The sequence below is a fragment of the Amphibalanus amphitrite genome, unplaced genomic scaffold (assembly GCF_019059575.1).
Source record: "Amphibalanus amphitrite isolate SeventyFive unplaced genomic scaffold, NRLGWU_Aamphi_draft 001201F_arrow, whole genome shotgun sequence".
In the NCBI taxonomy this organism is placed as follows: Eukaryota; Metazoa; Arthropoda; class Thecostraca; order Balanomorpha; family Balanidae; genus Amphibalanus; species Amphibalanus amphitrite.
Window position 1 is genome coordinate 1,809 of NW_024882695.1, and position 143,247 is coordinate 145,055.

Here is a 143,247-nt window from a genome sequence, read left to right on the forward strand (position 1 = left end):
TCCATGCTCTGGCGGAACATCACCCAAGTGTTGCCGGGACTCTGGACGGCAAAGGAGATCGATGTCTCCGCGATTGGCTCGGCAGACAGCTGTCGCAAGAGGACACTTTTCGACGGGACATCAAACTTGGCGTCACGGATGACTCCATCCTCGCGGAGCAGCCACGAATCTGCCACGTCCTTCTCAAACTTCATGTGAGCAACTTCGGCTTCCGGGGAGATGTCTAGCAGCAGCAAGTGGAATCCGTTAGGTGCTGAGTGTGAGGAGGTCACCAGGTCCGGCTGTGGCTCCGGTCCAAACCGGAGCTGGCCATCGCAGAATGAGAGCAGATAGCGACGCTCCTCGGTGGCACTCAGGATGTCCGGGGTGCTTGCGGTAAGCACGATGCTTTCCGCCGGTGTACGAAGCTTCAGGACCGTTTCTGAGTTGCCGTTGACGCCTATGTCAAACACGTAGGCGGTATCACCAAAGTCGCGACCGTTCGCTTTGTGCGCATTCAAGTTGGATACAGTAATGCTGATGCTACCCATCTTCTGCACTCTTAGGTCAAATTTCAGTGAACACGCGCCATTAACGATTCGCTTGATCTTCGTTAAGTACGTGTCAAGCAGCCACGGTTGCCACCTAGGCAGAATTGGCCCGTCTGCCCCCGCAACCCTCCACTTGGTCGGACTGAGCTGACACGAGTTCTCCAGACAAGCGAAGCACGTTGCGGGCTGTATCGCGCTGCAGAACGCGTCCGACGCCGGACAGAAGTCCCCCTCGGCCGCTGCGGCGCACGCGGGGTCACAGTAGCCTCGCTCCGTGCAGCCGGCGTCCTCCCAGAAGTTCTGCTGTCTTTCTGCGCTGGCCGCGCTCAGGTCAGACGACACGTCCATGTAGTGGACACCCTGGGCGGCCACCAGTCGGCTCTCGTTACCGGTGGGGCCCTCACAGGCGGAGACATCGAACAGCTGACACTGGAGTTGTCCGGGTGGGAGTGACTCATACTGAAGCGCCTTGCACGCAATCTGCCGTCCGCACAGCGCCAGACACTGCACCACGCTGGCAACATGGTGCTCAGAGAGTGGCACCGCGTCTCGAAGACGAAGGTTGTGCCGCCACCGGCCTCTGCCGAGCGTCTGTGTACCACAGAGGACCGGTACCAGCAGCGAGAGAACCTGCCAGACACGCAGCAGCCGCCACAGACGCATGGTGCGACGAAGGCGGGAGAAGCGCCAGGGAGTCTTCAGAAAAGGAAACTAAGGAGCGAGCAAGGGGGTTCCTGAGAAGTAAGCTAGAGAGGTTTCGTCAGGTAGAGAGGCTTCCGATTCAGCCAAGGGAAGTTCCAGATGACCGAAGAAGCCTGGTAGAATGAAGTTCAAAAGCAAAGATCCAAAGACGGATCTGATGGTACGATGCCGAGTGGCGGGCTGCAACCAGTCGTTTGACCCGGAGTGGGAGTGACGAGGGGTTTGGGGCAGCGACGAAGCCCAACCGACTCCGTCGGGGTCCGCGCGTGGATTGGTGACCCTCCACGGCCGCTGGCGTCGGCTTGTCAATCCTATTGTTTTGGAAACGCCGTAGCGACGATCACCTATCTGATGCCGTAAAGTTTTGACGCCGCACCTTATTTCGCCCGGTAATGTCTCTTGTTTTGCTATCAAAGGTGCATTTGTTTCTTTCAAACGAAACCTGCAGGCAGGACAATGAAAGGTATTGCTTGTGATTGGAATCGGTTTGCATTATGATACGAAATATGTTTCGACTTCGGCATAAAATTGTCATTACTGGGCGAATTTGATGAGTTTAGCATTTTCATTTGCAGTTTATGTGCAATGATCAACCCAAATGACAAATATCGCATAAATTAGCAGCGTTAACGGCGCTATGCCAAACTGTTTGACTTTACCACTAGCGTCACTGTCCGATTATAAAAGATTGATCAACTTTGCTTTCCCCATAAATAAAACTGGGACCGTTTTATTTTCAAATTAGAGACCTTATGCGACAGAGTCATAGACTGTAATCTGAAATATACAGATGGCAAAATGTCAATACAGATGAAAAGGTAAAACACTGTCGCTATGAAACTTTTTATTTTGTGCGAGCCACTTATAGGAGAGAACGCTCCTGTTTGAAAAAAAAAACGATGAGCCTAATCATTTTCATCTTTTGCACAAATAAGGCAACTAAAGGTACGTTCTCGTTGATTACACTAGCAGCAAGCCGCTTTGGTCGAGTTGACAGTACTTTCGGCTTATTCGCACAACGGCACGTTTCATCACATTATATAGCACACGCGCACCACACGTCTGGAACACCAATACACATCAACGGACCTATATACGCTTTTGAACAACCGAGACTCTGGCCTGAGTCCCTAGCAGTAAGAACTCGCTTCCGTCAAAAGAAAACTGAGATACAGAACAGCATCGACGAAGATCAAGATTCAAGTAATCAGATCGCTGCGCTCCGAGATGTCCCACAGTCCTACAGCGTTCACCATGCAGCTCCAAACCGCTTCCGCTGACGCAGTCATCTGAGCTGAGGATGGTGCCGACTGCCACTGAGACTATGCTTCAGTGTCATCGTCCTCTTCATCCATTTGGTCGGCTGTTTCGTCGTCTAGAGTCTCATCTGAAATAATTTGAAAGGATAGGATATTGGTTTTTGCTTTTAGTGCATAAAATGCAATTTTTTAAAGTTTTGTCTGAATGAATGAAGGGGTGAGGTATGAGGCCCAGAATTCCATGTTCCCTTTCCCGAACCGGGCCATTACCGGTTGTGCCGCTGTCGCCCTCACTGTCCAGAAGTGGCTCCTTTTCCTCGCTATCCACAGCGCCACCAGCGGCCGGCAGAGGAACTAAATATCCCAGGGCCGGCGACAGATGGCGCCCTGCGTCCAGCGCCGTTTGCAGCGACGTCTGGACGTATCTGGAGACCGGGCCTAGCGTTAGGGGTGACTGGAAGGTGGCGAGTAGAGAGCAATGGGCTTCACCCAGCATTTTAGAGCCGGAGCCGGGGAATTAACCGGATTAGCAGCAATTTGATTCCACTTATTGGTAAACCAAGTTCATATCCCATTGGCATCTGTACCTGTAGTCTACCAAGAAACCGAAACACTGCATACCTACGTATGTGTCTATGATTGCAATATAGCCCTACATGTTTTTGGCATAATAGATTAACCCTCGCACGACCAGGCCATTTCTCATAACACGAACGACCAGGGGGGGGGGGTTGTTACGACCCCCCCCCCTGGCGTTTCGAAACGGAAGGTCGTAGAGCTTAGCGGAAAAAACCAACGGATTGCTCTCAACGAGATCTCGCGATTGGTGGTATATTTTTTGGTCCTAGGTCAACATTTGACCTACTTTTGACCGGTCAAAGGTCAAATTTTCGGAAAAATAGACTTTTTTCAACTTTCGGCGGCGATTGTGGCAAAACGGTGGGAGATATCGACTTGAAACCTTCACTATCGTGTTCCTTGATCAATTCTCTATCGTTTGGTATGTATTTCGTTTCCCTAGCTCTAAAAATGGCGCGTTGGGAGCGCCGGAAGTCGGCAAGGTCACAGTCGGCGGCAGAAATTCGAAAAATCAAAATTTAAATTTTTGAAATCTGATTGTATTTTTGGATTTGGGAGGTCCATTTCCTCCCTATAGAAGCTAATATTGCTGCATATTCCCATTGAGGTGACAAGAATTAGCAAAATAGTGGTTCGGGCGCTTTTCAAAAATAGTACCGGACGCTGTTCCTCTTGTGACGTCATAGCTCCGTGACCTGACCTGACCCGGTCAAATTTCTTATACCATATGATAGCCAATACTTGCCCCAACATGCATGGGAAGTTTCATCACGATCCATCAACCGATGTCCGTACCACCGGCAGGAAACCTCGGGCGTTGGCACTCAGTTTGTGAAAATCCGGCCGGAGGCTGTACCTCTAATGACGTCATAACTCCGTGACCTGACATGACCCGATCAATTTTTTTCGGCAAAAGATGCGCAAAGGTTGCCCCAGAGGGTATTGAAAATTTCAGCCCGCTACGACAAGTCGTTTAGCGTGCACTTCGAAAAAACCTCAGGGGGGGGGGTGATACAACCCCCCCCTAGGCGTTCTAGGGTTAACATTAACCCTCGCATGTGTAGGGGGGGTCGGATGGACCCCCCCATGGTTTTTCGCGAATAACTCGCGTAAAAAGCGGCCGATCGCGACGAAACTTTCAGTACCCTCGCATTGATCAATTTTACACCTACCCTGACAATTTCATGACCCTGACCCCAATGACCTTTGACCTGTGACCTCTTTTCCGAGACCATGTTTGGCCGGAATCGCGATTCCGCGTATGTCGGCTCGCATTAGCCGCGCGTTTGCAAGCTTTTCGTGGTTTCAAACGTTCAAACATGTGATTTGATGTTGCTCCCATGCATTAGGGTGGGTGTCAAGGTCACCTGAAGGTCAGGTCAGGTCAGTGACCTTTGGTGACCTCGGTTCACTTTTTCGAGTTTTACATGTTTCTAGGCTAGTTTTTGGAGCTGAATTCGAATTTAGCAACCATTTGAACATTTACGAAGTAGTTTTGATGACTTCGTAACATGTTACGAAGCTGTCAGAGGCGGTTGACACGTAATACTAATACCCGTCACGACGCCTACTGGTTGACCTGACCTGACCTGACCCGACCTGGTCTAAATGCTTAAAGACATCATCTGTGATCAAAACTAACACGATATTCGTGATCAGCACCCCGAAAAACCCCTTAGCAGCCACACTTAACGACTTTCTAACAGGTCCCGATTTTCCCGACCTTGGGTCATTGACCTGACCTGGAAGGTCAACCAATGACCTAAGACCTTAAAATTGGGTATCATCGGCTTCCTCTCGTCACGGGCAACACGCTCGTTTTTTCCGCGAAGCTCTAGCTCGATCAGGGGCCAAACGGCAAGGGGGGGGGTCCAACCGACCCCCCCCCCCCCCTACACATTAGAAGCTGGAAAACGCCGCACACATGCGAGGGTTAACGAGCAGGCACCATCGATGTTATTTGTTAACAAATCAATGCGTTTTCCTTAAAAATGTTTTATGTTTGGCTGTCTTATTTAAACTTACCTATAGAGTATCATGATAATTGCTTTTAGTGCCATTGTGCAGAACAGGATTGCAACCAGCCATGTCACTGTCCCCGATAGAAACGCCTTCACCTGAAACGCAGTCGAATTTAAAAACCTAAGAAAACAAATCAGCAATGTATACCTATGGGAGCATTATTTCATGTAACCACCCCTTTTTTATATTCTGTTCATGCAAAACTTTGTCCTTTAACCGACCCCGGCTGAGGAGAGCTGCCACTGTTGTTCTAAATACTCTAGTGCCACCCGTTCTTTGTGACCGAACCCGCAGCTCTGTGGTCATTTTTGGCGGCTTTCTCATAAAAAACGAACCCCTACAAGGTGTAACCTTTTCATTTCGAATCAATGAGAAAACAACTGGCAAGTAGTCATACCAAACACTTTGAAACATCGGGTAACAGGTAAACATGAAATATTGAATCGGACAATTGCACCCGCGAGTCGTGACAGCTCATTATACCCCTTAGTTCATCGAACCTCACCTATCTGGTTGGTGATACACGCATTAGATGCTCCTATTTTCTCTGCACCTTGCCTTGTATACATAGCAGCCGACGGTGGGAAATGTATGCTGAGCCTCCTGGTGGGCTCGTAACTGTACCAGGGGTTGTAGGCCTTACCTTGTAGGTGCAGCCGACGGTGTGTATGCTGAGCCTCCTGGTGGGCTCGTAGTTGTACCAGGGGTACGTGGCGTACATCTGGTGGCACCAGGTGGGCGCCGACGGGTCACAGCAGCTGAACGGTACCTCTGCGAACGGCACCCCAGTCTTCATATGCAGCAGCGCCGAGGTGTACTCGCCGTGCACAAACTCGTAGTCCATCGCCTTCGCCACCTGCAGACGGTTATTGGTAACGGTGACGAAGCTTTTAATGTCATGATCCCCTAATAAACAAAGCGGAAAAAACAGTGCCGTCCTGCTTTAGCATTTGACTTCTTACCCACATTTCTGGTTCACACTTTCATTGAGAGTACCCATTCAACTTATATTACCTTTACTACCTACCACCTACCTATATTTTACTATGATCTTTTTCATGGTCAGCAATTGTTTTAAAAAAATGTGTTCATCCCTCTCTCCGCTTTCTCTCTCTCTCTCTCTCTCTCTCTCTCTCTCTCTCTCTCTCTCTCTCTCTCTCTCTCTCTCTCTCTCTCTCTCTCTCTCTCTCTCTCTCTCTCTCTCTTTCTTTCTTTGTCTTTATACTGCTCTTCCCACGGAACGGCTAAGCATTAATTTCGGTCGGAACTTTACCTTTTCCATGTGGGCATCCGTTCCATAAGAGTCCATGGAAAACGATTCAATCAGGGAAGATGAGTCAGGATATTTATCTTTTGCCAGGAACGCCTGAGAAAAAAATAAAAAGAGCGATAATTGCAAGAAAAAGATTTATAAGCAACACTCAACAGTATGGTAACAGTTATAACTCATACGCGTACTTTTCTCTATGACGCATGAGAGTGGAAATGTATCGACGATAGTTGATTTATATGCGTGTATAAAGTCAGGATGTGTCACGTTAGGGGTCATTTCTATGAAAGTAGTCTCACACCTGTGTGATTGTGAATTGCAGTTCCAGGGGAATTTATAATCATGCCCCAGCGAATTATGTGAATGGCGCCTTTTTTTGCCCCGCGAGCCTAAAGCCAGTCTGGAGCCGGGGATCATTACATCTGGCAATTTTGGCCAGGAACAAAGTTTTACGTTAAGCCGGTTTATGTGAACCCGGAAGCAATAGCAACGTGGGAGCCTATCCTTAGCGTGTATGAGCAAATCTTCCTAGGTAGTATGCCGATTGCCGACGTATGGTATACTGGTCATCAGCTCAAGGCAAAACGTCAGACCTCATCCATGCCTCCCAACAGCTTATGGTAAAAAGAGTTATTCCAAGGCCCTAAGTTATTCCACACCAGTTATTCCGCACCAGAACCCCAACAAACCACGTCTACCCGACAACATGTCAGTGCAGATTTCGGTCAGTCTCCCCTGTAACGTCCACAGTGCCCGCTCGGATCCCGCCTCTGACCTGGTTGGACCGGTGTCGCAGACGCAGCAGCCGGCGCCGACTCGGTGACGTTTGTGCCTGTGCGTCACGAGCGCTCTATAGTGGACTGTATCTTGTTTCTGTGTGACTGGGCGTGGCTACTGGTCCATGGCATTTAGGTGACTGAAACGCAGACCCTCATAACAGGTACAAGGATGAGTAGGGATAGAGGCCACGATGGCGTGACTCGAGGGGAGGTTAAAGAGTCGCGCTGGCGCAACGGGGCTTCGTAGGACAGAGTCCACGATGGCGTGAACAGAGGTGAGGAATAGAGACCGTGATGGCACGATCGGGCTAGGTTAGGGCTGTGCCGGCCTACCTTTAAAAGAGATAAGGATAGAGGCCACGATGGCGTGACACGGGGAAGGTTAAAGAGTCGCGCTGGCGCAACAAGGGCTAGTAAGGACAGAGTCCACGATGGCGTGGACGGAGGGGAGGAATAGAGACCGTGATGGCACGATCGGGCGAGGTTTGGGCTGTGCCGACCTACCTTTAAGAGAGATAAGGATAGAGGCCACGATGGCGTGACACGGGGAAGGTTAAAGAGTCGCGCTGGCGCAACAGGGGCTCGTAAGGACAGAGTCCACGATGGCGTGGACAGAGGGGAGGAATAGAGACCGTGATGGCACGATCGGGCTAGGTATAGGGGGGAGGGTAATTCTGCGTTTGAAGTGTAAGTGAAGTGAAGTGTAACTGGAATGTATACTGTGCCGCTATCTTGATTCTCTCACTCCTCGCTCTCGGTGATCACTTCCTTTGTCACACCACTGCACTGATTTCACAGTCTGTATTGCAAAGAGCAAGATCCGGCAAACCAATTACACTGCTTGAAGGCTGCGACGAGCGGAACGAAACAACCGCCCGGCTCGACGACTGAGGCAGAACAGAGAGAAACTTGAGTATACTGTGCCGCTAACTTGAAGTCTTTTGCTCAATCGCTCCAGGTGACCACTTCCTTGGACACAACACTGCACTTATTCACAGTCTATATTGCGGTGAGCAAGAGCCAGCAGAGAACCACCACACTGCGTGGAGGCTGAGCCGAGCGGAGCGAAACAACCGCACGGCGCGAAGACTGAGAGAGAACAGAGAATAACTTGAGTAAACTGTGCCGCTAACTTGAAGTCCTTTGCTCAATCGCTCCAGGTGACCACTTCCTTGGACACACCACTGCACTGATTCACAGTCTATGTTGCGATGAGCAAAGAGCCGGCAGAAAACCACCACACTGCGTGGAGGCTGAGCCGAGCGGAGCGAACAACCGCTCGGCGCGAAGACTGAGAGAGAACAGAGAGAGGGAGGTGTTTACAGCAGGTTTAAATACGACTGGCAATGGGGTCACACACAGGAGAGATAGCGAGGGAGCAAAGCAAACGGTATTAGGCAAACTAACTGGACGCGACGAACCGGAGATAAAGAAAGAGATAGGGCGCGACGCAGCGCGCCAGCGGCCGCCGGGACGGACGCAGCGCGCTAAACAAACGTAACCGGGCCCGCCGCGCTGACCACATTCCCCGTGAACAAAGCTATCGACGGGCGTCGCCGCGAGAGGGGTCAGGTCCGGCACACACAGGTGCGCGCAAAAACACCCCCACTGGGCGGGGGGGGGGACGGCGCGGCGGCCCGCTCGGCTGACCCACCGGCCGCCCGCCACCCTGTTCGCGAGATGGGCGACAGGACAGTTTTGGCGGTCACAACCGGTATGAAGTTGGTGGTGGAGTATTTCGGCGGCAGCAGGGCCCGCGGGACCACCACGCACAGCGTTTTTTACTGGTGTGGAATAACTCTTTTTACCATAAACAAATGTCCCAGTACAATAATTCCATTTCTAAAGCTCCCAACAGCTTGTGTTTTAGCAGGGTGGCTTCTCCTGAGCGACCGGCCAAGCCATCATGCCATAGTGTGCATGTAGCGCAGCGCCTGCATGAGTCACTGTGCGTGCGGCAGGGAGCTTGTCCCGAAGCGAGAATGTTTCATTGTAGCAGGTCAGGCTAGCTGTAAAAAGTGCCGCCTTGACTGGAAGCTCTGAGCTCTGGGAGCATGAACACTTTGATCATGTCGGCAGACATGTACAGGATATCTGGATCAAAGGCCTTGTTGGCATCTGTGCGGTACGCATCTCGGGCCTGCCTCAAGGTGCTTCATGTGCGACTCGCATTGTTCGCACCCTGGCTCATGGTGGCCCGGCTCCTCCTCCGTCTTGTCATGAACGTCAGCGGTATGCTGTACTTTGATGGAGCATCGCGAACATTCCTCACCAGCCAGCCTGGTGAATGAGATGTTGAGGCTTCGGACGGCCCTCCGGTAATACTTACATCGGTCAGGTCCTGTGGCAGATAATATCGGTTTGGCGCATGCTCGTATCGATAATGATGTTTTATCGGGTGGAACTTCCATATGTGCTCTTTGAGGGCCTCGATATCCAGTTAGTTGCTTGCGGACCTTCATCCCGTTTGTCTGCTCGAGGACAGATGTCACCGTCCTCGACAGCTGCCACCACGGCGTCAGCGCTTGTCAGGCCCAAACCGAGTGTCGTCAGGAAAAATGATTTGCAGACAGATCATTAAAGATGATTGCACTCATCTTTCCTGACAGCGACCAGGTGATGGTCTTATTCTTCTTGTTGCTTTCAGTTTCACAGGTCACGACTCAATTCTACGAGCCACTTCTTGGGTGCGAACGTAAGACGTGTACCACTGTCGTCTCGCGGAGAGATCCTTCGTGTTCACTGCTTCGTTTGCTGTACCTTCGTTGCTCGTTGAAGTTTGTGGTGCAGTTCTTTTTATACTCTTCTTGGGACTGGTTTTACTTCGTGCTTTTCGGCGAATTTCTGCACCTGCTCTGTTTCTGTTCTTGCTCTTTTCTTTTTCTTCACTGAAACGGTTTGTGCTTCCAAGACCAAATCCATGCTACTTGCTTCGTGGTTGGAGTGCTGAGGATGCGTGGAAGTCGGTTGTTCGTGCTTTTCTTCCTTCAATTTTTTTTTTTCAAATCCTGTCGAGGATTCGTCGAAGACGATTAGCTTACTTGAAGACGAGGTGAAGAGTGTCGCTAGTGGTGATCTTTCGTCCAAAAGCGATTCCTCGCCACTGTCGAGAAATGGAGAGTAGAAGTGAACATGGTCTTTCTGAATCATGGTCCACTTCGTTTGTGCTTACCAGATCCGAGCCACCACAAGGCTGGGCAGCGACTTGCTCAAGATAGTGTGCACGCCCGTGGTGAGCCAGCGGCTCCTCTGGCCGCTCCCCCGCCAGTCTACAGTACACCGGCGGCTCACCCATCGGCCCGCCGGACACGGTCGGATCCTCTGTACCTGTAGGTCCGACAGATACCGGCGGCTCCTCTGTCATTTTGCAGGATGCCAGGGATGGGTTTGTATTGGATGTGCAGGGAATCCGCGACAGTGGATCTATCGTGACGGTGCCCTCGCTTCTCGTACCACCACTATTGTCCTGGTAGCACTTCACATCTGGGCCAAATACTACCAATGCCATAAATAGTATATGGCAGCACTGGCCAGAGTTACCGGCAATAACATCAACGGCGTTATTGTTATTCAAGTCCAGCTAATCTTGATAAATGAGTTAAATGACGTGAATGATTATGAATGTTGCCTGAGCGAATGAATCAGTGAATGTGGAGTAGTAACAAATGTTACCAAATGCCGTGAATGCGCAATTACGGCATTTGGTAGGATTGGGCCCAGGAACGATGCGTACGAGCTGGGATGCAGTGAACTTGTCTGTCTTCTTGGCGGCATCTGTGTCAGTCCAAAGCTCGCCTTTCCATTTTAAGCCCACACGAGCTCTCCAAGCATCAGTGCACCTTCTGACAGTAAGCTTAGCCTCGCCTTCGGAGAGTAGTGCCACTCATCACATTGCTTATCGTCCCAACTCACACGTATTTCTTCTCTTCCTTTTCTTTTTATTTTCTCCATCCCGCACGAAGAAAAGCATCGCAAGGTAAGTACCTATTCGATGATCAAAGAAGCTTTAGAATGGTGGGAGACCCACAACTAGTGTCTAATAACGCACCTAGGATCGTAAGCCTAAGTCATTAATTAGCTATGATCACCAGCGATTTTCTGCAGAGGACCCTTTGCAATACAATGTGACGAAATTCTATGTGCTGAATGCCCATTGGCCAACGGACAATTCAAATGATGTGTTTTGATTGGTCCATTGATGTGCACTCGAATACATAAATATCGATACTTACAGCACGTGGCTCGGTTGCCTGCCCCTGGGCTTTTCCTGCGGCAGATAATTGTAGTGAAAGTGAATATTTTTGCCAGAATCATCTGCTCATCAGCCGGCAAAACCCATCATGTGTACATGAAAATGGGCATTGTGTTCAATATGGAACAGTCTTCAGCAGCGGCCTCACCTTTTTGGCCATACTGGAGCGGTCAATTGTGAAGTTGAAGTTCTCCTATCGTTTTTAGCAGGACTAAAGCGTTCCTTTGCGTAGTTCCCACCTTTTTGGCTAGACTGGAGCGCTGTTTGGCGGCTGTCCTGTATCGCGTGCTGTACAGGTCGCGCGGGTACCAGTCGACAACGAACCAGTCGGAGAAGCCGAGGGCACCGCAGCAGCCGAAGTCCTGCTGCACACCGTCCAGATACTCCTTCAGCGGCTGGCTCTGCATGTAGCGCCACATGGCGCGCGAAAAGCCGCGCTGGTAGGCCGCCTGAAACGAGTCCAACTGCGCGACGGAGATCGTCTAATGTCAACATATGCATGTCACACACAACTGTTCAGTTTCACTCAGGTAGGGGCTCTGGGCTAGGCCTGTGCAAAATTTGTCTTTTTCTACCGTCTCCGATCCGACTCAGGTTTGATGGAGGATTCACCCACTGACGGATCCAGCCGTTTTCAAAGGGATGGGCCAAAGCCGGCCAAAAGGTCAGGTATCCAAAGGTTATCAATGACAAAATTTCCCGCTTTTCATATGCTTGGTTTAAAACCCGCGCCCCGTAGGGGGGGCCGAAACGCCCCCCCCCCTGTCCTTTTCGGTCGATATCTCCTAAACGGTCTGAGATATCGCCACCAAACTTTCAGGACCCCTCCGGGCATCAATTTTACACATTGTGACCAAAAATTTTTCCAGAGGCTATGATAGGTTGGCCACAAATGACGTCAGAATGACGTCATGTTCTGTCATTTTCGACCGAAGAAAGACCTTGCGAGAAGACCTGTCAGGCCTACAGCTTTGACGATACAGAAAAATGATCAAGACTTAAAAGGTGTAAAATTGACAGGGCTACAAAACTGCTATCTCGGATTTTTTTAACTTTTTGAGTTTTGACCCCCAAAAATCAAAAAAGCATTTTTGGATATATTAGCCGTAAAATTAACAAAAAATGAGTTTCGAAAAAAAACCGGTATACATGTGATAGTACCTCCCGTCTTCTATCTATATACCAAACTTCAGATCGATACCTCGTTTTTTTGGCCAAGTTATAGCGAAAAAACTGTTCAAAAATGATGACGTCAAATTTTCAAGCTCAATTTTTGGCTCGCAGAGCAAAACAAAGACCACCATTAGACTCCCCGTGACGAGCTGCATCGAATCGATACCCATTTTATGCAAAAATATCAACTTTGAAATTCGACCTAATTTGACCTGACCTTGACCTGACCTTCACCAAAACGTGACCTAGGCTGGCCCCAAAGGCTGCCTAACCCACATAATCGCATTTGTCATGTAAAATGGACCATAAAACATGCATCACACGGCACTTTCATATTGTGACCCCCGGTGACCTGACCTCGCTGTGACCTGACCTGGTATTAGTGACCTCAGATAGCAAAATATGTGTTTGACGAACAATGTACCATCGATGGTTTTCAATAAATTACCAATTTACTCGATTTCACAACACATTTCTTGAAATGCCTGTGAACGGTGAAAATATGACCTTCGACCTGACCTGTGACGTCATCAGTTTGACCTAGGTCAATGAAATTTGGTCAGAAGGTAGTTCCCTGGTGGGGCTATCGAACGCCGATTGAATTTTGAAAATCGGCCGGTACCTTTCCGAGATCTTAGGGGGGGGCCGAAACGCCCCCCCCCCCCCTACGGGTGGTAGGGTCCGCCGGTAGCCCTACGGGGCGCGGGTTAGTTGGGATCGGAAGTGAGGATTTGTTGACTTATCTTGCAGGCATGTCGTCATTTTTTTGTAAATTGCAGTCCTGAGGAGATTTTAAAGGGAGAATTTGATTTGGAAGGGGGGGGGGCAAATCATATTTTGGCCGCCCCTAGCCCTGACTTTGGCCCGGTTGCCCCCCCCCCCCCTTGAATCCGCCAGTATGTAGATTCACCTGATTGTCTTCCAACTTCAACTGTCTTCTGTATAATAAACGTTTTAAATACAGCACGTTTGTTCCAAACATAAACACGATTCTGATATTCAACAATTGGATTGTTACCTGCAATATGAACACGATTCCGATGGCAAGTAGGTAGGCAGTGGTCGCAAATTCGATGAATAAGTAGAAGTAGCCGAACTGGACCGCAGCCCGGCGACCTGTCTTACGGCGCTGTCTGGCAGACACTCCGGACATTACAGCCAGACAACTGGGGAAGCATACAAGGCAGCACGGTCAGACAACTAAAGAAGGCACCCAGGGCAGCACGATCAGACAACTGGGGAGCAGTGTTCGCCATGGGCCGGGTCAGCCCAATGGGCCATGGGCTGGGCTGGGCTACGGGCTGGGCTGGGCCCTGAAATATGAAGGATCGATGGGCTGTGGATGGGCTGGGCCAGGAACTGTAAAGTGTAGTCAGGAGTTCGCGACTGAGACAAAAACCATGACTGCATTAAAACGATTAAATAAGTACGCATGCAATGTGCATTGTGCATGCTGCTCGCAAAATAGTTTCTTTGCTCCCTTTGGATACCTGTGTGGTGTCAATAATTTTTAATCCATTCATTTTTGACGGGCTGGGCTTTGACGCTTTTACCAGGAATGGGCTCGGGCTGGGCCGGGCTGTGAACCCATGGGCCTGGGCTGGGCTGGACTGGGATTTTGCGGCCCGTGGCGAACACTGCTGGGGAGGCATACAAGGCAGCACCGTCAGACTGACAACTGGTGAAGACACCGGACACCCCAAACATAACCTTCAGACAAGTGGGCAGGACACTGGACACCCGAAACATAACTGGGCCAGAGCTGGGAAAGACGCCCTTATAAGACGTTTCTTAAAAATATATAATAATAGTTACGCGTAATCCTTTTTTTCTATTACACAGAATTTACAGAAAACACTACTATAAAATCGTAGGCAGGTTGATATTTTTTCTTCATTACTCCATCTTTCTTTCACTATTTCTTCCTACCTTACTTTCGGCATTCCATTGCACATTTTCCAAATATTTCTCTCTTCCTGGCTCTGACCCTCCCTCTGACCTCCCACCCTTCTCCCCGTCCCACTGACCTGGATATGAGTGTGGCCGCGCTGGCGGCGATCAGCCCGTAGGGGAACAGGTCCGAGTTGACCTTCTGACCCGTCACCAAATGGTGACGCTGTAGGTACGGTCTCACGTAGAAACTCAGCGCCAGCAGCGCCAGTCCCACCTGGCCAGGGCGTGCACATTCATTAGAAAGAAAATTATATTTGAATTCTTATAAACACACCTACGTTCTAAGCGTTTCAATATGTCAAAGTTTCTATAGTAGAAAGTAGCTGCGAATATGTGACTATAATACAAAGGTATAGCCAAGGGTATAGCCATGTTAATAATTTAGTCATGCTCATGTATCTTATTACGGAGCGAGCGAAGCGAGCGGAGTCTCATACTGAATTAAGGGAAAATCCTGAGTATGAGCGGCCGACGCTCTTCAAAAGCTAATATCTTAGGAACGGGACATCCGATTGACAAGCGGTCTTCTTTACTGAATGTCACTTGGACGTAAAAGTTCTGTGGTGTGATGGCCACCATGCGTTCTTGCCAACCACCGCACGTGGCGCGTGGTAAAGTTGGACATTTTTTAAGAACCCCCAAAATTGCAACCTCAATAACGGCACAACGGTTGGGCCGATTGAATTGAAACTCGGTACACAGTTAGGTCTCCATCAGATAGTTCATCTGCATGTGATAAGGCTGGGGTGCTACAGCACGTGCGCACGTGCAGGGGGCGCTCCCAGATCTCGAGAACGGCTGGGCCGATTGCGCTCAAATTTGGTACACGGTTGGGGACCAGTTAGTAGGGTGCCGTGCAAAAGTCAGTTTGGACCCCGCTTGCACGTGCGCACGTGCAGTGTGCCGCTTCCAGATCTCGAGAACGGCTAGGCCGATTGCGCTGAAATTTGGCACATCGCTAAAGACCGGTTAGTAGGGTGCAGTGCACAAGTTAGTTGGAGGTACCCCCTCGCAATTTCGCACGTGCAAGGCCCATCCTCTCGCTCGCTCCGTTGGTCGCCCAAAAGGCGTTTTACTGGTGTCATGTCATGCCAAGAAAGGAAAGGATGAATCTACCCTACATGAAGACCGCAAGTGAATCGGTTCAGCCATTGTTGAGATAGGCATCAGCCTTTCAATGGCGTGATCACTGCGTGCAAATGTAAAAACAACTTTCTTACCTGGCATAGCAGAAGACTCAGAAGAATTATTGAAAAAGATATGCATTGCCGTGATTTTTCAGAAATCTCGATTGGAGGACATCCACGTGTCTGAGATGATGACATGTTTCCTTTTGAAACAAATGCTTGGAATCGATTATAACGGGTCTATAGGTGGACAGAGTTCTCTTTTCATTTCACAAACTCTATTGTTATCTAATTTTTGTAGCGTTTCATCTTGCAGTGACGTTTAAGCCATTAAAAATGAAAATGATATTAGCAGCTATACTTTTCGTCAATATCGAAAAAGGGCATCTTGCATGGTACAATGATTAAGCACAAACCCTGAATAATCGTCATTTTGTTGAGTGAATACAGTAATACAGCTTCGATTTATTGGTATTTTACCCCAGCATGTGATATATGTTTGCAACATACCACGTTATGAAGCATTATTCTCCGTAGGTATGCGTAGGTATAGGTATGTGCAACTGTTCCAGGAGGAGTAGATACCATGCGTCCCAATAAAAAGTTATGTCGCTAGTCTGTTTTATTTTCTGGATCTCAGGGATGCAGGTATCCGCCCCCCCCCCCCCCCCTGGTGCGTATTTGGCGCGGCCTCTCGTCCGTGCATGCAGGCTAAAATCGTCGCGCTCTTTTAGCTACAGACGTCTCAATAATAATAGTAAAATATATATTGGCAAAGGTCTTATTTGTACACAGCTTTCTATTCATGTGCATTTGGTCTGGACACTTTTTAGTTCATAGCTTCTCAGCCACCCTTAGCGAGTACCTATACCGTCGATGTAGTTAGGGCTCAGGGCTAGACACAACAGCCGGAACCTGACAGACAAATGCCAGCGAGGACGTGCAGGGCACGGCAAGCCACCTGTCAACAGATACGCTCGCCAAAACAAAAACACATCGTCTATCAGTCGTCGGACCAGGTTCCTGGCCATTCCACTCATTATATCCGTAGGGAGATCCATCTTCCCAAACCCACTGAGAAGAGCCACCCTCCCTACTCAGACCGATCCATCCATTGTTGAAGCTTTTCTCCAACAGCAGTGCGATGAGTCCAGTCCTCGGTTCTCTGCTGTCACTGTAGCCAGGTGACTGAAACCGGCAGTCATACAGCGCTGCTTGGCTCTGTCATACGTAGTGCGACTATCGCTGCCAAAGTAGCAGTTGTCGTCGGTGTGAAGGACGCTAAGTGCCGGACATGTGTAACAGCGTCCATCCGGTCTTTGCGTAGAGCCGGCAGGACACGATGGTCTTGGCTGGGGCGCGTTCGCGAGCATGTCCAAGCGAGAGCTGATGTCCCGCAGGGAGTCATCGGTTCTGCTTTGTAAGAGCTCCAGAGTGCGGGCCAGTTGAGTGTAGTCCGACCTCAGGTATCCAAGCTCTGTCAGGATATCTTCCTTCCCGTTCTCCACTGCCGTGATGATTGACTGAGCCAGCTGCTCGACGGCAGGTCTGAGGTCCCCCAGCTCGTCTCCAACACGGCCTATAGCACGCTGAAGCTCGGAGAGTCTCTGCAGGACGGCCGTCTTGGCGAGCTCGCCCTCGGTTTTCAGCGTCAGCAGGCGGTCAGTGCAGACGTCGTTTGCCGAGTGCCACCCGGAGCGAGGGCGGTGCGGCAGCGGGGCGGCCATGACCCCGGTCGGGTCACCCTCGGAGGGGGTCAGAGGCGCTGGTCCAGCCGACACCGAGAGGTCACGACCCTCTCCAGCCAGCTGAGGATCAGGAGGACGATGTGGGGTCAGAACACGCCGACACTGCAGTGAACATTCGCAATGATGGGAAGTGTACCTATGTACAGGTCTCGCGGGTTTTAGCGGTAGGTTTTGCACCTAGAAAATTTAGTGTACTTCAGGCTATATCTTCGTCGTCTTAAGCTTTTATGTGTTGAAGATGCGATCGACTTGTTGGGTAAAAAGCCGGCCATGATCGTGTAAAATGGCTTCATCGTAGATCGATTAGTTTCTGAGATATAACCGGAAATGTAAAAGTGCAAAACCTACCGCTTAATCTCGCGAGACCTGTACATACAAAGCTCTTAAACCTCTTAAACACACAGCGTGCATTTATATGGCAGGTCTAATAAAATAGGTAGGGGAGAGTGGGGTAAATTGGCCGCTTTTTTTAGACAACGATGTAACTAAAAATCGACAACACATTTCTGCATTTTCTCAACGCTGACAGGTGTGGCATTCATTTTACTTTCTTGGACAGTAAACTTGAAATGATAGAGTAACTACATATATTGAAATTGTGACGTATTACAAAGGTCTGCAAAGCGGCCAAATTGCCCCACTAGCAGGGTTATTTGGCCGGGGGTGTGGGGCAATTTGGCCGGTGTTAGTTTGAGGCCATGATTTTTGTTATAGGCGAGTCAGCTTCACATTCAGCAATGACGCTTGTCCTACGACGCATTTGAAGCATTTTGGAATTTGGAGGTTAACTCAGCCGTCACAGAGGTCGAAAATAGTCAAAATAACGGCTCTAGATGCGATGACAGTTTTTTACGAATAGCTTTTGAAGTAATCAAGCTAGGCCAAAACTAAAAGTACCATCGTAATTCTCTCGTCATTCCGCATCGAAACTTGTATGTGTTGACCTCAAGAGGTCAAGGTCAAAGGTTGGCTTCAGGTCACGTTACCTCAGGTCGCTTGACCTCAAGGTTACGTGAGTTCAAGGTCATCATGTATATCTTTCGATGCGCCTTGACGAGCTGAACACAATGATACCACTTGCGCGGCTGTATCTTTTTTCTGTACGTATTTATTAGCAAAAAAACGTTAGGTAACCTTTGATGACGTCACATGCCCTTACAGCTGTCCAATAGGAAATATGCATCAAGGTAGTCAAAGTTGGTCATGAATTATGTCCTTTATGGTATAATTGACCATGACAACTCGGCCGTCCCAGCATCGTGACTCTGAGCGCACCGGCCAAGTTGCCCCGCTAGCCCCGGCCAAATAATCCCATATTGCCATTCTGAATTTTTTTTTGTCTATAAAGTCGTCATGGCTGTACAGAACTAGATGAAATTGCTCTTGGAACCGCTGAACACCCTCAAAATGGCGTCATAATGTTGGAATTCGTTTACAGCCCAAATACTACATGTTATACAAATTTTTAAACGGAAGTAAAAGTTACCATTTTCTAACGAAATTCACCTTTTATTAATTTTGAATAAAACTAAGAGGGGGAAAGTTTTGACATTTGTTCTCGAGTTAGTTCTGCCGACGACAAGTGAATAGAGACTAGAGAGAATAGAGAGTTATTTCATTCACTTTTATGAGCTTTCGTACAGGTGGGGGCGGCCAATTTACACCACCGGCCAAATTACCCCACTCTCGCCTATTTTTGCATCGTATTATTTGAACGTATAAATGAAGCATGTTATTATCCCTACCTGCGAACAGTTTGCCTTTGCCATACGGTCCAGTCTGGAGAAGAATGAAGACAAGCGTGGAAAGGTCTTTAATTCATCCAGCGGATTCCTCGGTACAGCAATAGGCATGCTGCTCAAAGCTGGATTTACTGCTGTTCCACGTACACATATGACCTGAAATGAAGTGGGTGTCAATAACGAGCATATTTACAAATGTTACTAACGTTAAACGCGCCTCTACAGGGAAGGGGTAAACACGACGTCAAAAGTAAAAACCTCTGCATGGCTAAAAAATATTTCGGGGGGCGCTATTCCTGCGCGATTTTCTTTTATGATTGATCGGAATGCGTTTTTGATAGAGAGCTATAAGATTGCATACTTGGTTGTCATTATTGTAACGGGATTTTGTGGCTGACAAAAGCCGAATTTTCGAAGCCAGGTCAGTTATTACCGTTGATCTCAAAGACTATCTCAAGCACATGGAGCTGGACTTAATGTCCTCCCTGCACACTGCACAGCCCGCCCTCGGAGACTGCCTGCCGCTCACCATGACGGCACAGAGGATGACGCTCCTGCTGACAAACATGGCCGCCGGCTGATGTCGGAACGGGACGCCGCCGGTGCTGCTCCGTGGAAGGCCGCCGCGCCTCTGCGGCAGGGTCGGCGACCGTACCGCCAACAGAGCTCTTGTCCGCCGGTTTGACCAGTGTTCTGTGCCGGTCCTAGGGACCACTTAGCCAGCCACCGGCTTAACACCGAAGGAAAAAAAAGATAATAGGGATTTGCGAAAAAGATTTACTATAAATAGTTGCACAAATTTCATATGTCAGATAAATTACGCATTCCGTTTCGTGTTAAGGCGATGTTCATCTCGTGGAGTGACGGATATGAATTCCTACTTCCTTTAGCCGCTCTGCTTTCAGGTTATCTGATTATAAGGTTCCGTTTCTTAACACCGGATGGGAAAGGGCAACGAACTTCTTTTATCTTCTAAAAATAAATGCATTATGTAGGTACTTATGCTAATGCATCCATTAGCTACACGTAAGTACTTAAACGTTAATAGGTTGTTGATTTTTCAGAGACAAGATGTGCTTTTACCGATTTGCTCAACAGGTCACATCAAATTCAACAGGAAGTGTCTAGTTTAACCTAACTTTTATGTAGTATGCAAAAACGCAGAAATGTCCATTCCCAAGCGCAGAACGAGCCGCCACGCACCTCCCACTCCGGCCGACTGGCCCCCGGCTCGCCGGCGCCGTGCTCCCCGGCCAGCGGCCCTGAACCTGAGCCGTGTCAGCTCTAGTTGCCGGTGGCGGCCGACTCAGCCACTGCTGTGGCTGTCTATCATACAGTTCTATCATACAGATACATAACATATAGCAAACAATAATAGACTACATTTATCAAAGTACGTTTACTGAAAATTGCTTTGCTTTTTTATAAAGAATGGCTCATAATGTTTTTTATCTCAGATCAGCATGCTCTTTCCCTATGTAGGATGACACAAACAGAGAATTTCACAAATGCCAGCATTTAGCGGTCCCATTAACCCTCGCCCGCACATGGGGCGTTGGCGTTGGCTGGGGGGGGGGGTTGCCACCCCCCCCCCCAGGTAGTCTTTCGGCTCTGCACTCCACATTGTTAGAGCTAGAAGCCTGATTTTTCGTAAAACTGCTCCTCTATCCTTTTTCGATGTCCACTAAAAATTTCAAGTTTCTGTGGTTTTTGGTTTCGGAGATATGACCTTGTTTCTCAGGTCATGTCATGACCCAAATGACCAATTCTCAACATCTTGCGTTGGCTATGGGCCTTGTTAGCTTTTGACACCTTGATTTCGGCCTTTTTTGCCAGTCTTACCTCCCACCTATCGTGGAACATGTTGTTCGACGATGTACGGAGGTCAAGGTCAGGGTCAAGGTCAACCTAGGTCATCTAAAATAATTGCGTTTTAGGCAAGCTGAATTTACTTTTCTGGAAGTTTTTTGACTGCATTTTTGGTAAAAGCTTCTCAGATCATGATTTCATGTAATATGGACACATAAACAGTCGGTGCACACATCAGCATACACACAGACATACACAGACATACAAAAACATATCATTGATCTTGACCTAACTTGACCTGAAATGACCTCAACAGCAAAAACCTGGTCGGGTAGTGTGAGAAAGAGGTTCTAGCTGGCTTGGCACCAGAAAACGGCATCGTCATCGGTATATGATAAGCAGCACTTGATATCCAACGGCGACCCAAAACAGCAACATTTTTTAGTTTGACCGGACCTGGAAGGTCAATGACTGACCTGAGAAGGCAAAACTGGGTATCATTGGATTCGACTCTTCCCAAAGAATCTTTTTTGTCTTTACAGCGAAGCTCTATCTCCAACAGGAACGAAATGGCGCGGGGGTGGCAACCCCCCCCCCCCCATGTGCGTTCTAGGATGGGAACATGGCATGCGTGGGCGAGGGTTAACCCGCGAGTTGCTGGGGGGGGGGGCGTTAAACGCCCCCACTTTTTTCACCGGGCCATAGCATAAAAACGGCGCGCCGCAGGATTTTTGGTACCTGAAGGGAATTGATTGAAATTTATTGTGACAAAGTTTCAAAAAAATCGGTCGGAAATTTTTTGAGATATCGAGGTTTAAGTGACGTCATGATTTCTGAGTTTTCGCCCAAAAACGGCATATGTTTTTTAAAAAATCATATAAAATCACAGAATAGACATACCGACATGCCGTAAAGGCCATTAGACAGCCAATACCATGATCAATCAAATGGCTATCTTCGATTATTGATTATCGTTGACCTCAACCCGACCTGTGACCTCAAAATTCAATTTAAGTACTCATCTGAAGCATCTCGTCGCGTTCTTTCGTTTGCCGCCTCGTGCGTTTTGCTGCGCCTATTGGTTCTCGAGCTATCGGCTGGGGGCGTTTAACGCCCCCCCCCTCAGCAAAAACGGTGTGTGGCGAAATACCCCAGCAACTGCCGGGTTAAATCTTAACACCCAACTGAATTCAACTGGATTTTACTGCTGCCTCTCAATCGTAGTCCATCCCCGTCAGGAGTGTCATTTAAGGGAGAATGGGGCAAAGCGGCTTCCGACCACCCTAACGCTTGTTACGATGCCGACGCCTGAGTTTTAACCTCAGAATATGTGTCACCTGACCTTGGAATTTTAACCCGGCAGGCGTTGGGCTTCCCGGCCACCTTCCGCGAGTTGGGGGGCATTTTTTGCCCCCCCCCCCCCCGTATCTCTTCCCCCCCCCCGAAAATACTGGACAGATCTGTAAAATTCAAACGGCGTTCGATAGCCCTGTCCAATTTGTCGAGGGAAACCAAATTTCATTGACCTCGGGGTCACCGATGACGTCACAGGTCAGGTCAAAGATAAAATGTTTCACCGTTCACGGGTCTTCTAGGGAATGCGCTATAACACCGAGGAAAAGGCATTTTGTCGAAAATCAGCGATAGGGCGTCAGTTGCCTAGTACATATGCTGATATTAAAGGTCGCTGACAACACCAGGTCAGGTCACAGGTCAGATCACCGAGAGTCAGCACATGAATGTACTAAGGTTATGCGATGCATATTTGATGGCCAATTTTTCATTTCCAACTCAATGGTGTTGGTTATAAGACCATCAGGTACGGTTTAGGTCACTTTCTGGTGGAGGTCAGGTCAAGGTCAGGTCAAAAAAGGTAAAATTTCAAAGTTGATATTTTTGCATAAAATGCAGGTATTGATTCGATGCAGCTCGTTACGGGGAGTCTAATGGTGGTCTTTGCTTTGCGCTACGAGGTCTAGAATTGCTAACAAATGAGTTTGGACATTTGACGTCACCAATTTCGAACAGTTTTTTCGCTATGACTTGGCCAAAAAAAGGTATCGATCTCAAATTTGGTATGTGGATAGAAGGTGGGAGGGACAAGCAGTTAGCACATATATCCCGGTTCTTTCGAAATTCGAAAAACTTTTTTTTTTTGGCTTTTTATGCATAATAAAAAAAAAATCCGAGACAACAGTTTAACCCGCGCCCCGTAGGGGGGGCCGAAACGGCCCCCCTTGTCCTTTTCGGTCGATATCTCCTAAACGGCTGGAGATATCGCCACCAAACTTTCAGGACCCCTCCGGGCATCAATTTTACACATTGTGACCAAAAAAATTTCCAGAGGCTGTGATAGGTTGGCCACAAATGACGTCAGAGTGACGTCATGTTCTGTCATTTTCGACCGAAAAAAGACCTTCGCAAGAAGACCTGTCAGGCCTACAGCTTTGAAGATACAAAAAAATGATCAAGACATAAAAGGTGTAGAATTGACAGGGCTACAAAACTGCTATCTCGGATTTTTGAAATTTTTGAGTTTTGATCCCCAAAAATCAAAAAAGCATTTTTTTGGATATATTAGCCAAAAAATCCAAAAAGTTTTTGAGTTTCGAAAAAACCGGAATATATGTGATAGTACCTACCGTCTTCTATCTACATACCAAATTTCAGATCAATACCTCGTTTTTTGGCCAAGTTATAGCGAAAAAACTGTTCAAAAATGATGACGTCAAATTTTCAAACTTAATTTTTGGCAATTCTAGAACTCGTAGAGCAAAACAAAGACCACCATTAGACTCCCCGTGACGAGCTGCATCGAATGGATACCCATTTTATGCAAAAATATCAACTTTGAAATTTGACCTAATTTGACCTGACCTTGACCTGACCTTCACCAAAACGTGACCTAGGCTGGCCCCAAAGGCTGCCTAACCCACATAATCGCATTTGTCATGTAAAATAGACCATAAAACATGTATCACACGACACATTCATATTGTGACCCCCGGTGACCTGACCTCGCTGTGACCTGACCTGGTATCAGTGACCTCAGATAGCAAAGTATGTGTTTGACGAACAAAATACCATCGATGGTTTTCAATAAATTACCAATTTACTCGATTTCACAGCACATTTCTTGAATTGCCTGTGAACGGTGAAAATCTGACCTTTGACCTGACCTGTGACGTCATCGGATTGACCTAGGTCAATGAAATTTGGCCACAAGGTAGTTCCCGGGTAGGGCTATCAAACGCCGTTTGAATTTTGAAAATCGGCCGGTAACTTTCCGAGATCTTAGGGGGGGCCGAAACGGCCCCCCCCCCTACGGGTGGTAGGGTCCGCCGGTAGCCCTACGGGGCGCGGGTTAATAGTCCTGTTTAATCCTCACCTTTTATGTATCAAAACATTTTCTCTATCTTCAAAGCTCTAGGCCGGACAGCGCTTCCCGCAAAACCTTTTGTTGGTCGAAAATGGCAGAACATGGCGTCATTCTGACGTCATTTGCGGCCAACCTATAATAGCCTCTAAAAATGTTTGGTTACAATGAGTAAAACTGATGCCCAGAGGGGTCCTGAAAGTTTGGTGACGATAGATACAGTCGTTTAGAAGATATCGCCCCCCCCCCTACGGGACGCGGGTTAATGAAATTTGTCCGAATGGGTCTAAATGTACAAAGATGAGCGATTTGTGCTCCAGAACAACGTTTTTGTGAATTGTGTTGTACTACCTTGATTTACCTTGATCCTCTTAAGGCCTGGCTACACTATGCGTTTTCTGCGTGCGTTTTTGCAGGTTTGCGTGTTTTGCGTAATATCGTTCTAGGAAAAAAAGTTATAAACAATATACTTTTCACTTTGGTTATATACAAAAGCTAATATAACTCTTATGTAACTAAAATTTAAGGTGTAAAACATCACAAAAACGTAATATCGTTCTTTTTTTTAGAACGATATCACGCAAAACACGCAAACACGCAAAAAACGCACGAAGAAAACGCATAGTGTAGCCAGGCCTTTAGTGTTTGCAATGTGCAAGAAAGCTAGGGTCGAGTCAATTGTGGTCAACCAAGGTCGAACTACGTTTTTGTTAATAACTTGGCACACAATGAAACTAGAGCTTCAAAAATGATTTCATTGTGTTCCTTGTGATCATTCGAGTCAAAATATATGCAATATGATTTACCTTGATGAGCTTGAACTTAATTAATTACTTTAAGTTCACTTAGATTTTAAGAAACCTTCAATACTCGTATTAAAATTCAAAATTTATATTATCTTTCTTTCAAAAAGTTTTTGACGTTTCGTAAAAAAACCGGAATATATGTAATAGAACACATGCTTTTGATTTATTCCAGCAATTTGTTTCCAGATATCTTCAAAAATAGCTAAGCTATACGCATTATAGCAAAAATTTCACAATTATAAATTTCTCAAATTAATTTTCAGTACGTATTTGTCATCGTACACCAATATAAATAGCACCATCGTGTTCATTTTGTTTAAAAAACGTAACTTTAAAATTTGACTTTTTACCTGAAAGTGGCCTGACCTAAGCTAAATTCAAATCAAAATGACCACGAATGACATAAACGATATCGAGTACGAAATATATGGTCTAAATGGAACATAAAACATGTGTCACGTGACCGATGCATGCTATAAAATTTACGTGACCTGTGATGACCTCAGATCTGACCCTGACCTGAAAATCAAAGCACAATATGATACCTTCAAGGTATCTAAAGCATCTGTTCACGATTGTGTAAACCAAAAATGAGCCTGATCTGACTTGTAGGCAAGACGGCGGCCAGAGCCCGAAATGTGAACAAGCCAAACATCGATAATTTTTACTTTGACCTGACCTGTGACGTCATCGGTGACCTGAAGGTCAATGAAATTAGGTTTCTTTCGACATTTTTGGGGGCTATCAGACGTTGTTTGAATTTTGCCGATCGGCCGAGTAGTTTCGGAGTTAGGAGGGGGGCTATGAATAGCCCCCCTCCCCCCTCCCCCAGTAGGGCGCGTTATACGACTACGCAAACCCCAGTGCGTGGAGCGCGGTTTAACCCTCGCCCTGGCAGGGCATTTTTCATAACACGGCCTGGCAGGGGGGGGGGTCGATGCGACCCCCCCTCGCGATTGGCTCCTATGGCACCTAGAAACACCAAATTTGGTAGGTAGGTGGGCCCCCCGGAGTTCTCGCCCCTGTGCAAATTTGGTTGCTCTAGGTCAATATTTAGGGGGGTTTTGGGGGTATAAATGTAAAAATTTCGCTAAAAACAGGTCAAAAGTTTTTCGCCTATAACTTTTGATCTAATTAAGATAGAGCAAAAAAAAGCACCAGTGAACTCAGCACGTCAAGGCGCGTCGAATGGTATACTTTTTAGCTTGCTTAAGTGTACTTAAAGTTTTTCTTAAATTTTAAGTAAACTTAAATTAATAAATTAAGTTCAAATTAACCAAATTGCATCATATCGCATATCATTCGATTCGGCTGATCACCAGGAACACAATGATATCATTTTTTAAGCTCTAGCGTCATTATGTGCCAAGTTATTGGCAAAAACGTCATTTGACCTCAGTTGACCTCATTTGACCTGACCCATGGATAAGTACACCAAACATAGAAGCACCAAGTGTCCTGCTGTTAAGTACCGTGGTTTCAAAGCACAAAAGTGATAAAACGAAGCGGATATCTCCAGTATTTTCCGAATTTAGTATTTTCCCATAGGCTTAACATTACGACGTAATGACCTCTAACTGACCTCAGGTCAGTGACCTAAAAAAAACCGGACTATATGTTATACAACTCGGTGAACTTAGCACATCCTGAAAGTTTGAAGGAAATCAGTCAAAAACTGTGAGTTGGACAGGTGCATGAAGAAAATTGAAATTTGACCATGACCTTGTACCGGTTTTTCTGACCTGGTGACCTGACCCAAGGTCACCCGGACCTGAAATTTTCAGGTCATACGTAAAAAGGTTGCCCCATAGGCTGTGCCAAATTTGGCGGCGCTGCGCGCCGCCGTTTTTACGCTATCTTCGAAAAACCTTAGGGGGGGGTCGCATCGACCCCCCCCCCCTGCCAGGGCGAGGGTTAATGCATGGGACAATGCACCTGCATAATGTCTGACCTCAGCATCCGGCTATAAAGATCTTATGCCGTCGGCGTTAAGCCGGCGGCTGGCTAAGTGGTCCCTATGACCGCACAGACCACTGGTCAAACCGGCGGACAAGAGCTCTGTTGGCGGTACGGTCGCCGACCCTGCCACAGAAGCGCGGCGGCCTTCCACGGAGCAGCACCGGCGGCGTCCCGTTCCGCCATCAGCCGGCGGTCATGTTTGTCAGCAGGAGCGTCATCCTCTGTGCCGTCATGGTGAGCGGCAGGCAGTCTCCGAGGGCGGGCTGTGCAGGGATGATTTATCCCGCGCCCTGCTGAGGGGTGGGGGGTGTTTGAACACCCCCCTGTGGTTTTTCGCGAATATCTCAAAAACGGTGGCGCGTTTTTTGGTACATCTTATCATAAATCAATTTTACACATGGTGTGAAAATTTCAGATCAAGGTCATTCAAGGTCAGGTCACCAGGTCACTTGAAGTGACCTCACCTTATAAAAGTTTCGATGTCTGCCAACTACACCGAGTCACCGATCGCTTTGAAACTTTCGTCGATTGCTAAGAGAAATAGCATGTACCTGTATCAAGTTGTGATAAACAGCTATGAGATTCGGGACGAGACTGTATTTACTGAATGCATCATAAGTAAGATTATTTTAGTATCACGAGCTATTTCGTGTTTCACACTATTTCGTGAGGCTCCGCCCGGAGGGCGGATCCACGATACATCTCCCTCCTTTGGCGAGACGGACGTCACGGTCCGAAGCATCTTCCGCTGCGGGTCACTCTGGGAGAGGACGATTTCACCTCCCCATGACCATCTGAAGTCGTTGTCCTGTTGTCGGCTCTGCTCCGAGTGTAAGACCGCCTTTCGTTCGGAGGTCTGGACTCTTTGGTCTGGATGCTTCTCGGCGGAGTGAGCGCCCTTTGTGCTGGAACCTTCAGGTCACGACGCGACGGATGAGACTGCAGCAGAGCTGGTAGGTGTGCCGGGCTCATCGATCTTGTTGCAGCGCGGGCTGGTGCTGGAGGCGGAGAGCGCTGGTGCTTGGGCTCTTCATGCTCACAGAGCTTTAGATGACAACGATTGCGTCGGTAAGTAGCTCCTCCGGTCTGTACTATGTAGCTTCTTGGGCCTGCTTTCTTGAGAACCTTCGCTGACGCCGACCAGTCTGATTCTTTGTCGGTCTTCATGCGAACATTGTAACCAGGCTTGAGATCTGGAAGTAGTCTAACCCCATTCCGCTGGTTGAAGTACTTTTCCATCTTCCTCTTCCCCTCTTCATCCTTCTCACGAGCTGCTTGATACTCATGTTGCTCGGTTTGTGCCACCGGAAGTCTAGTTTGCAGGTTGCGTCCCATGAGCAGTTTTGCAGGCGAACAGCCAGTAGCCTCTATGGGGGTAGCTCTATAGTTTAGGAGAGCCAAGTGCCAGTCTTTTTGCTTTAGGATCCACTTAGCGGTGCGTACCGCACGTTCAGCAGCTCCGTTGGACGACGGGTGGTGTGGATCAGTCACACGATGTTGAAAACCGTAGGACTTCCTGAACTCCTCGAATGCCGCAGAAGTAAACTGTGTACCTCCGTCGGTTGTCAGAAGATCTGGAATCCCGTGCTGACTAAACAGTGTTTTTAGACACGCTATCACGCCTGTGCTGCATACATTGGTAAGGCGCTGGATCTCCAAATATCTGCTGAAGATGTCGATGGTTACCAGCCAGATGGAACCACCAGAATGGCATATGTCTGTTGCCACGTGGGACCACGGCTTCTCTGGAACTGGTGTGGAGATGAGCGGCTCTTTGCGCTGTTTGGGTGAGTTGATTTGGCAGAAGGAGCACTGCGTCACATAGATCTTCAGATCATTGCTGATTTCGGGCCACCAGACAGATTGTTCTGCTCTTTCTCTTCAGACTTATGCAGTCCAAAGTGTCCATCGTCATGCAGACGTCGCAGCATCTCTTTCTGAAGCGTTGGCGGAATCACGAGACGCCTGCCGTGCATCAGAAGCTTTCCGAATGTGGTGTAGATAACAGTGACCTGTCCTCTTGCAGCAAAGTATTCATTAAGACTATGGTGCTTCAGTCCTTCCTTCCAGCCGCTGAGTGTTTGTCTCACTACTTGTTGGAGTACGCTGTCTGCTGCTTGGGCTTCGCTGATTTCTTTCAGACGCTGCTGGGTGGCTGGAAGCGCTTCGTATATCATTGCACAGTACTGGTGGACCTCGCTGACCATGACGGAGCTTGTTTCGTCCTCCTTGGTGCGATCTGGGAATCTTGAAAGAAAATCCGGAAGAACATGCTGTTTTCCTGGGACGTAGCTGGCGCGGGCATTGTACGTCATCAGTCGCATCAGGAGGCGCTGGCATCGGAGAGGTGCCTCTACCAGATTCCTCGAGTTGATTAGAGGAATCAGAGGCTTGTGGTCAAGCTGAAGCTCAAACTCAGGCAAACCCGCCAGAAACATGTGCATTTTCTCGCAAGTCCAGGTGGCCGCCAGAAGCTCTTTTTCTATCTGCGCCCATTTTCTCTCTGTTTCTGTCATCGTTCTGCTGCAGTATGCTACTGGCTTGAGCTCCTTACCATGTCTTTGTAGTATACAGCCTCCCAAACCATAGCTGCTGGCATCGGCACTGACAACGGTTGCTTTTGTCGGGTCATAGAAGGCCAGCACGGGTGCTGATGTCAGCAGATGCTTCACTCTGTCCAGTGCATCCTGCTGTGCCGCTGTCCACATCCAAGCAGTATCTTTCTTTAGCAGATCATAGAGCGGTCGAAGGTTTTCTTGGATGTTAGGCACGAATCTGCCTAGATAGTTGATCATGCCGAGGAGCGACCGCAGCTCTTCAATGTTTCTGGGAGCCGGGAGGTTTGTGATCGCTTCTACCTTCTCTTCGTCGGGCTGGATGCCGTGCTTGCTGATCCGGAGACCCAGGAACTTGATTTCTTCTTGCTTCAGCTGGCACTTCTTCTTGTTTAATCTCAGTCCTGACTCTTCGATTCTCTTCAGGACATCTTGCAGACGGACGTCGTGTGTGCTGTCATCGCCGTAGCATACGATGTCGTCCATGTAGCACAGGACGCCAGGTAGGTCTTTCAGAATCTCATGCATTTTCCGCTGGAAGCATTCGGGCCCCAGGCTTATGCCCATTGGCAGTCTAGTGAAGGCCTTGCGTCCGAAAGGAGTGATAAAGGTGGTGAGCAGTGAGCTTTCAGGGTCAAGCGGCAGTTGAAAGAAGCCTGAGGAGGCATCCAGTTTTGAAAACATAGTCGCGCCGTTGAACTTTGAAGTGAGATCTTCCAGTGTTGGAATTGGGTACACTTCTCTTTTGATGGCTTGATTCAGTTTCTTGTAGTCAACGGTGATCCTCACTCTGTCATCGGCTTTTTGAACCGGTACCATAGGCGCGCACCAGTCAGTGGGCTCGGTCACTGTCTCCACGATGCCTTGCTGTTCCATGCGCTCCAATTCTCGCCTGACTCCCTCTAGCAGAGGAATTGGAATTTTCCGTGCTGTATTCACAGCGCTAGGCACTGCGCCTTCAGCGAGCTTTATGGTGATTGGAGTAGTCTTCATCAGCCCCGTTTCTCCAAACACGCCTTCACTGATCTTGCTGACTTCGCCAGTGAACTGCAGTACTGCCAGCCGGGAGCTAGCCGAGCGTGACAGTAGATTTTCTGAGCATGTTTTCACAACATAGAACACCTCAGAGTGGAGAACTTTGCCTCTGTAGTGTACGCGAGCTTTCACTTTGCCTTCAACGTCAAGGATTCTGCTGACACTTCTTAAAGTGTTCTTGGCAGGCTGCAGCTGTGGAAGGCCAAGTCTCACGTAGTCGTTCCAGCTAAGGATGCTTACATCTGCACCAGAGTCGACTTTAAACTTAACTTTCTGCTTGTTCATGTCCGCTAGGATGGTCCAATGTGGGATGACATCTTCGTCAACATCCCCGACGAAAGAATATTCATCAGTTTCTTCAGCCTGCACGGATGGAGATGGCCATTCGCAGTTCACCTCTCGAGCTGATATACGAGAGAGGCACACGGCAGCGAAGTGGTCCCGTTTTCCGCATTTGTTGCAAGTTTTGCCTTTCGCGGGACATTCTCGGGGGCGAGCGTGGCGGTCATAGCCACAGTACTTGCATGCACCTTGTCCTCTGGTCTGCTGACCTCCGCCAGAAAATCTTCTGCTGCCACTGTGCTCATAGCGCTCGACTTCCGCTTGGGGGCGCCTGCACTGCTGAGATGGTACCGATGGCGGCCTGTGCACATCGATACGATCAACATTCTGCTGTGCTTCTTGTCCATTGCTCACTATGTCCATGTTACGCATCATTGTCACGACCTTATCCAGGGTTATGTCTTCTTCCATGGCTCGGAGCTGAATTTTCATGGATAAGTCTTTGTTTTTCATGCCAGCGATGAGCCTGTCCCGGATTCGTTCTTGCTTGTTTTCAAAGTTGCAGTGCTCGGCCAGAGCAAACAAGCTGCGCATGAAACATTCACTGCTTTCATTAGCTGCTTGGCATCTTTTTTTCAAACGCCTGGCGCTCGGCTATGAAGTTGCGTTTAGGGATGAAATAATCATTGAACTTGTCTACTAGTATGTTGTAGTTATTTGCCTCCTCTGCCGGCAAGCTCAGTGTATGAACGACGTGTTCTGCTTGTGGTCCCATTGCGTAGATCAGGGCGGCGACTTGAATGTCATCTTCATCCTTGTGGAGGCCAGATGCCAGCCGATAGCGCTGAAATCTATCTCTCCACGCTGGCCATCGCTCTGGCGTCGTGAAGTCAAATTCATCTGGAGGACGGAATACTCCTGGCATGCCGCAAAGCTTAGTGTTAAACTATTCGACACTTGAAAGCAGCGTTCAGTGATAAGTCAAAGTTTACATTCGTTTGTCAACTAATCTTTAAATCAGAGTGCGCTTGTCTAAAATATGCACATGCAATTCAAAAATATGTTAGTACCTTAACTTCTCGCTTACTTTATATCACCAGCTAATCATTAAACAAAACTATGGCTAAATTATTATTTTTATATAAAACGAAATCCTGCCGGCTGCGCCATGTATCAAGTTGTGATAAACAGCTATGAGATTCGGGACGAGACTGTATTTACTGAATGCATCATAAGTAAGATTATTTTAGTATCACGAGCTATTTCGTGTTTCACACTATTTCGTGAGGCTCCGCCCGGAGGGCGGATCCACGATACAGTACCAAATGTACCTATATCTCAGAATTTTGATATCGATAACTTAAGGTCAGGTCAATTTTGCGACCTCCCCATTACCTACCTATAAGTCAATGGGAGAAAGCTGAAACGCGCCACTTTTAGACGAAAGCCATTACCTATAAACACTTCCAAGCCCTGAGTTACAAGTAACTTAAACACACTGAGCGCGGCGCATTTGCAGGACGTGGAAATCCAGGACCCCCAGTCGGGCGCGGGTTAAATCCCGGGTCCATGTGCTTGACGTTACTATAGGCATACCTACTTGAGATTATTTTCAGCGTTAAAATAAAAGTTAACCCTCGCCGGACCTATTGGTTTTCTACATACGCGCCGGCCGAGAGGGGGGCGGGTACGACCCCCCTCGCCGTTTCGCCCCTGGTGGAGCTAGCGCGTCGCGGAAAAAACGAGCGTGTGCGCCGTTACGAGACGCAGAGATTGGTACCCGATTTTAAGGTCCTAGGTCAACCGGTGACCTCTGAGGTCAGGTCAAGTGCCCCAAGGTACAGTTTAGTTTTTGATGAATAACTTCGCAAAAAACGGCCGCAGAGCCGCGATTTTGGCAGCATCGTGTTCGCCTCGATCAGGTGCGTCGAATGATATACTTTTTGTTCGGGTCAGGTCAACTTAGGGTGTTGACCTCAAGTCAAGGTCAGGTCAGCATCCCCAGGTCACGAAGTTGGTCGAACGAGGTCATGTCGCATATCATTCGATTCGGCAGGTCTTCCTGAGACCATTGGTGGCTTTCCCGACTCGCTAGCTCAATTTGATCGGGAGTTATTGACGAAAAACTAATATGACCTTGATGACGTCATAAATGACGTCACGCAAGGTCAACATTGCAAAAGTGACGCATCTAACCTTGCAAGGAGTGTATCAAATCACGATTATTTGTGCTTGAGATAGTTGGAGATCGTTCCCGGCGCCAGAATAGCAGTTTTCATTTTTCCCCGTTGACTTACAACCTAATGATGAGGTCACGAAAATGACCTTGACCTCATATGACCTTAAGGAAAAAAATCCGAGATATACAAGCTGTGAGACTCATAATGGATAGTAGATCCTGCAAGTTTCATTTCCCTGTGACATCTCCTCTGGCAGTGAGGACGTTGCGAAGTTGCGACATCTGAAGACCGTGCAGAGGTTCACTTATGACGTCATAGGTCAGTGACCTGACCTGACCCAAAAATGCGGTTGATGTCAAAAGATCCGGCTTGAATCAAAGGTCAGGTTTGCCAGGTTTCAGCTCTCTATCGCCAGCGTGTTCGGAGCTATCGCGAAAAAAACCCTATGGGGGGGGGGGGCGGCACCCGCCCCCCCCCCTCGGCCGGCGAGGGTTTTAACCCTTACTTATTGTACACTCATATGCCACCAGTGTTCATTTACCGCGGATTTGCTTTGTCTGCATCAAATTGTCCACAGAGAAAAATCGTGCTGAACTTCTGACGTTGAGTATGGGGTAAGACGGGCAACTATGAATCCAATGGGTCTGTAGGATAATTGTGAAAATAGTTTTGTTGCTGTAGGAAAAAAGAAGCATTGCTAATAAGAATATGTTCGATTCCGATACTCACAGACATGCTAGCAATATTCCTTCTTCGCAGTTTATTCTCGAATAATGAATGTTAAAAACGGATCTACATGTCTTCTGAACTAGGGCCTATATATGAGCATACGCCTTCTGCACGAATCTCGTATACCTACCTACTGCCATTTCCGAAGAACTTGAGACCAACGAGCGACTCTAGGTATCAATTCGGCTAATCTCGGGCATTTTTTGCGAGCTATGCTGGTCGGTGAAAGAAGCTGGCCGTCTTGCCCTACCCATGTGACCGTCTTACCCCATGGGGTGGGGTAAGACGGGTTTTTGCAAGGTTTTGCAAAAATAGCTGCAGTTTATTTGTTGAATCAGGTCTAAGTCTCATCTTCTGGCAAATGGAAGTAAAATGTCTAAAAAAATGTTTTCACTCAGTTTTCCGTCTCTATGATGTTTCTAACCGGCCGAAAATTGCTCCAAAGTTAAGGTGCCCGTCTTACCCCACTTTCCCCTAGCCCTCGCCGGCATGCAGGCCGCAGGGGGAGGGGGTTGATGCAACCCCCTCTAAGGTTGTTCGCAAATAACTCGCGTAAAAAGCGGCCGATCGCGACGAAACTTTCAGTACCCTCGCACTGATCAATTTTACACTTACCCTGCAAGTTTCATGACCCTAAACCAAATGACCTTTGACCTGTGACCTCTTTTCCGAGACCATGTTTGGCCGGAATCGCGATTCGGCGTATGTCGGCTCGCATTAGCCGCGCGTTTGCAAGCTTTTCGTGGTTTCAAACGTTCAAACATGTGATTTGATGTTGCTCCCATAGGTACATAAGGGTGGGTGTCAAGGTCACCTGAAGGTCGGGTCAGGTCATTGACCTTTGGTGACCTCGGGTGACCTCTGTTCACTTTTTCGAGTTTTACAGGTTTCTAGGCCAGTTTTTGGAGCTGCATTCGAATTTAGCAATCGTTTGAACATTTACGAAGTAGTTTTGGTGCCTTCGTAACATGTTACGAAGCTGTCAGAGGCGGTTGACACGTATTACGAATACCAGTCACAACCCCTACCGGTTGACCTGACCTGACCTGACCCGACCTGGTCTAAATGCTTGAAGACATCATCTCTGATCTGATCAAAACTAACACGATATTCGTGATCAGCACCCCGGAAAACCACATACCAGCCACACTTTACGACTTTCTAACAGGTCCCGATTTTCCCGGTTTTCGGGTCATTGACCTGACCTGGAAGGTCACCCGATGACCTAGGACCTTAAAATTGGGTATCATCGGCTTCCGCTCGTGATGGGCAACACGCTCGTTTTTTCCGCGAAGCTCTAGCTCGATCAGGGGCCAAACGCGAAGGGGGTCGTACCAACCAACCCCCCCCCCCCCCTTGTGCCGTCGAAGAACGCAAAATGGCCTGTGCCGGCGAGGGTCTGGGCTAGTGTCACTGTGTTCTGACCCCACATCGTCCTCCTGATCCTCAGCTGGCTGGAGAGGGTCGTGACCTCTCAGTGTCGGCTGGACCAGCGCCTCTGACTCCCTCCGAGGGTGACCCAACCGGGGTCATGGCTGCCCCGCTGCCGCACAACTCTCGCTCCGGGTGGCACTCGGCAAACGACGTCTGCACTGACCACCTGCTGACGCTCAAAACCGAGGGCGAGCTCGCCAAGACGGCCGTCCTGCAGAGACTCTCCGAGCTTCAGCGTGCTATAGGCCGTGTTGGAGACGAGCTGGGGGACCTCAGACATGCCGTCGAGCAACTGGCTCAGTCAATCATCACGGCAGTGGAGAACGGGAAGGAAGATATCCTGACAGAGCTTGGATACCTGAGGTCGGACTACACTCGACTGGCCCGCACACTGGAGCTCTTACAAAGCGGAACCGATGACTCCCTGCGGGACATCAGCTCTCGCTTGGACATGCTCGCGAACGCGCCCCAGCCAAGACCATCGTGTCCTGCCGGCTCTACGCAAAGACCGGATGGACAATGTTACACATGTCCGGCACTTGGCGTCCTCCACACCGACAACAACTGCTACTTCTTGTCTGCCGCCCCTGACCCGCATCGGAGGGCGGAAGAGCGCTGCAGCGAAGGAGGCCTTGGTCATCTGGCCACTATGACTCCAGCGAACAGGGAATTCCTGTATCTGCTCGTTGGCAACCAAGTCAATAGCGACACGGCCTGGATCGGCCTGTCTCGGCCGATGGGTTCAGCCGAGTGGGTCTGGAACGACGGTTCGCCGTACGGACCCTTCACTGACTGGCCCAATGGCCAGGAGCCGGCCCCGAGCCCATTTGATCAGTGCGTCAGTGCGCGTACATTTCAGACAGATAGATGGTTCACGTCGGCATGTACTGACCGATACCCTTATATTTGTCAGGTCGCAGCCACCTCTACGGCAGCTGAACCATGATGAGACGCCACCCGCCACCTAGGACATAAGAACAAAGGAACTATTTCAAGTGACAGACATTTAACATTATCTGTGTAATGTGTATGTTATTCATGCCTATGTAACCTTGGCAGGAATAAACGGTGGTTTCTGGATGGTCTTTTACTGGAGCATCATGCTTTGCCTGGGGTTAAATTAACTATGCTTCCTGTTCTGTTCAGCGGTTCAGTGGAAACTGTTCAGTGGGAGTTGATACGGTTGTTCATTGTGGAATTGATCTGAAATAGGTGAGCTATCTGAAAAAAACGAATAGACCTTCGAATTTCCGTTGACCAGTTTTCCGCATCGCTTCTGACCAACTGCTGCATCTCCCGCATTTCCGCACTTAGGTAGGTAGGTATACCCAACAGGCCCTGGCCTCGCTCACATATAGGAGGAATGAGTCGGACTGACACCCTGATCCAAGCGACTTTCTGACGCAGGTATATTGGTGTATCGCACATCTCGCTCGCAGTCGGTCACACGGCTCAGTGGGCGCTCACGGTACCGCACATACCGCACCGAACCAGCACTGTACACATTGTGAGCGACTCGGTACGGTGCACATCGTGCTCGATCAGTGCCAGTACGGTACATATCGTTCTCGAATCAGCACGGCACACGCACGATACCAGCCGACTTTGGGCGGAGTTGGCGTTCAACGATATTGCAGGCACAAACCCGGACAGACTCGGCCCACCAATGTGGTGACGTCATCTGAGACGTGCACCCCGGCAGAGTGTACCGTGGCGCGCGGGAGCACCGCGGCAGAGGCTATCAGCACAGTCCGGGGATAGGCACGGCGAGCACAGCGCCGGCAGCACGGCCGGGCCCAACGCCCGGCAAAACGCTGCCCAAATACTCAAAAATAAGACGCCCCAACTGCGATCGGCAACTGAAAAGGCACAGCGCCTCTCGAAGTCACTATACAACTTAAACCGCCTCTTTAGGCGTGTGGTATGATTAAACCTTCAACAAAGTCAAACGTGGCGGCCGCCGCACTCACACACTCCACAGTAATAAAACGGTAGCCACGACCAGCACTCACACACGGCGCCCCGTGGCGCCATCTCTGGACGGCAGCCGACACTCGAGCTTCGCCAGCCGGGCGCTAGGCTCCGTAACACACACCGTCGCCGCGGCGGGAGGCGCCCGTTCCACCGCTCCGCGCGCGCCTTTCACTGCTCTCACCGGGTCTTCTCTCACAGTTCTCACACACCGTGTCCTCACAGCGCGCGCCAGGCGTGCCGGGCAGCCGCGCACCCCTCCCGCACCGCCGGCCGCCGGTCGCGCGCGGCACCCTCTCAGTTTGTACTCGCCGCTCGGCCGCCCCCGGGACGCCGCTACACAGCGTCCGAAGCCGCCGGCAGCTCCAGGATACGCGCGATGAACGTGTCCATGCCCTCGGGCATGTCGGAGGCGCCGGCGATGAAGCCGTGTTGGAGCAGGGTCGGGTAGTTGGGTCGCTCCCGGTAGTCCTTCTGCAGGCTGAAACACAGGGACCGGACTCGTCAGAGGGGTGGAAACTGGAGAGGCAGACTGAAGTATAGACCAGTGCGAGTCACATAAGACCGAGGAACGTCAGACCACAGACGGAGAGAAAGAAATCATGAGACATGAGCTTGATACTGCGTCCAAAGTCGCAGTGGAATATTCTATCTCCATTTATTCGTTTAAATCATTACCTATAATGACAGCGTCATGCTCCAAGCACGACCACTCATTAATCAGTTACAAAACCCCAAATAGCTGGCTCACCAGAGCGAGACAAACTCCTCGAAGTGGACGGAGAAGTTGAATCCCTCCTTGGGGAGGCGCGGCGCCGGGTCGGCCACCACCTGCTTCAGCTGCTCGAACGGGGTGCCCCAGATTCGGTATGGGAACTTGCCTGTGGGCGGGGAGCGGGTCAGGTCAGGTCAGGTCAGGTCACGTCGGGTCAGCTAAGCAGAATGCCTGCAGATCGTCTTAGCAAGCTATGGCATGGTTCACCAAAACAAAAGGGGATAGAAAACACATCACAGAATACGTGACATCAATGCGAGTGGACCGGCGGCCAGAAGATGCGACCCGACCAGCCGCTGCCTCGCTTCAGTATATTTTACGATCAAAGTGGAGCGAAGCAATCATAGTGTGTTACCTTAACAACTATGACCAGCAGTTACCGTAACACAATGTGTCCTCGCATTAATAAAAACGACTCCTTAAAATCAGAACTCCAAGACACTATGTGAATAGGTAAACCGACAAGGTACCAGATATTCAATGACAATGTTGCCCTGATAGAGTTTTGTGTATTTAGTATAGTTTGCACTTAGCATAGAGTATACAGTTATTCCATTAGACTGACCAGTGGCGATTTCGATCATGGAGATGCCCAGGCTCCAGACGTCGGAGCGAATGTCGTAACTCTTGTCGCCCATCGGGTTAATTCGCTCCGGAGCCATGTACGGCTTACACCTGTCGGGAGGAAAAAAAACGGTATGGTATTGTGCGGTGAAAACACGTGAAGTCAAAATAAACATCACGTTAAAGGTAGTGTGCCACCTTTGAAAGATTTCCCATTTTATTTTTCCTAGGATAAGAAGCTTCTGTTTTTACCTAATATCGCAAAAAAAAATCAAAAATGGGCCTGAAATAGTGCCTTTTTCGCCTAAAAGTTTTTCGGTTTTTAGATATGTATAACAACTGTAGTGGGCTCACCTGCAAACAGGCGTCGGGCAACAATCGCGAATGCGGCGCACTTGTGACAATAAGCAAAGGTCATTATAGTGTTACGACCATACGACGTACGGGAATGAGTTATCAGCTGTCTAATCGTAGACAACACAATGTCGAGCCTTAAACTGTAAGCCCGTATTGGTATTGTTTCTTTTATTTGGCTGTCGAACATTATTTATGGTTTGAAATATGATTTTATGTAAAATAATTGATATGAAAAAGCCGTCTTATAAGTTATGACCCCATTTCACCACACGCAAGTGGCAGAAATGACAATGATCAGCTGACGCATTTTTCTTGGCCGAAGTCAGAGCGCGCGGCCCGACGCACCACGCGTATTTGGAAATTCCGACCTCGACGAGCATCAGAAGCCACCTAACAGGCGTGTTCGAAACCGCAGGAGATGATGATGAACGGGTTTATCGAAACTTGATTGGATGAGCATATCGGTAATAGCGATTTCAGTGTGTGCATTTATTGTTCATAGTGGTGTGAAATGTGGTTGGGGTACGACCGACAACCCGTCGGGGCGAATTTCGCACTGGGGTACTCAAAATTTGAAGAATTTAAGACGTTTCCATGAGTTTTGAAGGTATGGATAAGTTCTAAAAATCCGGTTCTCCCTATCTGGGCCATTAACTCCATACGGTCCAGGAAAGCTGGCACACTACCTTTAAGTTGTTCAACTTAACCAGGGGAGCATACATGTCTGGAGGTGAACGGCTCACATAGGTTAATGTTTACCAGGGCCGTGTGATTGATGCAAGGAAACTGATAAAGAAAAGCCATTGTGCAGCGCTACAACAAATACACACAAGTCGTTACGAAAAGAAAAATAAAAGCCACACATCTCATCCTTTAGCGACAAAGCAAAGGAACGAGCAATGATTTACCAAAACCCGTCGGGAGAGAACCAAAAGCTACTCTCTACTTCCCGTTTCATTCCAGTCATCCCAACCGCTAAACTCAACATTGCCAAACGATGCCCCCACCAAGCTTCTCTAGTCTCTACCCTTCCAAGACTACCATCCTCCCCTCCTCTCCATCCCACTCTCACCCGGCGTCGATCGTTTTGGCCACGGAGTCGACCAGGTAGCCCGAGATGCCGAAGTCGCACAATTTGACGCGTCCCTGACGGTCACAGAGTGTGTTGGACGGCTTGACGTCGCGGTGTATGACCTTCAGCTGGGTGTGTAGGTAGTGGAGAGCCGACACCACCTGAGGGGGGGGGGGGGGGCAAATTCAGGTCAGTAGGCAGGGTCGAAACTACCTCGCTAAGAGACTGGGACATGAGAACATAATACATTCTTATTATTCGGCAATCAATTATAGCCCAGTTAGCCCAGCGCTAGCTGGGCCCAAAGACAACATGAAGCGTTTAAACAACCCGATTTTAGCAGTCAACCACTGGAATCAATATCTGCATTACTCGTGGCGTGCGACACTTTAATCCAAGCGGTGTCCAAAGAGCACTTGCTGTGAAACTTTTAGCCTTTTTTATTATGTCCCATGGACAGCTTATTGCCGACTTTATGGAATCTCACCGAATAGGCGACGCGGGCCAGGATCGGCTCAGGGATTGTCTCGTTGTGCGCAAACACCTTCTGATAAAACTTGTCGAGGCTGATGTCCATCACTTCCATACAAATCCACACGTCACCCTCCTGGAAATACAGATCCACTCGTCACACACAGATCCAAACTGATGTCCATTACCTCCATACAAATCCACACGTCACCCTTCTGGAAATACAGATCCACAAGTTAATCCCCTGAAAGATATCCACGACACTTATCCCTTAAGGCCGCCCCACACTGGAACTCGCATGCGGGTTGCGAGTTTGCGGGTTTTGAGTTTGAGGGCATAATACTAATTCATAGAGTGATTAGGCCGCTCCCTTATGGTAACTTCATGTATGCAGTGAAACCGGTACACCTTCAGAAACTTACATGCATTCGCAATACCAGCGCAAGGAGCCGAAATTCGACTCCAACGAAAAACTCGCAAACCTCGCAGAACTCGCAGACCTCGCAGCGAGGAAAATCGAAAGTTGACTCAAAATCAACTTTTGGAATGCGATGCAAGGTCACTCGCAAGCTAAAAACATGCAGACTCGCTTGTTGATGGTAGTGTGGGTCACTCAGCCTAGATTGTATTATTTGATTTTAAAGAAACCCGAAAACCCAAAAACTCGCAACCCGCATGCGAGATCCAGTGTGGGGCGGCCATTATGGACGTGCAAGGCTGATACACTAAATCGACTAACCACGAAAGCCAGTCACCACGAAAGGAACGTAGAAATCCTCTAAACAACAACTGCAGACGCGTGTAAAGCGTTCCTCAAACCCACAGTTCGGACACGTTTCCGTCGCACTTACCTGGAAGAGTGCGCCGTAGAACTGAACAGTGTAGTCGCAGTCCAGGGTGCGCATAGAGATGTCCAGGTCCATCAGGGTGCGTTTGGTCTCATCCGAATTCAGCGTGGCGGGAATGCGCTGTGGAAACGGTCAGAAATGGTCAGTCAGCGGTCGATAAAAGTGGCTATTGTTGATTAAAGAACAGAATATAAAGACGGTTAGAGGTCGGTCAGAGACGGTCGAGGTTGTCGGAGTTGATTTCGGTTAGACGGTCATAGGTCGGCTGGAGGCGGTAAGAGGACAGAGGAAGGTTAAAGACGGTCAGAGTCGATTAAAGACGGTCAAGGATCGGAAAGACGGTGCGAGGCTGGTAAGAAACGGTCAGATGTCGGTCAAAGATTGGCAAGACAGTCACTGTCACAGTCTGAGCTATGGCAGCGCCTGTGAGATAGGTTCACACAAAGCCATAGTTCGGACTGGAGTGGACATCATCACAGCCGCTTGGAAGCCAGAAGCAAAAACCTACTGTTGGGGAGGCAGCAGTAGCGGGGAGGGGCAGTCTTATCCATTCCCTTCCTCAATAGAACACGACTAGCGTTGAGCGATGTGCGAGATATCCCATAGATGTGTGCAAATTATTCAGGAGGCGTGGTAGACAGAACTGTGGCTGCCATTGTGATTGTCTGTAGCTTCGTGATTACCCATCTCCTTTGAGGAGCTCGGGTCGCCAGCTATCCTGAGTGTGAAAACAATCAGGTGAGAAGAAAAAAGCCCTGTCGAATCCCGTAAAAACTTTCACTTTACGCAGATCATTGGCACTGTTTCGTTGAATACCAAGATAACGCGCGTGTCATCGGATGAACAGCTCCGTACCCCACGAGTGTCAGTGACAAACCCGCCAACTCTGCCAGGTCCCGCAACAAGCACTCGGAAACAGTCGCGAATTTCCTTGAACACAATCACCGAAATACTTATGCACATCGGTGAGCTCAGGAATGCCCGGGGAAAGCACGCTTCAGTGCGTCGCCGTAGCCGTTTCACAACGGTTTACTGATATTAACGCCTAGATGGCTAGCGATGATACACAAAAACGAGCGTGGACTTTCCCACTGTGTAACAGAATACCGCAAGCTAATGGTCGAAACTTTGAAACAAAAAGCCTCCTGCATGGTTCTTGAGTAACTCAACATACAAAGCTTTAGGTAACGTACTTGAGGCTCCTACACATTGTAATATAGGAGGAAGACAATGAAAAACAAGTAACTTACCTCTTTTCATTCACTTGGGAGTTGGGAGGCGTAGAAAGCTGACAGAAGGAAAGGACGGGAATGTCTCATCTGAATGCATCTCCTCTGTCTGGTAGGAATCGAAGCGCGGAGGTCCCTGTCGGTGATGATTCGGTACAGGACTCAGGTTCGTCAGAGGATCCCAGGGGTCTGGAAACAAACGGGACCAGTGTGTGACATATTTTCAGGATGGGAAGTTCGGACGAAAATTCTCTCTCTGGTTTGGGAGTTATAAAAAAACACTGAAAGCGCATATTAAAACACAACCCGTTGAGTCCATGGGATAACAAAAAACACGATCACACCTCTCAATGATCCAACAACACATCGCCCTTTCACCTCGACATTTCACAATCAGTATTACCTTCCCTACCAAAAGCTGGTGAAGATGGACCGAAAGTAACCACGTCACATTGAAAGTTAATACTGGCCGGTGGTGAGTTAGACTTTGGGGAGCCCGCTTATGGAGGCAATCGACGTCCAGTTGTTTATTGGTTATTTACCGAGATCATCGACGGGAGTTTCCAACGGCAGACGAAGTACATATATGACATCACCGCGCCCTTCTTCATCCCATTTCCTCGCCTTCCTGGCCACAGATTGCTGGTGGGCCCATGGTGATCAATGAAACTGTTACCGTCATGACAGCTAACTCCAAACCTCCGACCGGCAACCCATCTTCCTACCTAGGCGTTGAAAGCTGACACCTACCACCCATCTTTCCCCATCTCCCTCTTACCTTGACGGCCATCACGGTGCTGGTGGGCCGGTGGCGCATCCTGTCCACGGTGCCGTACGCGCCGCGGCCCAGGTTCTCCAGCACGTCCATATCCGCGGCCTGCACGTCCAGCGTCTCAGTGCCGATGCGCAGCGTGGTGCGCACGTCCAGGTTGCGCGGCGGCGTCCTGCGTCAGAGCGCGGGAGGGAGGTTTGTGATTGTTGTGAGAAATATACCCTGGTTAGTAGACACACTATAGTGGCCAGTGGGATTGATGAGGAGTGGATGATATGCTGCAGCAGCGAGCGATCGACGAAAAAAGGGACTGAGTGGAATATTGAAGAAAATTCCATGGAAAAAGCCTTCAATAGAGGCTATTTTGTTCTAAATAAACCATTTCTTGGCCAAATCCTTTATAATTGCCATTTGTGTGTACAAAAATCGTACACTTCTGATGTTCCTGAAAAGGAGCTTGAGTTTTACTCATAAGATAGTTAGTTAGTAGATAAAACACTATCATAAGGAGCCATAGAGAATAGCATATAAACTACAACCTAGCTGCTGACCAGATGTAACATCTATTTCACTTCTAGACAAGCCAAGCATACTAATTCAATTTGTGATGTGATGGCAGAAGACATTTGAATGTGACTGTTGCGTTCAGTAATGCACTGTCAAGAGGTATCATTCAACCTATAATTCTGTTTTATCCCCCATCATACCAAGATCTGTGATCAAGGCCAGCTGTTCCATGACCCAATGCAACAGTGCGCCCAGCAAATGAATGTTGGAGCCAGTGTTGGAGCATCCAAGTTTGTTGATGTTTCTATGGAAAGCCAATACAGCGATATCCATGGCGTGCTGTAGTATCATGCCGTGAAACAGGGGCTTGTGATCCAGAGGACTTTACTCACAGCTGGGATGGGGTTGGCGATTCACTCATGGAGATCTTCAGCCCAGGCCGCTTCTTCCTATCGCTGTTTATTTTGCTATTCATCTTGCTGCCTTCCTAGAAGCCTGAAAAAGAAAAAACGTTGCCATTCAGAAACAGAGAGCTATCACTGATTACATTTAACAAATTCGTATTTAGAGTCTTTCTCCCAGCAGCATCAGTATAGGTAATGCCCAATACATAAGGGAAAAGGTAAATCTTTTGTATAATTATGCTAACAAAGTGAGCACTGCCTATTCAAAGTTTACAAAATGATATCAGCAATGTAATTAAGGGAAATCCCTTGCCTAACATATCTTCAATCACAGATAACAGTACTACTGTTATCTGTGCTTCAATGATTCCTGCCTAACATGATGACACTAGAATAACTGTTTTGTAGCAATTTTCAGTTCTCTAGTTCAAGATTTGTAGTCAGTGTGGTACCTAATGCTGCCAGCTGTACACAGCCAATTTTTTACCTAGGTAAGTATAGTTGACTACAGAATGATGTTCCATTTTTCACAGGTAATTTTGCCTGGAGTGATAGGCTATGCCGCATCACATGGGCTAATTTCACAAATTATAGATTTGTCCCAATGCTCACAATTGACACGCTTAATTGCATGATAAACAGCACAACTTAGCGCTCCGGTCAACTGATAGCTCTAATTTTGAGGAGTGGAACATCATGCTGTAGCCGACTATACATCAAACTTTGGACATTTTGAAGTGTTTTATGAGACCTGACACAAATAATATGATTCCGGTCGTCAAAAAAACGATTCACATTCGGTAGGTAGGCATCGAGCGTCGCTGCACATTGCACAAGTGAGCCTCTACTGGAGTACTGGCCAGCTGAGAATAAAATATCATCTTGATCTTGGTTTCATTTTTTGACTTTCTATTCAATTCTATGGCTAGTCTCACACCATATTTATTAGTGCACTTAAAATCAGACAGGCTTAAATAGAAAGATTTGAAAACAGGCATTATTTGAGTCAAATGTTACAAATGAAATATTAGGTAATCTGCACAAAACTAAAAGTGTTCTATTGAGTAACCGTACCCAGAGAATTTCGGTTGGTAACAAGTTGTCCACATGGTCCAGAGTCAGAAGTGGGGTACCCCAAGGTTCGGTGTTAGGTCCTGTATTATTCATCATTTATGTCAATGAACTACCAAGCCTGGTCAGAAGCAAGATTAAAATGTACGCAGACGATACCAAGTTGTATGGACCTGTTAGTAATCAAAGTGATGCTCTAAAGCTGCAAGCTGACCTGGATATACTCACCAAGTGGTCTGGAGAGTGGTTGTTGCAATTCAATTTGGAAAAATGCAAAGTAATGCATTGCGGCTCCCAAAATCCTGGATTCACTTACACAATGAAAACAGTAACTGGGCGGCCACAAATGCTTGAGGAAACTCTTGTAGAAAAGGACCTTGGAGTGTACATTACCAACACACTGAAACCTTCATTGAACTGTTCTAAGTCAGCAAACAAGGCCATGTCTGCCCTCAGGGTACTGAGGCTGACCTTTGGTCAACTAACAGTGAATAACTTCAAAACCCTTTTTTCGGTGTATGTTAGACCTCATCTTGAGCACTGTGTGCAAGCGGCTGGTCCCTATTTGAATAAGGACATGCAAGCACTTGAAAAAATACAAAGGAGGGCCACGAAACTAGTCCATGGATTGAAAAGAGTACCATATGAAGAACGTTTGAAAGTACTAAACATGACAAGTATGGAAGAAAGGATCAGAAGAGGAGATTTAGAAACATTTAAGATTCTTAAGGGGAAATTGAACGTACGCCCAGGTCAATTTTTCACTAGCCACCACGGAAGGACGACCAGAGGTCACCAGCTCAAACTTGAGATACGGAGGTCCAGGACCCAAGCTCGAGCAAAATTCTTTGCAAACAGAGTAGTCTCAGCATGGAACAAGCTGTCTCAGGAGATCATAATGTCTGAAAACACAAACACTTTCAAGAACCGGCTAGACAAGCTCAGGACCACTACGGCGCTATCCTCTCTCTTTAACATCCACAGTACCTAAGTTACCCAGTCTGGCCCAGTTTAATGCTCGAAGTGAGCACCGAATAGACCCTGTCTACCATAGCTCACTATATTAAACTTAAACTAAACTTAAACTATCAGAAGATGGTCTCCAGTCAAATTTTGTGAATTGGAATGTGCGGCAGCGGAAAAACCGTGTCCGGACAAAATTTCGTCTGACATTTTTTCGTCGGACAGTTTTTCGTCCGCAGATTTTCTTCCGACTTTTTTTCGTCTCGCATTTTTTCGTCTGTACATTTTTTCGTCTGTGCATTTTTTCGTCTGTACATTTTTTCGTCTGTACATTTTTTCGTCCGGACATTTTTTCGTTCGTATATTTTTTCGTCTGTACATATTTTCGTCCGGACATTTTTTCGTTCAATAAATTTTACGTCTGTGCACCCAAGGTTGATTAATCAACCTTGGGTTTAATTGGGATTAATCAATTGAAAACATACTACAATGCTATTCAAATGTGAGGCAAATGACGTCATAATAATACTCGGGGCGAAGCAGTGCAGTGCCAAAGGCAATGCCTTAGGAGAGATTACAGGCAATGGTAAGTCAAATATTTTTAGGTTAAGTGGTTGTGTATCTGGCTTCAGGCCGAAGGCCTGAAGCCTGATGCATAACCACTTAACCTAAAAATATTTGACTTACCATTGCTTGCAATCTATTCATGCAAGTAACTTTTTCCTTATCCCCGGTAGGCAAACATCAGTAGGTAAGGTTAGGTAAGGTTAGGTTAGGTTAGGTTAGGTTAGGTTAGGTTAGGTTAGGTTACGTTACGTTAAAATTGTAGACGAAAAAATGTCCGGACGAAAAAACGCACAGACGAAAAAATATACGAACGAAAAAATGTCCGGACGAAAAAATGTACAGAAGAAAAAATGTACAGACGAAAAAATGCACAGACGAAAAAATGTACAGACGAAAAAATGCGAGACGAAAAATAGTCGGACGAAAATCTGCGGACGAAAAATTGTCCGACGAAAATCTGCTGGACGAAAAACCGTCATGGGGCCTGTTCCAGCGCCTCCAGAAACCTCCAGAAAGCTCCAGAAAGCTCTAGAATCCTCCAGAGAGCGTTCCAGCGCCTCCAGAAAGCTCCAGAAAGCTCTCGCCAAAGCTCCAGAAACCTCCAGTAGGCTCCAGAGAGTTGAGAGGTCCAAATTTCTCTGGAGGCTCTGGTCTACAATTATGGTGCACATGTGACAATCACGAATGTAAACAAAGGACATTTGACTGATTATTTTACAACTTGAATGTAAAGAAAATTACATTGCTATAATTTTATTTATCTTTTTAACTAAAATTGAAAACAAATTTTGCGTTTCAAGAGAGAACAATCGTCATTCTTTTGGTATCTATGACGCCAATCTCCAGAAATCTCCAGATTGCGTTCCAGCGCCTCCAGTAAAACCTCTGGTAGAGCCTCCAGTCAAGAATTTCTTCTGGAGGCGCTGGAACAGGCCCATGGAATCGGAAAAACAGCAAGACTTAAAATAGCAAGAAGTATCAGAAGATGGGAGAGAGATAACTGGGTGATTTACCTTGGTATAGATCTCGGCTGACACAAAATTTATATTTTTAGGAAAATTCAAACAAAATGCGGTAAAAAGGCAAGAAGTATCCAACGCATCCCAACTTTGCAACCACCCGCCCACCCGCATTCCATTACAAACAAAACATTTTCGGCGGTGGCAGGCTATTTTTGCGGCCAACAACTGCGCCACAAACGTCTTTTTAATGATACGTTCGTCGTCTAGCGAAAACTCTAGAAATGTCGCAATGCTTTCGAAGCATAAACCATTTGGTGACTTTCAACTAACAACTTTCATTTATTCGGTTCGGATCGATGTTATAATTCAGGCAGTTAGAAACCAGAGGGCTGTTCACGGGCCCTGTGTGCGGTCGGACCGCACACAGCCTCGAAGCTCCGCCCACTTCGTCCCTACGTCAGCCTTCCGTCACCGCACACAGCGATCGCTGTGGCCGGTCGGGGCTGGCCACAGCGGACCGTCCACCGCACGCAGCCGTGACGTCAGAGCCGCCTACCCATCCCCTACCCCCACGCCTGCTGGACGCACCGCACACAGCGCACGCAGCAGTGTGCGGTGCCCGTGAACACCCCTCAGAACATACAACAAAGTAATTCGTTCGATTGTAGCACAGGATCAGTTTATCCTGGGAAGGGTAGAAGCTCACAGTGCTAAATGCTTAGCATTATCGCAATGCCGGTCTCCTTAGATTGTAGGAAAAATTGCGCTTGACTTGACAGTACTAAAAATTTAAATCTGATGAATCATGTTCAACATGTTGAAACGAAGCATCTAAAAATAGCATTACAACATTGCGCAATGCATCACGAGTCACGACTCGTCTGTTTCAAGCTGGGAATACTTCCATATTCGTCGAATGATTGATTTCAGAGAAAAATGCGCAAAAAGTCACTACACGTCCTATCCAGAGGTATTATCATGGGGGAGAGCGATCTTCGATGACTACTTTGCAATTAGAATCGTGATATGTGTACGGCTGAAGAACAAATTGCATCAATCTGATCCCACTCTCGGTAAAAGCATCAGGTGCCCTCTGCTTGGCTCTATCGGCCTGGCAGCAGTCAAAGACCATGGTCTCATCCTGCATTTCTGAGGTGCGACTCCCAGCGCTATGATTTATTTTTGCATGAGCAAACCGTTATAAAGCTGTTAACCTCACATCCGCGTTACATTTCCAGCCAGTTGCCATTTACACAATGAAGCGGGGAGTCCAACGGTGCCTAGATGTGAGTAGATGAGCTACAAGTCACTCCACAAAAAACCCTGACGTGTACAAATGTTTATTATGACGCATCTCCGTCTATATTTTTGTCACACAGAAATGAACCACCGACGCCACGCCTACCAGGTGACGTAATCGCACCAGCACCAATCAGCACGCGGCAGCCTGCGCGCATGCGCAGCTGGGCTGCCGGCGTCGAGCTCGCGCGAGCCGAGCCGCGCAGACGCTCGCTACAGTACAGTTCACACTCTACACGCACGAGGTACACAATGTACATCAAAAAGGGGGTCGGGTACCACCAACATGGCGTCCCATTATCAGGGGAGGGGTCGGCGAGCCTCCCACCGCACGTCGCCCTCGGTCACACGCCCGGATCGGCGGCGGCGCCGGAGACCGCGGCGGGCGTCCACTCGGGCAGAGGCCGCGGCATCAGCCGACCGCAGCTTCACAAGTGGAGCCGACGTACAAATAGTAATGTCAACTAAAGCGCTCTTCTCGCAGCGTACACAAAGTCCATTGGTTGATCGTCAGCCGGGACACCGGACACCAATCAAACGCCAGTTCGGACGCCGCAGTCGAATACGACACCACAGGCGCGCCGCGCAGACAGCGGGTCGGTGCCGCTCTCCGGGCGGCCGGCGAAAACCATCCTGTGTGCGAACACGGCGGCGACGACGAGCGACGCCGCGCCGGGTCCATTCGTGGCGCGCGCGCGCGCCAGAGATCTGCTGCCGGCGGACTGCGCGCTCCGCCGCCGGCGCCGTCCAGAGGTAAATAGTAGGACACAGGTCAAGTCCGGCGCACCGCGCGGCCAGCGTGCAAAGCGTGAGGTGTTGAGCAACTGGTGAAGAGGCGCGGCGTGCCACCTATGGAGATCAGGCAGGCGCGCCCGCCGCTGAGACACTGCTGCTCTCCGGCGGCGGCCGTGGCCACTGCAGCTTCGCAGGGCGGCCGCCAGGCGGCGGCTGTCGCGGCGAATGTGGCGAGTAGGTGGCGCTGGCGGCAGGCGGCCGGCGCCCTGCCTTATCTGCGCGATTCCACCTGCATTGGCTGGCTGCAGGCGCGCGGAGACGCGCCCGGAGAGAAGTGATTGGCCGGAGAGAACGCGGCGCCGCTGTGATTGGCCGGCGAGCCGTACATCGTGCTGTGATTGGCTGGAGAGCCGTACATCGTGCTGTGATTGGCCGGTGAGAAGGCGGCTCCGGCGGGCGAGCCGAACGGCGCGCCGTGCGGCGGCGGCGGAGGCGGCATCATGCTCGACACGGGAGACGTAGACATGTGCGCTGAAACAGACAGAAACGGGAGTTAGTGGCGAGCGGGTCAGGGTCGGCACTGACACTGGTGAATCGGTCTGGCTACTCTACGATAATACTGACACTGAGACAACAATGCGGGGGTGAGGGGTCGGGGGCGTGGTCACAAAATTATTCAAAAACGCATAATCGAAAGGATTATAAGCTGACTAGCATAGCTTGGAACAAGCAAAGAACGCCAAACACAAATGTAATGCGATGCAAACGAAGGCCATCAGCATCTGGATAGGGCTCAAATTCATTATCATAACAAGCCACCGGCTCAGTTTGTCGATAATGTGTAAACACCTGTAAGACTGATTAACAGTGATTCATCGTCCATTTAAAATTTACCCCTCACCCAACGCATTCCCTTTGTCAATCGAGAGGCCATATCCCAGTTTATTATCTCACAAGTGGTCCATCTCCAGTTTTCTCTAACAGGATTTGTCCATTCCAAATTTTCCCCACACCAGCATGTGTGGTAAATTAGTCCATTGCCCGTCACACCTAAATCGTCCATCGGACTGAAGGGGACACCCCCAGCTTTTGTCTCACCTGACGGGCTGGTTCCCAGTTTGTCGCTGGTGGACATCTTTCCGAAGGCCATCAGGGCGTCGGGGAAGTTGGGCGGTGTGGCGGGAGTGTTGGCTGGCGTCTGGAGCTGAAACACACACACAGGAGAGACGAATGTCAGCGGGACGGGTCTAACATAATCTCAGCGTGGGCGACTACAGTGGGCAAACGTGTTGGGGTAGGGGGGGGGGGCGATTTTATGGGGTTCATCACATGTGACATACGCCGACACACATCGCTGTATTGGCGATGAAAAGACGATAATATAAATAAGATGGCGATAGTAAGACGCGGCAGATAAGATTATTACGCATGCCAAATAAGAAATGGCATTCTGACATTGATTCTAGCCAATTCACACACTTTTCCTCGTCATTGTGTACCATAACTACCAATAACAATAAAAGTATGTTTATAATAGTGAAGTGATACGACCAGGGGCATGTTTATCACATCGCTTTCATCAGCCGACACATCTCGCGCCAATAACACTTCGAAGAGGAACCTTAAAAACACATGGACCCCGACGAGGCATCTAGGAAGGCATGACAAGAAACAGAGCACCCGGGACGTTCCAGACTTCTGGAGAGTTCCAGACGGGTCCATTCCAGCCAAAGGCAGGACACGAGTCATGTTGTGCAGCTAATAGCTATGGTGATAGAACAACCAGCCGGGGCTTACTGAGACCCTCCTGTCGCATTAGCAATAGAGGATTTGATGACACGACACACCCTTGATTGAAGCAAATACGCTTCAGTTACAGGGCTCACATCGTTTTCAATATTATCCGTACTAGCTTCCTCCCCGTCCTACAGATGGCAGCAGCTGCCTCTCACCCACTGCAGTTTCCCCAACCGCCGGTAGATGTCAGGCACAGCCCCGTCCGCCTCGAGTCGGCCATTCACCGCCGCATTGGCCACCACAAAAACGGCCTCGTACCGCGGCCGGCCGGCCGGGTAAACAAGCCGGCGAGGGTAGCCGGAAACTGGTGCGACGCCCCCGCCGCGGCGGCCTCGACAGGGCGGTGCATCTACCCGCAGCCGCCGGCCGGCGAGGCAGGGGCGACAGGAGTCAGGTTAGATGACGTGGGTTAGGTGTGCGTCATCGCGAGCCGTCCCCAGAAACCGACCACACCCGGATAGCTCGGAATTCATAATGGGGGAGTACTGTTTCAACACAGCCACTATTCATAACTGCCATCGGGTGTATTTCGGTATTGATTGTTCGTCCATATGACGCAGGAACTACAGTTAGCTGCGCATCAATCCAAACCCGGACGTGTAAATCGCCCACACTAACTGAGCTCAGCACACCAACTGCGTAGTTTTCTCTTATTGTCACGAAGCTCCCCGGCGGCGTATTCCGGCAGTAGCGACTCACTGTACCGACGGCGCAGGCATTACGTAAGCAGAACACAGGAAAACGTCGCAGTCGATTACCATGAGCAGTCATAACCCCACCGGGCCACGACGCATTGGTGGCGGTGCGCGGTCCCTGGTGGCCAAAAGGTCACGTGGTGACCCTGGGTAGGGGTGAGACCGCTAGAGGCAGTGTCTGCACAGCATCGGCCGTCCCCAAGGGTGTCCGATCAGTATCCAATCGATGCAGTCTGACAAAAACACATCAATCGTATTGTCCGTTAGACCGTGGTTCAATACAGACCAAAACACCACAACGCCGCGAGCCAAGAAAGAATGCTAGTGGACCCCGTCATATGGGATTGGTCATGGGGCAAACCGGGCTAGGGACAAGCAGCCACGAGCCCCCTCCCCTCCCCCGAATAGCTTCCAAGGCCAGCCGAGCCGGCCTGGTGTACGGTCCACAGTCGGAGCAGAGCGGATGTGACCGAACAGAGTCAGACTCAGCCAGACACAGCCACAGCGCAACGCACGCAACCGGGGAGCGCCGACAGAGCTTCCCAGACAGAAGCTTCTCGAAGGTCACCCGTCCACGTGGCATCATGTTGCGACACAGAGAACGGAAATGAACTCATCGGGTGGCGTCCCAGCGCAGTTTTCCGCATTTCACCCGTCCTCCATTGTTTGCTATGAGGCCAGCCCTGGTGCCTGGTTTACAAACTCGGTCGTATTTCCATTCTCTCTGGCCGTGTAGCGGTTCACCTCTCATGGCCAGCATGCGTCATCGCACCGCCTTTCAGCCGCGGCCGTATTCATGGCGAGCCCGAGCCGGGATTATGACGAGGAGTGGTACGAGTTCCAACTGAACTTCAGCTCACACCGCACGGTATCAGCCCAAATGGCGAGAAGGCGACGGAAAGGGCTTTAGGCCTACATGAATCGCCGATAAGATACTAGCACAAGAAGGGGAAAATTAGCAAACTGCTAGGAATGGCAAACTCAAAAGAAGTGTGAAAGAAACATGTGTTAACCATACATTCAATGACGATAGATAGCAATAAACGACTCAATTGCAGCGTGTCTCAAACCCCTAAACGTCCATCATGCGTCTACCTGCTATGGCTCTAAAAGCTGGACGAGCTGCCGCAGGGATGCGGAGCCGTGGAAATTTCAGACGGCTCCGGCTCCGGCTCCGGCTCCGGAGAAAAAAATCGGCTCCGGCTCCGGCTCCGGCTCCGGGTGAAATGTTATGGCGGCTCCGGCTCCGGCTCCGGCTCCGAGTAAAATGGTCCGGCTCCGGCGGCTCCGGCTCCGGCGGCTCCGGCTCCGACTCAGTACATCCCCTACGCAATCAATTAAATACGGGTGGAAGAAAAATTGGATTGGTTATACGCGTTACTCTTTGCCATGACCGGCTCACCGCGTTCCCGCGCAAACGCACCTCGGAGAGAACTGGCAGAACAAAGGGCTAGGAAGCGATGGCATTGGAAACGCAGTCGCCGCGAATCGGAGTTCAGTGAACCATCGTAAGCTGACACCCGTCTCGGCTGCATTGGGGGGTGAGGGGTGGGGTGTGTGTGGGATGAGACGGTGCTGGGAGTCGCAGTCCACTGCACTGGTTTGAAAACAATGGCCGTCACCTGATGACTGGTCCTCATGTTCTGGGGATGCAGTAGACGTGGGGGGGGGGGGGGGGAAGAGCAAACAGGAAGTTGTTTGCGTACTGTGGGATACTGGGGATATTCGGATTTTTTCATTTACTTGATGGCCCATGACGTAAGTACCATATGTTTTATTGCCTTGTACTGTCAAACCGAACTAGGTCAATTTTTTTTCCTCTTCAAAAAATAAAAAGGAGCCGGAGTCGCCCCCTTTTTTGGCGGCTCCGGCTCCGGCTCCGGCTCCGGGCTATATTGTTTCACGGCTCCGGCTCCGGCTCCGGCTCCGGGCAAAATATGCCGGCTCCGGCGGCTCCGGCTCCGACTCCGGCTCCGGCTCCGCATCCCTGCGAGCTGGACATTCCTAACTTATCGGCGCGATGACGTCTAACGTGACGTCACTATCGTTCGTGATACAAACTCAGTCGATGGACGCGGCATTTGACTGCAGTGTCCGCATTTTTGCTCGCTCAACAGACTCGTATTTTTGACATTTTCTAACGGAACACAAAATATACCTACTGGAAAAGTTCATCAAGACGATAACAACAAAAAGAGCTAAGGAGCTGGCAGCTATATTTATTTAGAGCGCTATCTTGGCATCTCTAGTGGGTTATACACACTGGACGACGGACAGCCCCAGAACAGCGCAGTTCGTAAACACAGCAGGCCAGCTCACAAAGAAACTGGTTCTCCACTGCACCAGTCCGACAGACACCCTCCAAAACCAGGGCGGACCGCGCCCCGGGGTGTAACTCTACACCGCAGACGGGGGTTTGTGCGTCCCACCGCGGCCGGTCGGCGGCCGGCACATCTGCCAAAACGGGCCGACCGGCCCCTCCGGCTCCACCCTCCCAGAGATCCGCCGTGCCTCGCACCAAAACATTACCGGCAGCGCCAGCCGCCGCCAGTCACGTGGCCTGCATGAGGGTTTTACGGGCGGCAGTCTGTGCACGTCACGTGACCGACGCCAGCGCCGCCGGTGGCCAAACAATGAACCACGACCCAAAACACGGCAGGCGGCGGCGACGGGCCCTTGCGGTGCGCGAACCCTTCTGTTTGGCCCAGAGCGGACCGAGCAAAGGGGAGGGGAGACAGCTGGAACGGTTATACGCTATGCTATCATTGTGGGAGAAGTCTGAACGAGCCAGAGTTGCAACAGATTTCACAGTCATTTCATTGGACAGAAAAGGTCTGAAGCGGATGTTCCACTGCTAGCATTCCAGAGCTCCCAGCTCAAGTGCCTTGCGCCTTGTCCCATCTGCTTCTTCACAACAACGAACCCCAGACAAAGTCCCAGAGATCTCATGCTTGCACCCATTCCACTACTAGCAGACTAGCAGTAGATCATGGAATTTCACAGGGTTCCCAACGCACGCCGCAGGACCAAGACCACATCCGGAGGACATACCACGGGGCGAACCACCGCCAACAACCGCCCGTCCAGCCCTCCATTTACCCACCACCGCCGCCGCCGCTGCTACCGCCGCCAAGGTCACACGGTCGCCCACCAGCGGCCTCACTGAACTCCGCTTTTTGTGCGGTGATGTAACCCACGCTTTACGCCTAGCCCGTATCGGCGGGCCGAAATGACAGATAGGCCCCGCTTTGCGCTGGTGACGACACATTGCTTTTGAATGCTGTTGACCTTATGCATAACTGACATCACTTTGCTGTGCCTACCTATGTCTCTTCTCCACACACCCCTGCTATATGTTCTTTGTATACTGTCCGTAGCTGGAGTAAATGACGTCATCGATGATGAAGTGGCAACATATTTCCAGCGTCAGGTTGAGCGCAAAAGTCATCCAGCGAGATGATATCGTCTGTCCATGAACCATGTCCGAGCCGACGCGCAGCGGCCGGATCCGCGGTCCGCTCGTGACCATATGAGGAAAAGGCGGCCAGAAGAGGTCAACGGGAACGCTTCCTCCGGCGGTGAGCCAGCAGCCAGCCAGCAGAAAACAGAGCCGCCACGGAAGAAACAAACAAAACACCGGCCGATAGGCCTCAGCACATAGTCAGAGCTCAGTCACACCACAGTCAGTCAAAGGTCACGGCTCACAACTCCAACCAGTCACGGGACATGGATCCCAGCTACACGAAGAAAACATAGGGTATCATGGTAAGTCAGCGATGTGATTTGATCACAGGTGTTACTGATGATGGATCACGCGATCAATCGCGATCATGGCGCATGGTTCAGCTGTATATTTTCCTTGAATAAATACGACGTTCGTTGAACATTTGGGATTATCCGAACGTCACTCATCAGAGTCCATCATAGATCATTTTTACCAACAAATGCATGGATAATGGGAAAGTGCATCATATCAACGATACAACGACGCACTACCCAGGTAGCGATCGATCGTATGCGAACAAGTACATTAGCAAATTGGCAGTCATGACTGATTATTCTGATCAGCGGATGATCCTACCGACGCGCGAGGTTGGCGCAGATCGCTGGACGGTAGGCGATTGACGGTGGACGGTGGGCGACACTGAAATCCGATTGATGGTAGGCCAAGGATGAAGGGAGAACGAACTAGGGCTGACGTGAGAGGAACGGGGTAAGGACTGGAAACGATCGCACCGCAGCGCCAGGCAGCGGTCAGGCGAGGCCCTACTCGAGGCAAGCCCCTCGCACGCTACCACTTCCGTACCAAACAGTTGCCAGCCACGCCAGTACGCGCCCACTGGCAGGCTGGCACGCAGAGTAGCACCGGCACCGCCCATGCTCAGTGCTACCAGCTACTGCTGTCTGAGAGTGATGCGAAGAACAACAGCCCCACAGGGAAGGTAAGTGCTCTGCTCCAAGTCCCTCTACGCTCCACTTCGCCGCCTAACTGCTGATGAAGCCGTTTGGCTGATATGACCGCTTCAGAAAACATTGCACAACCTACTGTGTTGGCGTTGCACAAGTCGGTCAACGACGCACAGCACCGGCGGGCCCTTTCGTCAGAGCAATCCCGTTTGGCAGGGCTCGATATCGTCCTGCAACACGAATAGTCCATTGGCGAACGAACAGACAAACCAACTCTGTCCGATTTCCGATGCATGTCTCCTTCTCTCATCAGATGATTCTAATATTATCCGCCGAACCACTCAAAACAGCTCGTCTTCACACTTCCCATCCAATCAGTGAACGGGTCGGGTCAGTATGACGTCACCACAGCGGCTCGCTGCAGTGCCGGGCGGCGGTCAGGGCGGGGGCGGGGGCGGGGGCGGGGGCGGCGGCCCGCCGTCTGGCCCGCCGCCGCCGGGGGCGTTAACCCGCCCAGGTGAGTCGAAACGGAGAGAGCACCAACAGAGAAGCAGCCGAGCCGAGCCAAGTGCAGAGTAGTGGAGGCGGAGGCAGAGGACGGAGCGCAGCGGAGCTGTCAGAGCGGCGCAGCTCGAGCAGAGTACAGAGGAAGAGAGCTCTGGGCACGGCCGTGGCAGCCTCTAGCAACACTGGCTGCGGAGTAAGGCAGTGCAACAGCACGGCGAAGCTGTGAGAATAATCGCAATGTCCCGAACCGCAATGTCCGTCATGGTGTTCCCAGCGATAGTAAACGTCAACCAAAACGGGGTAATCCTTAGCTTAAAAGGACATGAGAGTGCCAGAAGAATAGTCTCATCGATCACCGAGCCAGCGCTAACGGGAAGACTAGGTGCCGGCGATGAAGGAAGGTTAACTTGCTCGATGACTTATTATGTGAAATGCGAATGACAAGCATTATTAACATCAGAAACGAGAGACCAATATGAAAAGTGACGCTGTGGTAAATTCGCCATTATGAATGTGACAATCGGTTCATGCCCAGCTTGACTACGGAATGAACACCAAACTCCAACGGAAAATGCATCACCCTACCGTGAAAAACGATCACCTGGCCAGTTCACTACTCCCGTCACCCTGCCCGCATACCACTATCTCCATACCGCGTATGACTGTATGACATCGTCAGCACCATCCCGCTACCAGCACGCACGGCCACCACGTGGGCCAGTGAAGGGTGAAAGGCGGCACGCGCGCGACCCAGTAACACTGGCCGAGGCCGGCGGCCATGGGCAAAACAGCGAGCCGCTCTGTGGTGGCCATATGAGCAGCACAGCTGTGACGGATGGTGTGAGGTAGCCGGTAGAGCGGCCCAGTCAGCAATGGATAAGCGAGACGTGTAGTCTTTTTACGGTCAGGCCCAGGAAGGGAAGGGCGAGAACCGATTAGCAATTACAGGCGCGATGCCATACATAAGATCGTGACAGTCCCCGAAAGACTGCTCAGTTACCACAGGTGCGGCGGTATACATGAGGTTGTGGCAGTTTCAGACAGGAAGGGAGAGGATGACCCAGCCATCACGGACGCGGTGTCATAGAGCGTGATGATGAGGTAACACTAAGCAGTCACTTCGGGGATTCATATCCGGCATAGCCGATCGCAACTAAAATCAACTGGCTCAGAACTGTATGGTTCATGTAAACAACAATTAACAAACCAACAGCAGCTTTCTTGAGTCTGACAATGAAAAGTCATGCATATGCATTACGTATGTGGATTTGTCATGAAATACATTCTGATTCTGGTAAGGTAAAAATGTTGTGACTTCCCAAATTGTACCTTCACGCCATCAAAGTTTCACGCGTCAATGGAAACCAGTCCGCTGAACGCCATGACCTTGCGCGAACAGTGCCGATAAGTCCCACGCCGATCACACCACCCGCGTCCCACCGGGGACAGCAGGCGTCCCACCAGACACGCAGCTGCCCAGGGACACAGTGTGTCCAAAATTGTAATAATGCGGGAAAATCCGCCCATAATGAAAAGTATAATGACATCCTAAAAATACAAATAAAAACATTCACACAGCAGTCACGACTCATAATAACAACCTCGAACCCAAACATCTAGGAGCAAGAGAAACACAAACCTCGCAAACTCTTACAACACGCCAAGACAACCATTCGAATACCCCAAATGTTCAAATATATGACCCAACTTAAACCTCATTCAACATCCCGAATATCAGAATGCCTTCGAAGTTTTATCAGTCTATTTCTACATCATTTCCTCGTGACATAAAAAGGGTCGAAGTCAAGTTTTATTAAAATAACGACATCCTTTCAGGCCTTTTTTCTACATCCTCCCCTAACGTAAAATGAATTTAGCCACTCTGCAGGGACAGCAGGCGTCCCACCAGACACGCAGCTGCCCAGGGACAGCAGGCGTCCCACCAGGGACAGCAGGCGTCCCTTCAGGGACACAGAGCTGCCCAGGGACAGCAGGCGTCCCACCAGGGTCACGCAGCTGCCCATCAGGGACACAGAGCTGCCCAAGGACAGCACACGTCCCACCAGGGACAGCACACGTCCCACCAGGGTCACGCAGCTGCCCAGGGACAGAAGGCGTCCCACCAGTGACAGCAGGCGTCCATCAGGGACACGCAGCTGCCCAAGGACAGCAGGCGTCCCACCATGGACAGGCAGCCGGCCAGGGACAGCACACGTCCCACCAGGGACAGGCAGCTGCCCAGGGACAGCAGGCGTCCCACCAGTGACAGCAGGCGTCCCACCATGGACACGCGTCCCACCAGGGACAGCAGGCGTCCCACCAGGGACAGCAGGCGTCCCACCAGTGACAGCAGGCGTCCCACCAGGGTCACGCAGCTGGCCAGGGACAGCGCATGGCTCGGTTGAACGCCACAGCCGGCGCCGGCGTTACGTCATGCGATAAACAGTGCGTCCGGCCGCGCTCAAGGTCTGTGGGTCCGTGGTGCGGGGAGGATCCACTGAAGGAGAAGATTTCGTTGCGCTACATCTATTTTCGCTGCAAAACGCATGGTCAAAAAAACTGCGGTAGTTTCAGTACCAACACGTGATCATCACTTCCTAGCCGTTCAAACTTCCCGTACGTATCTAAGATACGCGCGCAAAATTTCCATGCGCGGGCACATTGCTTCGCAAACTACCTACACCAGAACCTACATCAGAAGTTACTTCACATTCCAGGAAGACTCTTACATGATTTCTTCAGTCGAGTGCTGCCTCGATCAATACTCGAGCAAGCTGTCTAAGACCGGCACGACTCTTCCTGATATGATCTACGCAGTACGCAGAGCTATCGACCTCGCGAGGCACTGAACACTGAGTGCCGGCGTGCGCAGCCGGGCGCCGATCGGTGCCAGCTTACCGCGGACAAAAACAGACACACAGACTCAGACACAGACTCAGAGACAGTTACAGAGACAGACAAACACAGCAGAAAAGACAGAGACAGGCAGAAGACGCAGAAACCGACAAACACACACATACGCACAGACGGAGAGTGACAGAGACAGACTCAGAGACACACAAACTTCAAAGAAATCCTCAGACACAGGCCCACGAAGACAAAGATAGAGACAGACAGTGACAGACACATACCAATAAACAAAGACAAACAGGCTCAGAGATAAACAGACGGACAGCCTCCGTAAGAGGCCCAGAGAAATGTTCGCACACATAGATAAAAAACAAGAGACACAGAGACAGACAGACTGACATGCAGACAGACAGACAGACAGACAGACAGACAGCCGCGGTCGGCCGGAGGCCCAGGCTGTCGTGCCCTCGACGGGCTGTCGCGATCGCGTCGGGGTCATGGGGTTCGTACGGCGCCCGGTCCGCCGCCCAGCCGGCTGTTGGCTGCTATCCGGTGAAACGGACCGTACCCGCCACCACGTGTGTGTAAATCGCCCAGCGTGCGCACTGTCGGGGGAATGAGACTACAGGGAGGGACTACACCACCAGCAGCCGGCGTGTGTTTATATTTAGCCCGGGTGGCTCCACCCGCCCGGCCCGTTCTCACATAGACCATCGATCGCCTGGTGGCAGCCGCTCCCCGCGTGGTGCGATCAATGGCGGCCGGCTCACTGGGGTGACGGACGGACGGCCCTGTTACGTGTCCGGGTGTCAGGGGCACATGACATTTCTGCACCATACTGTCCTATTTCCACAGCTATACCGGTCCTAACATACTTGTACTCAACCCTGTCCTACCACACGCGAACACTACATACCCTGTATTTCCACAGCTCCAAAAAACTGTGTGACGGTACTTCGACTGAAATATTCATTTTCAATGAAATATCCGTACTTTGAAAGCTCCTACTATACCGAACTAGGCAGCACGGCACAGGTTAGATCCCTTCTCCTCGTCACCAGCAATGGCCAACGCTTTAACATTAAAATTATACAGGCTCAATCAACACTTTAAGAGCCACCAAAAACATCTGGATTCAACAAGAAGTGTGATTAGAGTTGCGATGTTCAAGACCCACTATCTTCTATTTGAAACAACTGTAAGAGCAGACCTCGTAAATTCAGTCTTCCATCACCTAACCCTTTCCAAGGTCCCCGCCCACACCCTAGCGTATCGATCGCCCCAGCGCTGACCCCGTCCTCTCTCAGTGTGCGCTGGCCCCGCGAGCTGGCCACCGACGAGACCCTCCTTAAAATAGCCGCGTCCTCGGAGGGCCGACCTTGGTCACAAGCCCCGGCAGCAGAGGCGAAAACGCTACAAAACTTTGGCGATACGATCGCGTCGCAGGAAGGCGTCGCATGTGTGTGTTGTGATATGAACACGTAGGTATGTGGCGAGGCGCTAGTGAATGTTTTATATTCCTCATGAATGCTGTTACGTAGTTGCAAGGACTTCTGTGGGACAAGTCGTCGTTGACAGTTCAAGCCATGGGGCTTGATTTGGGTATTAACTAGTCACTGGTTCATAGGGCAAAACAAAGAAGCGAATCAAAACTCGTATATCGCATTATCCTAGTCCATATATGATCATACCAGTGCATCAGAATCTTTTTTTTTTACACCAAACATCAAACCAACATCTGAAGCTGGGTCGGCTATTCGCACAAATACACCTCGGCCACGGTGCGGACATTGGATGTCACAACAAAGGTCAGCGACGAACTGAGAACAAAGGTGACATTTTCGCTACAACAAACTGCATGGTCTGGTTGTTTTTCCGCAAACAAGTTTGCAAAGACGAGGGCTAACCGTGATCATATGCATTCGCCGCCGACAACAGCGTACCCGTCAGCACCATCTACATAAATGCCAGCTGCCACTCAACCTGCTCACGCAGACCAGACCATTGCGAGATCCTTCGCCCCTGGTGTTGTCACCAACGCACATCTCACGGCTGCAGTCGTCCCAGTTCCACAGAACAAAGGCTGTCCCGGCTCCAAACTCCTTGAAAAGATTGTGCTATCTCCATAGCGCATTAGAGAAAAGAACATCAGGCCACACCTTCCACAAATCCCAACCACCAACGCGCTGGACCTGAGCCTCCAGCTCCAAACGGCAAACCCAAGCCACGCGGTTAACTCAGCAAAGTCGACCGGCCCGCCGCGTGTGCTACATTCCCAGTGACGTCACCATTAGACCCAGTGACGTCACACATCACGGCAGTGCTGATGACGTCACCGTCCACCTGCAGGCCACGTGTGAGTGGCTGTTTATCGGCGCGCAGAGCGGCCTTGAGCTCACAGGGACGGGCTCCGGCGCAGCGGCATGGCTGGGCACGACCGGCCGGTCGGCGCTGACGGCTCGGGACCGGGGGCACCAGACATGACGTGGCACCACATCACCACTCCTGAGCGACAGCGCTGCCGAACGCAGCACGCGAAAACGGCCGGAAAATGGGCGACACCGAGCACAGTTTACTTGGTCGGGCGAAGAGACAAGCCGTGTCAGGTTCGGGCTCCAGGGTCTGCAAAATCATCCCCTAAATACCAAATCAATAAAGAAAACTTCGGCATCCATATTTGGATTTAATCAACTAATCCAGGAATCACGGAAATTATAATGACTTAACGTAGACTTTCCACGCCACACCCAGGAAACCATCCACTTCAACTGCCGTCGGGCCGGCGAAATGAGTTCCACGTCACCTTTTACGACAGCCAAACGTTTCCACTACACAGAAGTGACTCAACATCTGGAAATCACGGGGTGGGAAAACAAGGGGCCATGCAACGAAATGGTTGTTCGTCGTAAAGTAAATGTTTAATGAGTGCATGCCTACCACTAGTTATCCTACGCTGAATGGTGGAAAGGAACTACCCTACAACGATGGATGATGGACATTACAAACCTTTGTAACATCCACAACATATGAAAACGCAAAGTTGTGCAAGTGCTTCGCGCCAAAAATTCCAAGAACTTTTTTGGACAAGGCACATCAAGCCCGAGCTTTTTCATCGCCACGCAAGTCATACATCCTCCCAACGAATCCCCAGCGTCAAAGTGATCCCTTTCGAGGAGACCAGCACACTGGGTAGCGCGACACCGCATGACCCGCTATGGGCTCTGGCGCCGGATGTGGGCTATCAAAGCAGATCGCGGTGTCCCGGCGAGACGTAGGGCGACCCAGCGGTCGGCTACACCCCGCCAGGGTGTCGGGCACAGCCCAGCTGGCTCAGTTCAGCGCGTCGCCCTCGCCACTGCGACACGCCCGGACCGTTCAGCTCGAAGGACGAGTTCTCGACACGTGACGCACTTTGCAGGCGGCTCGACAGAGCACAGGGTAGGCGCCGAGCTCGTACTATAAACTAACAACGCGAACACCATGCACACAACAGTGCACAGCTGGATAATTTGGGTCAAACGGTTCTGGCAGAGCTGCGCCTGGTGTTGGGCCACCACCCATGAAATTTAGCAAGTAATTTAGGCAACGGATAAAATGGTCCAATGCGCAATGCAAAATGTTCTCTGAGCCCACCTCACCGGTTAATTCTAGTGATGGTGGATGCATTGGAGAGGCACTCGCTACCCCTCACTGAGTTCGAGCGCCTCTACGACACAAGCACCACCATCATGATCGAGGGAGGGCGTTGATGCATTCTGCGGAAGCCGTATCACGGTGCACTCACGACCTACGGGGAAATGTGCAACGGCGGTGGTCCGGGAACACTTCTGCACCGCCGCCCCTTCCAGGCTGAGCGCGGAACATAAACATGTTCAGGGCGTTCTGTGGGATGAGCAACCCGCTGGAGGATGTTCGCGGTAGTGTGCACCAACGAGCAACTTTTTTGCATAGGCACACGCAACTCCATCTCGGCAATGCCCGCGAGCTCCTACTCGAAGGCACCAAAGGCAGTGGGGAGCTTCCCTGGACAGGAAATCAATCGAGCATTATAAGACGGAGACCCGCAACAGTCATCAAACATATGCAACAGCGTTTATTCAAAGCCAAACACACCCAAAGGATGGCCATTTTCACATAGATCGTGAGAAAGAACTAAACAACTAACCACCTACGAAACACAAAAGACTCTCCAGGGAGATACCAACGGTTTGAGAAAGCAGCGTTCAAATGTGTAACTCTCGCGGAGAAACGCACTTAACCAGTGGTAAACTAGCGATCTGCGAGGTGCACGTTTTTCAGGGACTCTTACAACATATGAAGTTTGCGTCGTTCTCTTCAAATCAACCTCCCGACATTTAAGATATTGTGCAGCTACTTCGTGCTGAGAAATCCTGCAGCATGCTCTAATCCAGCAACCCACTGCGGAAAAGCTTAAACGAAACGGAACAATAACAAAGTCGTGATGGATCAGGCGTCCAGTACATGAAAACGGTTACCACAACTACAATAACCCCTGCATTCGCTTTCACCGCAAATTGACAACGACCCAAATCTAGGACCGACATGTGATGAACATACACACGGAGTTTGATGCTTACCGCAGCATGAGCACAGACCGCAAGCCAACATATCATCATTAGCACCGCCGAACGAACTAATTTATAGGATATGCCACCAAACAAGTCACGGAAGGCCACACTCCGTCCTCGTGAGTAGAGATGTCCCACTGGTCACGAAAGGGCTTGGCGCATTCATGAATACGTTTGCATTGCAAGTACATCCTGACATGGCCTTCATTTCACAGCCATTCTTGACGCCTGGAAGCTCCACCAGGCGAACGAATGATGAGCAGACAAGCATCTGGATCCGCTATTCATCCAGCATCACATATTCCTTTCTGTGGGTACTTTAGCTCAGAACTTGACAGTGCTATATCACATACCTATTATTGATTTTTTTTTTTAGCGACAACTAACACCTAAATTGATGTTAACTAACATTTTCCATCTTAATCTGATGATGTCACTCCAGAGGACAGGTCCATTTGACCACCGCCTTGCTCCAAACTCCCGTTCCAGTTTAGAGAAACCGTTCGAGGAATAGCGTCCAATTTCGCCACCCAGAACATGTGGCCGCCCACTTGGCTTTCCGCCAGATTCAGGACCAGGTGGGTTACGGGATAGGAGGTCTTCCAATGTTCATGGACCCGCTGACCCCACTAGGCGATTGTGGTTGGCCATTTCCCCATGTATGGCTACCAAGTTACCGCAATACATTTCGCGCAAGGACCACATCAAGTAAAGGAAAAAGGCACGACTATAACAAATACATACGCAAATGAAAATCATTATCATTAGTTCTAAATAAAGCGAAGCGCAGAGTTTCAAGGAAGGCGTTCGAAAGTAGCGCCATGATTGCTTTATACATCATTTTCATAAATCATTTTGACGTAAAATCATTGGTAATTTCCAACCCAATAACGCAGCGCGGTGGCGGCCGTAGAAAATGAATATTCCGTTGCAACTTGCACCAAGGCGCAGAAAACGAACAGCGGATGACCATAGGCGCGGGAGCCGGGGGGGGGGCAGTGGGGGCAGCTTGCCCCCCAACTCTGGGGCCGTGGGGGCGGTGCCCCCACAGCTTTGAGACGGAATACCACACTTTTTTGCAAATGTTTTCTTTTTTTGTTGAAAAAGCCGAGGGGTGAAAAATAAGTGGCCTAAAACCGGTGAGAAAACTAGATTTGGGGGTACCCTAGGTTGATCTCTATTATGGTGTGCCCCCCCCAGTCGGAAAGTAGTTCCCGCGCCCCTGCGGATGACCCTCAACACGGCTGGGCAGTCGCCTCGACCAGACAGCAGACTTTACCGTCAGCACGGCCCGGTGGACGTCGACAGGGACAACACCTCAGCAAGTAACCCATAACCAGATGCTGGCTGGCGCTTTCATAGGCGGCCAATGGTAAACAAGTTACGTCAGGCCGCCTCTCAGGATGCTGCGTTGACATGCCTAGGCTTCAAACTTGTTTGTGTGAGCTGTGCATAAGCATAATCGTTTATACGAAGATCCAGGTCATGAGCAGAAAGCAGAACCGTTTCGCCCTACCCCAGGCCTCTGGTGCAAACTACGAGTTGAGCTGGTTCATACTTTGAGCCTCAATAACTGCATTCGTTTCGCGGAACAGCTTAGACCTACTGACCTTCCAGTTGCTGCGGGACTAATATCCTCTAAACACCTTCCGACTCTGATTTTGCGAAACAACCAACTTCAGCGACCCCCACTTCCACTTTCTACCCAAGTCACTTCCAGGATCCCGGAGCTCGGCACCACCATTTCACCGGCTCTATCCATCTCCCCCAGTTCCCGTTCACGGCCTGGTTCGCTTCGGTTCGATACTCTCTCGCAAGGACAGCGCCAAAGCGGGATCGACACACCCGCCTACCAGGAATCCAAACGGGAACCTGGCCGGCGCTGCCAGCCACGCGGAGCTGGCCACTAATCCAGGGCCGCGAGGGACGGAGACACACAGCAGGCCACCTGACCTGACACGCGTCAGGAGGGATGTCGGAACGATACGCTGCGTGTGGCCGCGTAAACACGCAGTATTGTGCCACAGGCTACCTAACAGACAGACTGGCAGGGCGCTGCAGTCCTGGCTTCAAACTGTGTTTATTTTCTAAGATAATACGAAAAATTGTTTGTGAAGTTGTCGTGGAAGTTCTCGCGACGAAACCAAGACTATCGAGTACCGTAAGGTGGGGCTATTTGAGACAGTGGGGCTATTTGAGACAGTATTTAAAGTTGTTATAAAATAAAAGCCATTTGAAATTTATGCTTAATTTTTGCTCAGGTGATTTACTGCTCGATTCCACACCTTCCTGAGCAAAAAATATCACATAAAAATCAAACGCTCTTCATTTTATAGCGATTTTAAATACTGTCAAATAGCCCCACTGTCTCAAATAGCCCCACTTTACGGTATCGACTCTACATGCTGAACGGACGACTCGTGCAATAAAAGGCCAGAAAAAAAGGTCCAGATAACCAATGAATTAGACAAGATTTCGTTGGATTGGAACACTACTTAATTTGTATTCAATACTTTCCATCATCTGGTATCACCAAAGATTTGTTGAATTAATCATGCCTGCACCCGCATGTTAACCCTCGCCCTGGCAGGGCATTTTTCATAACACGGCCTGGCAGGGGGGGGGGGTCGATGCGACCCCCCTCGCGATTGGCTCCTATGGCACCTAGAAACACCAAATTTGGTAGGTAGGTGGGCCCCCTGGAGTTCTCGCCCCTGTGCAAATTTGGTTGCTCTAGGTCATTATTTAGGGGGGTTTTGGGGGGTATAAAAGTAAAAATTTCGCTAAAAACAGGTCAAAAGTTTTTTTCGCTTATAACTTTTGATCTAATTAAGATAGAGAAAAAAGAAAAGCACCAGTGAACTCAGCACGTCAAGGCGCGTCGAATGATATACTTTTTAACTTGCTTAAGTGTACTTAAAGTTTTTCTTAATTTTTAAGTAAACTTTAATTAATCAATTAAGTTCAACTTAACCAAATTGCATCATATCGCATATCATTCGATTTGGCTGATCACCAGGAACACAATGACACCAATTTTTAAGCTCTAGCATCATTATGTGCCAAGTTATTGGCAAAAACGTCATTTGACCTCAGTTGACCTCATTTGACCTGACCCATGGATAAGTACACCAAACAAAGAAGCACCAAGTGACCTGCTGTTAATTACTGTGGTTTCAAAGCACAAAAGTGATAGAACGAAGCGGATATCTCCAGTATTTTCCGAATTTAGTATTTTCCCATAGGCTTAACACCAGTATAACACCTTTTGGGGCGACTAACGGAGCGAGCGAGAGGGTGGGCCTTGCACGTGCGAAATTGCGAGGGGGTACCTCTAACTGACTTGTACACGGCACCCTACTAACTGGTCTCCAGCAATGTGCCAAATTTGAGCACAATCGGCCCAGCCGTTCTCGAGATCTGGAAGTAGCACCCTGCACGTGCGCACGTGCAAAATGGGTCCCAACTGACTTGTGCACGGCACCCTACTAACTGGTCCCTAACCGCGTACCAAATTTGAGCGCCATCGGTCCAGCTGTTCTCGAGATCTGGAAACGACCCCTGCACGTGCGCACGTGCAGCAGCACCCCAACTCTGGCACATGGATATGCAGTGCCTAGTGGGTGCCTATCTACATGCCAACTTTGAGCGCAATCGGCCAAGTAGTTACCGAGATATTGCAACAATTACAAAACTGACACCTCTTCGTTTTGCACGTGGCACGTGCATAAGGGGTCACTCACATGCATCGGGAATAGTCCAATACTTGGTAGAAGGAATGAAGCTACCCTACAAAATTTACCGCATGTAAATCGGTTAAGTGGTTGCTGAGATATAAGCCTCGCAAAAGCGTCCGCACGGCCGGCCGGCCGGCCGCCGGTCGGCCGGCCGGCCGCTCATACTCAGAAATTTCCGTTAATCTAAGGAAAGACTACGCTCGCTTCGCTTGCTCCGTAATTATGACGTAATGACCTCTGACCTCAGGTCAGTGACCTCAAAAAACCCGAACTATATGTTATAAAACTCGGTGAACTTAGCACATCCTGAAAGTTTGAAGGAAATCAGTGCAAAACAAAAACTGTGAGTTGGACAGGTGCAAAAAGAAAATTGAAATTTGACCATGACCTTGTACCGGTTTTTCTGACCTGGTGACCTGACCCAAGGTCACCCGGACCTGAAATTTTGCGGTCATATGTAAAAAGGTTGCCCCATAGGCTGTGCCAAATTTGGCGGCGCTGCGCGCCGCCGTTTTTACGCTATCTTCGAAAAACCTTAGGGGGGGGGGGTCGCATCGACCCCCCTGCCAGGGCGAGGGTTAAATATATCATTGTGTCTGAGGCTATTTGTTCGTTCGTTTGCTAAGGTTTAGAGGCGAGTCGACATAATGTGCCGAACCAATACGCAACTATTTGATATCTGAGGGGCTGAGAGTTAAATAATATTAATATTCGACATCTATCAATAACTAACTAATCACTTCGCTGACGTACAGAGATCCAGCCCGAGATACGCGCAGCAGAGCCGACGCACGGCAATAGGACTGACGTACTGCGCCAGGCATTGACGGCGCACAAGTCACGCGGTGCCGCTTATAGACGCGATCAATGCGGGCCGGGAACGCAGCGGCGGCGGCGATGGCTCGCGAGGGTGCGTGCCAGGCTGTCGAAGGAGTTTGCTTCTTTGGATGTGCTTGTCGACAGCAAAAAAGTAATGCGTCCGTAGGTACCGGCCGAGGAGGTGTCTGCATCACCTTATCAATCTGGACACTGATCACGACACGAAATCGCCTGATATGCTTCGAAGTCAGATTTTTTCCTTAACTTTTAGTGAAAATGACCAAGTGCCTACTTCGAATTTACCTACTTTGCCTTTTGAGCTAGCACGGGCAGTCTACGGCCGCATCTTAGACACAGCAATACATGCTCTGACAGCTGACAAGGCGCAGCAGAAATCGATAACCAGCTGAAACGCTGCGAGCACCTACGCTGCCATCTTCCACAAGCTACTACATAGAGGCATAATCGGTAGTAAGTAAACCATCCACAATATCATGGATATAACTATGAAATACGCACTTGTGCAATGGGTGTAGATGCTACCACACCACCAACTATAGGTGATTCTCATTAACTTTTACACTTTTAGTTTTATGCACACGATTTCTACACAGCTGGAGAATTGTAAGTTTTAAATATTACCTAAACTTGAGAGGAAAATGACGTGCTTTGGTTGCACCGACACACTCAACACTGCACATTGCATAGTACATATTTGTCATTATGGCATATTGCAGGTTCTCTTTCCCTGCGCCACTTTCGACTCCATTTTTGCACCCCTGCCGCCATTATTCCGTCCCCCGCGGCCGTTCGATACCACCCTAACCCGTCAGCTGACTGGACAGCCCCACCAGCTGATCGTCACCCAAACACAGCTGCAGACTCAGCCGGGCCGTGCGCAGACACCATCGCTCGACTGTGCGCAGTTGCGGCAGCATTCTCACACCGCTATCGACGGTTCCTGCCGACAGCCAGGGGTGAACGGCCTCTAAAACAGAGCGCAGGCCGCGCTGGGGCGGCCCCGGAGCCGCGTCGCTCGCTGCGCCGCGCTGTCACGGCGCCCGGAACGGCTACGACGTGACGAGTCCGCGGAGCGAGCGACGGAAGGAGGGAGGGGGTGACGCGGCTGGGGAGGTCCACAATCCAGCCGACCGCATCCGGCCGCGCCGGCCCAGACGAGTTGAGGGCCACTGACCGCGGCCCGTGCCAAACAAAACGTGTCTGGCCTCTTTAAATCGTCGGCGAATGTGTTTTGAGACGATCGGAGCCAAAACGCCAACAAAGGTGGAGGGGGTGGAGGCGTTGATGGCAAGGTCATGGCGGTGAGGCCATATCTTACCGGATACAACCTAACCATGGATGCAAAATGCATCTCTCACTCATTCCTAGCGAAGGTCTTACGATTATTATTGATGATTTCACCGGGGTCTTGCCAAGTCCAACATCCAAGCAATCGGGGTCAACGTCCCCGAGGCCGCCACCACATCAGTGCGCACGGCGTTTTTTTGTGTGTCTCAGTGCCCGAGTCATAACCGGTGACAGCGTTGGCCGCTCGATCCATCCACCGGTAATGCATCACCGAAATGTTGAATGACACTGAGCCTGCGCCAAAGTCCGTGTCCTGACAGAACAGAAGTAACCCGCTCATATGCACAGGGGAATACCCCAGTTGGTTAGTGGTTCGGGCGACGAGCAAAGGCCGATATAGGACGATGATGGGGCGTCGGTTCAGCGTAGTGATCGCTCGACGCCCCCAGTAGCTGGACCCGTAACGTTTTCACATCAGGATCTGTTGTCGCCCACTAGGATTTCACCCGGATCTTACAGGTGTTCACGGGTTCTCAGAGTTTCGTTAAACCAGTTCGGTGATCCGGCCAAGCCAAAGCCAGCGAAGGTATCGATGTTAAACATGAAAAAAGAAACTGAGCAGAACGAAGTTCGACAATTCCGAAGTACAGCAGACAAGCTTGGACATTGCTAGCAAAAGTCCTGAAATGGAAAGGCACATAATGCTACATTTCTAGCCCTAGTAATCCCTCAAACTCAATGTAAGTCATCCCAGCTTCATTTTTCCTTTCGACGAAGCTGACGAGCACCAGCATAACACGTCCTGAGGAAGCCTCGGAGTTCAGCTAATAACGCTCGGAACCCCTGACCTTCTCCCTGCGCGCTCTTCTGAGAAACGCCACACGCACCTGGCCACGGCCACGGAACCAGGAGGGCCACGGCCACTCCTGCCTTCCACATGGCAACGACGAGCCTGACGTTCGGCCCACTGTTACATCATAACCACCGTCTAGTCTGCGGCGAACCCATTCATTACAACACCGACAAAAAATGGAACACAAAAAATGCCGCCAGTAACGCAGTGCGTAGCAGCCACTGTGCGGAAACCGACGCGCCAGCTGCACAGCGCCGGGCGTCAAGGCCAAGCGTGTGATGTCTGCGCGTCTACATGAGGCTGTCAGCGGTCGAGATCGCGCTCGACGGTGGACAAGTGAAGCCAGGACGGTGCCCGCGTGTCGAGCGACCTTCGAGGCCGGGGAGGAGCGAGGAGCACCACGGTGCGGATGGCCGCCACGCGGCGCAGCGCGTGTGACGTCACGGGACGGTGCGCTCCTTCCTGGAGGGGGACTCGGATCAAGGCCGGTCGGAACGGTTCGGCCGGGGCACCGGCTGCGTCGCCCAATGTCAGATCGGTACAGAGAGGCCAGAGGAGGGACAACACACGCAGCAGAGCCGGTGCAGCGCGATAATTTGTAAAAAAAAAAAAAACATGGTCAGGATACGTCACAGAGAATCTTCTGCGAAGTGACACTAAATGACAATCGAGGCGTTTGACGTACACGATGAAATCTGTAATTAAAACTCATACCGAGTATTGTCATAGCCCATATGCGTCTCACGGGTGGAGAATGTTTGAAAAAGTTACCCCGGCCGGCGACCGAAAGTCAGAAAGACGATGATGCTCAAATATTTGTCAACTGTTATCAACAAACCCCTATTCTGTGGCATAGAATAATGGATGTCTGCCGTTTGTACGTTTTTAGGGAAAACTGCTGCACGCAGGTGCGGAAGATTTCGTAATTGTAACAACAATTCTGCAACACGCCTTAAAATTTCGGACGCATGTCACCTAGTGCTAGGTCAGGTCATCAGGTCAAATTTGCTGGATGATCGTGCTAAAAATGCCATCATGCCTTTTGCAAAGCTTATTCCGTGGAAGTTGCAACCTTCCCACACAAAACAAAATGTCAAATTTGACCGTTTTGACCCTCTTATTGATTTGAGCTCGCACCTGAAATATTATTCGCGACCGAGCCTTAAACGAGTAATCGAATGTTTTGTTTGCAGTGTTTAAGCTCCGTTGTGTTCATGAACAGTGGCGGATCCAGGGGGGGGGGGGCAAAATGGGCATTTGCCCCTCCCAAACGGCATAATTTTAACATTACGCCTATGGACGAGGCATGGAAAGAATTGATAAATTGTTATGGTTTGCCCCCTCCCCCCCCCAAAAAAAAAACTCTGAGCTGGATCCGCCTCTGTTCATGAATTGTGAGAAAAGTTGTCGGAGAACGCTAAAATCAGAGAAATTTGGCTTTTGATGATCTATGGTGATTTTATTATTGAGCTTGCCTAAAACATGACCAGATTTCTCTGATCACGTTTGTCGCTCTTTCAAACGTCGTTCCGCTTCTCGCCTCGTAGCCCAGTAGCCGAGTTAGAAGGAGCGTGAAAAGCCCACCTCTCGACTCAACGTGTTACGATAAGGCCACCACCCTGGCGCGGGTGAAGTTGGGGGAGCCTTGAGCCCCAGCAGCTCGTCCTTCTATCTCACTGATATTACCCTAGTCCTGTGATGTTATTACAGTGCCATCTTACAACCAGTATAGCGCCTTTTGGGGCGACTAACGGAGCGAGCGAGGGGGTGAGTCTTGCACGTGCGAAATTTCGAGGGGGTACCTCCAACTGACTTTAGCACGGCACCCTACTGACCGGTTTCTAGCGATGTGCCAAATTTGAGCACAATCGGCCCAGCCGTTCTCGAGATCTGGGAGCGGCACCCTGCACGTGCGCACGTGCAACATGGGTCCCAACTGACTTGTGCACGGCACCCTACTAACTGGTCCCTAACCGTGTACCAAATTTGAGCGCCATCGGTCCAGCCGTTCTCGAGATCTGGAAACGACCCCTGCACGTGCGCACGTGCAGCAGCACCCCAACTCTGGCACATGGATATGCAGTGCCTAGTGGGTGCCTACCTACATGCCAACTTTCAGCGCAATCGGCCAAGTAGTTACCGAGATATTGCAACAATTACAAAACTGACACCTCTTCGTTTTGCACGTGGCACGTGCATAAGGGGTCACCCACATGCATCGGGAATAGTCCAATACTTGGTAGAAGGAATGAAGCTACCGTACAAAAATTACCGCGTGTAAATCGGTCAAGTGGTTGCTGAGATATAAGCCTCGCAAAAGCGTCCGCACGGCCGGCCGGCCGGCCGGCCGGCCGGTCGGCCGGCCGGCCGCTCATACTCAGAAATTTCTGTTAATCTAAGGAAAGACTACGCTCGCTTCGCTCGCTCCGTAATAACGGCCCTTAAATATGAATTACTTCTGTTTGATGAAACATGTCGGGCTCCGCGACGAAAAGACTTAAAAACATAGAAGCTCCAAAATGAAAATAAGGTAAATTTTCAAGAACTTTTTAAGGTAGATAAGAATAATGAGAGACACTTTTATAGATGGCAGTTTTTTTCGTACGGAGACAGCTTTTAGGATTTACAAAAGTGGAAAAAGTTACCCCGGCCGCGCCGGGGTCGGCTGAAAGTTACCCCGGCCACGGCCGGGGTGGCCGGGGCAGGTTCTCCACCCATGACGACGCACCACAATTTAGCACTATCGCACAGCGATATGCTCCAGCTCAGCTAAATTCACTCATCGCTTATCACTCATGCTACGCCACATGGTTTGACCGACCAACATTCGTCGACCGAAGCACCGACCGATAGTGGCCAAAAAGCCCGAGTCACGGCCACGGCCGGACCGGGATCCTGTCCAGAACCACCGGATTAGCTGGCCCGGCCGCCAGACCAGACCGACTATTCCGAACATCTGGGCCGGGAGCCAGAAGTACCCGGCGTACCTCGGCCTTCGTCCAGGTCATACACAGATCCCCCCGGCACATCGGAAGATTGGAAAACAATGACAACGGGGAATGGCTGACGCAGCTATTCTGATTTAAAAAAGCCGCGTTATTAGCAATGGAAGCATGGGTGTCGATTTGTATACCTTTGGGGGTGCTGCAGCACCCCCAATGCTCAAATGAGCACCCCCAATGCTCAAATGAGCACCCCCAATGGTTTTCCGGGCACCCCCAATGATTTTGTCCCTCAATAACTCCTACTAACTCTGCTTGAGGAAAATAATTGTTCTGCAGTCTTTCACTAATAAAAATAAAACAATTACGCAATTTACAAGGCATGAAATAAAGATGTAAAGCCAGAAAAGTTAGTTTTAAGAAGAAGAGCGAAAAAAGACGTTAAGTTGTAAAGACACTGGTGTGGGTCCGTCGTACACGGGTGTCGGACCCTTAGAGCTGCTGGCGCGTACCCTTTACAAGCCAGCAGGGGGCTCCAGAGACCGGCGACGGGCCCTCAGAGGCCGGCTAAGGGCCATCAGAGGCCGGTGGTACCTTCAGAAACCCTGTGGGGTCGTCTTTAGAGACCGGAACGGACTTAGACGCCGATGGAGCCCTCAGTCGCCGGTGTGGGGCCTTCAAATGTCACCGGTGGCAGGGTGGCCGTCACATGCGCACTTGTGGGGCCTTCAGAAGCTACGATGTTGGGCCCTCAGAGCCACCGATATAGGGCCTTAAGAGGCACTAGTGTGGGACCCTCAGATATGGCAATGTGGGGCCCTCGGACTGGAGGCGCCGGTGCGGGGGCTTCACAGTCGCCGGTGACGGCCCTCACAGGCGCCGTTGTGGGGGCTCTCAGAGACACTGGTTTAGGGCCATCACAGGCGCGCGTGGGGCCCTCAGAACTGCTGTTACGGAACGGACCCTTCATAGGCCGACAAGAAGATATCAAGAGGTCACCGGTGCCTTCAGGAGCCTTGTGTGGTTCTCAGAGACTGGCATGGTGCGCTCAGACGCCGCTGGGATCCTCCGAGTCACCTGTGTGGGGCCGTCAGGGTCGCTGGTAACTGACAAGGGCCCTCAGAACCGCCCATGTAGGGTTTTTAAGCATTGGTGTAGGGCCTCAGAGTTAGGGGTGTGGGGCCCTCAGAGACGCCGGTGTGGCGCTCAGGGGTGCCGGTGAGGGCCCTCACAGTCGCCGTTATAGGGGCCCTCAGAGAAATGGGTGTGGGGCCATTACAGGCGGGTGTGCAGCTCCTAGAGCTGGCCCCCTATAGGCCGGTTAAGACCCCCAGAGGCCGGCAAGTGGCCCTCAGAGGCTAGCTTGGGCCCTTATGAAGATCTTAATGTTGGTACTTGTGGGCCCATGGGGTGTTCTTACGAGCCTTGTGGGGCCCTTCTGAGTCCAAATATAGCCAACCTGGACCCTCAGCGGCCAATTGGCGCCGCAGTGCCCCTCAGGCCCGAATAACCCGATGGGCCCCTGAACCTAATGGGGGGGGGGGGGGCATGTGCCTCACGGGCCCACCTGGCTACGCCACTGAGGAAAATCGTAAACCCATAAATATCGAAATGCGATCACCTGTCATTTTTTTTTAGCGATTATTGTGATCGTCTGATTAACGCCAGAGCCTCGTAGCTATACCGTTGCCTCCCGCGCAATGTCCGCCCCTGTGGACCGCAGGGGCTGCTGCACGGGTGCTAACCGCGGTCATCGGTTTCTGTCACCTTATTACAGAGTTGCTGGGGCTGCTGCCGAGCTGCCGGCAAATGTACGACTTTTTTCGGAAAGATGTTTATGTAATGAGGTAGCCAAGTACTAGGACGAGCAGAATGATTTTGAAGAACGTTCAACCTTTGGGAAATATTAGTGGAAATCCCGGGATTATCAGTACCTTATGGGGATACCCAACCATGCCTTGTACGGTTGTGCCCATGGCAAAGCTGCAATCTTTCACCCGGTGCAGGGGTTGAGCACCCCCAACCATTTTGAGAAATCGACACCCCTGAATGGAAGGATGGTTAACCACAGCATATTGCTTGTAAGATTAACTTAAAAATAAAAATAAAACAAAGAAGCCCACTGTATATTAATACTTGACAAATAGACAAATCAATATTTCAAATAATATGATGGATGGAACAGCTCATCCAGGAGACTGAAAAACTGACGGCCGGCGCGCCAGTTAATCACCTGGTAAACGACGGCACATTTATCAAAGAAATAACTTAATTAAAGGGACCCTCCCACCTTCAAAAAAGTTAATGAATTGGCATGAAAGTGATGTCGCTCGGTTCAGAAAGAGCAAAAACGAATATCTACCAAATTTCATCGAAAAATATTCACCGGTTTTCAAGATATCAGACTTTTACTTTTGTTTACTTTTTGGGATCTCCGCTGTTCCTAGCGACTTTCTTTGAAAGTGCGGCATTTGTTGCGCGCAAAGCAGCATATACCACCGCGTGCTAAAAAACGCTTTAGTCAAACATTTAACGGACGTTCGAAAGCCTGATGACGTCATCAGATTCCCGTAATGGTTAAGAGATAGGGACCACGCTGGTCCCACCCTGCAAGTAAAGGGAAGAAATTTCTTGAACACCATAAAGCTGCGGGGGTTGCGACCAGGATAAATGGTGGTTTCTGAGCCTGGCCGCAAACTTGGCTATCTCAACTCAAAACTAATGTTAAGGTGGGAGGGTCCCTTTAAAGATCTACCCACAACAAACAGCCCGATCTAACCCAGATTTCAATGTCCATAGCATCGTCATTCCTGAGCTACCTTTTCGTTGACGCAGTTAGCCTATGCTGCGAAAGTGCCCAGTCCGATTAAAGGGAATTACCCGCTGCTGCCCCTGCCCGGTGAGCGCCCCCATATCGGCGACACTGGCAGCGAGTGGTCTATGATCGGAGGCGGCCGGTCACGGTGGAGCCACGCGTCCCGCACGTGACCCGTGTGACGCAGGAGGCGTCCCGGGAGCCCCGGCGGCCGCCAGCCGACGGCCTGGGCCGGCTGACATGGCACAAGGCCAGTGCAGAAACGTGCCGGGCCACGTGTGGGCGGCCGCCGCGACGACCGGCGCACCGCGCTGACACATGTCCGCGACGCGTCGAGGCCGACGTCGCCATAGGCGCATGGCCGTCGCTGACGATGCAGTTATACTGGAGCGTCCTGCATGGGAGGCGGAAGCGGCCGCTACGAAAAGGTCAATAGTTAAAAGCTTGAGGCGAGTTTGAATGGGGCGAGCGATAGGGCCAAATGCCAACTGCAGCCCGCCAGCACGAGTTAGTTTAATTATATCAATTTCTTTCAATAACGAAAGTTAGGCAAAATGCACGCAGGGAAAGACACCAAACAGAAAGCGCGGTGACTGCTCGATGACCTACAAGTGCAGTGTGCACATTACAAAGACACAGAAAACCTAACTGCTGCAAGACCTACTAGTTATAAACGGAAGCATACAACACAGACTTCCCTGATCAATGAAAACGCGCGTACCTTCCACCGCATATTCGCGACTTGATGTAACGAAATTCGTTCCTACCCCGTCCTCCACCTCCCTCTGTACCTACTTACTGCCCAGCCCCCTCGCCCACTTACAATATCCTTATATGGTCCTCACTCCTCACCTGCGACGCCTGTCCTAGCCCGCTTCTGATTGGTGCTATGATATGACGTACATCTATATGTATGACGTGTGTGTATGACGTTTCAATATAGCGGCCGACGCCGAACGCCGAGCAGGAGCTGTGAAAGATGGATTCGAAAGCCAACCGCCGTAGCGGCCTGACGTATCGTTATTCAAAGTCTCGGCCGACTGTTTATTACTTTTGGATTCTGTCGTCAAATTTGCAATACATACTTCAAGAAAAGAAAAACCGTGTTGGTTATACGGCTCGAACAAGAGGTCCCCAAACAGACTATCACAGAAGAAGACATTGTTTATTTACTTTTTACATTTGTTACAAATGGTGCCGTGACCCGGATCTAAATAAAAAAAAACTCAAGAATTGAAATTGGTTCCGCAAGAAATTGTTCTACAAGTCTACGAACAGTAAGCTGTCACTCTTTCCTATCTTTTCCCTGAACGTCTTCGCCCACATTTTCGCTTTCGATTGCTCAACTGTTATTGTGCCTGTGTATATTTGTGTAATTTTTGCATTGTGTGACTGTTATCTCCGCATTTCGTGTGTCAACTGAACTGTTTATTTGTCAACGTTCCATAAACACCACTTGTTTGTATTCGCTGATTGATTTATACTTGCCAGAGTTTTCAAAATGTCCGAGGCAGTCATCACCAAAGCGCTCCAAAATATTTGTCAGGAACTCCGTATTCAGGGTCTAACTCAGCACATCCGAACATTCTCCGGGGAGGGTTCCGCCAAATTCGCCCAATGGTTAAACGACATGGATCAGATATCTATTACCTGCGATTCAGAGCGTATGTGTGTTTTGGCGACCATCACTTTAAACGGATCCGCTGGTGCGTACGCTTCACGCATGCTAAAAGAAAACCCCCAAATCACGTGGTCGGAACTCCGACGCAAACTAAAGGAAAGGTATAGCGAAATGACTGATCCGTACCTGGCTTCGGAAAAATGCAGACGTCTAAAACAGAACCGTGGTGAGTCGGTACAAAATTTTGCTGAAAAGCTGCGGACAATGGCATCGGAGGCATTCGAAAATCTCTCTGCCCCTGAGGCGCAACGCTTCCTAGTAGAAGTGTTCCAAAAAGGCGTGAGCGACGACAGCTTGGCGCGAAACTTGATCAGGAAAAGATTCACTAACCTCGACGACGCCCTCGCTTTCGCTGAAAGTGAGCAGCAGGCCGACAGGACTTTCCAAGTCTGCCGCCATCACTCCCCTCCTCAGTCCGACGTCGAACCCATGGACTGCAGCGGTATTCAGTCCGCTACAGACTCTGAACTTCGGACCACTATTCAGAATCTAACCTCCCAAGTGCAGCGAATGTCTCGCGACATCCAAAAACTGAAACCGCAAAAACGTGCTCAGACCGCCCCACCGCAGGTGCGTTTCAACGTACCTCCGACTACTCCCCCACAGACTTACTTCAACGTTCCCCCGACAGCTCCCCCGCAAGTCCGCTTTGATGTTCCACCCCCGCTGATGTCGTACTATGGCAACGTACAAACTCCCCCTCAAGCCCCTCAGACTCCCAGACCGAACTACCAGTGGACCGAAGATGGATCCCCCATCTGTATCGCTTGTGGCACACCTGGACATGTACGCCGTACGTGCCGACGCAACCCAACCCGTCCTCCTCCCCAAAGTACCCAGGGAAACGCGCACGCGCGTCTCGAAAAATAGCGACCAGAAACGCGCCAAAGAAAGACGGTCCGAAACGGAAAGTTTCTACAAAGAAACCTGGACCGCAAGCAGCACAAATTAAAATTAAACCTGATACGCCGATGTGCTATGTATCTCTGAGCGACCAAAAAGCCTATTCGTTAGTAGATTCAGGAGCGGACATATCCCTTATTTCCCGTGAAGCTTTTGATAAAATTCAGTGCAGGAAAATCAAGGGTTTTTCTACGAGGAACTGCGTTCCTATTCGTTCTATCTCTGGTCATAGACTCACAAACTTCGGAACGGCCGTGCTACAAGTCAAAATTGCAGGATTTAATCAACCGTTCAAATTCCAAATCGTAGAAGGTCTGAAAAACGACTGTATCCTAGGCAACGACTTTCTCTCCGCATTCGGTGTTCAATTGGATTTTGGACAAAAGACGATGAACCTCAACGGTAACGTCATCCCTCTGCGACCGCAACGTCTGACTTGCCAAACGACTACATCTTTGGTTCGAGTGCCTCACAAAGTTACAATTCCTGCTCAGTCGTATATAGAGATTCCCGCGTTAGTCAACCGTGTTCAATTGCTAGATCAAGATTGCATAGTACAACCTTTGAGCAATGCACCCGTTCTAGGAGAAGAACCTGGTTTGTGTTTGGTTGAAAGTGTAGGTCACGTAGACAAAAACAAGCGTATTACAGTCGTGATAGTGAACGCCACTGGTAGGGATTATGTTTTGCCTTCTCGATCAGTCATTGGCATTGCGGAAGTTTTAGAAGACCCGGAAGGATGCATATTTACAGCTAGTGAGGAAGGTGACCAGTGTAGTGAATCGTCAGATGACGTCCCCGAAAGTCAAAAAGCGCTATTGTCACATGTGTCCGAAGATCAACGTAAAAAGATACAAGACTTCTTGGCCCAAAATGAGGATTTGTTTGCAAAAAGTGATTTGGATTTAGGTTGTACTGATTTAGTGAAAGCAACAATTGAAACTGGTGATCATCCACCAATTAAACAGCGACCTTACCGGTTGCCTTTCAGTCAGAGAAAACTTGTAGAAGAGCATATCCAGAAAATGTTGCAGGCTGGCATCATTTCCCCTAGTCGTAGTCCCTGGTCTAGTCCGATTGTGATTGTAGATAAAAAGGATGGACAAAAACGGTTTTGTGTTGATTTGCGTGCTTTGAACAAGATCGTTGTCAAAAATAGCTACCCTCTTCCGCGCATAGACGACATTTTAGCTTCGCTTGAAGGTGCGAAATATTTCACTTCTTTGGATCTCCGCAGTGGGTACTGGCAGATAGCCATGGATCCCGAGTCAAAGGCCAAAACGGCATTCACTTGTTTCATGGGCCAATACGAGTTTGAAAAGTTATGTTTTGGGTATGTCAATGCACCCAGTCTGTTTTCAGAGCTTATGAATAAAGTACTGTGGGGCATTCAACACAAATTTACTATTGCGTATTTGGATGATATTTTGATTTATTCAAAAACCTTTGAGGAACATTTAGAACATATGGATGCAGTCTTTTCACGTTTGAGAGACGCTGGCTTGAAATTGAAGATGTCAAAATGTGAGTTTTTGAAACAAGAAGTAAAATACCTAGGCCATGTAGTTACTCCATCTGGTATCAAACCGGATCCCGAGAAAATAAGTGCAATACAAAATCTCCGTCCTCCGACAAATGTCAAAGGCGTCAGATCATTCCTTGGTATGTGTGGATTCTACAGGCGATTCGTTCCAAATTTTGCAAGGATAGCCAAACCATTGACAGAGCTAACAAAGAAAAATCGTCGTTTTTATTGGGATGATGCATGTCAGTCTTCGTTTGAAACTCTTCGTTCAGCTTTAACAGTTGCACCAATTTTGGCATATCCGAACGTGGATAAGCCGTACAAGTTATATACTGACGCGTCACAAAACGCCATAGGTGCTGCGCTAGTCCAAGAGACTGAATTGGGTGAAAGAGTCATCCAATATTTATCGCATCAGCTCAACGAAACCCAGCAACGCTGGCCTACTATCGAGCGAGAAGCTTATGCGATTGTATATAGTGTACAAAAGTTTCGTCCCTATTTACTCGGTTGTAAAGTTACGATTATGACGGACCACCAGCCCCTCAAGCACCTGTTCACCAGTGAAATGAAGAATGCTAGGATTCAACGTTGGGCGATTATATTAGATGAGTATGGATGTGATATACAGTATATTAGTGGACGTCAGAATGTAGTTGCAGACGCATTGTCGCGACTGGACACCTCAGGAGAGGATTGTCACACGGATATCCCAGGAAATGGATTAATGACTAGTGAGTCATTACCGTGCCATGTCGACGAATGCGTAGCCACATTCGGTGTAAATAATGAATCTTCGTGTAGTGTGAATGTGATTGATTCCGATAGAGCGCCTGACGTTCAAGTAGAGACTGAAGTGAAAAGAAGTGAGTTACCTGAGGCTCCTCCCAAGGAAAAATTCAAAGAGTTTTTACAAGGACATCCCGACCTTGGTTTACTTCAGAGAGAGGATCCCGAGATCCAACAATTGATCAAAGTATTACAGGACCCAAATCATTCGAACCATGCTGTAGTGTCTCGTTATTATATTTTGGAAGACGGTCTACTATATCGAGTTTCTGATCCGTCCAAATACCCCTCATTTCCAGGTTTGCAGTTAGTTATTCCCAAGCCCCTACAGAAACTGATCATCGAAGAAATTCATTCAGGCTATTTCGGCGGACACTTAGGTATAGATAAAACGTACGACAAGATCCGTTCACGTTATTTTTGGTCCGGTTTATATCGAGACGTTGTTCAGTATTTAAAAACATGTGTCGCCTGTAATATGCGCAAACTCAGACGCGAGCGACCCCCTCTGCAAGATATGCCAATCCCCAAGTTTCCTTTCGAGCAGATCGCAGTAGATACGTCCGGTCCGTACCCTGAAAGTTTCCAAGGAAACCGGTACATTATTACTGTCATCGATTTATTTTCTGGATGGCCAGAGTCGTTCGCTACCTCATCAAAAAGTGCAGAAACGGTTGCTCAAATTTTATTGGAACATATCATCCCTCGCCATGCTTGTCCTAGGATTATGATTTCAGACAACGGTACAGAGTTTTGTAACGCCGTCATAGACCAAATTACAACTTTTAGCAACATTAAGCATATCCGAACTTCCGTTTACCACCCGCAATCGAACGGCAAATGCGAAAGATATAATAGAGTTCAGAACGACATGTTAGCAAAGTTAGTGAGTAAATCTCAACGTGACTGGGACACAAAGCTTCCTTCAATCTTGTCTGCTTATCGCACCGCGAAAAACGAGACTACCAAGTATTCCCCTTTCTTCCTTCTTTACGGTCGTGACCCTGTTCTACCACTCGATAGCATTTTATCTCCAAAATATCGTTACCAAGGTGAAGATTACGTACCTACCATGCTCGAAAACATGCATTCTGCCTACAGTCATGTGCGTCACAACCTAGTACAAAGTCATGAGAGAAACAAATTTTATTACGATCGTACCGCCAAGCCAACGAAAATCAAAGTCGGTGATATGGTTTATTTCAGAAACCCTACAGAGGCGACTCAAAATGCTTCCAAACTGTCGTGCCATTGGAAACCTTTTTACCGCGTTATCAAAGCCATCAACGACGTAACCTTTGTCATTAAGAACCAGCTGTCTGGCGATGTCAAAGTAGTGAACGTTCATAATTTGAGATTCGCTGATCCAGATACCCTTTGGGAAAACGTGACAGAAGAACCACATCATATCAACAGCAAGTACGAAAGTAAACAGAAGTCGTTTATCCCGGTTCCACTTCGTGTGCAGCCTCCACGTCAATCAAAGTTCTCATTCGCTGATACAGAAATGCATAATACTGAAACAGTCACAGATCGGTCTATTCGTGATTCAACCCCCAGTTCGATATCAACCGCTGTTGAAACTTACGCTCCAGCGAAACCGTCGCCGAGTGAACAAAATTACCCACCTTTACCTGAAGATTCTGATTCCGATGCAGATCTTGACGTGCCGTTATCCGAAATGCGAAAACGATGGAGAGAAGAAAAATCGAAAGACAATAGTTCTGACGACGAGAATATTCCTTTGTCCCAATTAGCAAAGCGCCTGAGAACGGAAAAGTTATCTGATCCATTCGAAGTTGAACCTACCCCTATGAAAAGACCACTCACCCGTACAGAATCAGAGTCGAACGACATGGATGCAGAAGCGCGTAGCCCTCCTTCAAAATTACAATGTGCCGACCAAGACCACGAATCGGATTCAGACGAATTGGACGCCGATGGTGTACATATTGAAAAGGAGCAAATGTGTACTAACCCACGTGTGAAAGAAGCCATGTTAGTTAAGATGCTGAAAACGCATGAGAAGTTGATGACCGACATGTTCAAACAATTAGAAAAAATGTAAAAAGGTTCCCCGGCCCACTGAGTTATTACAGGTCGGATGACAGCCGAATGTCTACAGTATTTTGTGGAACCCAGCTAGTACGATGAAGGCTGAACGGCTGTATGGTGTTATAGTGTTTATATAGAATATGGATCCCGGTTTGTATGCCGAAGACAACGTAATCGCGGTACCACGTTGTATTGTGTTTAATGATATACCGACTCTGGCTAGTATGCCACAGCCATTTATGTGTTGTTCATTTTACGTTCGGTCAGTGAACCGTTCAATTGTTCGTGTACTAACCTCATGTTTGCGAAATGTTGATAGTTGTTTGTGTGTGTTCCAGAGATGTGGGCAAGACCGTTCTTCCTGACATTCCTGTTCTATCTGACATCTCCGACAACGGCCAACGTTCTCTTCCTGCCCCGAGGCCATCTCTACGCTTCATACGACCACTGGACTCTTCACATCCCCATCGAAACCAGGACATCATGGACGTTTGTATTGAAGTTAGAGCATCATGTGACGCTCTTTAAAAGTAAAGTCAGTAGTATATTTGCAGAGCACCGCCAACAATTGCGAAGTGACCAGGCAATTCAGCTTTTTGCTGAGTTTAACCAGAGCGTAAAAGTTATTGACATTGTAATAGATACTTGGTCAAATGCGGTACTTGTTGATCTTTCGGAAACTAATGTTTCACTCCCCGAAGCCGTAAACTTCATTCCCCCACTTCAGGACAAAAGTGTCCATTTGTCTAACTTGAAGGAACATATTCAACAGATTCGAGTACGCAATGCGCAGCATAATAAAACTGTCGTTATCCCCGCCATCTCGGTCACAACGTGTATTGTGGTTGCGTTAGTGCTATTAACTGTTCTATACGTCCGATGTCATGTGTTTAAACCCATTATGATCCGACCCCAGAAAGTATCCGCTCAAAATCCTGCCCCTGACAGCGTTATTGTTGAAGAAACGTCAAGTGTAGCTCCAAATATCAAGCCCCGGGAAAAACTCACGGACCCAAGTCCCTCGTGCTTAAAATGGTTAAAACCGTCTCCAACCCTCGCTTCTCAGAAATCCGCAGATGCCTGATGCAAATATTTTCCAGGGGAGTTCTTTCTCCGCAGCAGAGGTACCAGTAGCGGCGCTCCCACACTCGGTCGAGCCGCCGCCGGTGCTAGTCAGCGCCACTGAGATCGGGCCGCCCCGCATCGGACACCCCACGTCCGGGCGCCCCGATAAAACTACGCTGACGAGTGGTCTGGTCAGCCGACACCGGACGGACGACCCACAACAATACGCGAGACGTGAGAACGTCAATGTGTCAATATCTGACACACGATCTGGTGTCAATGGACAATGGACGGACAAACACGTGTCAGACAGCAGCGTCAAAGGTGACCTAAACCCTCTGAACTCTCTGAACTCCCTGAACTGATGTGCCCGCAGCGGAATTTTACCAGTGATTGCGAAGCGAGAACCGAATCGATGAGCACGAGTGGGACAGTAGACTATGTTTCGTAAGCGGACAATGAAGAAGACTCTATAGACTTATAGCTACGAGGACTACAACGAAAAAGAACGGGAAATTGTGTGTTGAGGTGCTGTGTATATTGTTGTGTTAGGTGTTGTTTGTGTTGTGTCGTGTGTTGTGTACGTTATATCATGCATCATATTAGGAGTATCCCAAGCCGAAAATTTTGGTCAAAATTTCAGCTTTAAGGACCTCGCGTTGTGTTGTAACGAAATTCGTTCCTACCCCGTCCTCCACCTCCCTCTGTACCTACTTACTGCCCAGCCCCCTCGCCCACTTACAATATCCTTATATGGTCCTCACTCCTCACCTGCGACGCCTGTCCTAGCCCGCTTCTGATTGGTGCTATGATATGACGTACATCTATATGTATGACGTGTGTGTATGACGTTTCAATATAGCGGCCGACGCCGAACGCCGAGCAGGAGCTGTGAAAGATGGATTCGAAAGCCAACCGCCGTAGCGGCCTGACGTATCGTTATTCAAAGTCTCGGCCGACTGTTTATTACTTTTGGATTCTGTCGTCAAATTTGCAATACATACTTCAAGAAAAGAAAAACCGTGTTGGTTATACGGCTCGAACAAGAGGTCCCCAAACAGACTATCACAGAAGAAGACATTGTTTATTTACTTTTTACATTTGTTACACTTGATGTGAAATTCCTGCCCTTTTATAGCCGTTGGCATGTGACAAAAGACTAGTCAGAATCAATCGCACACAGCCGCATTGATTCAAAGGTCCGAGGAGCCATGGCATCAAGGATATTGACGTTAGCAAACCGTATAGCCATCGTACAAACAGGAAAGAAGAATATTTGAACAACGATATTCGATGGGATAGGAAAAGTGGCAACAAACACTATGCCAAGGCAAACAGCCCATGTTATTTGAAGACTACCATCGAAAACGAGACAGACTCGTCGCAAGGCGTAAAAGAAGCATGCAAGGAAACAAAGAGAAGACATAGGAATAACCTACGGCCAAAAACGTGGTGCGGCAAAGCGGCTGATAATATTCTAGCTTAGGTATTTATTTATGCCCATCAATAATCGACAGTGCGATTCAAGGACGTCCCCGTGTAGCTGCACAGTGCACAAAGGGACCTTGCACAGCGCACAGCCGTTTAGCTTGCTGCGTCGGACGGACTCCCGGCTCAAAAAGCTAAGCTCAACACCGGAGGCGGTGTCCGTATCGACTCCGCTGCGATACCGGCGAGCGGACATCGATACTGGGAACACGATAAGCGACCCAAATAACACGGCACACTGCTCCACCAGCCTCTACCGAGCTCCACCGGATTCCACCGGGCAAAGCTCGTTCGAAGGGTCACAGGACCACACCAAGTTACAGCGAGCTTCGCCAGCCTCAACCGCCAACCGATTCCACTGCTCGCTCAGTGCCCATGTCAGCCACGACAGGCGTCAGGCGACATAAAAAGAAACGCTGTTCATGGAAAAGGCTACATGCAAAACAACATGACACTACCACTAAATGAATGGTAGATGGATGGAATGGATGGTAGGACCAACTGATTGCGGAAACAAATTTGGTAAGCTAATCCAAGGACCTAAAACTACATCCAATCCACTACGAGATCTTGGTCGCAAAATCTCGAACAGAGCCCGAGCAGCGTCACGAGACGACCTTGCAGCGCGACCGACGGCTGGACCGTCAGCTGAGCGCCATCGACCGACGGACGACCGCCCGAGGTCACGCGGTCAGCGAGTGGTCAGCCGACCCCCGCGCCGCCGACCACGACGCGACCTATCCGGCCATTGGAGGACAACTGGCCAGGCAGGGACACACGAGGCTGGATTGAGTCACAAGCCTCCAGAACACGCTAGTATGCTGCCGTAACAGGGCCTTTGCCTGAGGCTGTCTTCGGACTTCAAACGATTCAGTTTTCGAACTCGGGAAAAATAACATGTCACACAGTGAAGCAGAATATACGAAAGTCTGGTTGCAAAAATAATATTATTGTCACGAAGCTCAGGGGCATATACTACTACAATCAAGGACCGAGAGACCTGCCAGAAAGGTAGAACACACCACAGAAGCAAAACGGACTCACCATTTGAAAGCTGTTTTGCCGACTGCTTGTGCTGCAGGACACGGCCGCCTCCTGGAAGAACATGCTCAGCGCCGTCTGCAACGGAGAACAACACAATGTCACAGCAAGGTCACATAGGGTCACGGACACGGTACTGTCACAAAGTGGTCACTTGGGGGGTCACAGCGCGGTCAAATAAGATCAAAGTCAAACAAAAGATCTACGCAGAGTGCGATCAGTGTACGGTCATGACATCAGTACACACTTACACAGCCAAAAAGACGATCGACACACGTCACACGGAGAGTAACAGCACGTTCAGCAGACCATAGCAGGGTCCTACCAGATCGCAACACAGTGATGCAATGTCACTAGCCATTAGGGGTCACAGGTGCGGAGACGACACTAACAAAACTAATCAACGGCCAACAGTGGCCGTTTAAGGTCTCAATGTTTTACTAGACTGTCATTTAACAAAGTCTGTCATTCAACAATACTAATCTCAGCCTGGTCTAAGACCACTAGCAATGTTTAACACAATGCAGTGCCCAGATCTGGTGGAATACGTCGCTGCATTCCCAGTCTCACATGGCTATCAGGTCATGTCTGGAGCCACAACTCGAGATGGAATGGGCCCCGACAGTACAGACTTCACAGTCCGCATCATTCGGACCAAGGACGAGAGATAGGTGTCCCTAACGGTCCACGCTTTAGATGTCACTGCGGCCAGGACTAATGAGTTGGACCAGGAAGTTCCAAAATAGGTAAAAAACAAAACCACCGGTGCCCCCAGAAATGAATATTCAAAACCTAAGGACCTATGGAATTTGACACGGTACCTGCAATTGTGACCAATAATAGCAGTTCGAAAATTGGACTTGAACCGAAGAAAGGTCAGGCCGCTGTGCATGTAAGACGGGGAGTGGAATCTGGAAAACAAGAGAGCAAGAAGAAAGGGGGATGAGGGAGGGAGAAAGTGGGAGAGAGATGGAGAGGAAATTCGGTATCTGAAGGACACCATCAATACGGATACACTTACATCGTCACGGAGTGTACAGCAGATACCGTTACGAAAGGTAAGCCAGCTACCGTCACAAAGGGTACATCCGGTACCGTTACAGAGGTCAAATGACACCTCTGCTGTGCCAAATGAGTTGGCCAGGTAGCGCTGACAGCCCCAGCGCGATGTCAATGGTCCCAGCAGACCCAGCGGTCGACAGACAACGGAAGAGAAGACCAGACGAAGAAGCGACAGAGCCCAGAAGCAAGGCGAACGGCAAGCCCAATGCAAGCCCAAACGAAGGGAAAGCAAAATGAACACTCCGTGAACGTGAAAACTCACAAGGTCCCGGACTAGACTCTATGATAGCGACCAGCTCGCAGAAAGGTCAGATAGGACACATTCTGGCTAGGCCCTCTGTAAACAGCGAGCCGGTGTTTGACAACGGTGATATAGAGGAAGCGAGCCAAGTGGCCTGTGCCCAGCAGAGTGCAGATAGGCGATCAGACGGTGGGGCAAACAAAGGTGGCTCACTTATCATACAGCCGTCCCACCACGCGGCTGAGTGACTGCTTGTTTTGCAGATAAGCACTTTGATAGTAGGTAGGGGAGAGTGGGGCACATTCGTGCATGGGGCACATTCGTTTTCAGCAGTTTATGGGAACACGAGTGACTGCACGAGCTCAAGGTAAATTATGGAAATATGTCTATCATTGCCGCCCTTCGTTCACCGTAGAAGACAACACTGTACCTGCTGTCATGCTTGATAAAAACGCAAATTTGTAATATTCGTGAGCTTTCCAAACTTTTCTCATATCATCCATTTTCGTGATCCTGACTCGGAAATGTGGTTCAGCTTTTCAAAATTGGGGGTGAAGAAGCCCACTCTATTCACGGAACTGCTGCAAACTTGTTTGTTGAAAAAGTGTCATTTTTTAAAAAAGAAATTTTGAAATATATTACTAATAACGTTGTGGGGCAGGTTCGTGTACGCACTGCCTGGGGGCACATTCGTGCATATTTTTTTTTTTTAGTTTTTGCGATTTATGACTTTATCTGTAGTAGGTTTCTCTAATGACGCTCGCCTGACTCAGTCTCGACTGCTTGCGACGTCGTGACGAGCAATTCACGCGAACTTGGCGAGGTCACGGAGGCCGGCAGTTGGCACATTCTTGTTGGCCAGCCCATTCTTTCTACATTTGTTGTGCAATGCATTCTTGTCGAAAGGAATCAAGTGAAATGACCCCCTGCCAAGTTCCTTTGGTAAATTTCTGGTAATGCCCGGTAATTTCTCGAATTTTGCCGGGTGAACGGAAGTGCCCCATCTCTTGAACGAATGTGCCCCATAGGTGGGGCAGTTTCGTGCAAATGTTCAGAGTTAATAAAAGTCATTTTTTCTAATGGAAGCAATAATTTTATAGGATAACTTTTAAAGAGGAAAACTATCTGCAATAGTTCCTTTCCATACTACAATCAACAATTTTGCCATTGCACTAACCAAAGAACAGATGTATGGGTTTATCCATTTTTTGCACGAATGTGCCCCACTCTCCCCTATTTGTATTCCGGTGGGGACAAAGACGCGTAATATCAAGAAATAGCATGTGCAGGATCGTTCCGGCTTTGAAATTGAACTGTCAAGTTACTTACACAAATGACTGTTGTAAAATCAACAAAAAATCGTACAGAGCGCTTAAAAGTCGTAAATAGTGTATAAAACAATACTTGAGGGGTATGGGTAATGCGCATGCGAAACTGCGCATGCATTTGCAGAGATAGCATTGTGTTCGACGATTTTTCCTTTCCATCCAGCGCATACCGTTAGCAATGTCAATCTGAACATCACACATGTCTCACCTATAATTTCACCTTAACTTAATCCGCCGTAACCTATCGCCCTTCTCAATTTCCCCCTCCCCCGCAGTTTCCGTCAGTGCGTTCCACAGCGCCGAGGATACCCCCCGCGAACAAAGAACCCCACGGTGCCTCCTCAGGTGACCTGCCGACCAGCACCCTCGTCCGCCGGTGATCGCAGCTAATCGATACCCTGAGGGCACACAGAGCTACCACCCGACCGCCACCCGCCCGCAGCAGTTCGCAGAACTGGCGGACATGAACGGGGCCGTCCCATGGCGAGCAGCCGCCAACTGGGCCACCCAGGCACACGGCCTTGTGCCGAAACCTCAGTGGAATCAACGTGGGCTCATTAGACTCACGCAGCATCAGCACTGATAACAACTTTCTCGTACGCCAGCATAACGTGAACTGGGTGCAAAGAATGATTGTCTGGGCTTTGCAGAGCATTAGGACCACTTTGGTCAGAGAATGCTAAAAACCCTGGAGTAATTTAACGGAAAACATACACGATATCATCGTTTACCTACGATAGCTTTATCATAACCAAACTGGGTCATAAGTACACAAAGAGAGTCTACGAAACGAAACCGCACGGCGCACCGATCGGCCCGTGACAACATGATGGCTGAATAAACCAACACTACCTATCCACTTCCATCCAGATTCCAGCGCCTAGTCATGTATCCGCCAGTAACTTTACTCCCTTTGAGAACAAACTACAGTGGCCGTGACTCTTGTCACACCAGCGTGCCTCACCCAGGCGGGCCTGTTGTGAAACCGGCCGGCCCACGTGACGCGCGGCGGTCGGGCCGCGATTCTGATCGCCCACCAAGGACACGGGTCGCGCGGACCAGCGCGCACCGCACCGGTGCCAGTGGCGGCCCGTCGAGGACGCTTCCCGATGGCAACGCGGGTGCGGGTGTGAGCCTACATGGGACTTTGGAGAGACATTTGGCGGGCGGTGAACACATTGACCAAAGATCAATGGAACTCGGAACAATGATGGTTGGTTCACTAGAACGGGGTTGGTTGATTCACCGGGGAAGGAGTGGCCGATAGCGTTAGAAAACAGCGGATCATTATCGATTCAACCTGACCTACTTTCTCACAGAGCACAACATACCTACGGAGAATAAAGCCAAACAACATAGATACAGAACTGCTAAACCTAGCACTCCATACAAGCCGATGACAATAACCGTACGCGTTCTGTCAGCTCGCCGGTGTCAGTCAGCCAGCTGTCAGTGACAGAGTTCATGACGCACGCTGTGTCACAAACTGGGCCAGCGGCGCGTGGCGTTCCGCCCCGGCCCGACCTGGCAGCAGCGACCTTTGATCGCCAGTCGGACGGACCAAGAGACGGCAGACCACACCCGGTGGGTATGGACTGGGGTCCCTGCGATGTCCGGCTGTTCGGGAACAACACGGATGACGGAAACCAGTAGCCAATGGAGAATTATTGTTTGTTGGGTCTTAGGGAAGCATAGCCAACAGTTGGAGAGTGCACAAAGTGCTCCATCAGGTGCATAAGAAAGGCATCCTTTCTAATGCTGAAGAACCCGGGGGCCGGAAAGCCCCCCCCCCCCCCCCAACAGCACCCGAATATGATAAAAATTAGCCGTGTTCTACAATACAAAGAAAACTTAAGATTTTTCTTATAATGTATTAGAAGTTTGATTTAACCGTACAGCAGTAAAGGAGAAAACGAAATATAACATTTCTTTTTTTTAATTGGCGTTTCTTCAGAGTGTGGGAAAGTCAAAGTGGGTTTGGCCGCAGCGTTCTGGATCCGCCTATGAGGTGTTGCAATAACTTGAACCGGCAAGAAGGCCATCAAATCTACGTGTTTAAAATTTGAATCGTACGATATCGTACGATTCAATATCGTCACTCCCGTCCCAAACCACACTCATCGTCACCACGGATTTCCCGAAACAGCGATTGTGATTGGGCCCCGCTGCACTGTATGACGTCACTGCCTACGGCGTCATCGGCGAGAGTCGAGGTAAACAAACGGCAGCCATGTTGTTCAACTGTAGACTACACAAAACAAAATAGCAAACATTTTTTTCAGCTGGATAACTTGTGTCATCAGTCAAAAATTGTTATACAGCCTAAACAAGGGAAGAGAAAGCTGACGGTGCGCACGGGCAGCGACGGCGTGGCCGGCAGCCATTATTCCAATGACTCAGCAATCTTACCTCGAATTGCCAGTTTGCACCTTGGAGAAGCTGCCTCGCCTGCTCTCTGGCACAACCAGCAACCATAACAAACTGATTCACCATCACTTCATTACGAAGAGAATCCATTTTGATCACAATTCGAGCACTTTTGTCGGACGGTCCTCACTTGACCAGCCACGGAGCACAACTGTTTTCGTTCTTGAGAACTGACGTCACACCAAAACATGTCTGCGATTGGCTAGTAATGTACGGTTTTGTTCAGTCTTTACCGAAATTCCCATGAGTAAATAGTAAAACGATTTATAGATTTGTTGTTAAATAGTTTTGTTTGCATTTAACTTAAATCTTTAAAAAATTGTCAAAATTTTTCATCGAATCAAAAAAAAATACAAGGAAAAAATAAAAACAGTGATGATTTCCATGATAATAATTCCAGCACTAGGTACGGAAAACATAAAAGTATTCAAAGCTGGGACGCGGTGATCGTCGCGGGTAGACGGAACGGATAAATACCAAAAATGTGCTTTAATTGGGCTCGAGGATCTGATAGAATTGCTCGTGAATTTGTTCTATATATTCTAGGGGGTTTTTATTGGCATTCGGGTGTGTGCATGGCATATAATTGCTTCTTTGTGGATCGTCTTGGGCATGAAATTTTTCTATTCTAATGCATTTCCTGGAAATACAATTTTATTCTCATACTGGTCATACAGATACAATGAATATGCATAACATGTCATTGTAAATATTGATAGGTCCAAAAGGCTGGCCTACAAATGCTGCAGGCGGCATCGGCATGGACATTGACATCAGCATGCCGTTTGAGGGATGCCGGTGAAAACAGGGCGCCGGAGGGCATATTAGTCACGTGACATTTGGAACTTCTCCCGCTCTATGGGCCTTCTATATGCCAAACGTCACGTGTAAATTTAACGAACCTTGATCAAATCGCCCCAGGCGCCCTGTTTTCACCGTCGTCCAGTTTGAGATCATGGCTTGCAGGCTAGCCCAGAAAGGCAGTCTCAGATGCTGTGAGGGACATTCACCCAAACATATCCTTGAACTCCAAGGGCAAGAACTTATATTTCAATTCCTTATATAGGTAGGCACTGCACTGTTGTTTGACTTCAAGCAAAATCCTTAGTTCTTAGTAAGAAGAAGCAGTGTTAGTCATAAAGCAGGTATCACACTTGTTTTTTTTTTTTTGCAACCAAGGAGAGGCGCTATGCCCAGAGGTGCTTTCTAGTCAAACCAAACCACACCTAACCAAAGCTGATCTAACCTTACCTACAACCTTCAACCTAAAACCTACAACCTACAACCTAACCTACAGCACCTCTCCTTGGTTGCCAGAATCAAGTGTGATGCCAGCTTTACTACCCAAGAAGTTTGTTTGAAGAACTTAAGTCAGTAAGCTGCAAACTTCCTGACTTAAGTTGTTACACTTTTACTCTGCTCTAGAAAAATGACAAATGTTTATCAATTTTGGCTGCTGCAGGGGGGGGGGGCTCCTGCCAGGCTCCTGCCAGGAGCCTCTTGGAAGGAGCCTGCCAAGAAGCTCCAGGCAGATCCAGGAGACTCTTAGCACAGGCTCCTGGATCTACCAGTGCCAAGGCTGCTGTGCAAAACATTGTATACATATTCTGACATTTTGCAAGCATTAATTTGGTTTGTAAGGCTGGCATCTGCACAGCCAACCAGGCTGGAAATATGCATTAGCCTGAATAAACAAGGTGAAGGCCGAAGGGTTTTGTTAATAAATCTATAAATCTTTTAACTGCTCTTGTAATCAGAAAACAATTATGGGTTAACAGTATTTTATCACCTTTAAATGAACTTTGAAATGAACCCTGTTAGACATATTAGTGTTTGCTTCCACATCATTGTCTTGAACAGCACTGTGCAAGCACAGTCTAGGATCAGCAGTTTGCTATGTAAGGGCCTACACTTCACCTCTTAAAATCTACTTTTGCCAAGTAACTTTGCTTTGCACAGCAAGATCTAGTAGAAATTTACTGTTTCAGTGTAGAACCTGCTTATTTTCTTAAAAGTTAACCCATTTTTCAAAAACTATTCATCACTACAATATTGATGTTTTAGGTGTCACTGTGCAGTTAAAGTAGATATATAAATAATTACAAAATGTTGTCAGTTTTGGTTGCTGCTGCTGTGGTTGCAGTATAGTGGCTGCCCTAAGTGACCCTTTCTGAGGATCTGCCAGGCCAGTAACTAAAAAATGTGTTGGTGAAACATGATGTAGGTATTTAATCTAAACAGGAGCATACTAGATATATGCACTTGAGTTGTGCCTGCCTATCAAATGGTATCACTCGTGTACTGAAACCAATGTTGGTGCCAGTCAGTCCTCAACATCTCTATCAATGATCAACAGCAAAGATCAAGATACCCAGGGACTGGGAAGACCATGTTGGGTCTGGTCTACAATAGACGTCCTTTGAGAATACAAATCTATTGCGATTTGACTAATAGTTGTGATGTCTGCAAGTGTGGATTATTAGAGTGACAGCCGAGTAAGAGTGGATATTCATTCATTCAATAGCAACTGAAAGTGTTGAGTGTGGGGGGAGGGGGATGAGAGTCATGGGTGCAATAATTGTTTAAGCAACCTGTATGTAAGTGAAATAAATACATTTATGGAAAAAAAAACAGCATTTCTTATTCCTTCCTCAGATCTGTGACATCCAGCAGTAACCATGTCTGGCTATGGAATGGGTCCTGGACCAGGCAACAACAACCAGCCTCTGGAGTTTGGTAACAGGCTGGGGAGTGGTGCAGCACCATCTGGAGGCACCAGTAAGCTGCAGCTAAATACAATCTCCTTTTGCTTTTTACATGTTTGTATTCCAGTCAATGAATGAGGAAATGTGGGTTGTGAAGTGTATGGTAACAATGTGGCAATATGATAGGTAGAGTGTTGCTTGTCAGTATCATTGTATGTGCTGCTAATTACACATACTACCTGCTTAACGATCTATCGATGAGCTCAGCTCATTAGCTGCTCATCACAGCTGTTTCTTTCTTAGCATACTCTTCAGCCACCTGAACGCGACCCCAGAACCCTAACTTCTGTTTGTCCCCGACAGATGGCTCTCCGGACACGTCTGACCGGCGCGGCCCCCGCTCGCGAGGCGGTCTGCGCGGCGGCCGCTCAGGTCCCGGCCGGGGGTACCAGGACAATGGGGGTCCGGACAGCGGCGGAGGAGACTATAACGGACGTAGGGGAGGTCAGTGGGGGACTACAACGGACGTAGGGGAGGTCAGTGGGGGACTACAATGGACGCAGGGGAGGTCAGTGGGGGACTACAATGGACGCAGGGGAGGTCAGTGGGGGACTACAACGGACGCACGGGGGTAAGAAGAACGGTGGAGACTATAATATGAACGCAGAGGAGGTAAACGGGGGACTATAACGGACGCAGTGGGGGGTCAGGACGGCAGGGGTGACTATTATAACGGTCGCAGAGGAGGTAAGAATGGCGTTGGCGACTATAACGGACGCAGGGAAGGTAAACGACTATAACGGACATGGGAGGAGGTCAGCTACAACGATGTCGATAGAGTAGTCTCGCACTGTGTCTTGCGCTGCAGTTTGATGTAAACGGAAACGTGAAAGTGTTGCTATTGTTTATTTTTTCTTTCATTTTAGGTACCAGGATGTGCCATTTACCACATATTATCGATCATGGAAAATGTTGTCTACTTTGCCCATGATTGCGTATCTGCTCCCCTGCTCCAATCTAAACATGGGAATAGTGTCACCTAGCCAACACTGTGAACCAACGGCCTCCCACTATTTTCCAAGCCTTCTCTATTCCCAACAACAACTCACCCCATTCACCGACGCCCCTCTGTGTTCCGGCAGACGGTCGACGCGACAGGAGCCGCTGGGAAGGCGCGCCCGGCGGCCACGGCGGCGGCAACATGCAGGCCGGCGGTGGAATGGCGCCAGGTACGGGCTTTGGTGCGATATGGCTGAAAGAGGTATCTGTGACTGAGGGGTGTATATAGGCAAACAGCGCTTATAGTGTACTGTAAATGTCTAGTTCGAGGCTTTGCTCGCGGGTAAAAGTATAAATCAAGTCGCAATCAGTCACACTGGCTGCTCTGATGTCATCGGTGCTTATTATGACTGATTTTGTGACACCACCATTCAGGTGTGTAACCATGACTTACCATGATGATGACTTTGACTCATTCTGCCGATTGTGTTCTCATCTCACTAACGCTATCAACCCCTGTTGACTCCCTCTCTGACTCTGCCCTGACTCTGTCTGCCCTGACTCTGTCTGCCCTGACTCTGTCTGCCCTGACTTTGTCTGCCACGTACCTTACTTCCCTCTGCGAACTCTGTCTCCCTTCTGACTCTGATTCATGTTGTCTCCACACTTGACTCCCCTCTGACTCCACCCCCCCCCCCCCTTCCTCTCCAGGCGGCATGTCGGGCCTCCCAAACAACGGCGCCCCGCTGCTGCCGGCGCCGCCCGGCCCGCCGCAGGCCATGGTGGGAGGCGGACCCGACCAGATGGCCATGGGAGGAGGCGGAGGAGGACCGGTCGGCGGAGGACAGTTTGGAGGAGGCCCGCAGATGTGGGACATGCCGCCACCGGAGCAGCAGCAGCCGCAGCCGCCGCAGCCGCAGGGTAAGGGAGAGAGGAGGGGGACGTATCAGCATGAAGTGCTGAAGGATAAGGGACGGAAAAGGAAACCTTAGCAGCCGTCATAGGGTAAGGGAGGAGGGAGGACGCCTCAGTAGCTACAGCAGCAGGGTAAAGAAGACGTGAGGAGGGATGTCTCAGCCCTGTTAGCGTGAAGGAGGGGAGGGAGAGAGACAGGTAACCCCTCTTGTCATGGTGGGGGAGGGATTGATGGACAGGATGGGACTGTCTCATCCTAACAACTATCGCGGTATCTCCCTTCTCCCCCTCTGCTCCAAGGTCCTGGAGAGAGTCGTCTGTGACACCCTGCTGGCCCACGTTCTCCCGTCCTTACCTTCCAGTCAGCACGGCTTCCTTCCCAACCGATCCTGTTCATCCAACCTCAGCGTGTTCCTCAAACACAGCTGGGACTCCATCCAGGCTGGTGCTCAAACTGACTCCATTTATACTGATTATTCCTCTGCCTTCACCAGTGTCAACCACATCCTACTCCTCCACAAGCTCCAAACATCCTTCAACGTCACTGGGCGCGCTCTATCCTGGATCAGGTCCTACCTAACCAACCGTCGTCAGAGAGTGGTGCTAGACGGCATGTGCTCTGACTGGGCTCCTGTCAGATCCGGCGTGCCGGAAGGGAGTGTCTGTGGTCCCCTCTTGTTCATCTGTCTTACCGCCGACCTGCCCACCCTTATCCAAACCAACTGTATCATGTACGCAGACGACATCAAACTCTACCACCGCATCACCTCCCACTCTGACACAGAACTGCTCCAGGCCGACCTCAACCGTCTCTCCACCTGGTCTGCTGCATGGCGTCTAAAATTAAATCCTACCAAATGTCATGTCATCTCCTTCTCCCTACGAAAATCTCCCATCCTAGCCACATACACTCTAGATGGCACTACCCTACAGCGCCGATCCGAAGTCCGAGACCTAGGAGTAATCCTCGACTCCAAGCTTACGTTTGCCGCCCACGTTGACCAGACTGTTGCCAAGGCAAACCGGATGTTAGGACTGATTATCCGTAGTATGCAACTGTCTCGACGCTACAGCAGAGCCGCCTTTGATCACAAAACCATGTTGTGTACGTACTACGCTCATGTGCGTTCAATCATCGAGTATGGCTGTGTCATATGGGCTGGAGCGGCTGCATCTCACCTGACAAGGCTCGAGCGAGTGCAGCACAAGTTTCTGATGTGGTTAGCTCGTTACTCTGACAGGCGCTCTGACGACCTGGACTACTTGGTTTTACTCTCACATTTTAAAGTGCGCTCCATCAAGTCTAGATTCATACAGTACGATATCATGTTTTTATTCCACATTCATCGTGGGAAGCTGGACAATGATGTGTTAGTCGGTGCGTTCGGTCTTGCCGTACCGGCACGGAGGACGAGGAGCACGGTTCTGTGGAACACACCGCGCGCGCGAGTGAACACTGTGCAACGATGTTTGTTTGTCAGGATCCCAGCTGCATGCAACTCATTCTTGCTCCATGACCCGACCACCGACTTCTTTACTGGTAGTTCATACTCATTTAAAACACGCGCTATCGGCTTCACAATTACGCAAGGCACTTTCATGTGATCTTTTACATCATACTCACGTGCTTTACTTTTATCGATCTTGTTTTATCGAACGTTTATTCTTATGTAGGTACTGTCATCTTGTGTATTGCTTGTGTGTAACTGACTTCGTCAGTAAAAGGGCGATGGGCCTGTTGGCGATCTAATAAATACAGAATACAGAATACAGAACAGCAGGGTGAAGTGGGGGAAGGGATTGTTCCTTGGGCCCTGCTTCTCTAGTAGAGTGGGGGAGAAAAGAGTCGATGGTTGAACCACCTTAATTGGATATTTGTGTATTTGAATGTGTTTTATTTGTTCCTCTCCTCCTGTATGATACAGCTTCTGCTCATGATTACCCAATTTAAATTAGTGTCTGGATCATGCAAATGATAGATAGGAACGTAAGAATCTTCTGGGATCAAAGTGTTGGCGCCGCAGCCTGTCACACTTCTAACCCCTGCGTTCTGTGTGACAGGTCCCAGCATGATGGGCTATAACATGGGCGGCATGGAAATGAACAACATGGGAGCCATGGATATGAACAACATGGGTGCCTTCATGGGCAGCGCCGGCGCCGTCGACCCGAGCATGATGATGACTACGGTAAGGAACGGACCAGGAGAAAGACAGATATCAGATGGGCTTGGGGCGGAGAGCGGGACAATGGATGTGGCCAGACGTTTAGCCCTTGTTGTCACACATGAAGCTGCCCATACTGCTGGTGGGTGATCACTGATCAATGCTAGATCAATCGAGGCTCATGACTCTTAAGTATGGGATGCTCTGTCTTATTTCTGTTCTGGGTTCTAATATTCAGCAGGCTGTAGCCAGGTTTCATGTTTAGCATGTATCACTGATGCGACCAGCTGGCTTGTGGTGAAAAAACTGAGTTATTGACACTCATTGACTTTTGCTGCAAGAATACCCGCATTTTATGCTCGATGAAATCAATACTCTGACCTTTTCTGTGTTTCAGGGCCAGTATAACCTGTTACCAGCCGGGATGCAGCAGCCGCTCTACCCCCAGTTGCCAGGCACCTGGATGCCAGATGGAAACTTTGTCCCCATCAAGGTCTGTCAAAATACACAGTGAAGTTTCGAGACCATAAGGACATGATGCGTGTGGAGACTTGTTTACATAAATTAGGATCCGTTTTGCTTTCATTTTAGCTTCAAATGCGATAATGCTGGCTCACATTTCTCCTGTCTTACTTTCTAGGAGCTGATTTTTACTTGGCTCAGGTTGCTGGGAATCTTATAGGCAACCGTGTTTGCTGAATGACCATGAGTTCTTCATTCTACGTCATAGGCGATGCAAACGTCAGTTGTTACCGGCAAATTAGAGTCCCTAGCTGATTGCTGGGCTAATTCCTTCCCCTAACTCTCCCCTCGCTATCCCCAGGAGGTGATAACGTGCAGTGAATGTGTGCTCTACCCTCCCAATCCCAACGCGCGGCCACCAATGACCCGCGAGCGGCCTCCCGGCTGCCGGACGGCCTTCATCGGAGGACTGCCCGAGAATATTACAGGTGAGAGACGGTGGGAAGAGAGAGGAGGGATGAGATGGAAATGTTATATGTGGGTGAAGGAGTGAGCGGGGATGTGGGGAAGGAGGCAACATCACCGATTGGAAGAGGGAAGGGAAGGGGCAACACAACCGATGGATGACTGTGATGGGGGCTAGATAGGGGAAGAAGATGTCAGATGCTATTAGCGCGGAGTAGAGTATGTTTTGGAGTGACCATTTAGGGGAGGACAGTAATAATTTGGTTAAAATCTGTTTAACCGTTATATGTCCCTTGCTCATCTCTCTCAGAGTTCAGGTCGATGGTAGACGGTCCTTGACCCCCTGCCCCCCCCCCCCATCAGAGGACATTCTGCGGGACGTGTTCCGCCGGTGCGGCGAAATATCCAGTTTGCGGATGTCGCAGAAGAACTTTGCGCACATCCGCTTTGAGCTGGAGGTGTACGTCGAGTATGCCATCATGCTCTCTGGCTACAGGATGAAGATCCGGGACGAGACGGACGCCGCCAACACTGGCAGGCTTCACTGTGACTACGCTCAGGTACGGGGATTCGTGTGACCATGTAAAATTTAGATATAGGGTGGTGCTGTGACTATAATCACAGGGGTAGGCGCAGGGGGTTGGGGCATTGTTATGCACTCAACTGGTACGGGGATGGCAGGTCTGTAGCCCGTGACGACACATACGAATGGGAGTGTCAGCAGCAGCAAATAACCCGACCTGATCTGACCTGACCCGACCTGACCGGCAGGCCCGGGACGACACATACGAGTGGGAGTGTCAGCAGCGCGTGCTGCAGCGGGAGATGCGTCATCGGCAGCGTCAGCTGGAGGACATGAACCGACCGCCGTCACCGCCGCCCGTCAGCCATTACTCGCACCACGAGGTGAGGGGGGGAGAGAGAGAGAGAGAGAGAGAGAGAGAGAGAGAGAGAGAGAGAGAGAGAGAGAGAGAGAGAGAGAGAGAGAGAGAGAGAGAGTGAGTGGGTGAGTGAGTGAGTGAGTGAGTGAGTGAGTGAGTGAGTGAGTGAGTGAGTGAGTGAGTGAGTGAGTGAGTGAGTGAGTGAGTGAGTGAGTGAGTGAGTGAGTGAGTGAGTGAGTGAGTGAGTGAGTGAGTGAGTGAGTGAGTGAGTGAGTGAGTGAGTGAGTGAGTGAGTGAGTGAGTGAGTGAGTGAGTGAGTGAGTGAGTGAGTGAGTGAGTGAGTGAGTGACAGCAAGGCCCTATGTACCAGTCTTGGCACTGTCTTGGTTGGCAGTCTCGTGGCAGGTTGTCTAGATTCTTCAGTTCATATTCCCCCCGCTGTGCTGTAACCTCCAACTGCTCCTCCGTCTCCAGGCGCAGCAGCTGCTTGAGAAGATCAAGGAGGAGTCGACGTTCGGCGAGTCGGTGCAGCTGCTGACCACCTGGCTGGAGCGGGGCGACTGCAACAAACGCACCGCCGGCAACTTCTACTCCATGATACAGTCCACCAACTCGCACGTCAGACGGTACGGGAACGGGTGTAGGGGGAGTCAGACGGTACGGGAGTGGATGGGGTGCAGTGAGGGAGTCAGACGGTACGGGAGTGGATGGGGTGCAGTGAGGGAGTCAAATGATGCGGGAATAGGGCTTTAGGGAGGGCTTTAACGGGACGGAATAGAGGGGGTGGAGGTAGGGAGAGTCAGACCGTACGGGAAGAGGCGGGGCTTATGAGGGCGCCGTGAGACGGTACTAGAATAGCCCCTACTCCCCCCTCCCATAATTATAATTGTCCCCGACGTAGTATGCCATTAATCCCTTTATTCTTGCTCCCCGCCTCCCCTTCTCATCCTCCCCCTCCCCTCCCTCTCTCCCGTCAGACTGATGTCGGAGCGCAGTGTCATCGAGGAGGAGCTGGCCAAGATGAGGGAACAGGCGCGTCTCCGTCAGCAGCAGGTCATCGTGCAGTGTAAGTGGACGGGACAGAGCGGGAGGACGGGAGAGAGCGACGGAGAGGCAGGTAGGTGCGCCGGACAGGACGGGGGCGATCGGCAGGGGGAGGGCAGTAGAGGAAAAACTCGTCCCGAATGAGGCGTAGGCTTTGAAACGGGCTACGTGTAAGTTCATTGCAAAGACTCCTTATATACAGTATAACGGGCTTCAGTGACTCGTGCAATACGCGTCATCGATAAAGCGTTTTGTACTAGTGCACCCTGTTTTACTGTAGAGAAGAATCGCTTGCAGTATAATCAAGTAGCCAGAAGATCTTTAATATTTCACTCTTATTTACCACGCTCTTTTTTTTTTTTGCAAATTTATTCATGTTCTCATATTTCGGTCTTACATGATGTTTGTATCGCTATTCGCTTTCTCAGATGAGTCACGCACTCTCTAGAACCAGTCGGTTGCGTTTAGACCGGTCTTCCCGCTGCTCTGCCTCTCGCTGGATGGATCTCTGCCCTCCTCGTGGCGGGCCGCTGCCGATCGCCCCTGTTGTCTGATATGTTCGGTAGGTGGCAGAGCTAGTCACTGTCTGTGAACACGGCCTCACGGGTCCATATGGCGTGCTTAGGACCGGTGTGTGCGAGGCCACCGGTCCGTTTAGACTCAGCATCGCTTAATCTCAGACGCCGGTAGGCCCATCTGAGACAGTTTTCCGTCATGGTTTGGATCTGTGACTATGTTGGTCACTAGAGGGTCTGTATGGTCGCTCGGTCAGTTGATTGGGCACATGCCAGTCATGGACCGGCCGCGCTGAATTGGTATGATAACCGTATGTGCTGGTATGCCGGTATGACTTTTCAGGAGCCAGGCCATAAACGGTATTGTATGATGTGCTAGGCGTTTTTGACGATAGATGAAGCTCGTCACGAGTTAAATAAAAAATCATTTGGTTTTATACCCTTATTCTATATTATTTCATGCCGTGAAATACTTCATCAATCTACAAAACCGCTTAGTAGGCATTCAAATATGTTCAGTGCGCGTCCTTTCATCTGAAACCAGTGGAGATACCCTGATCAGTAAGGGATTATTTTTGTTGTTGGTTTTCAGATGTGTTTGCATTATTCGATGGATATACCTGATATCCAGTTTTTTTTTTTAACTCGAACAAATTGCGCTCCCTTACTGAGCAGTGCGTCTTCTGCACATCCAGGGTCACTTGTGATTGGTCCACGCGGCCCAAACAAGTCGCTGATAAGTCTGCTGTGTCTGTACGGTATACCTCATGTTCTAGTCTGCCAGCTTGGGGCTCACCTGAGGACGTCTGCCTGACCGAACGGTATGCACCTGGACGCTGATTGGCCAGCCCGGCGCGCGGCGCGCTCTGATTGGTCTGACCTGACGTGTACGGTACGCATTGTTTTCTAGTCGGCCAGATCGAGCGAGTTTTCTTGGCGGCCTGCCAGCAGAAGGTCTGGGACCACTTCAGCAAGGCACAGCGGAAAAACATTGAGCTCTGGAAGAAGCAGGCCTCGGTAAGAACCGCAAAAAGTCGCACGAAGGCTCATTGGCCTGTTAATTCTGCCATGAATTGCAGACATGGATTATGTTTCAGTACTGAGACGGAAAATATCCCTATGTCTATACATAGACCTCTGTATACAGAGGTCTATGGTCTATATGATCAAAAACACCTTCGTGCGGCTTTGTTAAATAACAGAATATCGGAAAGTGTGTGGACTGACAGCTTTAGTGTCTCTTCACTGTTCTGGTTCCCCTTTCCGATATTTTGCCACAGGAAGTAAGTATTGAGAATGCAATGGACGAATGGTTGAGTGAATTACCCATAGAGATATTATATGGGTACGTATAAGATCTCATGGAATCACCATCGTCAGGGCCAGGAATAGGTGTCGCCTTTTCTGGCGATGGGGAGTGGGGGGTCTTACACCGCGGTAAGTGTACATGTACGGGATGCCGCCCCAGCGCAGTTTACCTCCAAGGATGCCATTCGCCTTCGAGTTGGCAATTTCAGCCAAGAAAGCGATGCGGACGATCGTGCCGATCGTACTAAAGTTACGCTTTTTGCAGCATTCTTACGAGATCCTGGCGCATCTGGTAACCGATAACAAACAGCTGTCAGTGGATCAATTAATTGGGAATTAAGCCCATCAACGCATCGGGTAACCGAGGACTAGCGACGGTAAACGCACCCTGGTAACCGAAAACCATGAGTGACTGTCAACAAATGCAGTAATCGAGAACTAGCGTCTATCAACGCATCGGATAACCGAGAAGTGGCAACAACCAACGCAGTAGGTAACCGAGAAATAGCGGCTGTCATCAGATCTGGTAAAAGGGAACTAGAAAAAAAACGCAATAAGTAGCCAAGAACGGAGCGACTGTCATCTGATTTGGTAACCGAGAACTGGCAACAACTAACGTAGTAGGTAACTGAGAACTTGTGGCTGTTAAAAGACCTGCGAACCGAGAACCGGCAACAACCAACATAATAGGTAACCGAGAACCTGCGACGGTCTACGCGTTGGGTAATAGAGAACTGTAACGGCCGAAGCATCTGGCAGCCAAAACCAAGCGGTGCTGTAGATATAGGTAATAGGAAGCGAGCGATCCCATGACTCCAAGACTCAAGGCATCAGGTAAAAGCAGCGAGTTGCTCCGCGCCTTTCAATCTACCCGGTATAAGGAAACGAGCGGCCCACCGACTGTCAATGATCTGGTAATGAACATCGAGCGGTCGCGAGCAGGCATGACGGGCAGCTGCCGACTGTGAGAGCTACAGCTGCTGGTAACAATTCGAACAGCCGAGTAACAAGCCGCTATCGGCACCAGAAGCCAGCACGGCCATCGGACTGGAAGGGACCGAATCTGCCTGAGGGGGATGTGTCTGACTGTGGTAAGACAGCGGGCGCTGGTACTGCAAACTGCTTAACATTGGAATGACGGTCGTGTTCGCCATCTCAGCGGCACGGTTGTTGGTACCAGGCCGCGGTGTGTCTCACTCGGCTGAATTTGATCCAACTCAGGCTGGGCACCCGCGCCGAGCGGAGTACGAGACTACGGTGGCGGAAGGCGACTCGCTTCTCTCGCCAGTGATCTGTGTGACATCAGCTGACCGCAACGAAAGGCGCAACGGACTGTTATTATGGAGTATTTGTTATTTTAAAGTTACTTGTACTATCATTTGAAATGCGTTGTCCTTTTACTGGGTGATTGTCGTCAAAAATGTTATTGAAAGCTGTGTGGTAATCCGGATTAGGTGAAATACTGCTGCCTAACTTGACTTAATATCCCGTAATTTCTTCATAAGCTTTCTTTCGCCTGATGTTTCACCATTATTTACCCCAAAACCAATGGCTCCTTCATTGTACTTGATGCTTACCGATGTTTTCCTACAGCTCCTTCTTACTTGTTCTCTTTGGTGTTCCTCTTGTCGATACGGATGAACTTTTCCCTGCATTTTCGACCTTTCGTGTACCCATTTCAACCCCGCCACCCGTCTTTGTTTCCTCCCAATACCATATACGTATCAGACTCGAACCTAGCCACCAAACCTATCCTTCCCACCATAGTTATTATCCTTAGGGTCCTCAGCCGTCCCTCCATCTCAGCCAACCCACCCCGCTGACGCTCTCTGCCACGACGCCACAGGAAATCAAGAAAATCCAGATCGATGAACTGTCCGGCGAACGTGCTGACGACGAGATGGACCTCTCCGATGACGAAGAGCCTTCCAAGAAGAGGGCGCGCAAACAAGCTCAGGACGAGGTGAGCCGGGAAACTGGTGGGTGTGTCACCGCATCGGGACATCTGATCCATTTCATCGACTTTCTCAGTCCTGACCCCTGTGACCTGACCTGACCTGATCTGACCTGACCTGACCTGATCTGACCTGACCTGACCTGACCTGACCTGTCCTGTCCTGTCCTGTCCTGTCCTGTCCTGTCTCGACTGCGGAACCCCGTGATGGCGTTCTGCCGTCCCCTGCCTGCCTCTGAGTCAGAACGGTCTCCTTCAAAAGTAAACGAAAAACTGAGAACGCCTAAAAATCTGGCTGGTTGCTGTTTACTGGTCAGGTTTTATTCTCCTACACCAAGAAGATAAATTAGAATCATAGACAACTGCATTACTTAACCCGCGCCCGGCTGGGGGTCCTGGATTTCCACGCCCTGCTGGGGGGGGGGGGTTTGAACACCCCCCCCCCCCCCCCCTTCTAAATCGGCTCCTGGGCCACGTAGCGATACGCAGAAGGCGGCGTTCGAAAGAGCGTCAAAAATAATGAGGAAATCACTTCGGTCAATTTTTTGGTCAGGTCAAAGGTCAGGTCACCAGAGGTCATTGAAGGCAAAATTTCGCCGATTTCCAGGTCGAATGTCGAAAATTTCCAAGAAGCCAACGCATAACTCGGGAACCAATAGAGCTACAGCGCCGCGGAAAAGCGCATTCGATAGCCCAATTAACGCCCTTTCTGAGTAATTTTCTCAGATTTGACCTAACGTCAACGGTTTTGCCTGCAGGGGGCAAAAACTGCAAAAATAGCCGATTTTTTCGGAAACTGTTTTTCTGCAATAACTTTTGACCCAAGCCTTGTACGAGCTTACTTTTACCGGCATCGTGTTCCTCTCGTCAAGACGCATCGAATGAACTATATTGACCTTGAAAGGTCAACTTGAAAATTTGACCTCAGGTCAAGGTCATGACCTGACCGGAAAGGGTCATGTTGCATATCAGTCGATCCGTATCGTCGAGCTGAACACATCTAAGGCGTTTTCATCGCTCTAGCATGCCTCTATCAAAAGTTATTTGCGAAAAACTGTTAGATACCATTCGTGACCTAAGATGACCTCAGGACATAAACAGGGGTCACGGACACTATTTTCATGTTCAGTGTGTCTAAACCACTTGTAATTCAGTGTTTGGGAGTGTCTATAATGTCTTTCGTCCAAAAGAGGCGCATTTCAATTTTATCCCATTGACTTATAATGGGGAGGTCGCAAAATTGACCTGACCTTAGGTCATCGATATCAAAATTCTGAGATATACATTTTGTACATGCTATTGCTCTTAGCAATCGCTGAAAGTTTCAAAGCGATCGGTCACTCGGTGTAGCTTTGACAGACATTGAAAGTTTTTATGAGGTGAGGTCACTTCAAGTGACCTGGTGACCTGACCTTGAATGACCTTGGTCTGAAATTTTCACAACATGTGTAGAATTGATGTATGATAAGGTGTACTAAAAACGGCGGCGCGGAGCGCCGCCGTTTTTGAGATATTCGCGAAAAACCACAAGGGGGGTGTTCAAACACCCCCCCCCCCCAGCAGGGCGCGGGTTAATCTGGCCTAACCCCACCCGACATAACCTGACCCAACCTAAACCGCAGTAGGATGACACCACGGACGCTCTACTGTCCGCCTACGCTCTACTGCGGTTCTTCGCCTCTAATGTGGCCTGACCCGTCCTTCCGCGCCCCACAGCAACACGACGCCACGGACGCACTCCGCTGTCAGCTGGAGGCCTACAAGAACGAGGCGGAGATGGTGCGCCACGAGCACAAAGAGGAGCTGGACGCCAAGGACGCCGAGATGGACATCATGAGGAAGACCATGCAGAACGTCCAGCAGGTCGGTGGCACAGACGGGGGCTGTCTCCCCGGGCGTTGGTGTCTTGGAGGGGGTTGTAAAGCGACCAATGAATACGGACCTCTGCTTGCCGAATGTTTACTTGTTTCAGGTACAACTTAGCTCAAGGTGTGAATCTTTGTCTTTGTTGAATTTAATTCTAAACGTTGTTTGCACTAAGGCATTAAATACAAAATATCTGATATGTTGCGGAATCTCTAGGAGCAGATTTCGCTAGACTTTTGATTATCGCCACCTATTTGCTTACTCTCGCTATCACACAAACCCAAAGTCTGTCATAGATTGGCTGTTAAAACCTGCATGTCATCTAACGAACATCCGCACATATCGGCTGTTTTGGGGTGGCGATGACCTCTGAAGTCTGCCGATGCTGGCAATACTGCTCACCAAAGAGCGGCCACACACACTGAAGTTTGTAATGGTTACTACCAGCTGCAACCACCACCACTGTGGAAGTCGTCCCGCCTTGTTCGGTGCACTATCGCTGAACGGTTTATCGGTGCTCTGAATCCAAGGCTGAGTCTTAAGTATGATGCTAAGATTCACCGTATGAACTTTATATCGTGATCGGTATATTGGTTTGCATAATGCAATTCTACACAATCGCTCGCACGCCCTATGACAGACCCCTCAGCATCCCACAATAAGACCTCAAGCACCGCATTTTCAATAGAACGCGCACTTGGTCTCGCGTCTGTATGAGACCGCTACTTCTCATTCCCCATCTACATATGACCCCCCCCCCCCCTTCCTACAGCAACTGCTGACGACCAAATCACGCGAGACCGCCCTGGAGCAGCAGCTGCAGCAGCTGAAGGCGCAGCTGGCGAGGCTGACGCCGATGAAGAACAAGAAGGATGGAGACGGCAAGGAAGCGGTATCCAGCAAGGAGAAAGGGTCAGTCGCCGATATTGTGGGAGGAGTAGTAGGGGAAGGGCCGACAGTGGTCACGGTCTGTGGTTTGGTAGGGAAAGTACGAGTTCTGGGCGATTCGGAGTGGTCATAGTCAGGGTAATGGTCGGCACTGTGTGCTCTTTTTGTGACCGTTGTTCCTCAGTCTGTGGGATATGGGCACTAAGGCTGCGGAATGACACGGGTTGTGGTACCATGAAAATCAAACTGTCGCCATCAACGCGGCAAAGTGCTGGTAAAACGTGCCCCTGTTTCCGCCCATCCCAAGGCCCGTCCGGTGGCAAGGCACAGAATCGGCGGGTGCGAGGCATTTCTTTCACAAATTATCACGCATAAAGAGGGATAGATATCCTACATTTATCGTGGTTAAGCTTAGAAATGCAGTTGGCTGGCAGATTGTTCCTTTACACGTTGAAATGGCTTAGTTAATGTCAGTCTTAATCACAATGATCGACGATAATGTGATTGACTGATAAACCACTTGATGGCCTAAATCCATCACGAAGCGGTGTTTGGGCAGACATCTGTTGCAGATGCCAAGTCAACTCAACAGCTTGTTATAGGCTAATGTCGATTTCTCTTTTTGGAACCGTTTGTGTGTGTACCTTCAACCGGCATGCAGAGATCGGAATCTTGCTTCTCTTTCAACGAGACGCAAGATGATATATTTTCCCTTCCATTCAAGAGTGTTTCATTCCGGACCTCTCGACACTGTCCTCCTGCACCTACCGTCCTCCTCACTGAACTATGTCCTCCCGCAGTGCCAAGGAGGACACCTCCGGCGCTACCGAGGACTCCGAGCAGGCGGAGCGGGACGCTGCCTACTCTCCCCTCCCGGCCGCTGCCGTGGACGGCGGAGACGCCCGTATCATAGGTGAGCTACGATCGGCCGTATCGACGGCGCGGCTTCTTCGTCCCCTGGGTGGTGTTGGGTGTCGGGACTCGCACTGAACTCGGCAGCGAAATGTCGGATTGGGTTGGCCGCGTCTCTGACCGAGAAGCGCGCAATGCTGAACTGTGTCGGTGGAATGGACTGCATGTGTGCTATTTCCGCTTCGTAGATCGAAGGTGACTGCCGCACCGCTGATAGATAAAATGTGTTCTTTATTTCATCACACTATGTGTTGTTTGTTAAAAATGCGTGCTTATTTCAGGTGCCTAACATGTAGTGCAATAGCTTCCATGTCCATTTATATATTTTTAGGCATTGAAAGGTAAAAGCATTTCAATCGGCCTTGTCACAAATCCGTCTTATCGGTCACCTATTATCTTGTCATATCTCATATCTGTCCTACCCCTGTCGCACTTTGACACCACCCGCCCCGTCGCAGGTCTGTCTGCTGCGTTCCTGAACGTTCACCCGGAGGGCGCCAGCTGCGACTACATCTGGTCGTACCTGCAGCAGTTCCCCGGATACGTGCTCCTCAGCCCGCGAGACGTGGAGACCGCGCTCGGCAGGTGAGCAGCGCGCGAAAAAAAATGGCGGGAAACAGGCAGAGGTGGTGGATATTGATAGTGGATAGATTGAGTATGTTACCATGTAGATAGATTGCTAAGATAGATAGCTCAGATAGATTGTAGAATACTCGTATGGATTGCTATGTTTATGTGAAATTTTTAAGGGCTGCGTAGTGTTGACATTGCTGAGACGTCTCCTTTAATTTGGTGTTTATCATTGTGTGATGCATTTAAATTGATGCTGAAATGTCTTTTGTGTAGCTGTTATAATATGTTACGGTTAATTTGAATTGGCAAAGATAACGTAATGCTGGATTGAATGAGAAAATAGCAAAGCTGCTAGGCCTTTTATGTGCGCCATTGATACAGCGTGTGTGGTGATAGGAAATATTTGTTCTGGATCGAACAAAGAGAAACAACTGCATCCCACCCCTTGGCTAATTAATGTCTACCGCCTCTTATGTTTCACTTTAATCTCTGGTCCAGCATTCCGGGAGTCCGTTGTTTCCTCGGCGCGAGGGATGCAGTTGGCAGGGCCATTCATTGCCGACGCCAAACAAATGTTTGTTTGGTGTAATTCGTTTCTCTCGGCGGCTTGTAGAACACGGGTGGTACTAGCTGGTCTGCGCCTCTTGGCGGCAGCATAAGTCTCAATTTGACCTCGCGCCAGCATCGTGCCTAGGATGTGAGAGAGTTGAATGAATTATTTACAACCAACTGATTGTTTCGGATAAATGTGATAGGTATATACGAGTATCTCATCAATTGCAATTTGCAAGTGACTCGTGTTCCTATATTGAGCTAGTTAGCTCCAAACTGACGAGAGAGGGCCACACGAGACCCAAGAGAACTGTAACGCCATCTGCCTGCTACGCGTTAATTTTTCTATTTAAATTGTCACCGGTGAACCGGGCGTGAGAAAGGTGGGGTGGTGGGTCCGTGGTGTCATTCGCAACGAGTACTGCTTAGCGGGGCACACGGGCCCAGGGCCACCCATTCATCCATTCGGACAAAATTTATAAATAATTAAAACAAGGAACGTTGCTGAGCAAATGTAAACTTGAGTTTACACTGACGCTTTCCATGCAGTGTCGGGAAGCTCAGTGTGACTTTTAGTGTGGCTATCTGAACAAGTCAGAAGACCATCAATTGTGTTAGGAGGCGTAGTGAGGGACGTGAAGGTATCTAGACCGGCTGTAAGAAGCGGGCCAGGCTCCGTCTGGTAACTGAGTACTGACTTGTGGCATGTAACCTCCGATCGGTAGACTGTGACCAGGGTTGGCAGGGGGTGGCAAAAACTGGTTTTGGCCAGTGGTTTTAACCGGTTTAAACCGGCTGGCAGAAACCCTGGTGGCAAGAACTGGCTAAAACTCAGATGGCCAAACCTACAACTTTTCTAGTTAGGAATGGATTTGAAATGTACAAATGCATTTCTGGTAGTTATATAGATGCAATAAACATTCTGAAGCTGCCTCATCACTTATCCCTGCATGTCAATATGACATCCATGTGTCTATGCATGTATTTTCCAATATGTCTATGCATGTCAATAGACATCCCCAACAGAATGTATTTTCATGTAGGGGAGAGTGGGGCAAGACGGCCACGGTAAGTAGGGTGCCATGCGGTGCCGTGCGCATATCAGGGGCAGATACCCCTTCGTACTTCTGATTGTGCAGGACTCGCCCAGTCACCCTTGCACTGGCTCATTTGTCACCCCCAAAAGGCATCTCACTAGCTCCTTATGGAAAGCCCATGAAAATGTTTCTGAGTTATGAAGCATTTCAATGGTCAATGTCACTTCTGTTTGAAAGCATAAAGCTTTCACCTAATTCTTCTTAAAATGTTTCATGTACAAATTCATGTCCAGGCATACCATTGTGATATTTCTTAGTTTTTGCCAGTTTTTGCCACTTTTTGCCGGTTAAAACCGGTTTAAACCGGCAAATGGCATAAACTAGTTTTTGCCGGCAAAAATGCCAACCCTGACTGTGACCCGTGCATGTTATCAACGACACGTGATGTTTGACCTCTGATCTGTGATCATTTATAACCTATCAATACCAATGCTCCTGGTCCGATACCAATGGCCGGTGATCTGCCGACCCCACTGATGCGGTCAATAAATCAATGATGATCGATTTTCATGGAATCAATGGCCACTGACTTGTGATCTGCGACCCATAAACAATACCCTGCCACCAATATCATGCCCCTGATTTCCCGTGTCGGCGCCATCCTCAGGTACGGACGCGTCTTCAAGGAGGTAGTCTCCGGCGTAGGGGCTAAACTGGAGCGCAAGTGGACATTTGTCGGATACACACCTCCACCGCAGGAGGCCGAGTGACGTCACACCCAACGGGCACCGCCATTGGCCGAGGACGGGTGACGTCATCATAAACGGTACTGCCCATTGGCCGGAACTCGAGAAATCGTCTGTCCTTCCCAGGGAACCGCGCATTTTGACGGCGAGCTTTCGACCGCCAGTCCCCAAGTATTTGGATGGTTTGGTGTTCACTGCACTTAGCACTGCAGTAGACGTGCATAGCAGCTCATGAAAACATTGTTCTGTTGCGCTTTACGAGCTTGCTGTTGGGGCCGGGTGTCATAAACTGTAAAATATGACGTCATAAACGGAAATGTATGACGTCTATGTGTAACTTTGACAGATATGACATGTGACGTCATATCGATGACCATGTGTGACATCTCGATGATGATTGAACGTGTACTGCCGCTATTCTCGTGAAGGAAACAGTTCACAGCGTATTTCAAGGCACTGCCTCGACTCTACTGACTAGCTGTAAGCGTCTGTCATAATCAAAACTGTGGTTTGTTTTGCAGAAACACGTAAAACGCTACTGTTGTGCTTATTTTAGACATTGACTTCGTAAAACATGCAGCCTGCTGTAATGTGACAAAATTACCACTGAAGTTAAACACGGAATATTTGTACAACATGTACAGTGCACCGCTGGCGGTGCGAGTTTGTGTGTGCGTGGGTTAGCGTTCCTATCGCTCACAGTATATATCGCCTTTCCTGCCACGATGTGCGTGTGATTTGTGTGTGAGTGGGTTGGTGTCCGTATCGCTCACAGCGCGTACCGTCTCTCATGCTGTGCGGTGTGTAAGCTTGTCATCAGGTTGATGGGTTTGCCTGTTCGAGTTGAAGAGCGTTGGGAAAGCCTCAGGTCTCAGTCTCGAGCACGAAGGTACGCCTGTGCTGGTGGAGCACCGACCGATAATGTTATACGTACTTGTGAGTCAATAAACGCCTTCATTATAATGTTTGATGCATTTCTGAGGATGGATTTGGACTCTGTTTTTTTCGCGCATAATATTCCACTTAGTGTCTTTTTTCGATGACACTGTCGGCAGATATTCGTCCTCCTCCCCCCACCCTCCTAGGGGGAGGCCGATCGTCCCTGTCCCCGGTACCGTGTCGGATCGCCCAGTCTGGGCAGCCGCCAGAGCACCGATCAGCCAAAACCAATCGGGCTGATGAGCCCCTCCCCCCCCCCTCCGCCCCCTCGCAGATTATCCTCCCCACACCCACCCACACCGTCCCGCAGACAAACGCTGCGGCCCCCTCTGGGACACGGCCTGCCCGCCCAGCGAACATCCCCGCCCGGTATAAACTGTCGGCAGTCGTTGCTAATAAGTCGTGTGATGATGTGTGGAGTGGACTATTTGGTTATTTATATAATGAGCATGCTAATATATAGATAGCGGTAAAAGTATACCGGTGTTGCAAGTCTGAGTATCATTTTTTACGTGTCGGCCTGCACCTCTGTCCCACAATTTCGGCGAGAGCGAGGGGGAGAGGGAGAGAGAGAGTGGATCGGGCCATGGCCGCTGTTGGCAGTCCTCTGCCGAGCCATATTGCCGGTCAAATGGAGGTCCGACCGGCCTAGATTGCTGGTAACTGGCCGGCCAGACCCCACCGACATTGGTATGCGCAGCGTCCGACAAATTTCGACCACAGAACGCAGCTGAATACAAACCAGGCTGAAGAGTCGAATGCTCCGAGCTTCCAGAACCGAGATGACGCCGTATTACCTTATTCCGCGGCTTCTCGTGACCTTTGCCAGCGGCGGCTGATACTGGGCCGTGACATTTTATATCCGTGACTCCAAGGCTGACATTTGACTGTTTGCTTCACGAGCAGATTCGTTAAGTCTTAGAAGATTATATTTAAGGCGAAAGGTCAACTGACGGCTATTTTTCGTACCCGTCTTATTCTGGCGGGTAAAAAATCCCCCGCACTACGGGGGCGAAGGGCGTCACCGGATGTAGGACGTTGACATTAGGTACAGCTTGCATGGCCCTCTAAGCACGGTAACTGCGAAGCTATTGGCTTTTCCGATGGATGCCACTGGTTATCTGCGATGCATCAAGTCATCTTTTACAAATTTCCCCGTTTCTCTAGTAATCAATGCCTCGGCTCGGTCTTGTGGCTGGAATAGATAACCATTTTATCGAAACAATCCCTAATGATGATGGCGATCAAGATTACTTCGCTAATGAAAGTGAGCGTTCTGCATCTTTATGAAAGGAGTAATCCGAGAAAATTACATCATTTGTTACTGTAGCAAAAATCAACTGCCCGATTTCCAAAGAAAGGAATACATTTTCTGTGGGCGTTTTCATCGCACCACGCTGGGTTCAACGGGATGGGAAGGGATGAAGGGGAATGGGGTATAGTAGTTACGAGCCTAGTCTTCGACCTTACTTACCTGACATCAGATGTTTCTCAATCAAACGTTCGCATCATGTTTCAGCAATCAACAAAATTAAAGCATTGATGTGAAATTCATTGTTAGCGAATCGGGTGCGACTGTGTGATTACAGCACATCTGTATCGACTTCGCAATGACTCCTCGACCTGAGGGGCTAAAGGGCCAGAGCCCAGACTACGGCGCCCTTTACAAGCCACCGAGTCCCATTCCCATCAACCCGAACCGCTTCTACCAGACCGCCGGTTTCGCGAGCATCGCCAAATGCATGAAACACTCGCGGCACATGCTGGCCGCTATGCGCTCGGGCCAGCACCTTTTCGAGTACCTCGACTCGCCCAAGTCCTACCCGTCGCACCTGCGCCTGCCGGACATCCTGCGCTCCAACATCCTCGACGACGAGTTCGAGGAGGCCGCCGCCGACCCGCGCCGCATCCTGCACCCGCTGCCGGCCAACATCAGCAGCGCCCACCGACGCGACCTGCTGGGCGTCGCCTCTGCCGCCGAGTTGCCCCGGAAGCGGCTCGCCGAGTTCGTGGGCGAGCTGCGAGTGATCGGTGCCGTGCTGCGCTCGCTGCGCAGCATCCGTCTCGGCTGGTTGCTGCGCCACGAACCACTACCGCTGCACTACGTGCGGCTGATCCGACGCGAGGACTTCGACTGGCTGGAGCCGCTACTGCCGGCCGAGAAGCGTCTGCACGCTGACGGCGCCTCGCCCTGGTCGTGCCGGCGGCCGGCCAGCTGTGGGAAGCCACAGCCCCAGCACCTACAGCGGAGGGGAACGCTGGCAGCAGGCGGCCGCCGCGCCACGCTGGTCGACCGGCGCTCGCTGGCGCCCACCGAGACTCCGGAGGAACGCGACGCACACGCGCGAGGTCTTCTCACCTGGCAGGAGCTGACGGCCGGCACGGAGGGCGGCGAGCGGGCGGCTGGTCAACCGCCAGCGCATCCGCCTCCCTGGCAGCTGGTGAAGCGCGCCGAGCACCGGCAGCGGCACCTGCTGCACATGAGCCGGCGCTCCGACTCACTGGACGCCCAGCGACTGCTCAGTCAGCTACAACGAGTGTGCGCCGACACACGCGAGCGACTCTTCCACATCTACGACCACAGAGTGCTTCGGTTAGACGCTGAGCGCCGACAGAGAATGGCGCATAAGTACCTCAGCGTGCAGATGGGCTCCGACGCAGACGCGGCGCTGCAGCAGATGCGACTGGATGTAGCGCGTCGCGTGGCCGCCAGTAAACCGGCGGTGGTGCCCGCGCGCTGGTACGTCCTCCTCGAGAAGCGCGCCCAGCAACTGAACGCCGGCGCCGAGGTGATGGACGAGTTACGCCAGCTTCTGGACCCGTTCATCACCAACGAGTTATCGACGTTCACCAGCGCGGCGGAGCGTCTGTGCCTGCTGGTGATGTCGCTGCCCGTCTACGAGCTGATGACGCCGCGCTGGCAGAAGGCGCTGATGTTCGTGCTGGTGGAGGTGATCCAGCACCACGAGGGGCTGCTGCACCTGTGGCTGCAGACCCGGGCCTACCACGACTACATCCTGCAGCCCATCTGAACGGCGACGCTGCTGCTGTGCGCTTGGTGGGATGTCCGATCAGTGTGGCCGTCTCACTGTGTTATTCAGTCTTACCGTCCGAAATCGTCTCATCGTCCAAAACCGCCTCACTGTCGTAAACTGTCTAAAACCGTCTCATAACGTCTCAAATGTTACCGTTGATAATGACACTGCAACACAAGGCCGTTATTCAAACGAATCTACCGCAGCACTCATTTGTTTCCGTCCGACTAAATTACAGTTATGCTCATTTTGACTGACTCACGTCTCTCATTTTCGCACGCACGTATTATGATAGAAACCGGTTAGTGAATTGAATATGTTAAAGATTTAATATTGCTCAAATGCAGGCATTAAAAGCAAACAGGAAAGCCGCCGAAAAAACTCAATGAAAGCGTTTTATTGCCAACAGACGACAAAGGATGACAGCGACGGAAGCGAGGCATTACTACGACATATACGAGTAAACCGGCTGGATCATAATTTTCATTGCTAAACTATCAAACGTTAACCCGCGACCGCCTGGGGGGGGGTCGGATCCGACCCCCCTCCATTTTTCTTGAATAACTCATGAACCGCTTGCGCTATCAACTTGAAACTTCGCATACCTTCTCCCCCATCAATTTGACGTCTCCTGTGCAATTTTTAAGATTTTTTTTTTTTAATGTTTGAGATATATCGATTTTAGTGATGTAGCTACATGGCGTTTTCAGTCAAAAAATGGTAAATGTTTAAAAATCGCCAAAAATCGAGGTTTTAAGTAAATTGCAAATTAAGGACAGGAAAAGACGCAGCTCAACGAGTTCTTTAAAATGGCTATCTCGGATTTTCCATAAAATGCGTTTTTCACCCCTAAAAATTCAAAAAACTATATTTTTTGGAAAACAGCTAATAAAATCCAAAATTTTGAGAATTAAAAAAAAAACGGAATGCATGTTATAGAGCTCTATTAGAACATTAGATGTCCCAAATTTCAACTTTCTGTCTTGATTTTTGACCCCCAAATTGTAAAAAATAGCTCCAACATGCATAGGGCATGGTGACGTCATAAGTATTTTTGCGAATTAGAGGCACTTCTGAACATCGCATGTGAAAACAAATGGCACCACTAGATTCCTGGGACAAAGCTCGTCTAGAAGTGCATTTTTATGTCAAAAATAAAAAGTTGAAAAATTGACTTTTTTCTTAGCCCTCGTTTAGTTATGTATGGAATAAACGATTTTTTATGCTTTCAATGCACACTTATCACCAGCACAGTGACTTGGGGTCACATATAACCATTACCATCGGATTTGGCGTGAAAAATAAGCCATTAAACATGTGTCGCACGCCCATGTAGCAGAAAGTGAAAACCGTGACCTTTCGTGACCTGACCTGACCTTGACCCGTACTTAGTATGACCCCTATACGCACATGGTACCTTCACTAGGTCTTTGAGGTCATTTGTGGTGAGTTTCGAGCAGCAGCTATCGATTCCGCTGTCCGTAAGCGTAATCATGCAAAACCCCTGAATTTGACCTTTGACCTGACCTTGACCCGAAAGTTGACCTCAATCTTAAAATCTTAAGAGTGCTTTGGGAAGGTCTCGTAGAGACCTTTCGAACGCCGCCTCGCGGGGCTCGATACGACCATTGGTTCTCGAGATAACAGGGGGGGTCGGATCCGACCCCCCCCCCCCCCCCCAGGCTGATGTGGGTACGGAAATAGCCCATGCGGTGCCGGGTTAATGAGGACGTTTCATGCTAGCCACGCTGCAAACTTCATTCACTATCGTTAGATCGCAATGATCACGAATCTTGTGGAATAGCTCGGCGCAGGAGGGTGCAATTATTGGATCGCAACACATCGAGGGGAGGGGTGGGTAGGTACCTTCAGTAGTACCTAAAACATCAGCATTCACCGGCACCCCTTGGCCCTTCTTAGCTCGGCTACCGGGCCATGTAGAGAATTCAAGGCAAAAGGTGTCATCTTTATTATTGCGGGAATGTTTAATTAATCAAGTCAGGTCACGTTAGGTGTGTTTTTCTCGAATTCAGCTTTACAAGTACGAGCGTACCACGTGAACTAATAACGAAAAAAAATTCATGGAAAAAACTTTGACGGCTTAGCTATAATAGCGCTTTTATAACGAATCATCAAAAAATCACCTTCATCTCACACACGTCTTGCGTGCCACTTTTCGTCTCTTCCCGTTGTTTCCGAGTTTCCGAGTCTGCTCCTCGCAGCTGGCGGAAGCTGCTTTCCGCTGTTCAAAATATTAGCCGGGATATCGCTGCAAACTCTCAGCGGCGGCCGTGAATCATTGCAGACACTGCACTGTAAACAGACGGCTCTGAATTCCTGCCGCTCGCAGTGCCAAATGGTGCATTTGTTTTTGCAGCTCTTGATCCCGTCCAAGCCGAAATCGAAATGGGATCGGCTATCAGCTGCATTATGAATCGTGTTTTTGTTTGAAATAGCGCTGTGCTCGTAACTTACATGTGTTGCGTGACCGTAACATAGGAAATGGTAGTTCAATGGCGAAAGTTTGGACTTTGGCTTCATTCTAGTCGAATGCCGCTCACTAAATAAGAGTGTGGGAAATGAATTAAAAGTGCCACCTAATTGAACCTGCTATGAAGTGAACAACACTCGGGTCAGCACTAGCAGCCCACCGCGTCCAAGGATGTCTCGCAGTTTATATGCTCAGCCCACCTTATATGGCATAAGCTATTTTGGTAGGTACTGTTTCTCTCTCTCTCTCTCTCTCTCTCTCTCTCTCTCTCTCTCTCTCTCTCTCTCTCTCTCTCTCTCTCTCTCTCTCTCTCTCTCTCTCTCTCTCTCTCTCTCTCTCTCTCTCTCTCTCTCTCTCTCTCTCTCTCTCTCTCTCTCTCTCTCTCTCTCTCTCTCTCTCTCTCTCTCTCTCTCTCTCTCTCTCTCTCTCTCTCTCTCTCTCTGTCTCTGTCTCTGTCTCTGTCTCTGTCTCTGTCTCTGTCTCTGTCTCTGTCTCTGTCTCTCTCTCTCTCTCTCTCTCTCTCTCTCTCTCTCTCTCTCTCTCTCTCTCTCTCTCTCTCTCTCTCTCTCTCTCTCTCTCTCTCTCTCTCTCTCTCTCTCTCTCTTCTGTATTCCTTCTCACAATTTCATTCATTCCACCCCCGCCGTCCCTGTATCTGGGTCTCGGCTCTGTCCGGTCAGCATCCCTCTGGCGGCAGCGGAGAGCGGCGGCCGCCGCGGCGCCCGTATTGAGCGGATTCTCGCCTGTTGCGTTCGGAGGCGCCCTGGCCACGGGCGACAGCCAGCCAGTCGGCCCGGCCGGTGGAGCAGCGCACCTCGCGGCCGAGCGAGCGGCCAGACACACAGAGCTGACGTGGGAGGACGGGAAGAGGAAGAGAGGAGGAAGGTGAGACTGTGAGGATGGCAGTGTGAGGAGAACTGGAGGTAGTGAGAGAGGAGAGAGAAAGTGAGCCGACTGTAAGTGGGGTATAAGTGAAGGAGGACTCGGGCGAACAAAGTGGTGTTGTGTGTTTACAGTGCGAACAACAGTAGACGGTCGTTGCAATAAAGTGGACAATAGCCAGCAGAACTTGACAGCGTATACGCAGCGGGTGACTTGGACACTGGACATCAAGTCAAGACCCCTGTGTGTGTCCATTTACGGATAACTAACCGTTTGCCTCTGCTGTTGTGCGGTAAACAAGCTACGACTAACGATCCCCGGGCAATGGACTTTGGCAGCACTGGAGGCAGAGCCCAGCTGGCATCTCGCAGTGGATAAACAACGGGCCAGCTGTCAACAGCTTCAACTGCTCGTCAGAAGTACTTCACGTACACGTACTTCCACTCGTCTCACACAGTCTGGTCGGCCTCGCAGCTCCGGGAGTTGAAACTGAACGGGACATTACAGAACCTTGTTCAGCGGTCGCCTAAAAACCACAAGCCACGGATACAGCGTCCATCTACGGAGTGATTTCGTAAAGAGCTGCTTTGTCCAAGTCCCAGAGACCCGACAGTGACCTGTGGTTTAGCGCAGCTGAGTCCCGGTCTCACCATTTCTCACAACTAGCTGTTCGTGACCTGACGCGTTCTGTCTTGCTCGGACAGTGCGGGCGCACGTGAGCGAAGGTGGACACGTGGCGCACGTGAGCGCGTGCGAGCGAAGGCGATCCACCAATCGACGACGGAAGAGAACGCCGTTGCGTGCGTCTTTGGCCAGCACGGTGCACGAAGTGTAACGTGCTCGCGCTAGGAGTGAGCTGTGAGCCACCTGTTCCTGAAGGTTACAAGAAATTTGACATTGAGTGACTGAAAACATCGACTCATCAAGTGGTAACTTCAGCCCTAATAAGCAGCTAAAGAGCTCAGTGACATTGCTGAGAGCTAAACATTGACAGTTAATCTCATTGTACTGACAGCCGACAAGGGTTACGAGACGACGACCATTGCCAAGCCAGGGAGACGAAACATTCGGAGTGTGGACTGATTCGACCAGCTGCCCTCCAAGGATCACCACTGGCTCACTGCCAGCGTCCCCAGGTGTCTGCGCTACAACACAACAACCAGGGCTGAGCGGTGTGGTGTCACGCTTGGTCCGGAGATTCTCCAGACATATCGCGGACAGCCAGAGCACTCTGAAAATTTCTGATCTGATCGCTGCTGCTTACAGTAGTGGAAACCATTAAAACACGGACCAGTGACCAGTGACTACGGATCTGCACCAGTGACCGCAGTGAATAGAAACTGAGTGACGTCTTGATGAACGTCGGGTGGGTACATCAGTTCAGGAACATTTAACACATCAGCGGTCAGTGAATTATCTAACTGACTAGTGAAGAGAACTAAAGAACTGCTAACGGAACCAAAGCGTCAATAGCAGTATAGAACATTTACAAGTGACGCGATCGCGAAGGCAGAACTCTCTGTGCTGACTTTAAACAGTGGGTGGTCTGCAAGTGGAGGGTCTGAAGCTTCTTCCAGCAAGTGCTCGGGATATAGCGGCCCGAAAGTCATTTTGGATAGTCCTTCAACCACCGAGTCACCTAAGAGGTAAGTCGGAAGGTCACACAGACTTTCCCCGTCGCCGAAAGGTGATGTATATTGATGTCATATTAAATGGTTGACGTTTCATATTGATAGGTAGGCTCTGTTTAGGAATTTTTCATTTATTTATAATTGTTACCGACTCACCATATAGGAAGATATTTAATTGGCTAAAAACCTGCATGTGACAGACAACCCTTATAATCACATCGTACATACGTGTGCGCGCACCAAGTCAAGCAGCAGAAGTTCTCACTGCTCATATGCCACGGGTCACGGCTCTATCTTCCTGTTCGTCATAGCGTAGTCTCCAGACGCTGCTTTGCCCTGGGGTAATGAGCTGATCAAAGTTTTTGCCGAGCCACAGCCGGCAGAAGCCGTGGAATCATCAGTGCCTCGGGCAGTGCAGGTCACGTGACCGGTTGCTGGGTGGGATGATGATGACCATGGGGGCGGGGCATCTCTCCTTGAGTAATGTGTAGGCTCGAGGACATGTGTAAATTATATCTAATTATTAGATCTACTTCTCCATTGGAACATATTTTGAATGAATCTTTAATCCTCGCCGGCACAAGGGGATTGATTCAACCTCCTAAGTTTTTTCGCGAATAGCTCGCATAAAAAGCGACTGATCGCGACAAAACTTTCAGTAATCCCATGTTAACCAATTTTACACCTACTTCTAAAATTTCATGACCCTGACCCAAATGGCCTTTGACCTGTGAGCGATTTCTCGAGACAATGTTTGGCCGTAATCGCGATCCGGCGTATGTCGGCTCGCATTAGCTGCGCGTTTGCAGTCTTTTCGTGGTTTCAATCGTTCAACCATATGATATGCTGTTGCCTGTTGGTCCCATGCATAAGGGTGGGTGTCAAGGTCACCTGAAGGTCAGGTCAGGTCATTGACCTTTGATGACCTCGGTTCTTTTTTCGAGTTTTACATGTTTCTAGGCTAGTTTTTGGCTGAATTCGAATTTAGCAACCATTTGAACATTTACGAAGTAGTTTTGGTGCCTTCGTAACATGTTACAAAGCTGTCAGAGGTGGTTGACACCAGTGCTACGAATACCCGGCAAGACCCCTACTGGTTGACCTGACCTGACCCGACCTAGCCTAAATGCATGAAGACATCATCTGTGATCAAAGTAACATGATATTCGTGAGCAGCACCCAAAAAAAAAAAAAAAACGCATAGCAGCCACACTTAACGACATTCTAACAGGCCCCGATTTCCCCGACTTTTGGGTCATTAACCTGACCTTGCTCGTTTTTTTCGTAAAGCTCTAGCTCGATCAGGGGCGAAACGCAAGAGGGGGGGGGGGAGTCCCACCAACTTGTGCCGTCGAAGGACGCAAAATGGCCTTTGCAGGCGATGGTTAAGATGACATGGCTCTGCAATTGCGTAAATGTGTCTCATAACAAACGGAAAATAATGTCTTGCGTCACGAGCTATCCTATCTTATAGTGCTAAAGTTTATAAAGGATGATTGATGTAGCTCTCAATTCTCGGCTCTCGCTCATGGCAGGCGCCACATACATAGCTACTTTCCGTATCTTATAATAGTTGACCTCGGTTGAGACGACCTTGACATTACATCAGCTCCCTTTTGAGCTGAATTGCTATAGGAGTATTCAATGAAGTATTTGCCTACGAATTAAAAAAAAAAAATATTGGCATAACCACAGCAGAACACAATCAGAGCGTCCAGACATTTGTCACTCAAAATATAATCTATATTTTTGACGATTGGTAATGCGCGGCACACGCTATGGTTTAGTAATGTGGGATCAATTCTAACAAAAATCCGTTTATCCTTTTGTTGTACTTATAAGTAGGTACCTACCTACATTTGTAGGCATCTATTTGTATCCGCGCAACGGTTGCAATTCTGGTCATTAGCAGGTGCAGTGTGTAATGCATCCCTGATGTTTTTCTCTCTTTTTTGGGCATTTTCTCCTATACCAGCCCTTGAGATTTCTTTCTGACCCTATCCTTTGTCCAATGAGAATGAGACATATTTGTCCAAGTGCCGTCTGGCATATCTGTTTGCTGTAACGATCGGCCAGACCAGACTAGAAGAGGTCATGACTCGCCTTGTTTCCACGAATCAACCTCTCGGGACCGGGCAGCCTTCTTCGTAAGTGATTCGCCGAGATTTCTTCCATTTCTAAGACGCAATTGTAGAAATGTGTCTGGTCGAGTGCTGACTTTCGTGCAAGTGATTGAACTTTAATCACATATGTTGGGCGACTGAGTTTGACCTCGGGCAGTGCAGGATGACCTTGAGTTTGCGGAAGAGATGCAATTATAGTCATGCTGGGTTTCTACTGTTGCTTTCGTAACAAGTAGGGATGTCAACCACATGTGGTGGTTGTTTTTCGAAATTGTCTCCTCTGCTTCAAAACTAACTATAACCACGTTTTGCAGTCCTAATGTGTGAATAACACTGGCGCGAACTGTTTCTAAATTTCAAGTATCTATTTTTTCTGGCAGCTATACCTACGACGTGTGTTCAAAAAGTTCTCGGCCCGACCATGAAGGAGCAGAGATACGACGTCGACTTATTAGATCAAAAATGTTCATTTAGTCAAATAACCAGCGTTAAAACAAATACATTTCACGTAGCGCTTCGCGAGAGGCCCCAGGGTCTCCATAGCCAAGTGGGTTTTGGACTCATCTGGCACGTCCAAGACGGCTGCTTTTGTCTGCTTGCCGTCAGCGAAGTTGCCATTGCTAAGCAATATCCTTATCTTGGGGAAGAGGTGGCAACCAGAGGGTGCAAGGTACGGAGAAAAAAGTGGCTGTGACAACAACTCGAAGCCACAGCTCACTGCTTCGCTGATCGTCACCCTGCTTATGTGTGCTGGTGCGTGGTCCTGGATCAGGCGCACACTTTTAGTCAGCTTCCCTAGTCTCTCCTCGATATCTGCCGCTCGCAACTACTATCGAAGGGAGGTGTAGTATTCATCGTCAATTGTGCGCCTCTGTTTTAGAAAGTTAACGAGCAGAGCCCCGTCAGCTTCCCAAAATGCAGCCATTGTCACCTTGCTGACTGACTTAAACACGTCGCACACATTTGGTGGCCTTTAACCCTATTAGTGGCAGGCTCCTGGCTACTCAATGCGCTTCCACTTGCGCAACTCGGTCACGCCCTTAGGGTCAACGTGTGGTACCCACAATCCCTCCGCGGTAACAAGTACAATGACCTCTTTTGGATCTTCGATATAGGTGCATTTTCGCGTTACGCCTCCTTTCGAGTTTGCCTTTCCTCTGGAGTCAGCAAATGGGAGATGCATCTTACAGAGATCTTAAACATGTTAATACGCTGTTGAAGAATGACTTTGAAGAGCCTGATAGACACTTCCGCTTCTGCTGCGTTGTTCCAGATCAGATCATTTGTCATTTTTCACAAAGAAGTGCTTATTTTCATATTTTCTTGAGTCAATGCTGTTGATGGCTGGCCACTGCGGGGGTGACCATTAATGATCTGTTGATCAAAATTGAACAGAGATGCCCACTTTTTGACGCAACTGTAAGAAAGACAAACCTCAACATGTGTTGGCACCAGGGGGAGGCACTCGCCTTAGCCGTATATGGGCCAGAATGTCTAACGATTTCCGCCATGTTGTGTATACCAAAGTCTTGAAAAGTTGATCACTGCAATCAAACTGCAAGCATGAAGCAGCAGCACTATATATTATATATTAGAGTTCAGTGGTTGGCACTAGTTTTTGGTGAATAACGTTTGGTGCATTTTTCTGCAATGCATGAACCAAATCACTGTTCTTTTCTGGGCGTCGCCCATTCTGACCGGGAATGGCAAACTATGTTACGATTAATTAGCAACCTGAACCAATCACGGGGCAGATTGGTTAAACGCGCAGTGGAAGGGTTGCGAGTACTACGCCCAGTGGAAGGGGGGGCGGATGTCGCCCCCCCCCTAAGATCTCAGCTCCCACTGGAGCTAGAAAGACGAAATTTGGAGGGTAGGTGGAGGCCATGGGCAACTCTGTTGTGTGTGAATTTCATGACCCTAGGTCAATATCTTCAAGGTCAAATGAGGTCAAATATGGTCAAATCTGCCATATTTGCGACTTTTTTGCGTTTACACGCCGATAACTCGAAAAGTTACCGGCCGATTTTCTTTTTTCTTTCACTATACGAAAGACCAAACATTTGTGAGTATGTATGGTGAATTTCAAGTTAATCCAACAATGAATATGGCAGTTAGAAGCCTGCTAAGGGTAAGATGTCGCCGGCTGAAGCGGCATCGGCCGACGCGGGAAACGCGGCAATCACAATTTTGTGTTTACACACTCATAACTCAAGTTGTTACCGGCCGATTTTCAAAATTCTTTGACCATATGATTGCCTGTACATTTCTCAGTCTTCTCACCAAATTTGACGCGAATCTAATTTAATCAGCGGTAAGGAGCGCGATGTAAAGACTGAACCGTCCCGCCCCGGCACAGTCTACAATTCAGGCGGCGCGTAACGGCTAGCGCCGGCCGCCGCGCCGCCGCGCCGCCGCCGCGGCAGGATGTTTGACTTTACACCGCGATTACTAGAAAAGTTGTGAACCGATTTTCTTATTTCTTGCACGAGAAGATCCGCAATTCAATTCTGGACAGGTAGCCAAAATTTCACATTAATATTATGTTTGCGGCGCGAGTTATTGGCGAAAAACAGGAGGGGTGGGCGAAATCCGCCCCCCCCCCCTTCCACTGCGCGTGTTAATGGTTACGTAAGTGGACATCCCAATCATTGAGTACACCGCGTTACAGGCCGAAATTCCAACTCCTTCATGGTTGGGCCGAGAACTTTTTGAACGCCCCTCGTACATACACCTGTGTACGTGCTTTTACAATGTGGGTCGATTGCTTGTTTCTCTAACCCGATCATTTGAAATACAAACCTAAGATGAATACGAATCATATTTCATACCTATGTGACCTGTTATATTCCTTTTTAATTGATTCGATATACTGTGAACAGTAGGAACGATGACCAAAGCATTTGAAGCATTTTAGGTAGCGTGTTGCAAGACACTCGCACAATGCTTTTCCCAAAAGGCCTCCAGAATGAAGCTAGGGTGTTGTGAAGGCTGGAATCCACTCTCCTTCCGGAAATGAGACAACAGCTCGTTCATCTAGCCGAGTAATTAGTGGAAACGCGCCATCCAATATGTGGCTGATAGCAGCTCAGAAGACTCCCACACCCAAACGCTGAACTTTAGGCGGGCCAATTTCGGAGCGGATGCACGCAGCATCTAAATTCTGCGGTATCTTCCCCAGGATATTCTGTGCGAGTTGCTCTGTGGCTGATAGCTCGACACCAAGTGCTACTTCATCTCCTCGCAGTCCGGTGTATCGATCTCTCTGGTTACTGGGAGTTCGCTGCATCTCTGAGTCATTTTCTGAGTCAGTCCCAAGAGTCTCAGTCTCTGCATCTGCGACGGCGCTGGCAGTGACTCTGGAAAAAAAACTGTCCAAACTCGCATGGAGAACTGAAGGCTTAGTTACAGTAGCTTTCTCACATAGATGGCACGATTTAGTGCCTAATATGCTTAGTACATACCGAGTATGTCCAGAATTAAATTTCTTGCAATGTTACCTACTCCTAGCTCACGGCACATTTGGACATCACATCTCTCGAAACCCTCTCACGGCTGGGTGAGTTTCTGTCGATTTTTCCGGAGCCGGTTCGTTTACAGGGACTCACCTAGTGCGCGATAAACAGAGAGCCGGGGGCACGTTTACGTAGCCGCGGCGCGACCGACCACTGTCCTGCTCTTTGTCTGCGGCTGCGGGATGGGGGACGGGGATCAGCCACTGTCGCAAAACACGACGCTGGGAGCAGGCCGTTCGCAGCCCTCAGGAAATGGGCGGACACCCGCCGTGCCTAGCCACAGAGTCGGTGGGCGTGCAGTGATGACGCTGATGGGAGCTAATGGTGGGTGCCAGAGCACGGATGGGTGATACCTTTGTTCGACGAGCACACGACCGGGTCATTTGGTGAAATGGCTTCCTGGAATTTCAACAGGCGGTAGAGTTCCGGATTCCCATTGTTGCACGGTGTTAGTTCGAATGCGCCCGGAAACTTCCTGGAGCGCTAAGTGATGCCAAGTGCTAAGTGATATTGGTAAGTATGATGAGGTGATAGCATCCATCATATACCATCCAGTATCCACTGAGCAGCATCTAACGTCCATCATCCACCGCTCACCGCCCGTCCACCGTCCACCGTCCACCGTCCACCGTCCACCGTCCACCGTCCACCGTCCACCGTCCACTGTCCACCGTCCAACGACTACCATCGACCGTCCATCTTCAACTTCAACTCCCCTCCCCCTTCCCCTCCATCAGTGTGACTCTGATAGCCTGTTGCACATCCGCTCCAACTCATAAGGCCGTCACTCTGCTCTCGACAGAACATTACTTATATCTGGGCCGGCTGAGAGCCGCTCGTGGCCGAGATCAGCGACATTTGGCTGCGCGGATGACTGCTCGAGTAGCCGGGGAACGATGATCGTGGCGACTGGATAGCCACTCTAACGTCTGCTTCACTGATTAGCGGTTACATGAGTGGCCTGGGAGCTGGAGAAATGCATAAGTTGAAACCACTTACCACCAGTTACCGAGTGCTGACTACTGATTTATGTGACCACTAATTAACGGCAAATTACCAGTGGCCATTGAGCAATGACTAATATTCAGACATCACTGACAATTTGCCAGTGGCCACGGACTACTGACCAGCTTGAGACCAGTAGCCAGTAATGAACTATTGACCACTGACTAGCAACTTTAACCAGTAACCACTGATAAGCTATTGACTCCTGACAGTTAACTTTTAAGAACATTGACTTTCGGCTACTGTCCACTGACCAGTGACCACTGATCACTGACCAGTGACCAGTGACCACTGACCACTGAACAGTGATCTCCGATACTGACCACTGGTCAGTGATCGATGGCCCGTTCAGCTCCTCGTCCCCGACCTCAGCACATCTCCTACCCAGCTGAATGGGCGAGGGGCCAACACCAGCCTGCCGGTGGCACGCCAGGGGCTTCGAATCCCGTGTGTTGCCGCAGCTGGGTCCCCGATGACGTATTGATTTGTTACACTCTTCATGTTCCCGCATACCACACAGTAGGTGGGGGAGAAGGGGGGGGGGGGTGAAATTGGCACCGTTACCGCTCTACCAGGATGTGTGAAGTCAGCTGCGCATAGTTCGGTTGTAAAAGTATTGTAAAACAGTGTGAATACCGTGAAAACTGGCACCTAAAATGTTGCTGTTATGTGCACCGTCCAGGGAAGGCGCTGCAAGAAAATGAATGCCAGTATCTACACTGCTGGCCCTATTCCTTTTAACTGTCTGAGTTTCTGGCAAAGGACATTCAAAGAATTTATAAGCCAACTCGCTTAGGTATTTAGTTACTGCTACCCGATCAGCTGTGAACAAAGGTACCAATTTTTAAGTTCGTTGCATTTGGTCAGATTGTACCTACTGTAGATTGTAGAACTAAACCAGCCATAAATGATCAGTACTGGTGTTCTCTATTCAGACCCTGACCGAAACACGGCACCAGATATCTGGCTCGTATCTTCAACATTCGATTATCTGCTGATCTCGGAACGACACCAGCCAATGAGTCATGGTCCCATCAGTTCTCGCGGGTCGGAGACTGGACGGGTGAGGCACGGCTATCACACAATTTCCGCTGTGACTTTCTCTCATATCATCCTGCAGACCATCCCTTTCTCATCTTCTCACCCCCTGTGGCCGATCCCCCGCCCACACCCTTGACCTTTCCTCAGGATCTCCGTCATATCCTGGGCCCGGCCGGCCCGGCCATGGCCCGCGCTTTATTGGAAAGTTGGCCCATAGTCTGCCGCGTCCACCCTTCCACCGACGTGATGAGAAGGAACGAACTGAGCAAACAAACACGGGCTGATATGGGCCCGGCTCAGATAAGACCAATAAACCGTCAGTGGACCAGGAGCCGAATATTGGCACCCATCACTGATGGAACGGCTATACATGTTGGGAGTTTTGCTGGAGAGATGTTATCGTGAAATAGCGGACATTAAGTGGCTGTCGTGATCTATCTTTTCTGCCGAATGCTCCTTTTCGTGTTATGCCTGGCCTATTCGATATCTATGCAATTAGCTGAAGGCTGACGAAAAAAAAATGTCAACTCAGTATGCGTTGATATTTTTATCGAGCCAGCTCCTGTAAACGTGGAAGTCATGTTAACAAGCGTTGAGTAAGGTGGATTACTAGCTTTTCAGACTAGATTGGACTTGCTTGTATCATGTACTTGCTATCATTTGCTACCTCGATGGTATCAAAGTCATTTCAGAATTTTTGAGACACAGTCAGTTTGATAAAGAGGAAAGCATCCTGCAGCCGAGCTCATAACGCGTGTCGTTTCCATTACCTGTTAGCTCCGTGTCTTGTTATTGCCTTGCTTGGTCGTCTCATGTTACCTTCACAAACACTTCGTGTGGCGTGCAATCATTTATCCAATCAGCGTGCATGTGACGTCATGTCACGTGAATTCCTCGAGAGTCAATAATGGATTACACTGACAATGGTGCATGTCATGTTGTATCTCTGACATCGAGTTCTAGTGGCCAGCAGCTTGCAACTAGCAAATGTAATTGTGGAATAGTTAAGTGACGCACGTACTTCAAAGAAAAACTTCAGTTGCGTAGTTTTGCCTTCGCTTGGCTGAAGGTACTGACGGATCCAGGGGGAAGAGGGGGAGTATTTGCGACAAATACCCCTCTCCCCGCAGCGCCCGAAATCAATGAAAATTTGCCTTGTCTATGATAAGAAAACCATGCATCGTTTATGCTGAAAGTTTGCTGGATAAACTGCAAAGCAGATCGTAAGAAATCAAAGTCCAATGAGCTTTTAGAATTTGGAGTTTGGCTTTCCCCCCGCTGCGCTCTCGCAACGCCGGAACCGACTTTCTTATTCTTTTATTGCTGAAAGCACGCCTGACCGCATATTTTATGCATCATTATTTTTCAGCAAAAACGTTTTGATTACGTACAAATGATTTCACTTAGGCTGACTCAGGCTGACTTTTCCCAGTTACCGGTTACTATCATTTCCTTTCGTATTTTCCATTGGTCATTGAGTCAATAGGTATTGATAAAATACCTAAAGTGTACGATAAAATGTATAAGCGTCTGATTTACCTACATCGTTGTTACCGGCCTCATGTCTCGAGGAGTCGAGTGGCGCACCTTCACTGCATTGTTCTTTCACAAGAGTCGCCAATAAATCGATAAATCGATGTCATTTCCCGCATAGACACATTGACCTTTATGTAATGGGGACAAGCCGAAACTGTCTCTGTTTTTTTTTTCTGTGCGCGATGTTCTCATTACACAAGTGTATTGACATTAAGACAAAGTTGCGTGGCTAAATCCAATAGATGCTTACTGTCTTATGCAAAAACCGTGATGGAATATTCATCCATGACAAGATTACCTACACATACAGCCAAGTGCCAACATTCTAATCACGGAAGTTTTCGACCAGAAGAGGGTCTTTTTTTAATACTTGTGTATTTGGGCTATTCCTAGTTTTTTATCAACTTCATGTCTATGGTATGTGCATGTTTACGCACGTAAGTCACAATTTAGCTGGCTGCACCTGTGATTGTGCATTGTTCTGCTGTGTGCTCTTACCATTAAACAATAAGAACAAGTGTTCGGCCACACAGGATCAGAAAATTGACGTAATTTTCGCAAGTTGCTATACAGCACTTTCACAGTTTCACTACTACCGAGTATAACGCTACGCGAAGTGTGACCGACTGCCAGCAATGCTGCCATTTTGATCGCAATGCCGCAGCTGAAATTAATCCGGAGCCGCTCCATTGGGAAGGCATTAGCGGCATCACTGGCACGTTTTGTTGGCTGCGATTTAAAGCCTGCCAATACAATACAATACAATACATTTATTTTTCAAGAATAGAAGCAGAACACAGGATACAAACGCATAATCAGATTGGTGCAAAAGAATAAAATTCTTAAATAAAAGCACCTCTCTGCAGAAACGATAGCCAATACTTAACATGAATGCAACATAAACAACGAAATAAAATGACACTTTACAATGTCAAACCGCCACCGCGGCGCACCACACCCGTCACCCGCCCACCGGGTCACTCATAGCCTGCCGCCCCCAGGGGGCGCCACGCACCGCCCGATCCGTCGTCCGCCGCTGGGCGCAGTTAGGTGGAATCGTTTTGTATTGATAAGGAAATTTTGAAAAAGAGAAGCTATTTGGATGCCGTCTTTCAAACTTAAATCGGTGCCACTGAGAAGAATGTCAAGCTTCTTTGAGTTGTTTGCTTGCTGGAACTTTGAGGTTATGTAAGAGATTTTACGAAAGAGTTCAGACCGCAGCATGTTGAAATGGGGACAATTTAGTACGAAATGTGCTACGGTCTCTTTTGGGCTCCCGCAATCACAGTAAGGAGAAGAGGCTTTTTGAATTTGGAAAAGATTATCGTTGAGAGTTGATGCATTGAGTCGTAAGCGTGTGTGCAAAGTGTTGCCAACTTTACAGCCAGCGCTGTTAGATTTGGATGCAGGCTCTGTGCCGAAAAGTGAAAATATCGCTCTCTTAACCCTATTAGTGGCAGGCTCCTGGCTACCCCCTATTAGTGGCAGGGGGGGGGGCTGTTTACGACCCCCCCTTGATATCTCGAGATCTAACGGGCCGATTTTCAAAATTCAAACGGCATTCGATTTCGCTCAACGTGATCTACATTTCTAAAAAATAAAAATTAAAAAATGTCAATAGGGGGGGGGGGTAGAGGGGGGTAAAAACGGGCAAATTGCAGATACATTTTAGACTGTTTATCACGGCCAGGTTTCTGAACCAATCTTAACGCAACTTTTGCCGATCGATAGAGAATGAACCAGGAATTCACATGGATCCCAAAAATATGCATTTTCAAAAATCATAGGCGGATACAGATCATTGAGATTGGGGGTACACAAAAAGTATAGTAAATAAGGTTTTTGTTGGTACTGTTTCTAAAAATGGTGGTAATGGTCTTGTTATGTTACAATTTTCTTATGAGAGAACGACTACAATTGTATTGGTCATGCATAGGCGGTGTCAGGGCACCTATGTTGGGAGGTAAAACATAACCCCCCTTTTTGGACGCCTGGATCCGCCTATTAATAATAATATAGCAAAAACGTGTCAAAAGAGGATGCACAATAACTGTATATGTTATCACATGATACCTTTCATTCACTGTTCGTAAAACTGGTGCAGCATCGTGAGCTTCGCCTAAATGACTCGCTTCACGAATAGGACCCCCCAATTCCCAGTGCTTTGGAGCCGCTCCTGGTAAAGTTATGAACTTGAAATTTTCAGGGAATGTGCCCAATTTAGTTTTAGGAAAAGTCAGAAAATTTCAGCATCGTAGCTTCAGCGGTTTCGGAGATATTCCCGAAAAACCTGAGGGGTGGATAAAAACAACCCCCCCTTGCATGTCCGGAGTCACCGGTATTGTATTAGGTAATCATCGGATAACTGATAATGTGCATATACAAACACACGTGTAGGTATACACCGATCGGTGGCACCGCCAAGCAGGAATGGCTGGAAAAGGATTCGCAAGTTAGTATTGTTAGAGTGAGGACAGTTAGTGTTAAAGGTTTGTGAGGGAATGCTTGACGGTGCCAATCAATCAATCAATATGACAACCAGCGCAGTCAGTGGTCCACATCTGGGCGCCATCGCTCGGCCCGCCACAAGGCTATCTCAGCCCCCAACAGGCCGAGGCCCACCACCTCAGACAGCCGAACGCACCAGATATCACACCCGTTATCGGCCCGTGTCCAGGACCAGAGACAGCCGCAACACAAATTCCATCATTGTGGCCCATGAGCGCCCGCAACAACACGCCATCCTGGCCGCGGCCAGCGGTTCAACGTCCAGGCGCAATAGCCCAGTCCCGATGTTATCACTGACGGCGTAGGCCCGTCGTCGACAGTCAAATGGTCCGGTCGGGCGCAGCCGACCGGACACCGAACTCGACCGGCCGTCACGCCCGGCCCAGGCCAATCCTAGTTTGAGAGGCGCAACGTCATTGTTCCTCGTAGCGGCACCAGGGGGCCGGTAGTCGCATACCATCCAGGCCACGGGTAGTGTGTCCTAGGCCGCCGCACTCCCCAGCAGGCGGAGGCCCGCCGCCGCTGGCAGTCGAGCAGCCCCAAGGGGTCAGGATGCCGCTGCCGACAGCCGAGCGGCCCCCAAGAGTAGGACGCCATCCAGGGGGAGCCGCATCGCATCCGCCAGCCGCAGCGGCCCCCGAGCGCCGGCAGCCGCACCTCCTCCACGCCGCTTCCCACGGCCCACGTCCGAGGGCAGCCACAGGCTCCGTTGAAGGTCGTCAGTCCTCAGCAGGTGGGCGCCCATCGCTACTGACAGTCAACGAGTAGAGGCCCGCCGCCGCCAACAGCCGAGCGTCCCCAGGAGTAGGACACCATCCAGGGGGAGCCGCATCGCATCTGTGAGCCGCAGCGGCCCCCGAGCGCCGGCAGCCGCACCTCCTCCACGCCGCCTCCCACGGCCCACGTCCGAGGGCAGCCACAGGCCCCGTTGTAGGTCGCCAGTCCTCGGCAGGCGAGTGCTCATCGCTCGGGTCGCCCCCAGCAGTCGGGTGGCCCCCAGCAGGCGGCCGCAACGCCCGACCGAATCGCGGTCAGAAGCGCAGCAGCCCGGCTGTGGAGCGGGACAAATGGCGAGAGGACGTTAGGCTGATGGTCAGTCACAACATAGGTCGGGAAGATAGGTTTTGGGCGCGAGAATCAAATGGCCACCGATAGTAAGCTACAAAAGAATTTGGAAATCATAATAAGCTCGCTGATTGCCAATTAATGACGTCTGAGAGCAAGTGTAGTGTAGAAAATAGATATGCACAATTTAATTAGGGGCAACAACACGGCAGGGTAAAGGTCGCAGAGTTTCCTGAGGCCTACCGTGCTGTGCAAAAATCAGGTGTTGCAATAACTAAGCAGCGGGTCGACTGCGGAATAGCTTATCCTAAAAGAAAAGAAAACGCACATACGTAGAGGAGTTATGACAAATGGAGGTGAGGGGAACGAAGCAATGAAGTCTTGTTAATAGGATTCTGTAAAGATTAGCTTAAGACACTTTTTAAACAGGCATTTACTAGCAGGGATATCATTCATGTTTGGTATACGTTGTACTAAGATTTTATTCCAAACCCTGGGAGCTTGGTAAAATAAACTAAATAAGAGATAGTTGAAGTGACGGTAATTTGGCAGCACCTCACTATCACTGGACCGGACCAGCTCGCAAAAGTGTTGGTTTACCCTCGTATTTCTGCTTGAGTAGTGGATCTTAAACTTATCAGCAATGGGGCGGGGAAGTTGACCAAACAAAAAGTCGTGCAATATAAGCAGCAACTGATAAGACAGTAGGTCAGCGATCTTAAGAACTTTTAGTTGTCTAAACCAAGGAGAAGTATGCGAAATACGTCCCGTTCCAGAAATAATTCGAATAGCCCGTTTTTGTACGATAACGATGGGATGTATAGCCGACTCATAGTTTGATCCCCAGATGACAAGGCAATAGGTGAGATATGGCAATATGAGGGCATTATACAGGAGAAGTAGGAGCTCTCTGTCAAACATGTATCTGGCCCTGCTTATTATCCCTAGATTTCTACTCACAATTCCTGAAACCTTCCTAATGTGTGACTTAAATCTAAGGTCCTCGTCAATTAAAATTCCAAGATATTTGACAGTAAAAGTCCGTTTCAGCTTGACACCATTGACTGTTATAGCAAGGTCATTAGAAATACTTTGAGGAGAGTAGATTTGGTAGAACGTTTTAGATACTGAAAGTGACAGCCTATTTGCATGTAGCCATGCTGTTACTTTTGGGAATGACTCAGAGATAGTAGCCTGCAGTTCCTCTACAGAAGGAGCTGAGTATAGAATAGCTGTGTCATCAGCGAAAAGAAGGAATTTTGCCTTCTCACAGACATTGGATAGGTCATTAATATACAGGAGGAAAAGCAAAGGACCGAGCACGGATCCTTGTGGGACCCCGCATGTGACATCATGTGCATCCGAAATGATGCCTTTATATTTTAGCTGATGCTTTCTGTTTGAAAGATAAGATGTAAGTAGATTCAATGCTTCGCCGGTAATACCATATTTAGAGAGTTTTTTCAACAGAATAGTTATGTTTACAGTATCAAAAGCTCGGGCCAAATCAAGATAGATACAGGCTGAAACATGTCCCTCAGCAAGTTTTGAGGTGACATAGTTGTGTAACAGTGCAATGGGCATGTAAGTAGAGTGTTTTGCTCGAAACCCAAATTGGAGATCGTAGATAAGGTTATTCTCCGAAATGAACGCTGCAATCTGATGATGAATGATTGTCTCAAGAATCTTTGAGAACACTGGCAAGACTGAAATAGGTCTATAATTACCAAATTGCATTCGAGATCCTGCCTTATAGACAGGTGTGATAAGAGCAGTTTTAAAAACATTGGGAAAGATGCTTTTGGATACGCATAAATTGAGCATATGGGTTAAAGCTGGTAAGATAGTTGGAAGGATGGCTTTGACAAGTTTTGTGCTAATGCCATCAAGCCCAGCACTTGCATCCTTTAACAATTGAACAGTAGTGAGAACATGGTTTTGGGTAACAGGGCAGAAAGTCAACACATGGGGTACATCAAAATGGATAAGGTAAGACATAGGGTCCCTGTCACTGGGGCCAAGGGCCGAGTCTAGAGAGGGCGCAACTTGGCCATAGTATTGGTTAAATGAATCAGCTATTAAACTGGGGTTTTCGACTTCCGTCTCCCCAATTTGAAATCTGTCTGGTAGGTCAGGGTGTCTTTGTTTGGTCCCTAGGGCTTCCAACAGGTCTGCCCACAAACGTTTAGGATTCTGCTGATTCTTGTGAAACTGAGCCCTAAAGTATGACTTCTTTGTATGCCGAATAGCCAGCCTAAGGGTATTTCGATATTTTGTGAACTTGTTTTTATTTTCAGATGAACGCTCCCTAAGAAATTGCTTTAGAAGCCTGTTTCTCACCTCGATAGACCTCAAGAGACCAGGAGTCATCCATGGTTGGATAGGAGAAAAACGTCTTGAAGAGCAAGGCAAAGTAACTTGTCTGTCTCTATAGTTACAATTGAGACCAGCCTCTCTGCAGCTATCTCTGGGTCATCAATAGCGTAGTATCCAACCAGGCGTTCCGTAATGGCGGCCCTCAAGTCATCTATCCTATCGTAATTAAACTTAGGCTGGGTAGAAGGACGAATTGTTTCCAACCTTTTGTTTGATATCAAATTCGAGGAGCAAAGAATAGCTTGATGGTCTGCTATACCACAGCATAATGTACCACTGTTTGTAATGGTACCAAGAGCGTTGGTAAAAATATTATCAATCAATGAGGCCTTATAAGGTGGCACAGTTGCAATGCGAGTTGGAACAGTGATAGTGGGATAAAATCCAAATGAATTAAGGCAGTCCAGGAATAACTTGGAATCAGTCTCCTCATTGTAATTGAATAAATTTATGTTCCAATCGCCTCCCCAGAAACAAGGTCTGTTAAAGTGAATGACTTTAGTCAGGGTATCTTCAACATACTCCATGAATAGCTTCACAGGGTACGAAGGAGACCTGTACACTGTGGCAACAAGGAACGATGGTTTGTGTGGCACTGAGACCAGCAAGAATATGGATTGGAACTCAATCTCTTGAGCACACAGGCTATCTTGGATTTTGCAAAAGGGAAATAACTCTCTTTTTACATATATTGCACAACCTTTGCCAGTGATGCAAGCATCAGGTATGGAGTGAAACAGTTCATATCCGGGTATTCCATAATGAATGATTAGGCTCGGGTCAAGCCAGGTTTCTGAAATGAGGATGAAATCGGCATTTTGTTTTGCTCCATGCACCAAAGTAACAACCTCATTGTGGCTTTGGTGCAATGACCTAGCATTAATGTGAAGGAAAGTGATATTGCCTTGTTCAAACAAGCTGGCTGACTGCGATGGAAGGAAAGTTGAACAATTATTTGCAACAGCCAGAAGGTTGGGAACATCTAATTGCACATGACCAACGATTGGGGTATCATTGGGAAGAAACCGAAGCAGTTCACCCTCATCCTTAACAAAGTAAGCTCCAGTAGCAGTAATACTTATGTTGGGAAAAAAACAAAAGAAGAAAAACAGCAGATGAAAGAAAAAAAATCAAAAGACAAGTAACACTAGGAATAGCCGGTCAGTACATCCATGGTACTCATATCAGAGCTGTCAGATCAAATCGGCATTCTATGCATCAGAGGGTAATGGGACAGATAGCCCTCCACTTTCTCCAGACCCCCCACCCACTCCAGGCCCAGGGTGTGAGTCAGCTTGTGCACCATTCTGAGCAGTCCCAGCATGGGCCCCATGTTCAGACTGACCAGTGGGCCTCTGTTCAGCACCAGAGCCACCAGGCAGCCCACTTGCCACCTGCCCCTGAGGTTGAGGGGTCCTCTCAGACACAGGAGGCAACCTCTGGTTTCTGTTTATCTTGCGATTGCGCTGAACATCAACCCACTGGCCAGTCCCGGAGCCAGATCCAGATCCAGATCCCCTGCCACTAATAGGGTTAACCCGCGCACCGACGGGGGGGCGGATATCCATTTATGCATGCACCCTGAGGTTTTTCGCGGATAGCGGAAAAACCGCGGCGCGTAGCGCCGCGAAATTTAATATGCCTATTCTCTCATCAATTTTGCACATGGTGTGCAAGTTTGAACCTCCTAACTTTCAAGGTCAGGTCACCAGGTCACTTTGAATGATCCAACCTCAAGTCACTTTTTTGCAAATTTGTCACCGTGCCAGAGCTACAGTAGATGTCGGAGGCCTTTGAAAGTCGCAGGATGTTATAAGGTCATTAGTAGCTACAATTTGTATATCTCGGAATTTTGATGTCGGTGACCTAAGGTCAGGTCAATTTCGCGACCTCTCCATTATAAGTCAATGGGGGAAAAATCAACTCCCTGTTTTTACCACTAAAACGGGTCGGAATGGCCCCATATACCATACATGACTTCATATACGATCAACGTTCACTACCTTGAGGTCTGTTTTGCTGTTGGGCAGCTGTAAGGTCATGTGACGTGATCAAAGGTCACCAGCGGTTTTTTGCCAATAACTCCGTACAGGAACAAGATACAGCCGCGCGGATGGTCTCATTGTGTTCAGCTCGTCAAGACGCATCGAATGATATACATGATGACCTCGAGGTCACGTGACCTGAGGTCAACCTTTGACCTTGACCTTTCGAGGTCAACATATATATCATTCGATGCGGATTGATGAGAGGATCACGATGATGCCCTTAGTTTGTTCCTATCTTGACTAATCCGAAAGTTATTCGAGAAAAACTCTCTCCATATCTAGCGCCGCCATTTTGACTTTTTCGACCCCTGTGACGTCATCTTTGACCTGACCTGAAAATGACCTTTGTAAAAATTGTAGGCCTTGTCCGTGCGTATCCGATGCCGTTTACCGCTTGTCGCTATCTTGCTTCGTTCTCGAGATCTCAGGGGGGGGGCGGTCATCCGCCCCCCCCCCCCCGTCGGTGCGAAGTTGGCGCAGACCCCCGTCGGTGCGCGGGTTAAAGGATTTCAGGTTAGGTTCGGTTCTTATTGTTGCTGGGAGGTTGTTCCAATCCCTTGTAGTTTGGGGAATAAATGATTTTTGAAAAAGGGTTGTTCTGTTGTTAGGGAGGGAAAGTGTGTCCCGTAGGCCATACCCGTGCCATACCCGTAGGCCATCATTGGTACATATTTGGCAGCCAAAAGTGGTAGCTGAGTGGCAACATTAACTCTAAGTGACTCTTATAATTTAAGGTGAGAAAGGGCGAACTTTTCAAAATGTCACAAGGCAGCACAGGGGTAGAGCCTCCTGTACAGTTGGTGGAGCGGCTGCTCCACTATTTTGCCATTTTGCCCCAGCAATACGTGCTTTTCCCCACCATTTTAAGCTGATTTGTAGGACTTTGCTGCTTTTCAAATCAATCTTTTCCGCATTCAGAAACTTTGGAATGTCGGTGTAATGCACAATCTTACATCTGAAATGAAAGGAATTGATTCAGTGTTCATTTTATTCAAATTGACAAATCGGATGAAAATGAAAAATCGGAAGCTGTTTATTACAAACCAAAGAGTGCGAGCACGTCACATGCGCTACACATAATCCTTGACATGTGATCGACATTTTCAAGCAGACTGAGAACTGGCCTTACTCTATGCCCAAATAGTCTCACGTTTTTTTTTCATAACTAATCCCTGTGTATGTTAGGAGTTCATCCAACGCAATAAAAATGGCATAGCTTGTTGACTCCCTGAACTTGTGCTGGTGCCTGGTGAAGCGCCCAGATTTCGCACATCCCCTCTCCTCACAGGATTGCGGTACTTGGTAGGAGCAGGACGTTCTCAGTGCGCTAATGTGGGATTTTAAGCATCTGCTAATTCAGAAAAGACAGCTGGAGAAGGCAATGCATGACAGGGGCGTCGACTGTCAGCTACACTAAGCAGCGTTCTCTGATTACACGGACAATGGGGTCGGTAATTGATACCTACTCTGACGTAAGTAATGTACTCACTGCTGAGACGTAATTGAGGTGCTCGCATAAAGCCGTGGCCCGTGGCGGTAATTTGATGTGTGCTTACAGATATTTGTGACGGCGTTTGATGTGTTTACACATATTTTGTCTGTAATTGATGTGCTCACTGCTCACACAAATTTGCACCGGTTGTTGATGTGATCACGGGCAGTTAAGTGAATTCTGTCAAGTGAATGACAATTGGGTGACTATACCGGGTGGCCCAGAAAAAAACGTTCCGAACTTTGGAGGCCTATATATCAAATTCGAGTACAAATAACGAGCCAAAATTTTCATCAAGTTTGCGTCAGTTCTTTGCGCATTGGTATGCCAAATTATAACACTATACCATCATTTTCAAGCTGACAATCTTGAGTTGAATTAAGCAAGATGTTTTTGCTTTTTTTGCCGATATCAAACGATAGGTAGTGATGATTGGGTTAGACGTCCCATCCTATGTTATAAAAAAGAATAAAAGATAGAGCACGTGAATGAAACCAACATGTATGTTCTTATCTTAAATATTTTTGTCTCACTTATGTGCCAAATATTCAAATACTGAGCCAAAATGGTGCTCATGGATGCCATTCGTTTCAACACCAAATCATGTTTCGAGCACACACAGAAAAATATTGACACCGTTAGCGGTGTAATTGCACAGTACATATCTGAGCACTTGAGGAAAGTTAATTTAGTCCCTTCCCCGCTTAAATTACTCGCGCTTCTAAATGAACACCAGGAAGAAGGTAATAGAACACTGTTAGGAGGGTTGGGTGTTTTACTACATGTAGCAAAACACCCAACCCTCCTAACAGTGTTCTATTACCTTCTTCCTGGTGTTCATTTAGAAGCGCGAGTAATGTAAGCGGGGAAGGGACTAAATTAACTTTCCTCAAGTGCTCAGATATGTACTGTGCAATTACACCGCTAACGGTGCTAATATTTTTCTGTGTGCAGGAGTGGCACGGTGCATGGATTACTGCTGATTACCCTCCTTTCAGTAGATCAAACATTAAATCGACCGGATAAGGAAAACAAACTAAAGCAGACTGGTTCCTGTGCTAGAAGACCACAGAACAGCTTATAAAAAAAACAACATTGCCAGCAGATGACAAAAAAAAAAAACTGGTTGAAAAGCTACCTTTTCCCAGGAATGTCAGCCAGGAAAGCATTTGAGCCACAAGATGGTTAGAAAACTGGAAACTTCTTTCGATGCCGCTGGCACAGAGCCATCGTGGTTGCCTGAGGGAATGTGTCATTCTGAGACCCGAACCATCAATGAGAGGCTAGCTGCCAGTAGAAGTCATGGCTCTAGGTCGCCATGCCGCGGGTTGAAAGTGACCCGTTCACTCACATTCTTTGGTAAACATCGGAGCAAAAAAGTAATTTTTACATGGCATGCTTGAAACACGAACCGTTTAAAAAGTAATTTACTGAACAACATGAAAATCACACCATTTACTGAAAATGTGTGCCGCATTGACTATTCGAAGTTTCAATGTTGTATCTTTATCACTTTGTGAGAAATATTGATTTAAAGTTGGGAACGTTTTTTCTGGGCCACCCGGTATATGGCCTTGATTAGGTGGACGCCTATGGGAATACGATTCAACCCTCATTCGACTTTTTTGCGCTCGAATTCGACTTTGCGCAAAATAAAACGACAGCGCTTAAAAGCGACAGTTGCCGCAAATTGCACACTCAAACTGCGCTGAAATACGACATTTCTTTCATGTCGCAAAATCTTCAAAGTTATGCATTCTAGGAAGCTCGCTGCAATGAAAAGAGGTAAATTTAGCCCCCCGGAATATGTGATAGTATCAGGACACTGTTTGATTCCGCCACAAATGAGAAAAACGCGATGCAGAACGATGCGGTGAAACTGCGCTCATTCGCGACAAATCGTGGGTAAATTGCGCCTGTATTCAACAGTCCTGTTGGAGCCTGAGTGGTCGAGCACTTTCCGTTTTTCTGTTCTCATTCGTTTAATTCGTAACCAATCTTTAAAAAATGATGCTCATTTGAAAGAGATTTTCTCGCTCGTCATTTCTGATGCATAATGCATACATTTGGTACATCACACTCACAACCATATGTACTTGAATTTTCAGATGAAGGATTTTGCCGCGAAGACGGAGTGGGTGTCGTATACCTTACCTAGATGTTGAGCTGGAATTCGGTGAACAAGTTTTTTTTAAATAATGACCTGAAGGTGACCCAAACACTTTTAATTGATAGGTGTGTTTGCAAAACGCATTCCGACAGCTTTTTTTCTGCTTTTAACACTGTATTTTTCTCGAAATACCTGTTTGAATAATTTTCCCGAGTCGACTTCAGGCGCAATTATCAGACACTTAGCCTAAAAACGACACTACCGAGTCAGATAAAAGCGCACTGCGCCATTTTACGACACTCTGCAGTATGATCCGAGCGCATATGCGCCCTTTCCAGACACTTTTATGTTTGATTTGGGCGCATTGCACTTACACTTGACGGCACAATTTACTTGACAGAGGCGGCTTCAGCCACTGGTTTTGTGGATTTAATGCCTTTTATGCTATACTTTAGCATGTTTAGATGTTAACGATCAGTTTTGTTGTATTTACTCTATGCACATACTTACCTGTTGCTTGCGCGGGACCCCTCTTCATTAGGCCTGTTATGCGTAAAGTATTAGCGGAGGGGATTTCCTTCGCAATGGTGTATGTGCTGCCAAATGTGTCCGTGTGGCGCTCAGCTGGTCGGTGTTGGCCGAGATATGAATGCATAGGTGTATGCAAGGCG

General features: G+C 49.1%; 6 protein-coding genes across 14 annotated transcripts; 2 read left to right on the plus strand and 4 right to left on the minus strand.

The window, feature by feature from the left end:
- Positions 1–2,059: 2,059 nt before the first annotated feature.
- Positions 2,060–16,092, minus strand: LOC122371076 (RDS/peripherin-like protein xRDS35). Its single transcript, XM_043347166.1, has 9 exons — positions 15,740–16,092; positions 14,594–14,733; positions 13,585–13,732; positions 11,633–11,857; positions 6,366–6,458; positions 5,736–5,948; positions 5,096–5,187; positions 2,762–2,916; positions 2,060–2,619 (listed from the first exon to the last, which is right to left on the minus strand). The coding sequence occupies exons 1-9, from the start codon at positions 15,842–15,844 to the stop codon at positions 2,555–2,557; spliced, it is 1,236 nt and encodes a 411-aa protein (XP_043203101.1). The 5' UTR covers positions 15,845–16,092; the 3' UTR covers positions 2,060–2,554.
- Positions 16,093–16,333: 241 nt separating this feature from the next.
- LOC122371075 lies at positions 16,334–19,875 on the minus strand. The gene is made up of 3 exons (XM_043347165.1): positions 19,666–19,875; positions 19,140–19,292; positions 16,334–17,454 (listed from the first exon to the last, which is right to left on the minus strand). The coding sequence occupies exons 1-3, from the start codon at positions 19,702–19,704 to the stop codon at positions 16,744–16,746; spliced, it is 903 nt and encodes a 300-aa protein (XP_043203100.1). The 5' UTR covers positions 19,705–19,875; the 3' UTR covers positions 16,334–16,743.
- Positions 19,876–27,674: 7,799 nt separating this feature from the next.
- LOC122371071 (CD209 antigen-like) lies at positions 27,675–36,303 on the plus strand. Its single transcript, XM_043347151.1, has 2 exons — positions 27,675–28,154; positions 35,318–36,303. Exons 1-2 carry the CDS (start codon positions 28,137–28,139, stop codon positions 36,245–36,247), a joined length of 948 nt encoding a protein of 315 aa, XP_043203086.1. The 5' UTR covers positions 27,675–28,136; the 3' UTR covers positions 36,248–36,303.
- Positions 36,304–36,696: 393 nt separating this feature from the next.
- LOC122371074 (dual specificity mitogen-activated protein kinase kinase 6-like) lies at positions 36,697–48,072 on the minus strand. 5 transcript variants are annotated; one of them, XM_043347159.1, is made up of 9 exons: positions 47,886–48,072; positions 44,260–44,362; positions 43,367–43,532; positions 41,363–41,479; positions 40,528–40,647; positions 40,041–40,201; positions 38,613–38,722; positions 38,024–38,153; positions 36,697–37,753 (listed from the first exon to the last, which is right to left on the minus strand). In XM_043347159.1, exons 2-9 carry the CDS (start codon positions 44,340–44,342, stop codon positions 37,609–37,611), a joined length of 1,032 nt encoding a protein of 343 aa, XP_043203094.1. In that variant the 5' UTR covers positions 44,343–44,362; positions 47,886–48,072; the 3' UTR covers positions 36,697–37,608. The 5 variants fall into 5 exon arrangements, with proteins under 5 accessions (XP_043203094.1, XP_043203097.1, XP_043203098.1 ...); XM_043347162.1 differs by having other exon boundaries at positions 48,014–48,068; XM_043347163.1 differs by having other exon boundaries at positions 48,000–48,022.
- Positions 48,073–49,158: 1,086 nt separating this feature from the next.
- Positions 49,159–92,972, minus strand: LOC122371073 (UBA-like domain-containing protein 1). The gene is made up of 4 exons (XM_043347158.1): positions 92,775–92,972; positions 87,738–87,812; positions 50,967–51,072; positions 49,159–50,399 (listed from the first exon to the last, which is right to left on the minus strand). The coding sequence occupies exons 1-4, from the start codon at positions 92,880–92,882 to the stop codon at positions 50,140–50,142; spliced, it is 549 nt and encodes a 182-aa protein (XP_043203093.1). The 5' UTR covers positions 92,883–92,972; the 3' UTR covers positions 49,159–50,139.
- A 238-nt stretch (positions 92,973–93,210) lies between these two features.
- On the plus strand, positions 93,211–113,743 carry LOC122371072 (ecto-NOX disulfide-thiol exchanger 2-like). Of its 5 annotated transcripts, none has more exons than XM_043347155.1 (19): positions 93,211–93,248; positions 95,448–95,570; positions 95,861–96,001; positions 96,640–96,726; positions 97,208–97,417; positions 99,473–99,600; positions 99,974–100,069; positions 100,400–100,526; positions 100,867–101,063; positions 101,275–101,409; positions 101,859–102,010; positions 102,362–102,450; positions 103,854–103,960; positions 106,098–106,214; positions 107,922–108,068; positions 108,844–108,983; positions 109,760–109,872; positions 110,330–110,456; positions 112,701–113,743. In XM_043347155.1, the coding sequence occupies exons 2-19, from the start codon at positions 95,471–95,473 to the stop codon at positions 112,801–112,803; spliced, it is 2,316 nt and encodes a 771-aa protein (XP_043203090.1). In that variant the 5' UTR covers positions 93,211–93,248; positions 95,448–95,470; the 3' UTR covers positions 112,804–113,743. The 5 variants fall into 5 exon arrangements, with proteins under 5 accessions (XP_043203090.1, XP_043203089.1, XP_043203088.1 ...); XM_043347154.1 differs by having other exon boundaries at positions 93,216–93,276; XM_043347153.1 differs by lacking the exon at positions 93,211–93,248 and adding an exon at positions 93,284–93,314.
- Positions 113,744–143,247: the final 29,504 nt, after the last annotated feature.

Bases quoted from the DNA above. Each gene is read 5' to 3' on its own strand.
- LOC122371076 (XM_043347166.1), bottom strand. From the start codon at position 15,844: ATGTCATCATCTCAGACACGTGGATGTCCTCCAATCGAGATTTCTGAA. The intron at 14,734-15,739 runs GTAAGAAAGTTG...CGCCCTGGCCAG, and splicing joins TGAGTCTTCTGCTATGCCAG to GTGGGACTGGCGCTGCTGGC. The intron at 5,188-5,735 runs GTAAGGCCTACA...ACTGCGTTTCAG, and splicing joins CCGTCGGCTGCACCTACAAG to GTGAAGGCGTTTCTATCGGG.
- LOC122371075 (XM_043347165.1), bottom strand. From the start codon at position 19,704: ATGTTTGTCAGCAGGAGCGTCATCCTCTGTGCCGTCATG. The intron at 19,293-19,665 runs GTGAGCGGCAGG...ACTTCATTTCAG, and splicing joins TCATCCTCTGTGCCGTCATG to GTCATATGTGTACGTGGAAC. The intron at 17,455-19,139 runs GTAGGGATAATA...CCTGATCCTCAG, and splicing joins CAAAGGCAAACTGTTCGCAG to CTGGCTGGAGAGGGTCGTGA.
- LOC122371074 (XM_043347159.1), bottom strand. From the start codon at position 44,342: ATGAATAGCAAAATAAACAGCGATAGGAAGAAGCGGCCTGGGCTGAAG. The intron at 40,648-41,362 runs GTAAGTGCGACG...CTGTATTTCCAG, and splicing joins TCTACGGCGCACTCTTCCAG to GAGGGTGACGTGTGGATTTG. The intron at 38,154-38,612 runs GTCAGTCTAATG...CCCCGCCCACAG, and splicing joins CATGATCGAAATCGCCACTG to GCAAGTTCCCATACCGAATC.
- LOC122371073 (XM_043347158.1), bottom strand. From the start codon at position 92,882: ATGGATTCTCTTCGTAATGAAGTGATGGTGAATCAGTTTGTTATGGTT. The intron at 87,813-92,774 runs GTAAGATTGCTG...TCTCCGTTGCAG, and splicing joins GTGCAAACTGGCAATTCGAG to ACGGCGCTGAGCATGTTCTT. The intron at 50,400-50,966 runs GTGAGACAAAAG...TGTCTGTTTCAG, and splicing joins ACTGGGAACCAGCCCGTCAG to CGCACATGTCTACGTCTCCC.
- LOC122371072 (XM_043347155.1), top strand. From the start codon at position 95,471: ATGTCTGGCTATGGAATGGGTCCTGGACCAGGCAACAACAACCAGCCT. The intron at 96,727-97,207 runs GTACGGGCTTTG...CTTCCTCTCCAG, and splicing joins CGGCGGTGGAATGGCGCCAG to GCGGCATGTCGGGCCTCCCA. The intron at 100,527-100,866 runs GTGAGAGACGGT...CCCCCCCATCAG, and splicing joins ACTGCCCGAGAATATTACAG to AGGACATTCTGCGGGACGTG.